The 131,508-nt window shown below is 50.7% G+C and overlaps 3 protein-coding genes across 5 annotated transcripts; 2 read left to right on the plus strand and 1 right to left on the minus strand.

Annotated features, from left to right (window-relative positions):
- Window positions 1-3,100: 3,100 nt before the first annotated feature.
- Window positions 3,101-56,795, plus strand: EPHB4 (EPH receptor B4). 2 transcript variants are annotated; one of them, XM_028701843.2, is made up of 16 exons: window positions 3,728-3,913; window positions 26,739-26,806; window positions 30,448-31,129; window positions 40,849-41,004; window positions 42,121-42,450; window positions 43,776-43,900; window positions 44,038-44,194; window positions 45,664-45,766; window positions 46,064-46,134; window positions 47,026-47,139; window positions 47,380-47,627; window positions 49,093-49,308; window positions 50,614-50,763; window positions 52,889-53,082; window positions 54,657-54,812; window positions 55,015-56,795. In XM_028701843.2, exons 1-16 carry the CDS (start codon window positions 3,862-3,864, stop codon window positions 55,124-55,126), a joined length of 2,934 nt encoding a protein of 977 aa, XP_028557676.2. In that variant the 5' UTR covers window positions 3,728-3,861; the 3' UTR covers window positions 55,127-56,795. The 2 variants fall into 2 exon arrangements, with proteins under 2 accessions (XP_077772922.1, XP_028557676.2); XM_077916796.1 differs by lacking the exon at window positions 26,739-26,806 and having other exon boundaries at window positions 3,101-3,913.
- Window positions 56,796-63,474: 6,679 nt separating this feature from the next.
- Window positions 63,475-70,575, minus strand: LOC114581955 (C-type natriuretic peptide-like). Its single transcript, XM_028702686.2, has 3 exons — window positions 70,183-70,575; window positions 69,666-69,949; window positions 63,475-63,744 (listed from the first exon to the last, which is right to left on the minus strand). Exons 1-2 carry the CDS (start codon window positions 70,255-70,257, stop codon window positions 69,668-69,670), a joined length of 357 nt encoding a protein of 118 aa, XP_028558519.2. The 5' UTR covers window positions 70,258-70,575; the 3' UTR covers window positions 63,475-63,744; window positions 69,666-69,667.
- A 16,539-nt stretch (window positions 70,576-87,114) lies between these two features.
- Window positions 87,115-118,550, plus strand: FXR2 (FMR1 autosomal homolog 2). 2 transcript variants are annotated; one of them, XM_028701946.2, is made up of 18 exons: window positions 87,115-87,512; window positions 99,462-99,514; window positions 102,662-102,755; window positions 102,883-102,954; window positions 103,693-103,841; window positions 105,123-105,216; window positions 106,068-106,184; window positions 107,530-107,700; window positions 108,062-108,140; window positions 109,176-109,285; window positions 109,463-109,534; window positions 109,801-109,887; window positions 111,071-111,287; window positions 113,333-113,545; window positions 115,033-115,233; window positions 117,086-117,181; window positions 117,292-117,398; window positions 118,293-118,550. In XM_028701946.2, exons 1-18 carry the CDS (start codon window positions 87,462-87,464, stop codon window positions 118,389-118,391), a joined length of 2,082 nt encoding a protein of 693 aa, XP_028557779.2. In that variant the 5' UTR covers window positions 87,115-87,461; the 3' UTR covers window positions 118,392-118,550. The 2 variants fall into 2 exon arrangements, with proteins under 2 accessions (XP_028557779.2, XP_028557780.2); XM_028701947.2 differs by lacking the exon at window positions 109,463-109,534 and having other exon boundaries at window positions 87,127-87,512.
- Window positions 118,551-131,508: the final 12,958 nt, after the last annotated feature.

Below are 131,508 nucleotides of genomic sequence, written 5' to 3' on the forward strand. Positions count from 1 at the left end.
CCAACCTAGCAGTTCGAAAGCACGTCAAAGTGCAAGTAGATAAATAGGTACCGCTCCAGCGGGAAGGTAAACGGCATTTCCGTGCGCTGGTCTGGTTGGCCAGAAGCGGCTCAGTCCTGCTGGCCACATGACCCGGAAGCTGGACGCCGGCTCCTTGGCCAATAAAGCGAGATGAGCGCCGCAACCCCAGAGTCGGCCACGACTGGACCTAATGGTCAGGGGTCCCTTTACCTTTTGCTAACAAAATTTTAAAAAAATTCCTTCCAGTAGCACCTTAGAGACCAACTAAGTTTGTTATTGGTATGAACTTCCGTGTGTATCTGAAGAAGTGTACAGTACATGCACACGAAATTTCATATGAATAACAAACTTAGTTGGTCTTTAAGGTGCTACTGGAAGGAATTGTTTTATTTCTTTCGACTATGGCAGACCAACATGGGACGCAGGTGGCACTGTGGTCTAAACCACAGAGCCTAGGACTTGCCGATCAGAAGGTTGGCGGTTCGAATCCCCGCGACAGGGTGAGCTCCCATTGCTCGGTCCCTGCTCCTGCCAACCTAGCAGTTCGAAAGCACCTCATAGTGCAAGTAGATAAATAGGTACAGCTCCAGCGGGAAGGTAAACAGCGTTTCCGTGCGCTGCTCTGGTTCGCCAGAAGTGGCTTAGTCCTGCTGGCCACATGACCCAGAAGCTGGACGCTGGCTCCCTCGGCCAATAAAGCGAGATGAGCGCTGCAACCCCAGAGTCGGCCACGACTGGACCTAATGGTCTGGGCTCCTTTTACCTTTACCTCCCTCCTCTGGAAAGCCCTGCTTCTCAAACCTCTGGAATTGGAGAGGGCAGGTGGCTTGGGGTGCAGAATGAGGCCCACCTAGAGGAAGTGAGATTTTGAGCCGTTTTTGCTTTTTGGGGCCTTGGGTGGCGCCCCGGGGGAGTCCCATTAGGCATGTCGGAATTAACAAGAACCGATATTGATGCTCCTTGATGAGTAATTTTGGATTAAGGCCGCATTTTGCAGACTAAACTGTGTACAGTGGTACCTCGGGTTACAGACTCTTCATGTTACAGACTCCGCTAACCCAGAAATAGTGCTTCAGGTTAAGAACTTTGCTTCAGGATGAGAACAGAAATCGTGCTCTGGCGGTGCGGCGGCAGCAGGAGGCCCCATTAGCTAAAGTGGTGCTTCAGGCTAAGAACAGTTTCAGGTTAAGAACGGACCTCCGGAACGAATTAAGTACTTAACCCGAAGTACCACTGTATTATTATGGTTTATGGGGCACCTTTTTGTGGCTGCTGGAGGTGCCCGCTGCTGCTTTTAGCGAAGCATTAGAACCGTAGCTGATCGCAGGCTTGGAAAATGCCCCCAAAGCTCAAAGTGGCATAGATGGTTCCCCCCAATTTAATCCCAACCACAACAACATTGCCAGGTAGGTTAGGCCAAGAGGCAGCGACCGGTAGCTTGGTAGCCATGAGCGGGATTTGAACCCGTGTCTCTGCCAGGTCCTAATCCAGCATCCTAGCCACAGTGGCTTTCCAGCTCTGTATACATCTGATTTTTTTCCTTATTTTTAATTCCTTTTTATTAAATTTTCCACTTTAACAATCCAATCCAATCACATTAGATATTCCAAATTATACATATCGAATAATCCGAATATTCTGCCAAATTATAATTTCCCCATGCTTCAAATTCGGAGGGTTCTGATCATCTCACACTTCTACTGTTTTACATCTGAGCTTTTTCAATTAGCATTGTCCAAATTAGCAAACAAATAAAAAAAATTATGGGAAAGGTAACGACGATATTTCATACATCTTTTTCCATTATTGTTAACAACTACAACATAAGCAGCAAGCAAGGGCAATTACTATTGTTGCTGCTGCTGCTGCACCTCCGTGCACGGAGCCCTTGGGCGCGTTCACACGTGCGCGTGCTTCCCGCGTGTTCCGCGCGTGCCTCCCGGCGGCCCCGCCCCTCTCACGAGTTCGTTCTAGCAGCCGAGCCCCGCGCGGGGTCCAAATCGCAGGACCCCCAATTCATCCTCCCCATCTCTCATCAGACGGGGGGGGGCGCCCTCGGGGGAACCCCCCCTCCCCAGTAGTTTTGCAAGGTTTTTAAAATTATTCTTATGTAGAATTTGGTGCTTCCAATTCCCCCAATTCTTTGCAAAAAAGCAAAATTGTTCCTACCCCCTTTGCAAATATTTTTTTTGGGGGGGCGTTCCTTTTGTAGTCTTACTACCCCTCTCAAAGCTGGTGCGTGTGGGATCTGCAAATATTTAGGGGAGAAGTGCAAGTATTTTGGGGGTGGGGTGGGGGTCCTGAAAGTATTTTTTTGGGGGGGTGTTCTGTTTTGCAAATATTTCGGAGAGAAGCCTTTGCAATGTTGGGGGGGGGGAGGTTCTGCTTTTGCAAATATTCGGGGGGGGGGGGTTCTGTTTTTGCAAATATCCCGGAGAGAAACCTTTGCAATGTTGGGGGGGGGAGGTTCTGCTTTTGCAAATATTATGGGGGGGGGATTCAGTTTTGCAAATATTTAGGAGATAACCCTTTGCAAGTCTTTTTTTGGGGAGGGGTCCTCCCTTTGCAAACATATCAGGGAGAAGCCTTTGCTGCGCAGCTTTTTCGGGGGGGAGGGAATTTGCTATCCTGCCTTTGCAAATATTTTTCCAGGCGAGCCCCCCCCCCCCCCCCGCTTTTCCCTGCTTTGGGGAGAAGGCAGAAATCCTATCACAACCTTTGGGAAGGCCTGGAAAAAGTGTTCAGAGAGCAAAGCCCCCCCCCCTTGTTTGTGTGTGGGGTTTTTTTTGGGGGGGGGGCGTAAAGAGAGTTGAAGAGCCTCCAATTTATTCCAGCAAAGTATTTGCATCACAGTTTCTTTTCCTGTGCAAATCTGGGTGAAAATTCCCTTTCCCACATTTTTTGGGGGGGGTGTGCAGGGGAAATTGTGGTTTTTTTTTGTGGGGTGGGGGCAAGAATTCAGACCTGCACAGAAGCTGGTTAAAAAAAGAGTGACACTACTTTGTTTTTTTTTTGTTTTTTTTTACAGATTCCTAACCCGGATCCACTTATCCCGCCCCCCTCCCGCCTCTGCCCCCCCCCTCCAAAGTCTCCTGGCTCTCACCCAACCCAGCATAGACTTTTTCAGATCCGCACCACAACGTCTGCTTCTTCCAGAGTCTCCTGTTCTGCAGTTTAGGGGGGTTCCTTTGTCCTTCGCTTGGGATTTTTTCTGCCATTCCGGACTTTCTGGTTTGGAAGAACAACACTGCTTCCCATCGTGGATTTCATTTTGGGGAAACATTGGAGCCTTTGTCCTGGGACGGACCTGGCGGTTCCCCCCTTAAAAGTATTGCGCGCACCGTCTTCCCTGAACAACGTCCGAAAAGTTGCACGGATCCTTATTGTTGCAAAGAAGGTCTTTTTTAGGGGGTGCAATCCTGCCCCGGTTTCAGGGGTCCCGCACCCCGCAAAAAGCGACGCGTCGCATTGTCTCGGCCGAAAAAACCACCTTGTGGAGAGGAAAGCCAGACAGGGCTCCGAAAGTTCGTCCAAGGCAGGAGTTTGCCGAACAATTTTTAAATTTTTGCCTTTGTGGGTGCTTTGTGTGGTTGGGAATTTTTATTTTATCTTTGGCGACGCATATATTCCGCAACAGGATTTAATTTTTGGGGGGTGTGCGTCGCGAGAAATCCAGAGGCGCCTCCACCATGTTTGGAATCACTGTTTCATGACCCCCCTGAAAACTGGGTTCTGGGATTTGATTTCTTCCTCCCCAGGAATCTTTTCTGGCGGCTGTGGATCCCGAGATTCCGTCCTCCTCCTCCTCCTGCTTGGGCTCATTCTGGCGTTCCTGGAGCGATGGCTGGCTGGCTTCTCTTCTTCTGGATCCCCTTCGCCTTGGCTGCGGAAGGTGAGGTACCACACGGGTTACGGGTTCCGATCCAGACCCCAAAACCCGCCACGCTCACACACACAAGTGGAACGAAATCTCCCAACTTGGGAATCAGCAGGACTCCTGGGTCCCTTCGGGGAGAAAAGTGCAATTGCTGTTGAGAAGTGCGTTTGGGGGTGTTGCGCCAGGATTCCTGGGTTTTCCAGAAGTTGGGCTGGAGCCCCGGACTCCTGGGTCCTCTCCCCGCTAAGAGAGAGATTTTGAGTTTTGCGGATTTTCCCTTCCCTCTGATGTTTCCCCTTCTGGCCCCCTATTACTTTTCCCTCCTCGAGGCCTGATCTATTTTTGAAGCGCGCGTTCAAAGTGTTTTTTAAAGTCCCGCATCGATCTCGGGTAATGAGCCTCTGCGAGGCGATAGATTTTTCTTTCCTCTTCCCCCCCCCCCCCCTGATATCGGCGCTTCCTTCTGCACTCTCTTGCCCCCCCCCCCCAGGAAAAAAAGGACAACGATTTGCAATAGGCTTTCATCTCTCCAAATTCCGATCCTCTCCCTCGCCCATCAATCTTCGCTGCCTGTCGTGTCCCCCCCCACCCCAGTTGTCCCAAAGGACTTGGGGTGGGGCTTCCCTTCCCATTGTTGTAAAATAAAGTGCTTTTCCCCCTCTTCCCGGGGTTGGGGGGTGGGGTGGGCGGATTCGGGCTTGGTGGGCTGCTGTGGAGTGAAGGATTCTGGGAGTCCGGACACCTGAGCTCCCCTGGGTGGAGAAGGGAGGGGCCTGGGGGCAGGTGAAGGCCGTGCCCCGGGGCGTTGGGGGGGGGAGTTTGCAGGACTCCTGGGTTCCCTGGAGGGAGGGGAGGGGAGAAATGAGGGGGCAGCTCAGCGTCTTGGACCTATAGAAGCTGAGAAGCAAGAGTCTTTGGGCAGGTTGTCGGGGGTCAGGCTGGATGACCCTCAGGTGTCCCTTACAACTCTGGAATTCCATAGTTCCGCGGGAAAGTATGTAAGGACTCCTGGGTCCTCTTGGAAACGACTGGGCTAGAGCCCAGAGGAAGGCAAGTGGCTGGAATCCTGAGTTAGTTGGGGGATTTAGAATTGGCGAGTTGGAAGGGACCCCCAACGGTCATCCAGACTGACCCGCTGCAGGGCAGGAATCGCACCCCTGCCCTCCGCTTATATCCATCTCTTAAGAAAAGAGAGCCCGCCAGCTCCGGAGGGAGTCCCTTCCACCGTCAAACAGCTCTCACTTTCCGCCAGCATTGTGTTAGGCTGCAGAGGAGGAGCGGCGCCTAGTGGGTGCAGCAGCTTCCGCCAACTGGGCGCCGAGCGCTTGACAGGCACCCAGGTGGCGAAGGCCGGGGTGGCAGGACTGCAGAAGGGGCTGTTGATGTGGGAGGTATAAAAGGCATAAAAGTTTCCATCTTGACGTGTTAGAACAGTTTGAGCACTTTGCCTGGGTCTCAGCGGCTTCGTTTTAAGGGGAAAGCCATGGCTTAGTGCTGGAGCGGCTGCTGGGAGTGCAGAAGTTTCCTGACTCAGCCTCCAGTGTCATCTCCAGGCTGGGAGAGCTACCTGCCCAAATGCCTCTTTTAAAAAAAACCACAATTGCTGCTGTGCCAGGGGAGAAATTCTTGCTGAGCAGCAGGACAGCTGCCTTGAGTGCAGAAGGCGCCCCAAGTAGGGCTGAGAATCTCTCCTTTTTTGAAACAGTGGGCAGCAGCTGCCGGCCAGTGTGGACAGTCCTGAGCTAGACTGACCGCAGCAGGGAGAGATGGCAGCTGGGTGGCAGAGCGGCTGCCTGGCATGCAGAACGCTCGAGGTTCAACCTCCCTCTGCCAGCCAGAATTGAATTTTATTATTACGGTCACAGAATAGGCATCTTGAACTACATGGACCACCACAACGGTACCCGAGGGACCCAGGAGTCCTGCCATCTCTTGCCAGCCCAGAACCCAGGAGTCCTGCGCCCCCCTGGTTCCCCAAAGGGCCAAGACCCCCCCAATAAACTGAACACCCAGATCCCGAATCTCCTTCTACCTCCTGCTCACCCCCCACCTCATTTCCCCTTCATTTCCCCCTTTTTTCTCCCACCCAGAAAAGCTAAAACCTCATTGAAAAGGGATTAAAATCCAGGCCAAAGTGAAAAAAAACCCCTTCGTGGCTTTCAGCCCCAAACAACCCCAAGCCAAGAGAAAGCAAGGAATTTATTTTTGGGGGGGGGGCGGTCTGCATTTGAAGCACCGTCCCTTTCTGCAAAAAAAAGACCCCCCTTTTTCTTAAGAAGCTCAGAAAGGAACTATCTTTTTCCCACCCACCCCAGGTCTGTAAATTCTTTTTTTTGGTCTTATTTCGCCCCCCCCCCCAAAATCGCCCCCCACCCCACTTTTCTTCCACTATCTCTGCCTCCTTCCCTGATCTCCTCCTCGGAGGTCAGGTCTGTCCCAAGGCTGTGAAGGGGCAGCGGAGCGTGTAACGCATTAATTGAATCCTCTATTGTGGCTCCAGAAAAAACCCCCATCCTTTTGCAAACCCACCAAGATGGGAATTTTTTTTGGGGGGGGGGCCGCGATGCTCGCCGCTCCGTGTCTCAAAAGCTTGCAAAGGGGGGGTTGTGAAAGTAAGAAGAAGAGCGCGGCTTTCTGGAGCAGGAATCTGGGCATGATTGTAGCATTGTACAGATGGAGAGGGTCCCCCAAAGGTCATCCAGACCAACCCCGAATCGGTGCAGAAGAAAACCCTGACAGGTTATGTATGACCTCTGTTAAAAAATCTCTGGCGAAGGAGAACACCCGACACGTCTCGCGGCAGGCAGCCGGGTGCCATTACGGGGAAACCTGCTGCGAGCCGAATTCGAACCCAAGGCTGACACGCTTGCGGTATCCAGCAACTGGTATTCAGATGCATTGCTGAGTCTTGACTGGGGAGGGCACAGAATAGCCCCCCGTTGTCCTCGCCTCCTTTGTAAATTTGCCCAAGTTGTTGGCTCCTGTGGCAGGGAGTTCCGCCGTTTAACTATGAAGCATGAAGAATATGAGGGTCAGGCCAATGGCCCGTCCGGCCCAGCTTCCTGTTCTCACAGTGGCCAACCAGATGCATCAGGAAGCGGGATCCGAGTGCAAGAGCTGCTCTCCAGCAGCTGGGGTTCAGAACCATCGCTGCCTCAGACCGTGGGCTCCTGAGGGTCATCCAGACCAACCCCGTGCAATGCAGGAATAGCAGCTGTCTATATCGCCACGTTCCACACCGGTTGACGGAGGCTTTCCGGGATTTCGGACCAGGATTAAACGACAAGGGACGCGGGTGGCGCTGTGGGTTAAACCACAGAGCCTAGGACTTGCTGATCAGAAGGTCGGAGGTTCGAATCCCCACGATGGGGTGAGCTCCTGTTGCTCAGTCCCTGCTCCTGCCAACCTAGCAGTTCGAAAGCACACCAGTGCAAGTAGATAAATAGGCACCACTCTGGTGGGAAGGTAAATGGCGTTTCCGTGCGCTGCTCTGGTTCGCCAGAAGCGGCTTAGTCCTGCTGGCCACATGACCCGGAAGCTGTACGCCGGCTCCCTCGGCCAGTAAAGCGAGATGAGCGCCACAACCTCAGAGTTGGCCACGACTGGACCTAATGGTCAGGGGTCCCTTTACCTTTATGTGCTCGGAATCTCCGGCGGGGCTTGCGTTCGAATCCTACTTGCAGGTTTCTGGTTGCTGGATGAGACAGGCCCTTGGCCTGATCAGCAGCCGGGCTTAAATTACGTCCGCCCTTCCCAAGCTTTTGAGGCATGCAGCAGCCATCAGTCTCTTCTTGCCTGCTTAACCTCCGTGCTTCTGCATGTCCTGGCGAAACCGCTGCATGTCAGTGCAGACCATTGGGTCACTTGAGTCCAGGGCTGTCCACTTTTTTTGTGGTCAGACTTTGGACCAGGACCTTTCCTGCTCGGTCGATCTGAGATTACTCTATCCAGGCAGCTTGGGAGACTTCTGCATGAAAAGCACGGCCCCTGCCTGCTGACTGATGGACTGGGTGGTCAGGGAGCGCCTGCTTGGCATGCAGAACGCCCAGGGTTCAGCCCCCGACGGCGTCGTTTCATTCCGAAAAATGGGGAATAGAACCTTGCTTTGTTTTAAAGGGGGTTTGGGCGTAGCTCGGCGGGTAGAACAGGTGTTTGGCATGCAGAAGGCCCCAGGTTGGCATCACCGGGTAGGTAACCCCCTGCCCCAAACCACGGGGAGAGAGGCTGTTAGCATTTCGTTGCATTTATTTAAAACGTTTACAAAATGCTCAGTATTTGAAGCTTCTCTAACTGGTGCGCAACTGCTTTTTGCAAAACCCATAAAAGAATCCTAAGAGTTCGAAGGGACCCCAGCGGTCATCTAGTCCAACCCCCTGCAATGCAGGAATCTTTTGCCCACAACCCTGAGATTCAAAGGCCATAATAGAGGTATAGCGCTCAGCTAGACCGAACGGAAGCTTTCCAGGTACCGGGAGGTGGGATTCGAACCCGCGGCTCGCGGGCAGGAGCTCAGCTAGACTGAATGGAAGCTTTCCGGGTACCGGGAGGTGGGATTCGAACCCGTGGCTCGCGGGCGGAAGCTCAGCTGGACCGAATGGAAGCTTTCCGGGTACCGGGAGGTGGGATTCGAACCCATGACTTGCGGGCGGAACCTCAGCTAGACTGTACGGAAGCGTTCTGGGTACCGGGGGTTGGGATTCGAACCCGCGGCTCGCGGGCAGGAGCTCAGCTAGACTGAATGGAAGCTTTCTGGGTACCAGGAGTTGGGATTCGAACCCGTGGCTCGCGGGCAGGAGCTCAGCTAGACTGAATGGAAGCTTTCCGGGTACCGGGAGGTGGGATTTGAACCCGTGGCTGGTGGGCAGGAGCTCAGCTGGACTGAATGGAAGCTTTCCGGGTACCGGGAGGTGGGATTTGAACCTGTGGCTGGTGGGCAGGAGCTCAGCTGGACTGAATGGAAGCTTTTCGGGTACCGGGAGGTGGGATTCGAACCCGTGGCTCGCGGGCAGAAGCTGAGTTTGGGGTTGGTGGCTGTGATTCGAACTCGGGTCTCTCCCAGGTCTTGGCCCGACTCTCTGCAGGGGAAAGAACAGAAACTTGAGTCCTAGGTCTCTGTCCTGCGTGGGGGTGAGAAACTAGGTTTCTGTCTCTCGCCAGGCGCGGTGCCAGCGCCCGGGTCGTGTGGGGCGGCGAGAAATTCGGGGAGCTGCCTCCAGATCCCGGGATGGGGATTGGCAGGCACACCTCTGACCGCAGAGAGGCGGAGGCGGGTTCTAATCTCAGCGCCTGGCTCAGCCATCAAAGGCACAGATTCCCCTGCCTTGCATCTGCCCGGGCCTGTAACGCTGCTTTTCTGCTATCAAAGGAGGTGAGATCGAGATCCGCCCCACGGTTGCAAGCCGAGGCTCTTTTTCCCCCTATTAGCAAAGAGCTAGCGTATTTTCCCGTGTATAAGACGCCCCCATGTATAATACGACCCCCCTTTTTTTTGAGCCCCAAATTAAGAAATAAATAATTGCAACATGTCAGGTGACCCCTATTTTTTATGAGTCCCAAATTAAGAAATAAATAATTGCAACATGTCAGGTGACCCCTATTCTTTTTGAGCCCCAAATTAAGAAATAAATAATTGCAACATGTAAGATGACCCCTATTTTTTATGAGTCCCAAATTAAGAAATAAATAATTGCAACATGTCAGGTGACCCCTATTCTCTTTGAGCCCCAAATTAAGAAATAAATAATTGCAACATGTAAGGTGACCCCTATTTTTTATGAGTCCCAAATTAAGAAATAAATAATTGCAACATGTCAGGTGACCCCTATTCTTTTTGAGCCCCAAATTAAGAAATAAATAATTGCAACATGTCAGGTGACCCCTATTTTTTATGAGTCCCAAATTAAGAAATAAATAATTGCAACATGTCAGGTGACCCCTATTCTCTTTGAGCCCCAAATTAAGAAATAAATAATTGCAACATGTAAGGTGACCCCTATTCTCTTTGAGCCCCAAATTAAGAAATAAATAATTGCAACATGTAAGGTGACCCCTATTCTTTTTGAGCCCCAAATTAAGAAATAAATAATTGCAACATGTCAGGTGACCCCTATTTTTTATGAGTCCCAAATTAAGAAATAAATAATTGCAACATGTAAGGTGACCCCTATTCTTTTTGAGTCCCAAATTAAGAAATAAACAATTGCAACATGTAAGATGACCCCTATTTTTTATGAGTCCCAAATTAAGAAATAAATAATTGCAACATGTAAGGTGACCCCTATTTTTTATGAGTCCCAAATTAAGAAATAAATAATTGCAACATGTAAGATGACCCCTATTTTTTATGAGTCCCAAATTAAGAAATAAATAATTGCAACATGTAAGGTGACCCCTATTTTTTTTTGAGCCCCAAATTAAGAAATAAATAATTGCAACACTCCGTGTGTGAGATGACCCCCCAATTTTAAACTTAAAAAAATTAGGGGGAAATATAGCCTTATACATGGAAAAAAATTCAGTATTTTGCGGGGAGGGGGCGCTGGGGGGCGGGCAGGCGCCGAGACAGGGCTATGATGTTGGCGCTGAAGCGCAAAGCGAAAAAGTGGGGCGGCTTTGGAAGTGGTGAGCATAAGAAGGGGGTCATTCAGTTGGGAAGGGGACCCCTAGAAATCATCTAGACCAACCCGCCGCAATGCAGGAATCTCAACTAAAGCATTCAAGACGGGGTGCGGGGCGAAAAACCTGGGAATCGGGGTAGACTGTGTCTGAACCTGGAAGAGACAGGATCTTGTTCCCACAGTGTCTGGACAGAAGCCCCAAGGAGGATTCGAACACAGGACCAGCACTCTGAGGTTTGCAGCAACTGGGATTCAGAATCGCCGCTGCCTCTGACCGTGGAGGGAAAGCATAGCCATTTAACTTATATGCAGAATTCATCATGCGAAAGGCTGGGCTGGATGAATCCCAAGCCGGAATTAAGATCGCCGGAAGAAATATCAACAACCTCAGATATGCAGATGACACAACCTTGATGGCAGAAAGTGAGGAGGAATTAGAGAACCTTTGAATGAGGGTGAAAGAGGAGAGCGCAAAATATGGTCTGAGGCTCAACATCAAAAAACCGAAGATCATGGCCACTGGTCCCATCACCTCCTGGCAAATAGAAGGGGAAGAAATGGAGGCAGTGAGAGATTTTACTTTCTTGGGCTCCATGATCACTGCAGATGGTGACAGCAGTCACGAAATTAAAAGACGCCTGCTCCTTGGGAGAAGGGCAATGGCAAACCTAGACAGCATCTTAAAAAGCAGAGACATCACCTTGCCAACAAAGGTCCGTATAGTAAAAGCTATGGTTTTCCCAGCAGTGATGTATGGAAGTGAGAGCTGGACCATAAAGAAGGCTGATTGCCGAAGAATGGATGCTTTTGAATTCTGGTGCTGGAGGAGACTCTGGAGAGTCCCATGGACTGCAAGATCCAACCTCTCCATTCTGAAGGAAATCAGCCCTGAGTGCTCACTGGAAGGACAGATCCTGAAGCTGAGGCTCCAAGACTTTGGCCACCTCATGAGAAGACTCCCTGGAAAAGACCCTGATGTTGGGAAAGATGGAGGGCGCAAGGAGAAGGGGAAGACGGAGGACGAGATGGTGGGACAGTGTTCTCGAAGCTACAAACATGTGTCTGAGCAAACTGCGGGAGGCAGTGGAAGACAGGAGGGCCTGGTGTGCTCTGGTCCAGGGGGTCACGAAGAGGCGAACACGACTCAACAACAAATGCAGGCACCCCCAAACTCGGCCCTCCAGCTGTTTTTGGGACTACAACTCCCATCATCCCTAGCTAACAGCACCACTGGAAAGGGATGATGGGAATTGTAGTCCCAAAACATCTGGAGGGCCGAGTTTGGGGGTTCAGCTCCAGAACCCCCCGGCGGATAAAAGCGCTTGCTGCTTTGGCTTGGCAGGACGCAAACCGGTTCGGAAAATTAAAAAAAAAATACTGCTGGTTTTCTTAGCACTGTTGCACCCAAACCGTATTTTGGAACACTAGGGTTCTGGGCGCCTCGCCTTGGAACGGATATGGAAGAGTTGCAAAAAGGTTCAGAAGGAGAGCGAGGGGATGGAGCCAGATAAGCTCCTGCGTTTGGGACTTTGGGAGAAAAGTGAGCTGAGAGGAGTTCCTAAAACGATGCGCTGCCTGGCGAAAGCGGATTGAATAATAATAATAATAATAATAATAATAATAATAATAATAATATTTATACCCCGCCGTCCCCAGCCAAGACCGGGCTCAGGGCGGCTAACACCAGATATAAAACAATTGATTGAAATACAACTTAAAAAACAAGATTAAAATGCAAGATTAAAATGCAGCCTCCTTTCAGTAGAAACTCAAATCGAAAACTTTTTTGGGGAGGAAAACGTCAAGTCTTTAGCAAGGCTAAGTTTCCAGGATTGAAGAAAGTCTTTCTCTCTCGTAAGATCGGAAAGCTGAGTGTTGCAAGATTCAGAACGGATAAACGAAAGTTCCTTCTTGCAGCGCAGAATTGGGGCTTGGGTGCGAAATACAGTCCCTTTTCCTTTCCCCGCTTTCTGTCCACCCAGGACAGGTGGACGGATCCAGGAACTGGAACTTCCCAAGCCAAATTTGACTGGAGAATTCACCTTGCACAAAATCTTACGGTGTGCAACCGAAAGGGCCGCATCCTGCACAGCAACCGCTGCCTCTGGAGAGCCCGTGAGCCCTTCCCTCTCTCCTGCTAACTCCCCAAAGGCAGCTATGCTCCGTTAAACTGCGGAACTCCTTGCCACAAGAAGGAAGCGTCGGCCACCGAACCGGACGGCTTTAAAAGAGGATAGATTTGAAAAACCGTTCAAAGGAAGTGCATGGAAATTCAACCAAGGGGAAGCGAGGAAGTCAATTAACAATGTTAATAAGTGTAATTTGAGTAAGGTTATGATCCATGTTTGTTTATGTTTGTTTTCTTTATAATGTTGTGAAAATCAATTTAAAAATTATATAAAAATAAAAGAGGATTGGGCAGGTAGATGGCTCCGAGGTCGGAGGCGGCGATGGGGCCGAATCGCAGTTGCCGCGAACCCCAGGAAGGGAGAAGAGCGGGTCTTGCGTTCGAATCCTGATTCACGGACACCACTGCGGGGACAGGATGCTGGCCTCATCCTGCAGGGCTACGATTCCAAGGCAGGCAGGGCGAGGGCAGAGGCTCCCTGCGTTGCGTCTTGCGAAATGGGGGGCGGTGAGATAATTGGGGGTTTCTTGGGGGGGTGGGAGGCCTGGCCTTGGCACAGAAGCCAAGCGAAGCTTTTGTTGTGGGTTCAATTGTGATGTTACACCCTGCCTTTTCCAGACCTGCCCAGGCCTGGGGAAGGAATGGCACAACGCGTTTTTCTTTTTCCGAGGGGGGCTATTAAAAGGAGCGTTTATGGGGCGCGCAGACACCTGGGCCCCCCTCTCTCTGCCCACGGGGCCAGGACGCGGCTGTAATTAAACCATGCGAGGAGCGCATTAACGAGTGCGCTGGGAGCCATGCCCTGGATTTAATTAATAAAAAGTCTCCACGCACGCAGGGCAGGGCGTGGCGAAGGCTTCTCTCCCTTTCTCCCACCCTGCTTGCAACTCTGGAGGAGCCGGCTGCGAGCTGGACGGCCTAGTGGTTAGCGCGCCGGGTTGCGGGTTAGAATCCCCCTGCCTTGCGGCGCTTTTTTTTTAGTTTAAGGAAAAGGCAAGCGAGGAAAAATGCAGTTGAAAGCTACTAGCCGCAATGGTTATGCTCTGCCCCTCCACTTTCATGCAGTGCGTAGCTAAGCCTGTGGAACTCCCTGCCACTGCATGGCTTTGGCGGAGGATCGGAGAAGTTTGCAGAGGATGAGGCCCGCCGGTCAGAAGCAGCGATGCTTCTGCATGTCAGCTGGCGGGGACGACGAGAGGGGAGAGTTCTGGTCTTGGGTTCGGATCCTGCCACAGTGTACGTCTGGTCGGCAGTCCCTGTAAGAATAGGATGCTGGACCAGATGGGCGATGGCCCTGATCCTGCAGCCGGGCTCTTCTGAGGTCCTAATGGAGCCTCCAGCTCCAGAGCCAGTCTATCTTAGATTCCCAAGTTCTATGGGGTATTTGGCCACTGGGAGAGCAGGAGGCCGGACTTCGATGGACCTTCTTGGACCTGATCCTGCACGCTCTCCTTTTACACTAGGCTGCGATACTCCCAAGTCAGGCCAGCGGTACATCGAGGTCCCTTCCGCCTGATGTCTCTGGTCTACAGCTGACAAATAATTTTATTTCAAGGCTTGAACCGTATCTGCGTATAAGGACGAAATGGAAAATATACAATAGCGCTTTTTAAAAACACATAGGGAAAAGGATTATTTTAAGTTGTTGTTGAGTCGTTTAGTCGTGTCCGACTCTTCGTGACCCCCTGGACCAGAGCACGCCAGGCCCTCCTGTCTTCCACTGCCTCCCGCAGTTTGGTCAAACTCATGCTGGTAGCTTCGAGAACACTGTCCCACCATCTCGTCCTCCGTCGTCCCCTTCTCCTTGTGCCCTCCATCTTTCCCAGCATCAGGGTCTTTTCCAGGGAGTCTTCTCTTCTCATGAGGTGGCCAAAGTCTTGGAGCCTCAGCTTCAGGATCTGTCCTTCCAGTGAGCACTCAGGGCTGATTTCCTTCAGAATGGAGAGGTTTGATCTTCTTGCAGTCCGTGGGACTCTCAAGAGTCTCCTCCAGCACCAGAATTCAAAAGCATCCATTCTTCGGCGATCAGCCTTCTTGATGGTCCAGCTCTCACTTCCATACATCACTACTGGGAAAACCAGAGCTTTAACCATACGGACCTTTGTTGGCAAGGTGATGTCTCTGCTTTTCAAGATGCTGTCTAGGTTTGTCATCGCTTTTCTCCCAAGAAGCAGGCGTCTTTTAATTTCGTGGCTGCTGTCACCATCTGCAGTGATCATGGAGCCCAAGAAAGTCAAATCTCTCACTGCCTCCATTTCTTCCCCTTCTATTTGCCGGGAGGTGATAGGACCAGTGGCCATGATCTTCGCTTTTTGGATGTTGAGCTTCAGACCATATTTTGTGCATGCATTCCTAGCTTTCTTTTCTGCGAATTCTTGAAAAATCAAGCAACTTTGCCTTATCGTGGTTTACGTTTATCATTGCTAAACCGTTTAGGCGTTCTTGAGCCGTTGTTGATTGAAAGAAAGACTTAATTCGTTTTAATATATCGAAACTTCTCTCGTCGGAGGTCGCTGTAGCTGGTAACGATACGAAAATGCATAATGCAATTAGAAAATTTGGAAAAAACGTTTTCCAAATTCGAGTTTTGCTGGCCAGGAGCAGTGGGAGTTGGGACTTGCAACCGTGGACGGAAAGCCCCAGGCAGCTAGCCTACACTGGCTGGCAGCAGCGCCCTGCCGCTGGAGGGATTTGCACCTGGGACCCTTCTACATTCCAAGCAGGCGCTCTTACACAACTGAGTAACGGCCAGTCCTCTCGCCTTCCGATTAAAACAAAAATTGGCACTTTTGTTTTGGGGCGAAGGAGGACGTCTGTGCGAAAGGCAGTTCGGTGCAGTGAGTGTCGGAGGACTCGGGCCTGCAGAGGCCAGGATTCGAACTCGCCACCCGGCGGCCCTGAAGCCCGCTGGGCGTGACCGTGGGGGCTCCTCTCAGCCGCTTGCAGGGCTGTTGTTGTTGGAGTTGGGTGAGGACCGAGGAGAGAACCATGTAGATTCCCTTTTGAGCTGCTCGGAGAAAAGCACCTAAATATGCAATAATGAAATATAAGTATTTAAAGACCTGGCTGCCGGCACACCAGCCGTTCAACCTGCTGCAACCTGCATAGAATATCTGGGCCCCATTTGCTTTCCGGGGAACCCAGGAGTCCTGGCACGTGTGAGTCGTCCCCCGCCCCCCCGGCCCGTTCCTTTCTGAATCCTCGTTTGGGGGGGGCGCCCTTTGTATAGTCACATCCTTGCACATCTGGGACGGATTTAGGCAGGAATGAGTGTGGGCTGATGCGTGGGGCGGGTGGGTGGGGGTTGTTTGGCAGGGGGCGGGCTGCAACGAAGCCGCTCAGCATCGGGGAGGGGGTGTCTGCTATGGGGTGGGGGCTGTGTTTGGCGTGCAAAGTCCGTTGCACGGGGAGATTTACGGAAACTTTCCACTGCCGCATCTGCTGTTAGGCCTTGTCGGCGTGTTGCTAGCAGGATTTAAAAACAGCCCTGGCTCCCCCGGAAAAATCCTTTGCTGTAGAGTTGTGTAGGGGCGGAAGGGGAACCCCAAAGCTCATCCAGCCCAACCCCGCGCAATGCAGAAAGCGCTGGTGCAGCCTTCGTCTTACAGCTCTACCTCTCTTTCAAATCGGAACTGGTGAAGGCGGTGGGTGAAGGTCCTGTGTGAGAGTCTGGAGGCGGTTGGAGGATGGATGGCGGTTAACAGATTGAGGTTGAATCCTCACAAGACAGAAGTACTGTTTTGGGGGACAGGAGGTGGGCGGGTGTGGAGGACACCCTGGTCCTGAATGGGGCAACTGTGCCCCCGAAGGACCAGGTGCGCAGCCTGGGAGTCATTCTGGACTCACCGCTGTCCATGGAGGCGCAGGTTAACTCTGTGTCCAGGGCATCTGTCTACCAGCTCCATCTGGTACGCAGGATGAGACCCTATCTGCCTGCAGAATGTCTAGCCAGAGTGGCGCATGCTGTGGTTATCTCTCGCTTGGACTACTGCAATGCGCTCTACCTGGGGCTCCCGTTGAAGGTGATCCAGAAACTGCAATTAATCCAGAATGCTGCAGCTGGACTGGTGACTGGGAGCGGCCGCCGAGACCATATAACACCAGTCCTGAAAAACCTTCATTGGCTCCCAGGACGTTTCCGAGCACAATTCAAAGTGTTGGTGCTGACCTTTAAAGCCCTAAACAGCCTCAAAGGCCCAGTATACCTGAAGGAGCGTCTCCACCCCCATCATTCTGCCCAGACACTGAGGTCCAGCAGCGAGGGCCTTCTGGTGGTTCCCTCCCTGTGAGAAGCCAAGTTACAGAGAACCAGGCAGAGGGCCTTCTTGGTGGTGGCGCCCGCCCTGTGCAACACCCTCCCACCAGATGTCAAAGAGAAAAACAACTACCAGACTTTTAGACAACATCTGAAGGCAGCCCTGTTTAGGGAAGCTTTTAATGTTTAATAGGTTATTGTATTTTAGTGTTTTGTTGGAAGCCGCCCAGAGTGGCTGGGGAAGCCCAGCCAGATGGGCGGGGTATAAATAAATTATTATTATTATTATTATTATTATTATTACTACTACTACTACTACTACAGGTCTACCAAGCAGTCTTCATTTCCCCTCGGAAGCGGGCTTTACTGATCCAGACCCGCTGTGCCCTACCTAGCTCAGTAATGTCTGCTCGGACTGGCAGCAGTGCGTCATCCCCCCCCCCCCCAGCCCAGTCGAAACCCTCCCTTCCCAACCTGCAGACGCCACCAGGGATTGAACTCCTCCCCCCCTCGGCCCTTCTGCACTCAAGGCAGGCTCTCTTGCCCCTGAGCTGAGGCCAGACCCACCCTAATCTGGCCACAGTGATCCACACGACGGTCACCTCCAGGCTTGACTACTGTAATCCGCTCTAAGCGGGGCTGCCCTTGAAGCTGTCCCAGAAACTCCAGCGGGTGCAGAATGCTGCAGCGAGGCTCCTTACGGGGTCTCTGCCATGGGAGCATATTCACCCAGTGCTATACCAGCTACACTGGCTCCCGGTGGAGTACAGGGTCAAATTTAAGATGCTGGTTTTGACCTTTAAAGCCCTTCACCCTCGTACCTACGGGACCGCCTCTCCCGGTCTGCCCCACGGAGAGCCTCAAGGTCCATAAATAGCAACACCCTAGAGGTCCCGGGCCCTAAGGAAGTCAGATAAGCCTCAACCAGAGTCAGGGCCTTTTCAACACTGGCCCCGGCCTGGTGGAACGCTCTGCCTCATGAGACCAGGGCCCTGCAGGATCTGATTTCTTTCCGCAGGGCCTGTAAGACAGAGTTGTTCCGCCTGGCCTTTGGCTTGGAGCCAATTTGATTCCCTCCCCCTCTTTCTTTTTTCTTTTTTCCTTTCTCCTCCCGCGATGAGGCTGCATATTAATATTTTAATGTTTTAATATTTTAATATCTTGTTTTTAAGCTGTATTCATTCAACTTGCTTTTATTATTGCTTGTTAGCCGCCCTGTGTCCGGCCTTGGCTGGGGAGGGCGGGGTATAAATAAAAATTATTATAGTATTATTATTATAAAACATACCAGGTTCCTAGTCCTCATGACGCTGGTTTCGAAAGGGCCTTCTGCATGCCAAACAGGTGTCCCGCCACCGTCTTACGCCAAATATGCAGGGTGCCTGGAGTGTGGAAACACCCCCAGACACCCATCCTTCGCCTCCGCCCTCCAGCTGCCTCTTAATGATTTTCCACTTGGCCCCCGTCCCGCTCCCCTTGGCCCCTGGGGCGTCGCAACTCGGAGGCGCCCTGTAATTACCCAGAGTTCCCTGCTGGCACCCACCCTTATTTGCCTATCTCATGGGTGGGGGCGAGAAAGTCAGCGATTGCGGGGGGGGGGGGGGGGCGCGAGTTAAACAGGAAGGAAGGAGAAAAATCTTCCTTTTGTTTCCAATTTCCTCTGTATCTAGTCCTGGTCCGTCGAATTGGGAGGGGGGGGCAAGAGGAGCAGGGGTCGCCTGGGTTTTTTGGGTGGGGTTTATTTTTTTGGGGGGGTGTAATTTGCATCTTCTCGAACTCTGAGCCCTCCAGGAAGGGGGGGGGGCAGGCTGGAGAGTTTCTGGCAGGTGGGGAGGAACTGGCTAAGCCGGAGGGGAGGGCGAGGGCGAGGAAGGAAATCGAGATTTGGGGGGGGGGCAGGCGGTGTAATGTCAGGACCTGAGGGCTCCTGGTGGAGACAGAATGGCTCCCAGAGAGGGGGGGGAAACAAAACCAACTAGCTAGATCCATAGAGTCGGAAGGGGGACCCCAAAGGTCATCCAGCCGAACCCCCTCTGCAACTTAGGAATCTCAGATTTAAACATATCAATCACCTTTACATTTAGGATTCTCAGAATCCCTTGACCATCCCTTTTTTATTCAACTTATCATTCCCCCCCCCCCAATTTGTTGTCTCTATTATTAATTTCTCCAATATATTTTGTCCTTTACAAGTATTACTCCAATCCTTTTACTGCTTGCGACGTTCTCTTAAATGGACTATAAATCCCCCCCCCCCATTCTTTTGTAAATTTCTTCTCGTCCAGGTCTCTGATTCTCACGGTCAGTTTCGCCATTTCGGCATAGTCCATCGCCTTCATCAGCCGTTCTCTGGTTGGAACCTTATTTTCTTTCCATCTCTGGGCCAGTTAATATTCTTGCTAATATTCTTGCGGGGTGTAAATAATAAATTTTTATTATTATTATTATTATTATTATTATTATTATTATTGCTGCTGTTGTCGCCTACATAAATAATCTTTTCTGCTCTTTCGGAATCTCTGTGCCTAAAACACCTAAGCCTCTGGTTTTTCCACAAATGTTATTTTAAACATTTTTTCCCCCAACTCGTTATATATCGTTTCCCAGACTGCTTTTGTTACCTTCATGTTCAACACAGAACGTGCCCATCGGAAAATTATTCCAGTCTCCTTCCTTGCAGCTTGAATCTGTTGGTTCAGCAGAAAACAAGCTAATTAAGCAATTGTTTTTTTAAAAAAATTGCGATTTGTTGGTTTTTGTGGCATTTTGGCCCTTGACAACCCCCCTGCGAGGAAGACCCCCTCTTCGTTTCCGCTTTCTTTCCCCTGTTTGGGAAAACTGGGAACGGGGAAGTGGAATGGCCAAAGGGCCGTGTGGCAGGCCAGTGGCAAAACGACAACAACCAGGACTCGAACCCAGGACCTTTGGACAGGAGGGTTTTTTTATTTTATTTTGACTCAAACTTAAGGATAGCCAATGAAGCTGAGCATTGGAAGATTCAGGGCGGATAGAAGGGAGGCGCATAGGTAACCTATGGAACTCCCTGCTGCAGGATAGCCACCGACCTAGATGGCTTTAGATTAGCTTAGGACGAATTTGCAGAGGAGAGGGCAATGCTGGATTCCAGTTACCAGAAATAACAGGAGGGGAGAGTGTTGCTCTTGTACTCCCTGGTCCAGAATGGGGCAACTGTGCCCCCGAAGGGCCAGGTGCGCAGCCTGGGAGTCATTCTGGACTCACCGCTGTCCATGGAGGCGCAGGTCAGTTCTCTGTCCAGGGCAGCTGTCTCCCAGCTCCATCTGGTACGCAGGATGAGACCCTCCCTGCCCACGGACTGTCTGGCCAGAGTGGTGCATGCTCTGGTTATCTCCCGCTTAGACTACTGCAATGTGCTCTACGTGGGGCTACCTTTGAAGGTGACCCGGAAACTACAATTAATCCAGAATGTGGCAGCCAGACTGGGGACTGGGAGCAGCCGCCGAGACCACATAACACCGGTCCTGAAAGACCTATATTGGCTCCCAGTACGTTTCCGAGCACAATTCAAAGTGTGGTAAAGGTAAAGGGACCCCTGACCATTAGGTCCAGTCATGGCCGACTCTGGGGTTGCGGCGCTCATCTCGCTTTACTGGCAGAGGGAGCCGGCGTACAGCTTCCGGGTCATGTGGCCAGCAGGACGAAGCCGCTTCTGGCGAACCAGAGCAGCGCACGGAAACGCCGTTTACCTTCCCGCTGGAGCGGTACCTATTTATCTACTTGCACCAGTGTTCTTTCAAACTGCTAGGTGGGCAGGAGCTGGGACTGAGCAACGGGAGCTCACCCCATCGCAGGGATTCAAACTGCCAACCTTCCGATCAGCAAGCCCAAGAGGCTCTGTGGTTTAGACCACAGCACCTGCTGACCTTGAAAGCCCTAAACAGCCTCAAAGGCCCAGTAGACCTGAAGGAGCGTCTCCACCCCCATCGTCCAGCCTGGACACTGAGGTCCAGCTCCGAGGGCCTTCTGGCGGTTCCCTCCCTGAGAGAAGCCAAGTTACAGGGGACCAGGCAGAGGGCCTTCTCGGTGGTGGCGCCCTCCCTGTGGAACGCCCTCCCATCAGATGTCAAGGAAATAAACAACTATCTGACTTTTAAACGACATCTGAGGGGAGCCCTGTTTAGGGAAGCTTTTAATGCTTGATGCATTATGGTATTTTAGTGTTTTGTTGGAAGCCGCCCAGAGTGGCTGGGGAAGCCCAGCCAGATGGGCGGGGTATAAATATATTATTATTATTATTATTATTATTATTATTATTATTATTATTATTGCTATTGTTGTTGTTGCTGTTGTTGTTGTTGTTGTTGTTGCTGCTGCTGCTGATATTATTATTATTGTTGTTATTATTATTATTATTATTATTATTATTATTATTATTATTCAAATCCTGCTTTCTGGGTTTCCCGTTGCAGTGTACGGTTGCCAGGATGCTGGCCTAGCTGCGGCCCTGATCCAGCAAGCCCTTCTTGCATTCGCAAAATCCTTTCCCATCTTGACTCCCATGGTCCTCTGCTCCAGTCGTGCATTGGAGACCCCCCTCCCCTTCCAACATGGGGGCGAAAGGGTGGGCGGGGGGCTTGCTCAAACAAAGGGCTCTTTTGTTTTCTCGTGTGATCTTGGCAGAGGCAGAGAGCCCGCTTCAGGTATCCATCCCTTTGCCACCATGCAGCAAGATATTTTTTTGTAAGGTGGGGGATGCAAACCCCCCCGGTTTGCATTGAGGGGAGAAGGGGGGTTTGTTAAGAAGATAAGAAACTTTAGCCGGATCAGGTCCCCGGACCACCTAGTCCAGCATCCTGTCCTCAAAGTGGCCGACCAGCTGCCCTAAAATCCGCAATCAGGATTCGAACCCAAGACCCACCCTCCCCTCCTGCGGTTTCCTTGCTGCCTCCAATTGTACAGGACGTAGTATAGCCATCCTGGTTAGTAGTTTGTGGACAGCCCTCTCCTTAATGAATTTGCTCGGTCCTCTTTTTGGAAGTCGCTGCCTCAAGTGGGAGGGAGTTCCGCAGGCTAACGTTATGCTTCACTTTGCACAATTGAAGCAGAAGCGGGGGGGACTCTCGTGCAACAGAGTTGCGTCCCCCTCAGGAAAAGGAAAAACCCTCTTCTGAAGCCGCCCCGTTCTTGCTGTGGGAGGGAGTTCCGCAGTTGAACAGCGCGTCGGAGAAGGACTTTTTAAAATAAATAAAAAATCCGGAAAGCGGATAAAGGGGGACGGGGAGGCGTCAGATGCGGATGATGTAAGGGGGGGGGGCACGTGTGTCGGTGAAATGGTGGGAGTTGTCTTCCTAGCCCTGGGCGGTGGCGGCAGCCGCAGAGGCTGTTTGGGGAAATGACGCGAGTCCGGCTTTTTATAAATATTCCGCCACCGAGTGACCACCTTTGACCCTTTGGGAGTCAGCGTCGTTCCCAGAACCTCGTGCAATTGTGTGAGTGGGGAGGGAACGGGGTCCAGGAATTGGCTCAGCGGTTTTTTTCCTTTTTGGTCTGTGTGAAAAAACGAGAGCAGGGTTTTGGTGGGTGTGGATTTCGGCCCGGATTTCTGGACCACCTGGGTGGCAGGGTGGATAGATAGATAGATAGATAGATAGATAGATAGATAGATAGATAGATTTTTGTTGTTGTTGAGTCGTTTAGTGGTGTCCGCCTCTTCGTGACCCCCTGGACCAGAGCACGCCAGGCACTCCTGTCTTCCACTGCCTCCCGCAGTTTGGTCAAACTCATGCTGGTAGCTTCGAGAACACTGTCCCACCATCTCGTCCTCTGTCGTCCCCTTCTCCTTGGGCCCTCCATCTTTCCCAACATCAGGGTCTTTTCCAGGGAGTCTTCTCTTCTCATGAGGTGGCCAAAGTCTTGGAGCCTCAGCTTCAGGATCTGTCCTTCCAGTGAGCACTCAGGGCTGGTTTCCTTCAGAATGGAGAGGTTCGATCTTCTTGCAGTCCATGGGACTCTCCAGAGTCTCCTCCAGCACCAGAATTCAAAAGCATCCATTCTTCGGCGATCAGCCTTCTTGATGGTCCAGCTCTCATTTCCATACATCACTACTGGGAAAACCAGAGCTTTAACTATGCGGACCTCTGTTGGTAAGGTGATGTCTCTGCTTTTTAAGATGCTGTCTAGCTTTGCCATCGCTTTTCTCCCAAGAAGCAGGCGTCTTTTAATTTCGTGGCTGCTGTCACCATCTGCAGTGATCATGGAGCCCAAGAAAGTAAAATCTCTCACTGCCTCCATTTCTCCCCCTTCTATTTGCCAGGAGGTGATGGGACCAGTGGCCATGATCTTCGTTTTTTTGATGTTGAGCTTCAGACCATATTTTGCGCTCTCCTCTTTCACCCTCATTCAAAGGTTCTTTAATTCCTCCTCACTTTCTGCCATCAAGGTTGTATCATCTGCATAGATGGATAGATATTATATGAAGCAAATTCTCTAGGGAATTTGCACCCTTTAAAAATGAATTGCACCCAACATCTGCAACTGTCGCTCAGTGAGAAGGTACAATTTTTAAAAGGGGACCTTTGGCAGCAACAGCAGCAGAGACGCTCTCTCTGTTTTAAGATGCAATTTTGTTCTCTTCCCAATGCCGGCTCTTTTAAATGCCTATTCCGCGTCTGACCTCCTTTTACAAGGTTTTGTTTTGAAATGGTTTTAAGTGCTGGGCCGATGAACCCTCTGGCACATTTGCAAAGCTAAGCAGGGTCTGGCCTGGTTTAAAATTAGATGGGAGACCGTGTGTTGAGATCGCTGCATTGCAGCGGGTTGGTCTGGATGACCCTCCGGTGTCCCTTCCAGGTGTGTGATTTTAGGAATAATACTTCATTTCTGTTGTTAATTTTGCTGCGTTAATTGTGCACTCCCGCCTTCCTCTGCAATGCCTTGCTTTTGAACGCTTTTAAGGGAACGTCTTGCGGCTTCCTTGCGAGGAGGCGACGGGAAGTAAGCTCTGATCCACTCCTCCTTCAGAGGACCCATGCGTCCTGAGTTCAGAGATTCCCCCCCCCCCAAATTCCCCATGCTCCTGCTCCCCCCATTTTTTCCAAACTCAACAGGCGGACAGGCAGAATTGTAAACCGCGAGGCTTTTAGCATCGTGGTCTTAAAAGATACCAAGAATAAAGAAAACACAAACCCCTGCAAAGAAAAAAACCTTCCTGACTTGCATTTCCTCAAGCAAGCAGGCGTCTGAATCGATAACGTTGGAGATATCTTGGCTCTCCACCTGATTCAAGAGACTCTTTTAAAGCGTTAAATTTCATTAAACGTAAAACAAGACGAACGGCGTACGTATTCCAGCGAAAGAGAAGCAAACTCACAGGCCGGGGATACAGGGTCAGGAAACGAAAGATATAATGAGAAACGTTAAAAGGGATATTTAGCGGTTCATATAAGAGCTCAAAGGGACGCGGGTGGCGCTGTGGGTAAAAGCCTCAGCGCCTAGGGCTTGCCGATCGAAAGGTCGGTGGTTCGAATCCCTGCGGCGGGGTGCGCTCCCGTTGTTCGGTCCCAGCGCCTGCCAACCTAGCAGTTCGAAAGCACCTCCGGGTGCAAGTAGATAAATAGGGACCGCTTACTAGCGGGAAGGTAAACGGCGTTTCCGTGTGCGGCTCTGGCTCGCCAGAGCAGCTTTGTCACGCTGGCCACGTGACCCGGAAGTGTCTGCGGACAGCGCTGGCCCCCGGCCTCTTGAGTGAGATGGGCGCACAACCCTAGAGTCTGTCAAGACTGGCCCGTACGGGCAGGGGTACCTTTACCTTTATAAGAGCTAAAACAGCGGATCTAGAACTCTCCTAATCAAAACCATCGCCGGATGAAATCATATTTTGGATGCAATTTGCCATCTGTGCGGATGCGTTGCTAAATAAACCACAGAAAGCCCGCCAGCACCCATTATTATTATTATTATTAATTATTATTATTGGTTAGTAATATGATGTCTGTTGCTTCACCAGCAGGTACCCAGGAGGGATGCGGCAGGTTAAAATTCAGAATTAGTAACCGTTAAAAGAAATTACAGTCTTGGGAATTGGTGTGGGCCTTGAAAAACACGCAATTCACTGGTGACCAAAGCCTTCGGGGTGAAGATGGGCGACTCCAGCGCCAAAAGCGAATATGCTTTTCTATATGTTGGGGCAACTTAGATGGGCAGGGTGCGAATGATAAAATAATCATCCTCATCGTTAATGATTATAATAATTTGCACCTTGGGCAGTGAGATCAGTGACTGATTTGTATTTGTAACGCCGAACCTCAAAACGTCAACATTCCTGTCCTTGCGATTTGCCCTTTTAACGAGAAAGGCAAACTTTCCCGAAGGTTGAGATTTAAGGGATTAGATGGCTTGTTTTTTACTAAGATAGCATTTTGACCCTGAAAGCCTGTTGACCCGTAAGGGGGGGTGAGTGGGCAAAAAATCCCCAAATCCGCATTAGGACAATGGCTTTATAGGATGTGCGCAAGCTTCCCAGTTACACAGAACTCTTACATATAATTTTTTATTAATTTTAACGTATCAACAATAGTTAAACATACTTTTATATCATATACACATTTTTGGACTTCCATCAATCTCGTCTGAAAATTTTCCAATCTAATCACTTAATATAATTTCTTATTTTCCCTATTTTAAATATCACAACTAATATATCTGTTCTTTTTCAGTTTGTAATGTTTCATAAGTTTCTCCTTACAAAACCTCTTGTAGTCCTACTAGCGTAATTTGTTGATTACAATTGCTCTTCAAATAGTTCGTATATTTCTTCCAATCTTCTGTAAATCTCTGGTCCCTAGGGTTTCGAATCCTTCCTGTCATTTTGTCCGATTCTGCGTAGTCCATTAATTTTGCCTGCCATTCTTTCCTTTGTCGGAATTTCTTCTTGCTTCCATTTCTGGGCTAACAATACTCTTGCCGCTGTTGTTTCATATAAAATCAATTTACCATCTTGCCTATTAATATCCTGACCGAGTTAAAAAGCTTCTGGTTTTTTTAAAAATGTATATTTCAACATCTTTTTCATCTCATTATATATCATTCCCCAGAAGTTCTTTACTTTTTTACATTCCCACCACATATGATAAAATGTTCCTTCTTTTTCTTCACGTTTCCAACATTTGCTATTTGTCTTATACATTTTAGCTAATTTCACAGGTGTCATATACCATCTGTACATCGTTTTCATCATATTCTTCAGTTACACAGAACTCCTCATCAAGAGGCGACGAAGAGTTCTGTGGTGCTTGAAAGCTTGCAAAACGATTTGGCGGCAAAAAACTTGCTGGGACTGCAGTTTCCGCATTCCTCCGTAGATCATTAACCCCTTCTGGTTCTCTCCGTCGCAACGTTCTGTGCAAGTCAAATCCCGGCAAAAAAAAATTAAAAATGAATGTCAGAATTCTCTTCTTTTCTGTCTCTCTTTCTTTCTTTTTTGAATGTGCATTTTATTTATTCGTTAACATTCTTATATTACATCGGTAAACGTTGTCATACTACATTACAGGACTTACTATAATTTCCAACATGTGTACAAAAATTATATACAAATTTTATATACCTAGAAAGAAAATGAAACAAAAAAAGGAGAAAAAAACAGAAAGAAATTGCCCCCCAAAATCATATACCCACCAACACACTAGACTTCCTGTCTTTTCCGTTGTATATTCCTTTTTTACAAATGAATGTTCTCTTGTTATTGTATGTATCTTTACATATTATCTAATACGTTCCTATATCAATATGTGCTCTTAGTCTAGTTTCTCAACTCGGTCTCACTCCAATGTCAATCAAATCCTGTCTCTCTCTCTCTTTCAGAGAGTCTTATGAACACCAAGTTGGAGACCGTTGACCTTCGATGGATGACGTATCCTGCGGATGGGCAGGTGAGGCAGCGGGAAGGTGGGATAATAATAATAATAATAATAATAATAATAATAATAATAATAATAATAATTTATTTTTTTATACCCCGTCCTTCCCAGTTCAAAAACCGGGCTCAGGGCGGCTAACAACAAATTTAAAACACTTTTAAACACTCAATTATAAAAGCAGCATAAAATACAGTATGAAAACGTGAATAACAATAAAATTCAAAATTCAAAAATAATAGATAATCAAAGTCCCTGACCTCCCTCGGGTCCACGTTGCCTCATGCCTCCCGTCAGCTCAGAGAGTCGGGTCTAAGGTCTGCTAGGTGGGTGGGAAGAAATAATAGAAATAATCGCAGCCCAATCGCCTGCCGTGCAAGAAACCCTGAGCCAGAAAGTTTTTTTATTTTAAATGTGAAACTTCCCAGCTTTTGTCAAGGGAGTGGGGAAGCAGGTTGAGAAACCCAGAGGCCGTTACCGTATTTTTTGCGCTATAGGACGCACTTTCCCCCCGCCAAAAATGAAGGGGAAATGTGTGCGCGTCCTATGGGGCGAATGCAGGGGGGAGGCAGGCAGGAAAAGCCCCCCACGAGCTCCGTGCGGCTCTTGCGGGCTTTTCTGCGGCCAGTCAGTCCCTTCTCCCTCCTCGTAGAAAAGCCCGCAGGAGCCGCGCGCTCCTTAAAGGGTGCGCGGCTCCTGTGGGCTTTGGCGGGAGGTGGGGGTATTGCCATAGACGCGCGCAGCCTCACCAGCCGGGAGAGCGTGCGCGGGGCTAAAGAAGCCATAGCCCTGGGCTTCCCCGGCAGAGCATTGGGAAGGCTGCGCACCTTTCCGCTGCTCCCCGACCTGATCTTTGGGGCTGGCGGTGGGCTTCCGCCCGCCAGCCCCAAAGAGCAGGTTGAAAGGAACCCGAAGCCTGGAGAGCGAGAGGGTTCGGTGCGCACTGACCCCTCTCGCTCTCCTCCAGGCTTTCAAGGTAGCCGCCCGAAGGCGACTGAACGCACCTTGAACGGCACCTTGTTTTAGAGGGGGAGAACAAGAAAGAAATATTCTCCCCCTCTCTGCGCAGCACCTCCTGCCGCTTGGCTGAAGGGGCGCTGGGCAGAGAGGGGGAGAATTTTTTCCCCCTTGTTCTCCCCCCCTCTAAAACAAGGTGCGTCCTATGGTCTGGTGCGTCCTATAGAGCGGAAAATACGGTGATTCTCGTCGTTTGTGGTGTGTGGCAGCAGGTTTGGGACCAGAATTGGAAGTGGGGTAAACAGGAGTGCCTCTGGGTGTATACAGAGTGCATTTGGGACAGTAATTGGAAGCAGGGTCAACAGGAGTGCCTCTGGGTGTATACAGAGTGCGTTTGGGATCAGAATGGGAAGCGGGGTAAACAGGAGTGCCTCTGGGTGTATACAGAGCGCGTTAGGGACCAGAATTAGAAGCGGGGTAAACAGGAGTGCCTCTGGGTGTATACAGAGCGTGTTTGGGACCGGAAGTGGAAGCGGGGTGAACAGGAGTGCCTCTGGGCGTATACAGAGTGCGTTTGAGACTGGAACTGGATACGGTGTCAACAGGAGTGCCTCTGGGCGTATACAGAGTGCGTTTGGGACCAGAAGTGGAAGCGGGGTGAACAGGAGTGCCTCTGGGCGTATACAGAGTGCGTTTGGGACCGGAGCGGGAAGCGGGGTGAACAGGAGTGCCTCTGGGTGTATACAGAGTGCGTTTGGGATCAGAATGGGAAGCGGGGTAAACAGGAGCGCCTCTGGGCGTATACAGAGTGCGTTTGGGACCGGAATCTGAAGCGGGGTGAACAGGAGTGCCTCTGGGTGTATACAGAGTGCGTTTGGGACCGGAATTGGATACGGTGTCAACAGGAGTGCCTCTGGGTGTATACAGAGTGCGTTTGGGACCAGAAGTGGAAGCGGGGTGAACAGGAGTGCCTCTGGGTGTATACAGAGTGCGTTTGGGACTGGAAGTGGAAGTGGGGTACACAGGAGTGCCTCTGGGTGTATACAGAGTGCGTTTGGGACCGGAATTAGATACGGTGTCAACAGGAGTGCCTCTGGGCGTATACAGAGTGCGTTTTCCTCCGGTACTGAGCGACTGCAGCCCTTCCAGATCTCAAAATCCCCTCTGTAACTCAATGTGGCTCCTGCTGGGTGGATCAGCATTCCTGTTGGGATCTGGCCGGCGCCTGCTATCTGCTCCTTCTGGAAACAATTGGAGACTTTTTATTATTATTCCAACAAGCTTTTCCAGCTGAACGAATGCTTCTACTGTAAACTGTTGCATGCAATTCTTTTTATTTGCATCTCGTGCGTCGCCTCGAGATCTGTATGTTTGTGGAAGGCAAGGAAATAATAGAACAGCAGAGCTGTAGGTTTGGAAGGGGGCCAGCGGGTCATCTAGACCAACCCCCTGCAATACTACTAATAATTTTGTTTTTTGTTTTAAAAGATCTGGGTCAGGGCAAAGTGGGACCCATCTAGTCCAGCATCATACTGGCCAAACAGACGCCCGTTATCGGAAGCGCACAAACAGGACTTGTCAGCCAATGAAGCTGAACATAAAACCCTCTTTTAAAGCCATCGGAATTGGTTAATTGCAGGGTGTGTTCATTAGGCTTTCAGATCGCTGAACGGTTAAAAGCACAGTTTAAAGACGAAGCCAGATTATTAAAAACAGCAGCTCAAATCTCAGAACAAAAGAAATAGCGCTCCAGACGTAGATGGGTCCGGGAATTAACTGTGAGCAGCCCAGGATACGAGAAGAAAAAGGGAGTTTTTTGGCACCCTGAGAAGAGCTTCCCCGACATGGCGCCCTCCAGTAGGTTTGGACTACAACTCCCATGGGCCTTTGCATCGTACGGCTGTGCTGGCAGAGGCTGATGGGAACTGTTTTCCAAAATGGCTGTGTTGATGGGAAGTGTAGTCTCAATGGCCATTCTGACAGGGGCTGATGGGAAATGTGGCCCCAAATGGCCGTGCTGACAGGGGCTGATGGGAAGTGTGGTCTCAATGGCCGTGGTGACAGGGGCTGATGGGAAGTGTAGTCTCAATGGCCGTGCTGACAGGGGCTGATGGGAAGTGTGGCGCCAAGGGCCGTACTGGCAGGAGCTGATGGGAAGTGTGGCGCCAAGGGCCGTGCTGACAGGGGCTGATGGGAAGTGTGGTCTCAATGGCCATGCTGACAGGGGCCATGCTGACAGTGTGGCCCTAATGGCCGTTGTGACAGGGGTTGATGGGAAGTGTGGCCCCAATGGCCTTGCTGACAGGGGCTGATGGGAAGTGTGGCGCCAATGGCCGTACTGGCAGGGGCTGATGGGAAGTGTGACCCTAATGGCCTTGCTGACAGGGGCTGATGGGAACATTTTCCCAAAATGGCTGTGTGGCTGGGGCTGATGGGAACTGTTTTCCAAAATGACTATGCTGACAGGGGCTGATGGGAACAGTTTTCCAAAATGGCCATGCTGGCAGAGGCTGATGGGAAGTGTGGCCCCAAATGGCCGTGCTGACAGGGGCTGATGAGAACCGTTTTCCAAAATGGCTGTGCTGACGGGGCTAATGGGATCCGTGGCCCAAAACATCGAGAAGGCCACCGGCTTGGGTTGCTCTGAACACCCGACACACTTCCAAAATGTCCTCTCTCTCTCTCTCTCTTTGTGGCAGTGGGAGGAGCTGAGCGGCCTGGACGAGGAGCAGAACAGCGTCCGCACCTTCGAGGTGTGCGGCGTCCGCTCCCCGAACCAGAACAACTGGCTACGCACCACCTTCGTCCCTCGCTCGGGGGCCACGCACGTCTACGCCGAGCTGCGCTTCACGGTGGTGGAGTGCTTCTCCATCCCGCAGGTCACGCGCTCCTGCAAGGAGACCTTCAACGTCTTCTTCTACGAAGCCGACCGCGACCTGGCCACCGAGTCCTTCCCGCCCTGGATGGAGAACCCCTACGTCAAGGTGGACACGGTGGCGGCCGAGCACCTGACGCGCAAGCGGGCGGGCATGGAGGCCTCCGGGAAGGTCAACGTCAAGACCCTCAAGATCGGACCGCTCTCCAAGGCCGGCTTCTACCTGGCCTTCCAGGACCAGGGCGCTTGCATGGCCCTGCTCTCCGTCCGACTCTTCTACAAGAAGTGCCCGGCCGTCACCGTCAACTTCACCCTCTTCCAGGAGACGGTGCCCCGCGAGCTGGTCATGCCCGTGGCCGGCCGGTGCGTGCCCAACGCCGTCAAGGTCAGCGCCCGGCCGCTCAGCATGTACTGCCGCGAGGACGGAGAGTGGGCCGAACAGACCGTCACTGACTGCACCTGCGCGGCCGGACACGAACCGTCCGAGGAGAACACCAAGTGCCGAGGTGAGGATGCCCCGCAGAGGAGCGTGGCTATTATTACAGTGGTACCTCCGGCTGGGGATGTGGGTGGTGCTGTGGGTTAAACCACAGAGCCTAGGACTTGCCGATCGGAAGGTCAGCGGTTCGAATCCCCGCGACGGGGTGAGTTCCCGTTGCTCGGTCCCTGCTCCTGCCAACCTAGCAGTTCGAAAGCACACCAGTGCAAGTAGATAAATAGGTACCACTCCGGCGGGAAGGTAAACGGCGTTTTCGTGCGCTGCTCTGGTTCGCCAGAAGCGGCTTAGTCATGCTGGCCACATAACGCGGAAGCTGTACGTCGGCTCCCTTGGCCAATAAAGCGAGATGAGCGCCGCAACCCCAGAGTCGGCCACGACTGGACCTAATAGTCAGGGGTAACTTTACCTTTACCTCCGGTTGTGGACGGGATCCGTTCCAGAGCTCCGGTCGGATCCTGAGGTTTCTGTGTCGCTTCTGCGAATGCGCGTTCAGCGAAACCCAGTACTTCTGAGTTTGCCGCTTTCGCAACCCGAAGTTTACGGTACCCGAGGGTAACGTAAGCCGAGGTAGAACTGTATTTCGTCGTTGTTGATAATAATAATAATAATAATAATAATAATAATGTTATTATTTATACCCCACCCATCTGGCTGGGTTTCTCCAGCCACTCTGGGTGGCTTATAGCACATAAAAAATTGTGAAATGTACACAGCTGTCATACACCGGTGACTACAATTATTGATCTCAGTTATATACCTCTATCAATAATAATACTAAATAAATAAATAAATAAATAAATAAAAATATTTCTACCCCGCACATCTGGCTGGGCTTCCCCAGCCACTCTGTGCGGTTTCCAACAAAATATTAAAATACAGTAATGCATCAAACATTAAAAGCTTCCGTAAACAGGGCTGCCTTCAGATGTCTTCTAAAAGTCTGGTAGTTGTTGTTCTCTTTGACATCTGGTGGGAGGGAGTTCCACAGGGCGGGAGCCACCACCGAGAAGGCCCTCTGCTATCTATCATCCATCTATCTATCTATCATCTTATCTATCATCTATCTATCTATCTATCTATCTATCTATCTATCTATCTATCTATCTATCTACAGGGCTCCTCCACACTTGTGCATGTGCTGTGCCTAGAAAGCAAAATTCCTGACAGTGTCACGCTTGACCCACGCTTTCTAAGCATGGGTCCAATGAGTTTTCCCCTTGTCACCCGCTCCTTTCCAAGGGAAAACCCGCTCTTCGTAATAGATGAGAACAAATGGCAATCTGGAGGAAACCCAGATTCCTGTTTGCTCCGATTGAGCACTAAAGAGCAGTTTTTTCCCCCAGGAGGGAAAATGTTGTTTATTCAATCTGTATACAGTGGTACCTTGGTTTACAAACTTACGGTAATCCGTTCCGGATATCTGTTCTTAAACCAAAACCGTTCTTAAAATGAGGTGCGCTTTCCCTAATGAGACCTCCCGCCCCCGGTGCCCTTCCACCATTCGGATTCCGTTCTTAGACCGAGGCGAAGTTCTCAAACCAAGACACTATTTCCGTTTTTGCGGGGTTTTTAAACCAAATCGTTCTTAAACCGGACGGTTCTTAAACCGAGGTACCACTGTACTCACAACATAAAAACACACAGACGGCAATAAATAAATAAAGGAGGCGAGTAAATGGGTAGCCAGAAAGGTGCAAAGGGGTAGCCGAGACTCTGAGCTCTCGGTGCTGACACTGTTCAAAGACGATGAGGATTTTATTTATTTTATCTATGTCTTGCTGTGTTGCCCCAGCCGCTCTGTGTGGCTTCCGACACTTACGAAAACATTATAGGACGCACCCTGGCTCCCATCCAGGACTTGCCTTCATGGGATCTTCTGGCAGACAACTTTGTGAAGTTAATTATTAATTCTATAACCAAGGACTTCCCTCAAGCCTTTAGGGGTATTTTTTGGGAGGGGGGGTCTGACCTAAATCTACTGACTGTTGACTTCAAATGGATGAAAAAGACTATTGTGAGACCAAGGGAGAATACTCTTCTCCCTCCAGGCCATGAGGCATAGAATTGTAGACTTGGAAGGGACCCTGCGGGTCATCTAGTCCAACCCGCTGCAACGCAGGAATGTGCAGCTGTCCCATACAGGGACCAAACCTGAAACCTTGGTGTTATCAGCGGCACGCTATAAACATCATTTTTTAAATCTACTGTCACTGGTTATGAACTGCATTTCGCTCCTGCCTTTCATCCAAGAATCTCTCAGGTAGTGGTTCTGCCCTCACAACAACAACCCGGTAGGGCAGGCCAGCAGGGGTTTGAATCCCCGCTCAGCTGTGAAAGAGGGGATCTTGAGGGGTCAGTCAGAGCCTCTTGGCTTAACCTACTTCACGTAATAATAATTTATTATTTGTACCCCACCCATCTGGCTGGGCTTCACCAGCCACTCTGGGCGGCTTCCAAGAAAGATTTAAAATACATTAAAATGTCACACGTTAAAAGCTTCCCTAAACAGGGCTGCCTTCAGATGTCTTCTAAATGTCAGGTAGTTGTTTATCGCTTTGACATCTAACAGGAGGCCGTTCCACAGGGCGGGCGCCACCACCGAGAAGGCCCTCTGCCTGGTTCCCTGTAACTTGGCTTCTCGCAGGGAGGGAACCGCCAGAAAGCCCTCGGCGCTGGACCTCAGCGTCCGGGCAGAACAAGGGGGTGGAGACGCTCCTTCAGGTATAGTGGGCCGAGGCTGTTTAGGGCTTTCAAGATCAGCACCAACACTTTGAATTGTGCTCAGAAATGTCCTGGGAGCCAATGTAGGTCTTTCAAGACCGGTGTTATGTGGTCTCGGTGGCCGCTCCCAGTCCCCAGTCTAGCTGCCGCATTCTGGATTAGTTGCAGTTTCCAGGTCACCTTCAAAGGTAGCCCCACATAGAGCACATTGCAGTAGTCCAAGCGGGAGATAACCAGAGCATGCACCACTCTGGCCAGACAGTCCGTGGGCAGGGAGGGTCTCATCCTGTGTACCAGATGGAGCTGGTAAACAGCTGCCCTGGATACAGAACTGACCTGCGCCTCCATGGACAGCTGTGAGTCCAAAATGACTCCCAGGCTGCGCACCTGGTCCTTCAGGGGCACAGTTACCCCATTCAGGACCAGGGTGTCCTCCACACCCGCCCACCTCCTGTCCCCCAAAACAGTACTTCTGTCTTGTCAGGATTCAACCTCGATCTGTTAGCCGCCATCCATCCTCCAGCCACACAGGGCTGTTGTGAGGATAAAGCAGAGAACAGGCGGAGAACAAAGTACGCTGCCTCGACCTCTTTGGAAGAGAAGTACAAATCTGTGACGCTGCCGCATTGGGAACATTTGTGTTCAGTTATGGCGGCCTCGCCTCAAAAGGGATATCGTAGAGCTGGAAAAAATTCAGAAAAGCACAGCCCACATGATCAAGGGGATATGGAGCGACTCAATACAGTGTTTGGGGACTTTTAGCTTGGAGAAAAGGCGAGGAATAATAATATAATAATAAATTCTTATTTATACCGCGCCCATCTGGCTGGGTCTCCCCAGCCACTCTGGGCGGCTTCCAACAAAGTATTAAAATACAGTGGTCTGTTAAACATTAAAAGCTTCCCTGAACAGGGCTGCCTTCAGATGTCGTCTAAAAGTCAGATAGCTGTTTATTTCCTTGACATCTGAAGGGAGGGCGTTCCACAGGGCGGGCGCCACCACCAAGAAGGCCCTCTTCCTGGTTCCCTGTAGCTTTGCTTCTCACAGGGAGGGAACCGCCAGAAGGCCCTCGGAGCTGGACCTCAGTGTCTGAACGATGGGGGTGGAGACGCTCCTTCAGGTCTACTGGGCCTTTGAGGCCGTTTAGGGCTTTCAAGGTCAGCCCCAACACTTTGAATTGTGCTCGGAAGAGGCGGCTTGATGGAAGTTTACGAAAGAACATAGAGGAAGTGAGTAGAGGAAAGTTTTTCTTCCTCTCTCACGACACCATAACTTGTGGGAGCTGAATGCTGGGAGATTCAGGGCAGATAAAAGAAAATTCTTCACAGCGCAGATCGGAGTTAAACTGTGGAACTCCCTGCCACAGGAAACCAACTTGGATGGCTTCCAAAGAGGATGCATGGAGGAGGCGAGGGCTATCGATGGCTACTAGCCAGGGATGGTTCTGGTCTGCCTCCCAGCGATTCTCTTGAATCCTAGTTGCTTGGCGGCTTCCCAGCAGCGCTCTCCTCGTCTTCTTAAGCTACGATATCCTTTTTGAGAAGAAGAAGAGGAGACCAGATCTGCGGGCAAGGTGCCAAAAGGGGCCACCGAAGCTTTCGCATGTGGAAGAGAGGCCCCAAGCCCTGCGCCTTCTTGCGAGGAAGAGAGACCGCATTCCAGCATTCCTCGCTTCGGAGAAACCAGGGCGATCGGATCAGGCACCAGGAAATGTAAACAGTTTGCAGGGAGGGAGCCAGGTCTCCGTCAGAGAGGGATGTGTGTCTGTTGGCCGCTGTGCTCGCTTTCAGGGACTCAGACAGATTCCCTCCTCTCGGAGTTTTTTGTCTGGCAACGCAGCCAGATGGGCGAGGTATACATAATAAAATTATTATTATTAACATCATCATCACAGCTTCTCCCACACTCTGTCCTTCGAGGCCCTAAGGTTCCCCGCTGCACGATGTTTTGAAAGCACAAGACTTCTCCCGAAAGCATCCTGGGAACTGTAGTTTCCCCACTTGTGGACCTACGGTTCCCAGAACAGAAGGAGATCCCAGTGGCTAAACGGATGTCTCAGTTTAAAATCCACAAGCAGGATTCGAACACAAGACCGGCACTCTCTTGTGGTTTCTGGCAACTGGCATCCGGAAGCATTTCTTTCTCCGACTGTAGAAGTTGCAGAGCCGTATTTTTCGCTCTATAAGACGCACCAGACCACAAGACACACCTAGTTTTTGGAGGAGGAAAACAAGAAAAAAAAATATTCTGAATTTCAGAAGCCAGAACAGCAAGAGGGATCGCTGTGCAGTGAAAGCAGCGATCCCTCTTGCTGTTCTGGCTTCTGCGATAGCTGCGCAGCCTGCATTCGCCCCATAAGACGCACACACATTCCCCCTTACTTTTTAGGAGGGAAAAAGTGAGTCTTATACAGCAAAAAAATACGGTATATTGACAAGTAGCCATCCATAGCCCTCTCCTCCTCCATGAATTTGCCTAGTCCTCTTTTAAGGCCTTCCAAGTCTGTGGCCACTCCTGCCTCCTGTGGCAGGGAGTTCCACAGTCCTGAATCTCCCAACATTCAGCTTCCTCGGATACCCAGGACTTCTTTGATTTTGAGCGTCGGAGAAAAAGCTTTCTCTAGCCACTTCCAAATGCTGCAACCTGGCGTCGCCCCAGCCCCTCGATCATTTCGACGGCCCTTATCCGAAACTTCCCCAACTCTTTCCACATCCGTTTTCAGGCGAGGCGACCAGAACAGTGCATAAAACATTGCAAACGCCTTTTGAAACTTTCCGCCCTGCCGCCTCTCCTCTCCCCTTTTCTCTGAACCAAAAAGCCCCCAAACGCCGCAACCTGGCGTCGCCCCGGCCCCTTGGTCCTTTCGATGGCCCTTATCCGAAACTTCCCCAGCTCTTTCCGCATCCTTTTTCAAGCGAGGCAACCAGAACGCTGCAGGAAAACACGCGCCAAAGATTTTTGCAACGGCACTGCGGTTTTATTTTTGATCCTTTCACCGGCGGTCCCTGGCGCGGTTCGAATGCAGCAAAGGGGTCTGGGAAAAGGGGTCTTTCCCCAAAGACCCCTTCGCTAGCCCCCTTGCTCTCCCAGGAAGCCAACCGCTGCTTCGAGGGACCCCCCTCTCGTACCCCCAGCCTTTTTTTTTTTAAGATTTTTTATTGATACAAGAAAAAAGAAAAAAACACAAATACCAAATTACACACAGGAATAACTATAGACACATAATTTTCTTAGCAAACAATATAACATATATTGGTCTTAACACTAAAGACCCAACCTCCCATCTACTCCACATTTCGATTTCATAATACTTATTGCCAATACACACTTTTATCATAATTAAACTTTTTCTTAATATATCTAATTTCTTATATCTACCTTGCAACTATTACCGAAGTTCCTTGAATGCTGCAACAGAATTTAAACTACTATACTGTATTTATTTTTCAGATATTCTTTGAAAACCTCCTGTTTTGAAACAAATTCCTGTTTTGATTTATTCTTTATTTTTTCTGATAGACCATCTAATTCGGCATATTCTGTTAGCTTTTGGATCCAATCTTGTATAGAGGGGATTTCATTACTCTTCCATTTTGCCGCGATCAGAACTCTTGCTGCCACCGTCGCGTATAAAAAGATACCCTTCCTCTTTTGCGGAATACCCAAATCTGTTATTCCCAGGAGGTAGGCCTCTGGTTTTTTATTGAAAGAGATCTTTAGCATTTTTTGCAGCTCTGCATGGATACTCTCCCAGAACACCTGTATTTTCCTACATATCCACCACATATGGTAGAAAGTTCCTGAGTCTCCGCATCTCCAACAATTACTTGACACATTTTTATACATTTTCAAAAGTTTCCATGGTGTTAGATACCATTGGTGTTGCGCAGCGATCCCTCTTGCTGTTCTGGCTTCTGGGATCCAGAATATTTTTTGGAAGTTCTCTCTAATCGTGTAACAATTTGTGAATTTCCAATTGATCTTCCATAAGTTTTCCCATTGGGCCACGGTTATTGAACGGCCAAAATCCTGTCCTACCCCCAGCCTTGCAGTTGCTTTCTCTCTCGCTGTCATTCTCTCTTCTCTCGGTCACGAAGGACGGGTCTTTGAACTCCCGGGCGGCTGGACGGGGGCTTGCAAGCCCCCAGGAATGTCAAATATCTGTGGGGTCAAGGGTAACCAACTCCGGCAGGCGGCTGGAGTTGGGGGGGGGAGGGAGAGAGTCCTAAACAAGGCCTCTGGGAGTGGGGCGGACTTAGGGGGCAGCCGACAAGAAAGCTGCTGGGTCTGTTTCGGCCATTGTTTACCGCTGCCTTCATTGTGAAATTTCGTTTTTTCTTCTGCGGAGGGGGGGAAAAGGGCGAAAGTCTCCCATCTTCCAGCAAGGGTTATCCTCTACATTTGTTTAGCGAGGAGTCGATAACATTCCTGCTGTCCGGAATACACTTTTCGCTGGGTTTAGCTAGTGTTACGTTCCGAGAAGAGGCCTTGAGTGGCTTTTAACTTGCTTGTTTATTCCGTTTCGTTAATCAATCATTTCCTTAAAAAAAAAAAAAAAAGTAGATTTTCCACAATGATAACACAAACCACGAAGCAGAATGATACACAAAAACAGGAAAAAAAGAGAGAAAAGGGAACAATAAACAGATAAACAATAACAAACTTAATTCATCACAAATCCAACCTTTTAAACACCTGGGCTGACTTCCTCAAATCCCTCCCTTCTGAGTTTCCTTGTAATTAAAAGTAACAGCTTTCCAATATCGTTATTAAACTAAATTTCCAATTATAGTCCATCTTATTCGCTTTTCTAAACATTCTAAATTCCATTTATTTAATTGTAACTTAGTTTAATCCTAGGCCTATTTGTTTCTTTCAAGTAATTTCTAATTTTTTATATTGCAATATTCATTCAAATAGTCCTTAAATTTCCTCCACCGTTAAGCAAGCATTTCCCGTGGGGCATCTATTTGGGCTTTGGCTGCCCTTTCCAAGCGCATGAAAGGATCCTGCAGGATCGGGCCCATGTCGTTCCGTCGTGTCCGCCTCTTCGTGACCCCCTGGACCAGAGCACGCCAGGCACTCCTGTCTTCCACTGCCTCCCACAGTTTGGTCAAACTCATGCTGGTCCCTTCGAGAACACCGTCCCACCATCTCGTCCTCCATCGTCCCCTTCTCCTTGGGCCCTCCATCTTTCCCAACATCAGGGTCTTTTCCAGGGAGTCTTCTCTTCTCATGAGGTGGCCAAAGTCTTGGAGCCTCAGCTTCAGGATCCGTCCTTCCAGTGAGCCCTCAGGGCTGATTTCCTTCAGAATGGACATGTTCTTTAAGATATGTCATCTGCATATCTGAGGTGGTTGATATTTCTTCCGGCAATCTTAATTCCGGTTTGGGATTCATCCAGCCCAGCCTTTCGCATGATGAATTCTGCATATAAATTAAATAAGCAGGGAGACAAAATGCAGCCTTGCCGTACTCCTTTCCCAATTTTGAACCAATCAGTTGTTCCATATCCAGTTCTAACTGTAGCTTCTTGTCCCACATAGAGATTTCTCAGGAGACAGATGAGGTGATCAGGCACTCCCATTTCTTTAAGAACTTGCCATAGTTTGCTGTGGTCGACACAGTCAAAGGCTTTTGCATAGTCAATGAAGCAGAAGTAGATGTCTTTCTGGAACTCTCCAGCTTTCTCCATAATCCAGCGCATGTTTGCAATTTGGTCTCTGGTTCCTCTGCCCCTTCGAAATTCAGCTTGCACTTCTGGGAGTTCTCGATCCACATACTGCTTGAGCCTTCCTTGTAGAATTTTAAGCATAACCTTGCTAGCGTGTGAAATGAGTGCAATTGTGCGGTAGTTGGAGCATTCTTTGGCACTGCCCTTCTTTGGGATTGGGATGTAGACTGATCTTCTCCAATCCTCTGGCCACTGCTGAGTTTTCCAAACTTGAGTGTAGCACCTTAACAGCATCATCGTTTAAAATTTTAAATAGTTCAGCTGGAATACCATCACTTCCACTGGCCTTGTTATTTGCAGTGCTTTCTAAGGCCCATTTGACTTCACTCTCCAGGATGTCTGGCTCAAGGTCAGCAACCACACTACCTGGGGTGTACGAGACATCCATTTCTTTCTTGTATAATTCCTCTGTGTATCCATAGCCCTCCCCGTATTCGCCCAATCCTCTTTGAAAGCCGTCCAATTCGTTGGCGACCCCGGCCTCCTGTAGCAGGGAGTTCCAAAGTTTAACTGTTATGCGCTGTTATGAAAAAATGACTTCCTTTTATCTGTCCTCACTGAAACCTCTATGGGGCCATCTAACCCAGGTACCCCCAAACTCTGCCCTCCAGATGTTTTTGGGACTACAATTCCCATCATCCCTGACCAGTGGTCCTGTTAGCTAGGGATGGTGGGAGTTGTAGTCCCAAAAACATCTGGGGGCAGAGTTTGGGGATGCCTGATCTAACCCATGCGCAAGCAACCTAAGGCCCGGGGGCCGGACCCGGCCCAATCGCCTTCTCAATCCGGCCCGCAGACGGTCCAGGAATCAGCGTGTTTTTACATGAGTAGAATGTGTGCTTTTATTGAAAATGCATCTCTAGGTTATTTGTGGGGCCTGCCTGGTGTTTTTACATGAGTAGAATGTGTGCTTTTATTTAAAATGCATCTCTGGGTTATTTGTGGGGCATGGGAATTCGTTCATTTCCCCCCCAAAAAAATATAGTCCGGCCCCCCACAAAGTCTGAGGGACAGTGGACCGGCCCCCTGCTGAAAAAGTTTGCTGGCCCCTGATCTCACCCCCTGCAGCAAAGCAAGAATCCCTGACAGACAGCCACTGGTTATAGAGGGTTGAAATGGTTATAGAGGGTTGAAAGGGACCCCCAGAGGTCATCCAGCCCAACCCGCCTGCAGCAGTGCGGGAATCGCAGCGGAAGAATCCCGGATCGCAGCAGCCATCCAACCAGCCAGGATCCTTCTCACGTCCTCTGTCTCTTCCTCTCGCCCCGCAGCCTGCCCGGCAGGGATGTTCAAGCCCTCTCAGGGCGAGGGCTTTTGCCAGAGCTGCCCGGCCTTCAGCCAATCGAATGCCCCGGGATCCAGCGGATGCCCCTGCCGCAACGGATTCTACCGGACGGAGAAGGACCCTGTGACGAAGCCGTGTGCTAGTAAGTGATGTCAAAGGCGGTGGCAGGGGAGAGTGGTTCGGTGGGAGCCGGGTTCCGATTCCGGGGGCTAGTATTTGACCAACGGAGCTTTCAGTGACTCGGGACCCCCAGCACCTCACGGACTGGCTCCCCCTACGTGAACCAACCTGGATCCTGTGATCTTTGTCTGCTCCCCCCATGGGAGGTCTGCTCCCCCCATGGGAGGAGGGTGGACGGGGCCTTTTCGGTGGTGGCTCCCCGCTTTCGGGACGCTCTCCCCAGGAATGATGCCCTGGCACCATCTTTAGGCGCTAGGCAGAGGTTCTTTTTCCAACTGGACTTTGGGCTTTTAGTGACCTGTGAGAAGGATGTCTTTATCCTGCCTTTCAAAAATAGGATTTCTGGGCATGCGCCATGTACTCGCACTTGACCGCTTCGTTCTGCAGAACTGGCGCTGCTACAGGTGCGGATGACCGCCTGTCCTGCATCTGGAACAAATGGATATTTTAGTGTGGAACTCCTTTTTGGCACCTGCTAAAAGCAGCGATGTAGAACGGCACTGGATGTTTTGTCTGTAGTTTATTGCTGTTTCTCATCTTTCAAACGGTTTTAGGAGTTCCTTTTACGTATAACTTATCGTTTTACTGTCTCTCGGGCTTTAAAAACGAAAACCAAACAAGCGGTATTGAAATTTTGGGTGTTTTCCTCTTTCTTTTTGGTTTAAACGTTGTTTTTAATGTGCTTTACTTCTTTGCTGAAAGTTGAAAGGGGGAAAAAGACAAATGAGCGTAATAAAAAATAAAACAACCGGAAGCAGCTGGAGGGCAGCAGGTTGATTGAAGAGTTGGATGGGACCCCCAAAGGTCATCCAGACGAACCCCCTCAGCAGGAATCTCAGCTAGACCATCCCTGGCAGGTGGACACCTGACCTCTGCTTGAAAACCTCCAAGGAAGGGAGTCCATTCCGCTGCCAAACACCTCTCACCGTCAGAAAGGGACACCCAGGGGTCATCTAGCCCAACCCGCCTGCAACGCAGAGGGTTCAAGTTTGCTTTGTTTGGAGCAGGGCTGTCCTGGGGTAGGTCGGAGTCCCCCCATCCTGACCGTTGCCTCTTTCCCTCCCGTCCCTCCCCGCAGAAGGCCCGTCCAAGCCCCGCAGCCCCGAGGCCAAGATCAACGGCTCGGTGGCCGTCCTGAAGTGGAGCGAGCCCCTTGAGAACGGCGGCCGCGACGACGTGGCCTACCACGTCACCTGCTCCGAGTGCCCCGAGAAGCAGCCGTGCCGGCCCTGCTCCCGCCTGGCTTACGCCCCCCGGTCCAGGGGCTTGTGGGAGCGCTCGGTCACCGTGGAGGGGCTACAGCCCTACATCAACTACCTCTTCCGGATCCAAGCCGTCAACGGCGTCTCCGAGATGAGCCACAACCCGCCGGCCTCAGAGTCCATCAACGTGACCACCAACAAGGACGGTCAGTTGCTCCCACAGCCGGAACGGAGCAGGAATGCTTTATTATTTACCGTATACCCCGCCCATCTGATTGCGTTTCCCCAGCCACTCTGGGCGGCTCCCAACAGAATGTTAGAAACACAATAAAACAGTCAAAAATTCCCCAAACAGGGCTGCCTTCAGATGTCTTCCAAATGTCAGATAGTTGTTTCTTTCCTTGACATCTGACGGGAGGGCGTTCCACAGGGCGGGCGCCACCACCGAGAAGGCCCTCTGCCTGGTTCCCTGTAACTTGGCTTCTCGCAGGGAGGGAACCGCCAGAAGGCCCTCGGAGCTGGACCTCAACGTCTGGGCAGAATGATGGGAGTGGAGACGCTCCTTCAGGTATGCTGGGCCTTTGAGGTCATTTGGGGCTTTCAAGGTCAGCACCAACACTTTGAATTGTGCTCACAAACGTACTGAGAGCCAATGGAAGTCTTTCAGGACTGGTGTTATGTGGTCTCAGCGGCCGCTCCCAGTCCCCAGTCTAGCAGCCGTATTCTAGATTAGTTGTAGTTTCCGGGTCACCTTCGAACGTAGACTGCATGGCAGTAGTCCAAGCGGGAGATAACTAGGGCATGCACCACTCTGGCGAGACAGTCTGCGGGCAGGGAGGGTCTCATCCTGCGTACCAGATGGAGCTGGTAAACAGCTGCTCTGGACACAGAATTGACCTGCGCCTCCATGGACAGCAGTGAGTCCAAAATGACTCCCAGGCTGCGCACCTTGTCCTTCAGGGGCACAGTTGCCCCATTCAGGACCAGGGAGTCCTCCACACCTGCCCGCCTCCTGTCCCCCCAAAACAGTACTTCTGTCTTGTCAGGATTCAACCTCAATCTGTTAGCCGCCATCCATCCTCCAACCGCCTCCAGGCACTCACACAGGACCTTCACCAACTTCACTGGTTCTGATTTGAAAGAGAGGTAGAGCTGGGTATCATCCGCATGATCTCTCCCAGCGGCTTCATATAGATATTAAAAACCATGGGGGAGAGGACGGACCCCTGAGGCACCCCACAAGTGAGAGCCCAGGGGTCTGGACACTCATCCCCCACCCCACTTTCTGAACCCGGCCCAGGAGGAAGGAGCGGAACCACTGTATGACAGTGCCCCCAGCTCCCAGCCCCTCTAGATGGTCCAGAAGGATGTCATGGTCAATGGTGTCAAAGGCTTCTGTTACTGGACCCAGGACCGATGGGAGCTGTAGCTTTGGGTTCCAGTGCTACGCGAGAGAGAGACCGCAGAAAGCCTCCTAGGGGCTGCCTCATCACCCGTGGCTCACGCGGCCCCCTGTTTTCTCTCCCCACAGTCCCCCAGCCCGTCTCCGAAATCCAGCAAACGTCCGCCAGCTCCAGCACCGTCACTTTGACTTGGCCTCCCGTCCAACCTCCCACCGGGAGCATCCTGGACTACGAAGTCAAATATTATGAGAAGGTGAGCAGAAGAGGGGGGAGAGACGTCGGAAGGGACCTCCAGGGGCCATCCAGCCCACCCCCCTGCGGCGGGGGTGGTGTGTTGGAAGAGGAGCAGTTTTCCGGCACCCCTTCACCACCCTTTTCCCTCCCATGCAGAGCGGTGGGGGCACCATGTTTGTGAAGACGTCGGAGAACCAGGTGACGCTGAGCGGCTTGCGGCGAGGGGCGATGTACGGGGTTCAAGTCCGCGCCCGCTCGGAGGCCGGGTACGGGACGTTTGGGCCCGAGAAGGCCTTCCAGACCCAGGGAATGGGTGAGTAAGAGCTCTTAATATTATCCTGTGTTTCCTTCCCATTAGGATAACTCAATCCTTCTTTTCTTTTCCATCTTTTAAACTTTTCCCTTACTCTTATGTTGTGATGTTTTTTCTTCTGTATTGAATTTTTCCGTACATAACCTTCGTTGTAAATGATCATTTACGTCTGTATTTTAAACCAATAAAGATTTACCATGGAGGGGGGGGGAATGATAAATTGAGCACATGGGAGGGGTGTACCGTATATCTGACTAGGGGCTGGTGGGAGTTTCTGTCCAAAATGGGTGCGGGATGGTGGGAGCGGATTCGGAACTGAAATATACTCAGAGTCAAGTGTGGATTTCATGCTCTTTATTCAGCTCATAGTAGTGAGGAATGAAAGTTCCCCCACAATATCTGCTTTATATACATTATTTACACAATGGGCCCCACGTGATTGGCTAATTCTGGGATTCTACTGTAGGCCAATCAGGCTGCAGATTCCCTTCCACCTGGAGCTGGATTGGGTGGCTCCTGCGGACCAATCAGACTGCTGCAATTTGGATCCTATTGTTCTAGGGCCAATCAGACTGCTGCAATTTGGATCCTATTCAACTCAGTACATAACAGGAACAGTACTCCAGAATGCCTTAGGTAACAGCAGGCAGACCAGTCATGCCCCCAGGCCCAGTTTAAAAGGCCACGTGGCTCACTCAGCCAAAGTCCTGGCTCTAGAGAAGTCCTTTCGCCTGGCGCCTAAAGATATGTGATAATGTAAAAGCGTTTGGCGAAGGTGTCAGGCGAGCCTCCCTGGGGAGAGCATCCCACAGAGGGAACGACGGTGTAGAAACATAAAAAAACATACAGTCAAATCATTGTTGTTGTTTAGTCGTTTAGTGGTGTCCGCCTCTTTGTGACCCCCTGGACCAGAGCACGCCAGGCACTCCTGTCTTCCACTGCCTCCCGCACTTTGGTCAGACTCATGTTTGTAGCTTCGAGAACACTGTCCAACCATCTTGTCCTTTATCGTCCCCTTCTCCTTGTGCCCTCTATCTTTCCCAAGATCAGGGTCTTTCCCAGAGAGTCTTCTCTTCTCATGAGGTGGCCAAAGTCTTGGAGACTCAGCTTCAGGATCTGTCCTTCCAGTGAGCACTCAGGGCTGATTTCCTTCAGAATGGAGAGGTTGGATCTTCTTGCAGTCCATGGGACTCTCAAGAGTCTCCTCCAGCACCAGAATTCAAAAGCATCCATTCTTCGGCCATCAGCCTTCTTGATGGTCCAGCTCTCACTTCCACACATCACTCCTGGGAAAACCATAGCTTTAAATCAAGTCAAATTTAAGGAGCTTAAAAAACAGAAGAATTAAATGATGTCAAAATGCACCAGAATTCTTTCTCATGTTGCATTTTAATGATGTAACGAGCCCTGGGTGCTCAATAAATCATCATAATTCTGATAGATTTCTCCCTGCTCTTCCAACCCCGTAGAGTCAGGAAGCAGCACGGAGAAGCTGGCCCTGATTGTGGGAACAGCAGCGTTGGGGGCGCTCCTGGTCCTGGCTGTGATCATTGTGGCCATCGTCTGCTTCCGGTAAGGTGCCGCGTCCCAGAGCTGGCCGAGGGGATGTGATTAACCGGAGGTTGTGGGAGGGGCTAAATGGACAGTGGGAGGAGCCGGCTGGAGGGCTGATGGGAAACGTAGTCCAAAATGGCTGCGGGGAGGATGGGAGCTGCAGTCAGGCCCTTGAGGGGCAGAGCGCAAAGGAATTTCAGACAGTGATTGACGCCTCCCTTTGGAACGCAGTTGTGGGGGAGGAGCTAAAGGGAGGGATAGTGGGCGGAGCCACCGAGTTGGCCATGATGCCATCTTGTTTCCTCCCTCTGGCAGCCGCCAGGGGTCGTCCAGGTCACGGGAGCAAGAATACTCCGACAAGCCTGGGCAGTACCTGATTGGACACGGTGAGTGAGCGGAGGCGGGCACCGTGGTGATGTCGGTGGGAGGAGCCTAGGTGGTGGGAGGAGCTAAGGCAGAAAGGCCCGCAAGGGGGGGCATGTTTGGGTTAGTCCTTTGCCAGCTCCGAAAGCGAAAATTCCTGACGTGCCCTGGTTTTCGGATGTAAAAATGGCGTCCAGGGGGGAGTTTTGCTGAATTAGAAAAACGTCGGGAAACTCGGATGGATGGCAACACAATGGGAAAAGCGGCGGAAACAACTCCCAAATCTAAAAATCACTTAAAAAGGTCAACAATTTGGGTTTGTTCCCCCCCAGAAAATGCTCAACGACTCTGTGGGTGTCGGGAAATATGGCAACCCTACAAAAGGGGTATATTTTAATGCCCTATACGACCTAGGACCCTCGTACCTACGGGACCGCCTCTCCTGGTATGTCCCACGGAGGACCTTACGGTCTTCAAACAAAAACATCTTGGAGATCCCAGGCCACAGGGAGGTTAGGCTGGCCTCAACCAGAGCCAGGGCTTTTTCGGCCGTGGCCCCGACTTGATGGAACGCTCTGTCTCAAGAGACTAGGGCCCTGCGGGACTTGACATCTTTCCGCAGGGCCTGCAAGACAGAGCTGTTCCACCAGGCCTTTGGCCAGGGCACAGTCTGACCCCCTCCTTCAGTAATCCTCACAGAACCCTAGCCCAACGGTTGACATTAATTTGATTTTGAATTGATTTTAAAATGAATTGATTTTAGAATGCTGTGTTACTTTTATTGTTAGCTGCTCTGAGCCCAGGATCGGCTGGGGAGGGCGGGATGTAAATAAAATTATTATTATTATTATTATTATTATTATTATTATTATTATTATTAGGTTTATTATGTTTATGGTTCCTCCCCTCTCCAGGCACCAAGGTCTACATCGACCCTTTCACCTACGAAGACCCAAATGAAGCTGTGCGCGAGTTTGCCAAAGAGATTGACGTATCGTACGTCAAAATCGAGGAGGTCATTGGCGCAGGTAAGGACGACACCTTATTTTGCGGCGGGTTGGGCTGGATGACCTTTGGGTATCCCGACCCTTCTATGATTCTAAGTCACAGGCAGTAGTAGTTTTTACCTCCAGCTGCCTGGGTCTGGCTCCTGCATCGGGGCCAGGTTTCCTCCCAGTTTCCCCGCGAAAGAGAAAGCCCGGAGGGGGATCCCCGCCCAAGCAGATCCCGACCTCCCTGCTCCCTCTCCTGAGTCTCTCTTCCCGCAGGCGAGTTTGGGGAGGTTTGCCGTGGCCTCCTGAAAGTGCCCGGGAAGAAGGAAATCTACGTGGCCATCAAGACCCTGAAAGGCGGCTACACTGAGAAGCAGCGGCGGGAGTTCCTCAGCGAGGCCAGCATCATGGGGCAGTTTGAGCACCCCAACATCATCCGCCTGGACGGGGTCATCACGAATAGCGTCCCCGTCATGATCGTCACCGAATTCATGGAGAACGGAGCCCTGGACTCCTTCCTCCGGGTAAGGACGGAGGCAGGAGCCAAGAGAGGGCTGGGGGGGTGCAGGCCAGAGGGGGTAGGGACCCCCCAATACTTGTAATAAGAAAAGCTTGGGAGACTTTTGCCCAACCTTACAATAATAATAATAATAATAATAATAATAATAATAATAATAATAATAATAATAATAATAATAATAATTTATTATGTATACCCTGCCCATCTGGCTGAGTTTCCCCAGCCACTCTGGGCAGCTCCCAATCAAATGTTAAAAACAGTACAGCATTAAATATTAAAAACTTCCCTAAACAGGGCTGCCTTCAGATTTCTTTTAAAGATAGGATAGCTGCTTATTTCCTTCACATCTGGAGGGAGGGCGTTCCACAGGGCGGGCGCCACCACCGAGAAGGCCCTCTGCCTGGTTCCCTGTAACCTCGCTTCTCGCAATCAGGGAACCGCCAGAAGGCCCTCGGCCTTAACACCTGAAGGCAGCCCTGTTTAAAGGTAAAGGTAAAGGTAAAGGGACCCCTGACCATTAGGTCCAGTTGTGGCCGACTCTGGGGTTGCGGCGCTCATCTCGCTTTACTGGCCGAGGGAGCCGGCGTACAGCTTCCGGGTCATGTGGCCAGCAGGACTAAGCCGCTTCTGGCGAACCAGAACAGCGCACGGAAACGCTGTTTACCTTCCCGCCGGAGTGGTACCTATTTATCTACTTGCACTTTGATGTGCTTTCGAACTGCTAGGTTGGCAGGAGCAGGGACCGTGCAACGGGAGCTCACCCCGTGGCGGGCATTCGAACCGCCAACCTTCTGATTGGCAAGCCCAAGAGGCTCAGTGGTTTAACCCACAGCGCCACCCGCGTCCCAGTCCTGTTTAGGGAAGCTTTTAATGTTTGATGCATTGCGGTATTTTAATATTTTGTTGGAAGCCACCCAGAGTGGCTGGGGAAGCCCAGCCAGATGGGCGGGGTATAAATAAATTATTATTATTATTATTATTATTATTACTACTACTACTACTACTACTACTACTACTGTAATCTCAGTGGAGACTTTTTCACCCGAATTCCCCAATTTGCCGCTTCTTTTGGCTGCATCGACTCCGAGTGACTGACAATATCTTAACGAAACACTTGCAGACATGAGAAGCGTACATGAACACACATAGACAAGGAAAGCATATATAATATATATAATTATTTTTGCTTCATATGCAGCTTGATGTTTTGGACCAAGGGCGGGTCGTCGAAAACATCTGGGGAGGGCCTTGAGTCGACGAAGGGTTAAGTTTCCACAGGGCGGGGTGGCTCCCCTAACTCGGCCTTTCTCAATCTGGAGGGGTCCCCAGATGTTGGGACTACAACTCCCATCATCCACTGGCCGTGCTCGCTAGTGATGATGGGCGTTGTAGTCCAAGAATGTCCCAAGGCTGAGAAAGGCTGTCTGTAACTGTTCCTAAGGCGCCTTCCCTGTCTTGCTTTTCCGCAGCTGAACGACGGGCAGTTCACCCCCATCCAACTGGTGGGGATGTTGCGGGGGATCGCGTCCGGCATGCGCTACCTCTCCGACATGAGCTACGTCCACCGGGATTTAGCCGCCCGCAACATCCTGGTCAACAGCAACTTGGTCTGCAAAGTCTCCGATTTCGGCCTGTCTCGCTTTCTCGAGGAGAATTCGTCTGACCCCACCTACACCAGTTCGCTGGTACAGAAAATTGGTTTTGTGTTTTCCCCGCTCTCGGTTATTCTATTCTATTCTATTCTATTCTATTCTATTCTATTCTTTATTTGTTTCATAAAATGTATATACCGCTTGATTGCAGAAGGAAACCTCAAAGCGGTTTACCAAAAAAGGACAAAACTATCGCTAAAAGATGTACAACCGTCATTTAAAACATGCAGAAAGTTAAACGTTAGCAGAGTTGACGTGAACACGAGCAGCAGGAATTGAAGGGAGTAAAAAGGTTAAATTGGTAAATAGGTTTGAATTAGTTATACGGCAAGACGGCGATACAAAATAAGGAACCGCCGGGGGGGGGGGGGAGTCGAAGAAAAAGCAGGTTGAATGTGTTTAGTTTCAATTTTTGTTGTTGAAATATTGTAAAATGCAAAAATGGAAACATAATAAAAAAAAACTTGCAGAAAGTTAACACCGCAGTAGAACAGAGCAAACCAAATTTAAACACAGGCTTTCTGAACTTCTGGGTAAGGTAAAGGGACCCCTGACCATTAGGTCCAGTCGTGGCCGACTCTGGGGTTGCGGCGCTCATCTCGCTCTATAGGCCGAGGGAGCCGGCGTACAGCTTCCAGGTCATGTGGCCAGCAGGACTAAGCCGCTTCTGGCGAACCAGAGCAGCACACGGAAACGCCCTTTACCTTCCCGCCAGAGTGGTACCTATTGATCTACTTGCACTTTGACGTGCTTTCGAACTGCTAGGTTGGCAGGAGCAGGGACCGAGCAACGGGAGCTCACCCCGTCGCGGGGATTCGAACAGCCGACCTTCTGATCGGCAAGTCCTAGGCTCTGTGGTTTAACCCACAGCGCCACCCGCGTCCCTAGGGCTGCCTAAATGAGAATGCCTTTGTCAGGCGTCAGAAACAAAATGGTGAGGGCGCCTGTCCAGTGTCAATAGGCAGGGAGTTCCAAAGATTGAGTTCTACAGACGTAGATGAGGTATCAGGTGGCAATTTTAGCAGGGCCGGTTCCCCAGATCTCAGCAGTCAAAGGGGCGCATGTGGGATCAGGCGGCCTCGTAGGGGAACTGGTCCCAAGTTCTTAAGGGCTTTGTGTAATAGTAGTAACACCTTGAACTCGGAACAGCTTTGGTCCAGCGCAGCGAGCTACAGGGCAAAGCGGGAATTCGAACCCGGGTCTCTCTCAGGTCCTGGTCCACCACTTAAGCTCTGCATCTCAGGAGGAACCCAGGCATCCTGGGAGACGAGTTGAGGGGGGTGTCAGAAGCCTCTCCCTCTTCTTCCATTGGTCGATCCTCCCGATCTCTCTCCTCAGGGTGGGAAGATCCCGATCCGGTGGACGGCCCCGGAAGCCATCGCCTTCCGCAAGTTCACCTCCGCCAGCGACGTCTGGAGCTACGGGATCGTCATGTGGGAAGTCATGTCGTTCGGGGAGAGGCCATATTGGGACATGTCAAACCAGGATGTGAGTGGCTCCCCTACCCTCATCCAGCCTCCCCTCAGGTCTTTCAGATGTTTTGGATTACAGCTCCCATCAGCCCCCGGCCAACGCGGCCATTTTGGCCTACAGCTCCCATCAGCCCCCGGCCAATGCGGCCATGTTGGCCTACAGCTCCCATCAGCCCCCAGCCAACACGGCCATTTTGGCCTACAGCTCCCATCAGCCCCCAGCCAACACGGCCATTTTGGCCTACAGCTCCCATCAGCCCCATCCAGGGCGGCCATTTTGGCCTACAGCTCCCATCAGCCCCCGGCCAGGGCGGCCATTTTGGCCTACAGCTCCCATCAGCCCCCGGCCAGGGTGGCCATTTTGGCCTACAGCTCCCATCAGCCCCCGGCCAGCGCTGCCATTTTGGCCTACAGCTCCCATCAGCCCCCAGCCAGCACGGCCATTTTGGCCTACAGCTCCCATCAGCCCCCGGCCAATGCGGCCATGTTGGCCTACAGCTCCCATCAGCCCCCAGCCAACACGGCCATTTTGGCCTACAGCTCCCATCAGCCCCCAGCCAACACGGCCATTTTGGCCTACAGCTCCCATCAGCCCCCGGCCAGGGCGGCCATTTTGGCCTACAGCTCCCATCAGCCCCCGGCCAGCGCTGCCATTTTGGCCTACAGCTCCCATCAGCCCCCAGCCAGCACGGCCATTTTGGCCTACAGCTCCCATCAGCCCCCGGCCAATGCGGCCATGTTGGCCTACAGCTCCCATCAGCCCCCAGCCAACACGGCCATTTTGGCCTACAGCTCCCATCAGCCCCCAGCCAATGCGGCCATTTTGGCCTACAGCTCCCATCAGCCCCAGCCAGCACGGCCATTTTGGCCTACAGCTCCCATCAGCCCCCGGCCAATGCGGCCATGTTGGCCTACAGCTCCCATCAGCCCCCAGCCAACACGGCCATTTTGGCCTACAGCTCCCATCAGCCCCCAGCCAATGCGGCCATTTTGGCCTACAGCTCCCATCAGCCCCATCCAGGGCGGCCATTTTGGCCTACAGCTCCCATCAGCCCCCGGCCAGGGCGGCCATTTTGGCCTACAGCTCCCATCAGCCCCTGGCCAGGGCGGCCATTTTGGCCTACAGCTCCCATCAGCCCCCGGCCAGCGCGGCCATTTTGGCCTACAGCTCCCATCAGCCCCTGGCCAGTGCAGCCATTTTGGCCTACAGCTCCCATCAGCCCCTGGCCAGTGTGGCCATTTTGGCCTACAGCTCCCATCAGCCCCTGGCCAGTGCGGCCATTTTGGCCTACAGCTCCCATCAGCCCCTGGCCAGTGCGGCCATTTTGGCCTACAGCTCCCATCAGCCCCCAGTCAATGTGGCCATTTTGGCCTACAGCTCCCATCAGCCCCCATCCAGGGCGGCCATTTTGGCCTACAGCTCCCATCAGCCCCAGCCAGGGTGGCCATTTTGGCCTACAGCTCCCATCAGCCCCCGGCCAGTGCGGCCATTTTGGCCTACAGCTCCCATCAGCCCCATCCAACGTGGCCATTTTGGCCTACAGCTCCCATCAGCCCCCAGCCAACGCGGCCATTTTGGCCTACAGCTCCCATCAGCTCCATCCAGGGTGGCCATTTTGGCCTACAGCTCCCATCAGCCCCGGGCCAGCGTGGCCATTTTGGCCTACAGCTCCCATCAGCCCCCAGCCAGGGCAGCCATTTTGGAGCCTGATGGGAGTTGTAGTCCTTGCTTTTGAAACCTCTTATCGGCTTACAGATAAGCACCCCCATTTAATTTTCTGATGATCCTCCTCACCGCCAAGCCCCAAATCTTCGTGGGAGAGGAGGAATGTCCTTCCAGGCTTCCTTGGAGGGAGCTCGCTCTGGGGCTGCCCCCCATGACCTCTCTCTGCATTTCCCTCTTTATTTCTTCCCGCATTGCAGAGGGCTGGACTAGATATCCCTGGGGGGTCCCTTCCAAATCGATGATTCCGCAGCCACCGAAGGCAATGTCCTCTCCTTCATTGGAGGTTTCCCAACAGCGGCTGGACGGCCCTCTGTCGGGGTTTTTTTTTTTTTTGCTGAGTTTCCTGCATGACAACGGGGGTGGACTGGATGACCTTTGGTGGTCCCTTCCATGATTCTGTGATTCCGCCCCCCAGGTGATAAACGCCATCGAGCAGGACTACCGGCTCCCGCCCCCTACGGACTGCCCCACTTCGCTGCACCAGCTGATGCTCGACTGCTGGCAGAAGGACCGTAACACCCGGCCCCGATTCGCCCAGATCGTCAACTCCTTGGACAAGCTGATCCGGAACCCGGCCAGCCTCAAGATCGTCTCGCGGGGGAACGGAGGGTGAGTCCGGATGAGGCCCCTGCCCTCTTCCCCGGGGAGATCTGGCCTCGGAAATTACTGCCCTTGCTGATTATTCTGCATTGCAGTTGAAACTTGCCTCTCCTCCAAGAATATGTAGTTCTCTTCCACCCCCACTTTAATTCTCACAACGCCCCTTTGAGGTAGGCTAGACCGTGGGCAAGTGACTGGCTCCCCTGGGCCAGTGATTTGACCCCCACTGTCCCGGGTCCAATGCTCTAACCACTACACCACCGCTGCCTCCCCAAGGAAATAGTTTCCAACCAGGAGATGTCATCGAGGATTGAACCCGGGACCTTCCGCTCACAAGGCAAAGGCTCTGCCATTAAATCGCAGCCCTTCTCTAGGACTCTTATGTGGGGTTGGGGGACCCATATCTGGGGGCTTGCGGACACAGTTAGATTTCAGAGGTTGCCGCCCCCAGGGTAATTGACCATCGCAGAATTGGAAGGTACAGGCCAACTCCCCATGTACACAAGGTCAAGGCATAATAATAATAATGTTATTATTTATACCCCGCCCATCTGGCTGGGTTTCCCCAGCCACTCTGGGCGGCTTCCAACAAAATATTACAAACAATACAGCGTAAGACATTAAAACTTCCCTAAACAGGGCCGCCTTCAGTTGTCTTTTAAAAGTAAAATACAGTGGTACCTCGGGATGCGAACGGGATCCGTTCCGGAGCCCCGTTCGCATCCCGAACAGAAGGTAACACACGACAGCGCGTCTGTGTGCGCGCGGGTCGCGTTTCGCCGCTTCCGCGCATGCGCATCATGTCTTTTTGACCGTCTGTGCATGCGCGAGCGGCAAAACCCAGAAGTAATGCGCTCCGTTACCTTTGGGTCGCCGCGGAGCACAACACAAAAGCGCTCAACTTGAAGCGTATTTATCACGAGGTATGACCGTAGTTGTTTATTGCCTTGACATCTGAAGGGAGGGTGTTCCACAGGGCGGGTGCCACCACCGAGAAGGCCCTCTGCCTGGGTCCCTATAACTTGGCTTCTCGCAATGAGGGAACCGCCAGAAGGCCTTCGGCGCTGGACCCAGGTGTCCGGGGTGGAGACGCTCCTTCAGGTCTCCTGGGCCTTTGAGGCCGTTTAGGGCTTTCAAGGTCAGCACCAACACTTTGAATTGTGCTCGGAAACGTGGCCTCGAACCCAGAACAGGCACAGAAAGGGACAAAAATGGCGTCTAGCAATCCCACCGGCATTTGAGGTTTTCCAAAGGGTTTTTTGAGGGTTTTCAGAGGGTGCTTGGAGGCTATTCCCACGGCGTTCCCAATCCACGCGATTTCACGTGCCTCGAAACATAACCCCCGCATAAATGGGAGAGTTCCCTGTTTGTTGGTTTTTCAGCCAGTTAGTTTTTTAGCGGTTTTCCATCATTTTTAACAAATCGTACTGCAAATCAGCGCAAATTTAATACAGATTTAAAGGCTGACTTCCGTGAGTCTGTGGCTTCTGTCTCCCTCACCTTCACCACCGTAACCCTACTGAAATGGCTGCCCTGCTCACTCACTCACTCTCTATCTCTCCTTCCGCCCCCCATAATCTCAGGCCGTCCCACCCCCTCCTGGACCAGCGCCTGCCCCATTACTCCTCCTTTGCATCCATCGGCGACTGGCTCCGCGCCATCAAGATGGGGCGCTACGAAGAGAACTTCGCCGGCGCCGGGTTCACCTCCTTCGAGCTGGTCAGCCAACTCTCCACCGAGTGAGTGAGCCTGCGGGGCAAGGAGGGTCCCAAGACCCTTGGGTGTGGGGAGACGGGGCAGCGAGTTCGAGGTGGGGCGGTAACGCCGCACTGAAATCGCGTCTGTGGTTCCCGCACGACGGGGTTGGACTAGATGACCGCATGGGGTCCCTTCCAACTGTGGTGACTCCTCTCTCCTCCTCTCTTGGCTTTCCCTCTGCAGAGACCTCCTCCGGATCGGCGTGACGTTGGCCGGACATCAGAAGAAGATCTTGTCCAGCATTCAGAACATGCGTGTTCAGAGCAAGTCCGGCTCCTCTTTGGGACCCTACTGACCACAGAGGAAGGAAACGGTCCAAAATTATTGCGTTTTGACCGCTCTTCCCCATCCTCAATCAGACGGTGACGATTGTGGCCTCTTGACTTGGGACATCGGCTGCCTCCTTCCTGCTCGTCTCTCTTATTTTTCACTTATTTTTCAGTTTTGGAACAGCGTATTCCGCGGGGAATAATTCGGCTTTCTCTCTCCCCCGCCGCGTCTCCTCTCATCCTTTGGCACGGAAAGGGATGGAAAGATTATTTAACTGTTCGAGCGCGATGAGGATAGTCCTTTTTTTTGCCAGTCGAGTCGCCACGAATGGCCGCTCCCGGGTTGAGGAGTCGCTTTCGGTACCCGCCGGGCCACTTTTCAAGATGGCCGAACGCAGCGCCAACAAAGATGGCCGACAAACCCCCGGCGTCTTCCGTCCCTGCCATTCCGTGGGCCTCGGCGCCTTCGCGTGACCTTCCGTGGCTCCAAAACTTCTGAACGTTGGAAAAGCCAAAGATGGCCTCCTGCCGGCCAAGTTTCCCAGACCGCGGTTCACGCCGCAAAATGGCCGCCCTCCCGCTGTCTTCCGGAGCGGCTGGCCTGTTTGTTGGAGGTTGCAAGGTGGCCGCCTGGTTGGCAGGAATGAGGTGGCCGCTGAGGGAAATGAAATTCCTTTGCCACCTGGCCTTCAAGATGGCCACCCCCTTCTGCTTGGTGGCAACGTTTTCAAAATGGAGGCTGTTGGATCCCTGTCTTTCTGCCATTTTGGGGTGTGTTTTAAAAACTTTGGCTCACCATGGTGCTGTCCTGTATGGAGGATTTGTGTGGGATGATCACCAGAGGCCTTATACAATTTGTCGTCCGTCCTTTTGGGGTGACGGGGAGGGTGGCCGCCCGTTGTCTACCAATTTCTGGAAATGGGGAGCCTTACTTGAATCTAAATGGACATATTCCATTATAATAAAGGGACGGGGGTCAAGGTTTCTGCACACTTTGACGTGCAGCCCCTGACTCTCCACGTCCCTAATGCCAAAGAGGGACTGTCATTGGCAGTGCCGCGTTCGCCAGAGTGCAACTTGTCGCCACATTCAAAGCTGGAGGGAAACGGCAGCTGTGTAGTGATGTCATCAGGAGCAGGAGTGATGTCACCTCTGCCTGCTGAGTCTATGAGCTTTCAAGGACATGCACGCCACAGAGAAGGGTTAAACCGTCGCGTTGAAATAACCATATGACAATCAGAAGACTGCACTTTCTGATGATGTCACTGTGATGATGTCACAGGAGGGAAAAGCGAAGCTTTTGCTCTGGGATATCTCACGCTGCCTTTTTATGGCTTTTGCCACTCGAGACCAATAATGCCCTGGAGACGGTCAGGGATGTCCCGGGCACTGGACTGTGATGTCATCGCGGTGCGAGAGCAAGACCCTTCTCTCTGTGACATCATCTCCGTGTGACTGCGGGTGCTGGGAGAACCGGCGGCCGAAGCCGGTGGAAGGAGATGTTTGGTTTCGCTCTCTTAATGACATCGAAACAAAGTGCCTCCAGATAAAATGTGGGCGCTGAGAGGTGATGTCACGGGAACAGGCCTGTGATGTCGTTACAAAGCGCTTCTCCTTTTGTATCATTTTGTTAACCTTCATATTGAAGGTGGTGATTTTCCTTTTTATTAAAAAAACAAAAAACAGTATATGAAACTGAGGCGAATATTGCTGCCTGGGTTGGGTGTGTGTGTGTGTGTGTGGAGTGGAACAGGGGACGGGACTTGTCATGGGGGGGCAGAATTTGATGCTGCAATTATACCCCCTCCTTCCTTATTTTCTGGAACAAAGTCTCAAAGGTTCCAGCGCCCAGGGTCCCAAATTTAAAGCACTGGGTTCCAGATTCCACAGCAGCTGGGATTTCCGTTCCCACATCTACCTAGAATCGCAAACTTTCTTTTTGTCTCCCAGCAGGAAGAGTGGCTAGTAGCCATATTTATCCTCCACAAAATTGTCTTAATCCAGGCATAGGCAAACTCGGCCCTCCAGATGTTTTGGAACTACAACTCCCATCATCCCTAGCTAACAGGACCAGTGGTCAGGGGTGATGGGAGTTGTAGTCCCAAAAACACCTGGAGGGCCGTGTTTGCCTAGACCTGGTCTAGACCTCTTTTGGCAGCTAAGACAGGCTGGCAAGGCATTAGAAGCCCTTCGCGGTCTGCCCGGGTTATGGGGCTGGATCCGCTCCTCAACCCTCGTTACGATTGTCGGAAAGAGAAGAGTCTTATCCCAAGCCACCCCATGGAAGCGACACATTATTAGCTCTGGTTTGGGGCGTTGGGAGCCCACAGGGCACCAGGTTGGGGAAGACTGGCTGAATCGAACTGCCCTATGGAAGGGCAGTCTATCTGGACATCTGCTGGAACCTAGGACGACCCTGCTTTTCACAGTTGCCAACCAGAGTTATATAGAGATTTTTGTTGTTTAGTCGTTTAGTCGTGTCCGCCTCTTCGTGACCCCCTGGACCAGAGCACGCCAGGCACTCCTGTCTTCCACTGCCTCCTGCAGTTTGGTCAAACTCATGCTGGTAGCTTCGAGAAAACTGTCCATCCATCTTGTCCTCCGTCTTCCCCTTCTCCTTGTGCCCTCCATCTTTCCCAACATCAGGGTCTTTTCCAGGGAGTCTTCTCTTCTCATGAGGTGGCCAAAGTCTTGGAGCCTCAGCTTCAGGATCTGTCCTTCCAGTGAGCACTCAGGGCTGATTTCCTTCAGAATGGAGAGGTTGGATCTTCTTGCAGTCCAGGGGACTCTCAAGAGTCTCCTCCAGCACCAGAATTCAAAAGCATCCATTCTTCGGCCACCAGCCTTCTTGATGGTCCAGCTCTCACTTCCATACATCACTACTGGGAAAACCATAGCTTTAACTATACGGACCTTTGTTGCCAAGGTGATGTCTCTGCTTTTTAAGATGCTGTCTAGGTTTGCCATCGCCTTTCTCCCAAGAAGCAGGCGTCTTTTAATTTCGTGGCTGCTGTCACCATCTGCAGTGATCATGGAGCCCAAGAAAGTAAAATCTCTCACTCATATAGAGATATATATATACTTATTTATTTGATTTCTATACCTCCCTTCACCCAGGCACCACAGGATGGTGTATAATCTGAAAACACAAAAATAATAGGGAATCCCACAAGGGGGATCCGAGTGCGAGAGTGACAGTCTCCCCTCCTGTGGTTTCTGGAAATTGTTCCCCTGAAGCATTGTTACCTCTGACCGTGGAGCCATCGCTAGGCCTCTCCTCCTCCGTGGATTTGTCTAGACCTCTTCTAAAGCCTGTTGCCTTTGTCCATGGAGTTTTCTTGGCAGGGATACTAGAGTGGCTTGCCGGTTCCTGCTCCAGGTGACAGCAGTCACGAAATTAAAAGACGCCTGCTCCTTGGGAGAAAGGCGATGGCAAACCTAGACAGCATCTTGAAAAGCAGAGACATCACCTTGCCGACAAAGGTCCGTATAGTTAAAGCTCTGGTTTTCCCAGTAGTGATGTGTGGAAGTGAGAGCTGGACCATAAAGAAGGCTGATCACTGAAGAATGGATGCTTTTGAATTATGGTGCTGGAGGAGACTCTTGAGAGTCCCATGGACTGCAAGAAGATCCAACCTCTCCATTCTGAAGGAAATCAGCCCTGAGTGCTCACTGGAAGGACAGATCCTGAAGTTGAGGCTCCAAGACTTTGGCCACCTCAGGAGAAGAGAAGACTCCCTGGAAAAGACCCTGATGTTGGGGAAGATGGAGGGCACAAGGAGAAGGGGACGACAGAGGACGAGATGGTGGGACAGTGTTCTCCAAGCTACCAGCATGAGTCTGACCAAACTGCGGGAGGCAGTGGAAGACAGGAGTGCCTGGTGTGCTCTGGTCCAGGGGGTCACAAAGAGTCGGACACCACTAAATGACTAAATAACAACAACTTCTAAAGCCATCTAGGCCAGTGGCCGTCGCTGCCTCCTGCAACAGGGAGTTCCATAGGTTAACTGCACCCGGCGGAGCTACGTTTGGGGAGCTAGCGGGAGAGAGGGCTGTTGCCTTCAGGAACGGCTCGTGGGCTTTCCAGACACAGCAGTTGCTGTGCCGGATGAGGCCCGTTTGGTCAAATCCTGCTTAGCAGGAAGAACTTTCTGACTGTAAGAGCCGTTTGACGGTGGAATGGTCTCGGGGAGGTTTGTAGGCTCTCCTTCCTCGGAGGTTTTAAGCAGATGGCCATCTGTCATGGATGCTCTAATAATAATAATAATAATAATAATTTATTATTTATACCCCGCCCATCTGGCTGAGTTTCCCCAGCCACTCTGGGCGGCTCCCAATCAAGTGTTAAAAACAATTCAGCGTTAAATATTAAAAGCTTCCCTAAACAGGGCTGCCTTAAGATGTCTTCTGAATGTCAGGTAGTTGTTTATCTCTGACATCTGATGGGAGGGCGTTCCACAGGGCGGGCGCCACTACCGAGAAGGCCCTCTGCCTGATTCCCTGCAACTTGGCTTCTCGCAGGGAGGGAACCGCCAGAAGGCCCTCGGAGCTGGACCTCAGAGTCCGGGTAGAACGATAGGGGTGGAGATGCTCCTTCAGGTCTACTGGGCCTTTGAGGCCATTTAGGGCTTTCAAAGTCAGCACCAACACTTTGAATTGTGCTCGGAAACGTACTGGGAGCCAATGTAGGTCTTTCAGAACTGGTGTTATATGGTCTTGGCGGCCGCTCCCAGTCCCCAGTCTAGCTGCCACATTCTGGATTAGTTGCAGTTTCCGGATCACCTTCAAAGGTAGCCCCACGTAGAGCGCATTGCAGTAGTCCAAGCGGGAGACAACTAGAGCATGCGCCACTCTGGCGAGACAGTCTGCGGGCAGGGAGGGTCTCAGCCTAGTAGTTGAGATTGCGGCCTTGCGCGGGGTTGGTCTAGATGACCCTCAGGGACCCCTCCAGTTCTACGATTTTTGGAACTCTCCATCCAAGCTGGACCCAGAGTTCCTGGATCCTTCGCACCGCTCCAGAGCAGGGAGAGAGTAAAGTAAAGGAAAGGAAAAGGGAGAATGTTCCCCACCCAAAATAGCAGGAAGCGTGGAAGGAAACTGACTGGGCAGAAATCCATTGAGAAGAGTCCTTTTTTCCAGGGAAGGGAAGCCACAGGTCAGATTCCTTGTGTAGAGACACAATGGGGGTTAATGGCTCTCTTGATTTATCGGCGTTCCGCGGGCCAAGCCCATGTTGATCCCATGCAGCTGGCTCTCACTCGAAGGACCTAAAACTGCTTTTTTGGGGGGCTGTGGGGGGGTGTCCCGGAAGTCCAACCCAAGAGGGAGGCAGATCTGAAATGTGGCAGAGACGTGAGGCTCGTGCGAATTCGGGAACTCCCGAATCCAAATGCGGCCACATTCCTTCTGGAAAATGTAGTCCAGAGGGACCCTTTAAAAATTATATTGGAAGGTTTTAGCGTCCAGTTGGCCTATGTCTGCAGCCCAACCCAGTTCAAGCCAGAATGTGCATTCTGCAAATGGATTTGAAAACCTTGCACCCGGGTTCTTCGCCTTTTTTACTCGGGTCGGTAGCACAGGTTACCAGCAGGTTCACAAAACTACAGTTCCCAGAGGTCTCTTAAATGGGGGCGAGGGGCAGCCAGCAAGAACAATGAGACTTTAAGGCAGGGGTCAGCAATTTTTTTTCAGCAGGGGGCTGGTCCACTGTCCCTCAGACCTTGTGGGGGGCCGGACGATTTTTTTGGGGGGGGGGATTAACGAATTCCTATGCCCCACAAATAACCCAGAGATGCATTTTAAATAAAAGGATTGATTCTACTCATGTAAAAAACACGATTTAGAAGGCGATTGGGCTGGATCCGGCCCCCGGGCCTTTGTTTGCCTACCCACGCTTTAAGGCAGTGATCCACTAACCGGTTACCCTAGATGCAAACCCCACTGAACTTAAGCATTTGCTTCCAAGTAATTTCAGGGATGCGGGTGGCGCTGTGGTCTAAACCACAGAGCCTAGAACTTGCCAATCAGAAGGTTGGCGGTTCGAATCCCCGCGACGGGGAGAGCTCCTGTTGCTCAGTCCCTGCTCCTGCCAACCTAGCAGTTCGAAAGCACACCAGTGCAAGTAGATAAATAGGTACCGCTCTGGCAGGAAGGTAAACGGCGTTTCCGTGCGCTGCTCTGGTTCGCCAGAAGCGGCTTAGTCCTGCTGGCCACATGACCCGGAAGCTGTACACCGGCTCCCTTGGTCAATAAAGTGAGATGAGCACCGCAACCCCAGAGTCGGCCATGACTGGACCTAATGGTCAGGGGTCCCTTTACCTTTACCTAATTTCAGTCAGTAGAGCACAAGAATCTCAGGGTTGTGGATTCAAGCTCGAAATTGGGTGAAAGATTCCGGCATTGCAGCGGGTGGGGCTGGATGACCCTCAGGGTCCCTACCACATGTCTACGATTTGCCGGCGTCTAGGACAACACGGCCAAGCGCTTCCCATTTATAATTTACTTCCAATCCTTACGATAACTTGCAAGGCAGGCGCAGGGACCATGTGTGGCTCTGAAGATGTTATGGATTTATGGAATCCTAGAATTGTGGCATTGGAAGAGAGCAAATTGGCATCTAGTCCAATCTCCTGCAGTGCAGGAATGAAAGCTATCGATCGCATTTCTGTTATGCTTTCCATTCGAATTTATCCCCAAGTGGAACTTTCTGGGATCATCCATTTGGCTCTGGCAATTATGACTATATTATCGCATGGCTCATTTTGCAAAGACTCCCGGTTCTTCCCAAAGGCCCACGCAGAATGCAGCTGCCACAAAAACCGGTCCACCCAGTGCAAATTTCTCCTGGGTTCGATATGGTGCCCCTTGCTGAGTAGAAGTGTCCGCGTTGTGCACAGGGCTCCTTTCACACATGCAGTTTGGGGTAACCTTCAGACTCCTTTCTGAAGCGTTTTGCAAAGAGGTGGCTGGGGAGAGATGTTGTGCTGTTGTTTTGCCCTCTCTACTGTGGCAGGAAAAACAAACGCAACCCTCCACAAACCCAGGTCGAGAGAAGCGAGGCCACAGGTTTTGCAAAGGAACAGCGGCCCCGTGTGGCCTCGCTGAGCTGTGCCACCCCTGGAAATCTGTAAACCTTTGTAGAAAGTAAAGGTAAAGGGACCCCTGACCATTAGGTCCGGTCGTGGCCAACTCTGGGGTTGTGGCGCTCATCTCGCTTTCCTGGCCGAGGGAGCCGGCGTACAGCTTCCGGGTCATGTGGCCAACATGACTAAGCCGCTTCTGGCGAACCAGAGCAGCGCATGGAAACGCCGTTTACCTTCCTGCCAGAGCGGTACCTATTCATCTACTTGCACTTTGAGGTGCTTTCGAACTGCTAGGTTGGCAGGAGCAGGGACCGAACAACAGGAGCTCACCCCGTCGCGGGGATTCGAACCGCCGAACTTATGATCGGGAAGTCCTAGGCTCTGTGGTTTAACCCACAGCGCCACCCGCGTCCCATGTGGAAAGTGCTTGCCGTTAATACATGTTTGCTGGAGACCTTAACCCAGGGGTCAGCAAACTTTTTCAGCAGGGGGCCGGTCCACTGTCCCTCAGACCTTGTGGGGGGCTGGACTATATTTTTTTGGGGGGGGGATGAATGAATTCCTATGCCCCACAAATAACCCAGAGATGCATTTTAAATAAAAGGGCACATTCTACTCATGTAAAAACACGCTGATTCCCGGACCGTCCGTGGGCCGGATTGAGAAGGCGATTGGGCCGTATCCAGCCTCCGGGCCTTAGTTTGCCTACCCATGCCTTAACTCATCATGCCATGCCTTAATTTGCACTCGGGGCTCTCAGGCCTCAGACCCAGAAACCTGTTTCTCATGCCAGCCTCCCGTCTCTGAAACACTACTTCCAAGGCTGTGTGTACGTATTCTCATCCCCTGCAGGCCAGATGGGAAAACCGTAAGCAGGATAGAAGCACAAGAGCAACTCTTGTGATTTCCAGCAGAGCGTAGCCAACATGGTTCGCGGCCCTCGATAGTCCTCTCCTGCTCCTGGTTTGCCCCATCCTCTTTTAAAGCCATTCAAGATGGAAGCCATCACTGATTCCTGTGGCAGGGAGTTCCGCAGGTGAACTGAAGAAGGATTTTCTGCTACCTGCCCTGAAAGTGAGCGCTGACGGGCCTGCCTTGGAAAAAAAACATTTGTTAGCTCTGCCTCCTGATCCCAGAGCTGCCTTGGTTCACCAAGTGGCAAGGACAACCTGCTCCTTAGCACGCAGAGAGGCGTCCTTTTTCGCTACCCAAATCGAAAATTTGGGAGCCGACCTTTGCACGGCGCAACGTTCCGCAAACCCGGATGAATTTGGCAGCGAGGTTGGGTGGGGTGGGGGAGTCAAACAGAAACAATTTTATTTTTGCAAAAATTTAAGACAGCTTCCAATCGGTTACAAACGGTCGGCACGTTGAGACGCTTGGTGTTTGGAGTAAGTCCGTGGGGGTCAGGGTAGTGGAGGGGCTTTTAATTTTTTTTGGTCTAAAGCGGGGCAGATCGCCCGGAGGGGCAGGCACGGCGATTTATTTGCAAGCACCCGGCAGGCGCTTTTGTCTGTGCAGAGTCCTTCGGCCCCTGGGGGGCTTCGTCAGAGGGGTGGCACCTACAAGAGAAGAGGCAGAATGAAGACATCAGAAGGGCTTTGCTGGGTCAAGGCAATCATGGCCCATTTTGGCCAAGATCCTGGGTCTCTCCCTCTTTTTTTCCTTTTTTTTATTGTTGCAGCAAGAGAAGAGAAAACACAAATACCAAATTACCGTATTTTTTGCTCTATAAGACTCACTTTTTCCCTCCTAAAAAGTAAGGGGAAATGTGTGTGCGTCTTATGGAGCGAATGCAGGCTGCGCAGCTATCCCAGAAGCCAGAACAGCAAGAGGGGTTGCTGCTTTCACTGCGCAGCGATCCCTCTTGCTGTTCTGGCTTCTGAGATTCAGAATATTTTTTTTCTTATTTTCCTCCTCCAAAAACTAGGTGCGTCTTATGGTCAGGTGCATCTTATAGAGCGAAAAATATGTTAGGTGCGTCTTGTGGTCTGGTGCGTCTTATAGAGCGAAAAATACGGTGCACACAGGGATAACTATAGGCACAGAATTTTCTTAACAAACAATAAAACATAAATTGGTCTTCACACTAAAGACCCAACCTCCCATCTATTCCATATTTCAATTTCATATTATTAACAATACACACGTATATCATAATTAAACTTTTTCTTAATATATCTTAATTAATCTTAATAATCTGTCTTGCAACTATTACAATACTGAAGTTCCTCGAATGCTGCAACAGAGTTTGAACTACTATATTTATATTTCAGATATTCTTTGAAAACCTCCCGTTTTGAAGCAAATTCCTGGTTTTATTTATTCTCCCCCCCCCCCCCCGATAGACCGCCTGATTCGGCATATTCTGTCAGCTTTCGAATCCTGGTTCTCACAGTGCCCAACGCCAAACCCGCGAGCAGGATCCGAGTGCGAGAGCAGCTCTCCCCCTACTCCCTGGTTTCCAGCAACTGGCATTCAGAAGCATTATGTCATGGTTAGCAGCCATCAATAGCCCTCTCTGTAAATCTACCCATTGCTCTGCCTCTGACCATGAAGGCATGGCGAGTAGCCAATTGCAACCCTCTCCTCCAAGAATTTGCCCAATCCTCTTTTAAAGCTTCCTGTGGCAGGGAGTTCCGCAGTTTAATAGCAGGTCTGCTGCTTCTGGGCCTGGAAAGAGCATATAGCAGCTATTGATGATGATGATGATTTTGATGATGATGATGATAATTTATACCCCGCCCATCTGGCTGGGTTTCCCCAGCCACTCTGGGCAGCTTCCAACAGAACACTAAAAATCAATAACCTATTAAACATTAAAAGCTTCCCTAAGCAGGGCTGCCTTCAGATGTCTTCTGAATGTCAGGTAGTTGTTTATCTCTTTGACATCTGGTGGGAGGGCGTTCCACAGGGAGGGAGCCACCACTGAGAAGGCCCTGTGCCTGATTCCCTGTAACTTCACTTCCAGGGAGGGAACCGCCAGAAGGCCCTCAGAGCTGGACCTCAGTGTCCGGGCTGAACGATGGGGGTGGAGACGCTCCTTCAGGTCTACTGGGCCTTTGAGGCCGTTTAGGGCTTTCAAGGTCAGCACCAACACTTTGAATTGTGCTCGGAAATGTACTGGGATCCAGTGTAGGTCTTTCAGGACCAGTGTTATATGGTTTCGGCGGCCGCTCCCAGTCACCAGTCTAGCTGCCGTATTCTGGATAGCCTCCTCCGCAAAGGATTTGTCGAATTTTTATGAACTACCCAACGTGGTGGCGCTCAGTACAGCTTGCGGGAGCGAATCCCATCGTTTAAATCACATGCCTGATCCAGCAGGGCTCTTTTCCGGCATTTATTTGTCCCTACTCTGTTTCCTGCTCTTTAACCAGCAACTGGTTTTGTAATAATAATAATAATAATAATAATAATAATAATAATAATAAATATTTTTATTTATACCCCGCCCTCCCCGGCCAGAGCTGGGCTCAGGGCGGCTAACACCAGTAAAATTACAATAAAAACATAATAGTGGGGGGGGGGGGGGAGGGAAAGGGGAAAAAAAACCAATTTAAAATACTGGGTTAAAATACAATTTAAAATGCAGCCTCATTTTAAAAGCAGCCCATAGATCAAGACCATAAGGGGAGGGAAACATAAGGGTCAGACTGAGTCCAAACCAAAGGCCAGGCGGAACAGCTCCGTCTTGCAGGCCCTGCGGAAAGATGTCAAGTCCCGCAGTAAGAGGACCCCCTCCTCTTATTTCCTGACAGCTAAATCTGCGCAGGAATCTCTGGCTTTTCGGAAGGCCAAATATACAAGGTCTATGCAGAGAATTCCTGAAACAATCCAGAGTTGGGGGGTGAGGTGGCCAAGTTTGCCAAGGATCCCAAACTGTCCAGGGGTGCTGAAATGAAAAAGGGATTGTGAAGGGCTCCGAATCGAGCGAATGGAAGGTGAATTGGCAAGTGCAATCCAATGTAAATGAGAGTAAAGTGATGCAGATTGGGGTCTGAACTGGAGGTGAACCAGGAAGAAGACCTTGGGAGTCCTAGTGAAAAGCTGTCAATCCAGTGTGCAGCAGCTGTGAAAAATGCGAATTCTATGCTAGGAAAGGAGCTGAAAACAGCTGCCGCCATCATAATTTTTAGCCTTACCAAAATTGACATACATCTGGAAAGTTCTGCCCACCTATGATCCTCCTTCGGAGACTTGAGCCTGCGTTCCCGAACCCTCAGCCCTGTTCCTTTTCCCTGGCAAGTTCCCATTGCCAAACCCTCGTATTTATGGGATCGCCTCTCCTGGTCTGCCCCGCAGAGGACCTTAAGGTCCATGAATAATCATAGCTTAAAGGTCCCGGGCCCTAAGGAAGTCAGACTATCCTCCACTAGGGACAGGGCCTTCTCAGTGGTGGCTCCGACCTGGTGGAATGCTCTGTCCCAGGAGACCAGGGCCCTGCAGGATTTAACCTCCTTCTGTCGGGCCTGTAAGACAGAGCTATTCCGCCTGGCCTTTAATCTGAATTTAGCCTGATCTTTTATTTCCCTTCCCTTCCCTCCCCCTCACCTTTTTATGAAGATCACCCGCTCTGAGACCCCACAGCTAATTCTCCCCTGGCCTCCTCGCTGGCCCAAGTAGGACCAATGCAGCCAGCTAGCCCTTATGCTTATTTCCCCTAAATTGATTTTTGAATTTTATTGTTATTCATGTTTTTATACTATATTTTATGCTGCTTTTATAATTAAGAGTTTTAAATTTGTTGTTAGCCGCCCTGAGCCCGGTTTTTGAACCAGGAAGGGCGGGATATAAATATTATTATTATTATTGAGTCATGAAGTTGGAAGGGACCCCAAGGGTCATCCAGCTAAAGACAAAAGATTGTCTGCGGATGGGAGATGTGAAGGCAGGAGTGGTCCCAGGTGAGGGAGTTCCACCTGCCACACACGCATCCTGGTGAATCACCTTCCTGAATTGGATGGGGAAGAGCAACAGTTGTCGAAAAGGAAGTGTATACAGTGGTACCTCGGGTTACATACGCTTCAGGTTACAGACTCCGCTCACCCAGAAATAGTGCTTCAGGTTAAGAACTTTGCTTCAGGATGAGAACAGAAATTGTGCTCCGGCGGCGCGGCGGCAGCAGGAGGCCCCATTAGCTAAAGTGGTGCTTCAGGTTAAGAACAGTTTCAGGTTAAGAACGGACCTCCGGAATGAATTAAGTACTTAAGCCGAGGTACCAGTGTATTCATACGTGACATAGTTAATGGAGGGGACCCACAGCCGCAAACTCTTGAGGCGTTAAAAGGGCATTTGATAAATTTATGGAGGAGGAGGAGGTGCAAAAGGTCTACAGGTGATTGTAGCTAAATTTTACCTCCAAGCCCAGAGGCAGTCTACCTGGAGGTAACAGCTGCCAGAGGGGGACATATGGTGGAGAATGGATATTTGTCAGCTGTCCAGAGACAAATGATCCTATTTGTCGGTTGTCCAGAGACATGGTCAGCAACAGGATTCTGTTTAAAGCATATATAATCGCAACAGTACAAACGCAGCACGTAGAAATAATCCAATCAAAGTTCATATGTACAACGTAACAGAGTGGTAGCGAGGACCGTCAAGCCGTCCGTTCAAAACAGAGATCTAAGGACAGTCTTCACAATAGTTCCAACAGAAGACGTCTCAAAAGCTTCCAAAGTAAAGTCTCTCAACAGTCTTTCAAAAGTTTCAACGGAAGACGTCTCAAAAACCTCAAAAGGAAAGTGTCTCCAAATGATGCCACTGTTTCATAATAGTCTTCATCAGTCTTCACCACTCTGTTACATTGTACATATGAACTTAGATTGGCTTATTCCTATACAGTGGTACCTCAGGTTACAGACGCTTCAGGTTACAGACTCCGCTAACCCAGAAATAATACCTTTGGTTAAGAACTTTGCTTCAGGATGAGAACAGAAATCGTGCTCGGGTGGCGCAGCGGCAGCAGGAGGCCCCATTAGCTAAAGTGGTGCTTCAGGTTAAGAACAGTTTCAGGTTAAGTACGGACCTCCGGAACCAATTAAGTACTTAACCTGAGGTACCACTGTAATTTGAATGATAGGTAAAGGTAAAGGGACCCCTGACCATTAGGTCCAGTCGTGGCCGACTCTGGGGTTGGGGCGCTCATCTCGCTCTATAGGCCGAGGGAGCCGGCGTCCAGCTTCCGGGTCATGTGGCCAGCATGACTAAGCCGCTTCTGGCGAACCAGAGCAGCGCACGGAAACGCTGTTTACCTTCCTGCCAGAGTGGTACCTATTTATCTACTTGCACTTTGACGTGCTTTCGAACTGCTAGGTTGGCAGGAGCAGGGACCGAGCAACGGGAGCTCACCCCGTCAAGGGGATTCGAACCACCAACCTTCTGATCGGCAACCCCATGGCTCTGTGGTTTAACCCACAGCGCCACCCATCATTCTATTATATATTCTCTACTATTTATTAGCCAAGTGTTGTGCTTGTATTGTTGTGATTGGTTCTTAAAGCATAATTCAAACACATTCCACTCCCCAATGCAAGAATCCTTGGAAGAAGAAGAGGAGGAGGAGTTTGGATTTGATATCCTGCTTCATCACTACCCGAAGGAGTCTCAGAGCGGCTAACATTCTCCTTTCCCTTCCTCCCCCACAACAAACACCCTGTGAGGTGAGTGGGGCTGAGAGACTTCAAATAAGTGTGACTGGCCCAAAGTCACCCATCAGCTGCATGTGGAGGAGCGGAGACGCGAACCCGGTTCCCCAGATTACGGGACTACCGCTCTTAACCACTACACCACGCTGGGAGCTGTAGTTTGTTAGGGGTGCTGGGAGTTGTAGCTTGTGAGGGGCAAAACTATTGTCCCCAGGATTATTTGGAGCAGCGGTTCTCAACCTGTTTGTTCCCAGATGTTGTTGGACTACAACTCCCATCACCCCTAGCTAGCAAGGCCAGAGCTCAGGGATGATGGGAGTTGTAGTCCAACAACATCTGGGGACCCGCAGGTTGAGAACCACTGATTTGGAGGAAGCAATGTGGTTCACATGGCAAGGATTCCTGCTTTGCCGTGGGTTGGACTAGATTACCCTCAGGCTCCCTTCCCACTCAAGAATTCCACGATTCTGCGCCTGGAGTCCATGAAAATCTGGAATCGATCCGAAAGGGATTCTTCTTCCAATAATAATAATTGATACTCCACCCATCTGGCTGGGTCTCCCCAGCCACTCTGGGCAGCTTCCAACAGAATATTAAAATACAATCGTCTATTAAACATTAAAAGCATCCCTGAACAGGGCTGCCTTCAGATGTCTTCTAAAAGTCCGGTAGTTGTTTTTCTCTTTGACATCTGGTGGGCAACCTCATAGGGACTAGTCACTTGAGTAGGCATGCTATCCCCAGTCCAGCACCTGGAGGTGCCGAGAGAGGGGGCCTCTGAGCTACAGACCCTGCCCGTTCCCTCTCCCCAACCCCTTTTTCTCCACGCCCAGGCTTACCGTTAGCACCCAAGGCCGCTGAGGGTCCCGATCCGGTCCAGCTTGATGCCAAAGCACCCTTGCTGGGCCATCTTCTTGGCTCGCCCCCGGAACCTCTTCTGGGTGCTCACAAAGTCTTTCAGGAAGTGGATAAAGGCGCGCTCCCCTGAGGAGGGGGCTGGGGGGCCGGGGGCATCGTGGAGGGAGCGCTGGCCGTGTAGGATCTGGGAGAGTGGCGGCGGGTGGTCTCCTTCGTTGGCCGACAGCAAGGTGGCTAGGTCTTCCCCAAGGATCTCCAGCAAGGACTGAAGAGGGAAGGAGACAGAGAGGAGAAATTTAGCCCCCCCCAAAACACTCACCCCATAAGTAGGACCCTGTGCCCCACTCCCAAAATTCGTACCCACCAGCAATTCAATGTGCTATTTTAGATCTCCGGAAAAAAATTGGTGCATTGGAATGCTTTCGAAGATGTGGGGTCTTTGACAGAGAAGGGGGGGTCTGAGACAGAAGTGGGGTGTTCCTGGGGTCTTCTACTTACCTGGGTTGAGTGGACAGGGGTCTGGGAGGCCAGGGGCAGGAGGAAGAGGAAGAGGGAGGCAGGCAAGACCTTCATCCTTCACCCCAAAACAAGCCAGCGAGTTTCTCCTTTGGGATGTGGGTCGGGTGGGCTGCCTTGACCCCCCCAGGGGCGAGCGGAAGGATGGCTTGGGTGCGTCTGGCCTGCCTGTCCCCACAGCTGCCATTCTTATAGGGTTGCCCGGACCACCCACCCCATCTCCCCGGGCAACAGGGGCCACCCCCTGCTGGCAAGGCCGAGGGAGACAAGGGGGGTGTCCTCCTGGGACGGGGACTGGAGGGGGGCTTTTGTCCCCCAGTGAAAGGCATGTGTTGCCCAGGGGACGGGTTACGGGAAGGGGGGGGAGGTGGAGAAAGGGCAGGGAGTGGGGGCTGGCTGGCTGGCTGGCTGGTGGGAAGGAGGGAAGGAAGGAAGGAAGGAAGGAAGGAAGGAAGGAAGGAAGGAAGGAAGGAAGGAAGGACGGGCGGCCTGGATAGGTAGAGAAGCAGCAAAGGGTTAGAATCATGGAAGAGTCAAAGGCACCCCAGAGGTCATCCAGCCCAACCCCCTGAGGCAGGGTTGTCTGGAAACACAGAACAGGAAATAAACCTCATAATGGGAAAACGCAAGAAATTTATTGGATAATAACATCAAAATGAATTAAAAATGTATATTAGGACTATTGTCGAACAATATTTATAAAGGAATATAAACCGATGACAGGGACGCGGGTGGCGCTGTGGGTTAAACCACAGAGCCTAGGACTTGCCGATCAGAAGGTCGGCAGTTCGAATCCCCGCGACGGGGTGAGTTCCCGTTGCTCAGTCCCTGCTCCTGCCAACCTAGCAGTTCGAAAGCACGTCAAAGTGCAAGTAGATAAATAGGTACCGCTCCGGCGGGAAGGTAAACGGTGTTTCCGTGCGGCGCTCATCTCGCTTTATTGGCCGAGGGAGCCAGCGTTCAGCTGGTCATGTGGCCAGCAGGACTAAGCCGCTTCTGGCGAACCAGAGCAGCGCACGGAAACGCCGTTTACCTTCCCGCCGGAGTGGTACCTATTTATCTACTCACACTGGCGTGCTTTCGGACTGCTAGGTTGGCAGGAGCAGGGACCGAGCAACGGGAGCTCACCCTGTCACAGGGTCCCTTTACCTTTAGGGGTTTGACCATCTTGTGGGAGGGAGTTCCACAGGTCAAAAATGCGCTGGAAGGGCTTGCTTTCTTCTGTTCTGAATCTCCCAACAGTTCGGCTTATGAAGGCTGGAGGTTCTCGCTACACCCCCAACCAACAGCTTTCTCTCTCCCCCCCACCACAGCCTCTTCCCAACACCTCCGTCATCCCGTAAGCCCCCCTTCCCGCGAAATCCATCATCCCAAGCAGAAACCTGGGATTGCCAAGGAAACCTCCTCCTCCTCCTCCCTCTCCCCTCTGCCTCCCAGGGGTCTGAGAAAAGGCCTAGCTGATTCTTGCTGCTCTCTAGGGAGGTTTCCCCAGAGACCGGCAAAAGTCACCCAGGGGCCCTGCCATTCTCCTCCTCCGTGTTATTCAGGGATGGAGGACAGGAGGCAGGGTGGGGAGGTGAAGGGAGACGGGGGATCTGGGTAGGGGGTCTTTCCCCTGTAGGGGGCGCAAATTGAGCAGAGGAGCAGGTGGGATTTTTGCAGGATTTTCAGGCAGGCGACAAGCCGCAAACGGAAAGGCGGCCGCAAATTCCTCCGCAGCTGTTGAACCCCTGCAAAGGCCTATGCAGTCGAAGAACGTATTGGAAAATTTATAGAGAAAGGTTTCTTGTTTTGAGCGCATTTGATTGTGAGATAAAACATATGCGAAGGGACTTGACAGGAAGTCAAAACTGAAGAAAAGATTTTGTAAGATCAAAGGGGGGAAAGTATTTACTTTCATTGTTATCATTTTGTGTGTGTGTGTCTGTACATATGTGTTTTTGCATGGAATGTGTGTTTTTGCATGGAATGTTTGGGAGGAAACAAGATGGTGTAGCAGGAACCCCCCCACCCCAATCATTCTGCTTGTACAAACTTCACACACACACACACTCACACACTACATACGCCACATTTCTGTTATAAATTCATAGAAAATCAACCATACATTGGATTTGCATTGTTCCATTTTTATTTTACTCCATATGACAAGAACTAACAAAAGGGGAGGGGGGGTTTGACCCTGGTCAGCCAAAATCCCTTCACTGTCTCAGCACATCTGCAGGAGCCCTGCCCAGATGATCCCAGACAGAAGACAATCAAGACCACAAAGAACTTGCATATGGGAGTGGATTCAGCATGGACTGGAACAAAGGACAATGATCAGATCTTCCCTCAGGGGGCAGGAAACTGCAAACTCCCCTTTGTCTCCTGGAAGTGACTCATGGGGAGGGGGGAGAGGAGGAACCAGCCAGGTGACAGGACACTCAGGTTACCACCGCAACTCCTCCCTCAACCCCTCCTTTCTGGGGGTGGGCTTGACCTAGAGGAGGGGAATTTCAAAAGTTTTTATAAGACCTTGCACACTATTTTTCTGGGTCTTTCCTCTCTCCTGCAAATGAGGGGAACACCCTGATGCATCAGTTCAATAAAAGCCAAGCCCACAGGCTGCTGTTTTGCTCCAAGTTATCCTGGTTGGTGTCTTTGTTTTGTCCAAGGGAGCCCTCGGATTTTTCCTGCAACAATGGTAAATAACAAATAAACTAAATATTGATGTGTGTAATTTTTATTTCTCAATTATATTTAGTGGTAGTATGGTTGTAATGTTTTTTTGTAACATAAAATCATTCAATAACGAACTGTCCGGCCAGAGCGGCACATGCTCTGGTTATCTCCCGCTTGGACTACTGCAACGCGCTCTACATGGGCCTACCTTTGAAGGTGACCCGGAAACTGCAACTAATGCAGAATGCGGCAGCTAGATTGGTGACTGGGACCACATAACACCGGTTCTGAGAGATCTGCATTGGCTCCCAGTACATTTCCGAGCACAATTCAAAGTGTTGGTGCTGACCTTGAAAGCCCTAAATGGCCTCAAAGGCCCAGTAGACCTGAAGAAGCGTCTCCACCCCCATCGTCCAGCTCAGACACTGAGGTCCAGCTCTGAGGGCCTTCTGGCGGTTCCCTCCCTGCAAGAAGTGAGGTTACAGGGAACCAGGCAGATGGCCTTCTCGGTAGTGGCACCCGCCCTGTGGAACGCCCTCCCACCAGATGTCAAGGAAATAAGCAGTTATCCTATCTTTAAAAGACATCTGAAGGCAGCCCTGTTTAGGGAAGCTTATAATATTTAATGCTGTATTGTTTTTAACACTTGATTGGAAGCCGCCCAGAGTGGCCGGGGAAACTCAGCCAGATGGGCAGGGTATAAATAATAAATTATTATTATTATTTATCAATTCCTCCATCCAAGTTTGTTTATAAAGCTGTTGAACAGCAACAGGCCTGGGACAGGATTCTGCAGCACCAAACCTGCCTCTGTTCTGGGTTCAGACATTGAACCAGCTACAGGTAGACCTGAGTGCTTGCAAATTTGAATGCCTCAACCTTTCTCCTCCGAAGGAGAGAGTGGCGGCTGTGAAGACAGCAGCCGTGGGGTTTTCAATTAGCCAAAGAAGTGGAGGTTTTTCCACAGGGTCGAGGCGGGAGCTCGCACACCCGGGACGTCGCTGGGGAGAATGGCGCTCCTCCCCTACCATTGTGCCTCTTAATTAATGGCCCCGCATCAGCCAGGATTAAGCGGCCCAGGCAGCTAATTAAAAAGGGAGGCTTAATGCTTGTTAAGGCGCACTGAGGGCCTGCCTTGGACGCGGTGCTTTGTGCGGCCGTCATGCGCAACAGTAGAGGCAGGGCCCACATCGCCACCCCTCAGCCCCGCGAAAGAGGGGGCCTCCCCACTTCAGGATCGGGGCTTAGCTGAGCAGATGGGCATTCCTGAGGGAGACGAGATGGGTGCCCCAGCAACGGGTGTCGCACAAGGGATAGCAGTGGGCCCAGCTAGCATCACTGCCCTCGCCAAAGGCCTCCTGCACCCCATGTAAAGGTAAAGGGACCCCTGACCGTTAGGTCCAGTCATGGCCGACTCTGGGGTTGCGGCGCTCATCTCGCTTAATTGGCCAAGGGAGCCGGCGTACAGCTTCCGGGTCATGTGGCCAGCAGGACTAAGCCGCTTCTGGCGAGCCAGAGCAGCGCATGGAAACGCCGTTTACCTTCCCGCCAGAGTGGTACCTATTTATCTACTTGCACTTTGACGTGCTTTCAAACTGCTAGGTGGGCAGGAGCTGGGACAGAGCAACGGGAGCTCACTCCGTCACGGGGATTCGAACCACCAACCTTCTGATCGGCAAGTCCTAGGCTCTGTGGTTTAACCCACAGCGCCACCCGCATCCTATGGACCCCATGTACCCAGAGGGAATTCTGTGGGTGCAGCCTCTTCGCCCCCCCCAGCCTCTCGCAGCCCCACATGCTCTCACACATTTCACCAGCCGTTCTGCGGGAGAAGACCCACGGAATGGAAGAACTGTGGGGTTGCAGGGGACCCCCTGCAAAGGAAAAATCACAGCTGAATAATCAGTCACCCCAACCTCTGTTTGAAAACCTCTGAAATAAGAAAAATGAAGGTCTTGTATATATAATAAATGTTCATAAATGTACCAACCAAGGACGTACATAGATATGTGGACCGCATGTCTGGAGCAGCACGGGAAGACCGCTCTGAAACCATTTTGACTCCCAAACTGACCAAATGTTTTCTCTGCAAGGAGGGAGGGGGTGAGGGAACCTTCCCATTGTCTCAGGAATTGGGAAATCGCCATCTCAAAGGAATGGGCGGACTACCAGGAAAGGCAATTAGATGAGGCATTATCAGATAACCTGGCAGACAGGGTAAAAACAAGGCGCTCGGATTTCTGTTGTAGACTGCCTTTTCTGTGATGTAGGTATGATGTTTGTGGGGGGTGGTCTTCGACTCCAGGGCAGGGAATTTAAAATGTCTATATAAGGGCAGGCACACCTTTGTTCTGGGCCCTCCTCCGTCCTCCTGCGTGTGAGGGGAGCACCTTGTTGCAACAGATCAATAAAGATCAGGCTTACTAGTTGCTTTGCTTTTCAATATTCCCTGGTTGGCCTCTGTTCTTTTCTCTGACCGATGGAGAACCTACAAAGGACTCTAGAAGGGCTCTTGTGTCCCCCATAAGGGAAGAAGGGCAGATTTTCGTTTACAACACCTCCGACGAAGGAGAGGACGCCACCTTCTGAGATCATGGAATTGCAGAGTTGGGAGAGACTCTCCAGAGGTCATCTAGTCCAACCCCCTGCAATGCAGGAATTGCAGTTGAAGAATCCTCTGACAGATGGCCACCCAACCTCTGTTTAAAAGAGAGTCCACCATGTTCCATGCGGAAGAAGTCCCCAACTCACCAAGGCTTTGTGACCCACCAGCTACCCTCCATTCAGCCGGCTGGTCAAAGCTGTTCCCGGGGTGTGGCCAAGCCAGCGGCCCTGACCTCGTCTAGTGGCAGCCAGTTCCACAGGTGAATTTCACAGAGTAATATCCCACTGGGCCCATCACCTCCTGGCAAATAGAAGGGGAAGAAATTGAGGCAGTGAGAGATTTTACTTTCTTGGGCTCCATGATCAATGCAGATGGTGACAGCAGCCACGAAATTCAAAGACGCCTGCTTCTTGGGAGAAAAGCAATGACAAACCTAGACAGCATCTTAAAATGCAGAGACATCACCTTGCCAACAAAGGTCCGTATGGTTAAAGCCATGGTTTTCCCAGTAGTGATGTATGGAAGCGAGAGCTGGACCATCAAGAAGGCTGATCGCTGAAGAATGGATGCTTTTGAATTCTGGTGCTGGAGGAGACTCTGGAGAGTCCCATGGATTGCAAGAAGATCCAACCTCTCCATTCTGAAGGAAATCAGCCCTGAGTGCTCACTGGAGGGACAGATCCTGAAGCTGAGGCTCCAAGACTTCATGAGAAAAGAAGACTCCCTGGAAAAGACCCTGATGTTGGGAAAGATGGAAGGCACAAGGAGAAGGGGACGACAGAGGACGAGATGGTGGGACAGTGTTCTCGAAGCTACCAGCATGAGTTTGACCAAACTGCAGGAGGCAGTGGAAGACAGGAGGGCCTGGCGTGCTCTGGTCCAGGGGGTCACGAAGAGTCGGACACGACTAAACGACTAAACAACAACAACAACAAAATATCCCAAGCAGGGCTTGGGGGTGGGCTTGCATGGAAGGGGCTTGGGAACAAGGGTCCTTTCCTTTGGGATTTCAAGCACTTTTCCAGTCACACCGGGGGGGGGGGGGGAGAGAGACAAAGGAAAGGCTGCGCATGACGCAGTCTGCCCAAGAAGGGTGTCTCGAGGACACAACTCATCCCCCTGCCTCCACCCCCAGCTCTCTGTGGCCGCTTGAAGGCTAAAAATAAATACTTTGACCCCCGCATCTTCACAACCTCTGTGGCGGTGAATGGGGATCCTTGCAGAAGGGGGCAGCAGGGGGCATTCCTGGCCCAGACCTGGGTGGTTCCCCTGCCAACCAAGGCATTCAGGCTTCACTGGGTTGGCGTCATCGGAGGCTTCTTCCTAAATGGGAGTTTGGGGGTGAAAGGCCTCATTGATCCCATCGCTCTGTCCCCCGTCCCCATTTTTCTTCCCTTCCTGCCTGATGGAGAACAGAGAAGTCTGGGTTCGTGGGACCCACCGAGGGGGGGAGAGCAACCTCCATCACTCCGACAGGCTTGTTTTTAATATTTGGACACGAGTGCCTGGTGTCACGTAACGCCACGACGCAGTGTGGCTGGTTGTGGCCGCATGGTTGCGCACAGCGATATCGTTTCCTGTTTGTGGAAGACGCAGCGAGGCGATGAGGTGGCAGAAGCAATAATAATGCCGTGGTACCTCGGGTTAAGTTCTTAACTCGTTCTGGAGGTCCGTACTTAACCTGAAACTGTTCTTAACCTGAAGCACCACTTTAGCTAATGGGGCCTCCCGCTGCCGCCGCACATGGACTGCAAGAAGATCCAACCTCTCCATTCTGAAGGAAAGCAGCCCTGAGTGCTCCCCGGAAGGACAGATCCTGAAGCTGAGGCTCCAAGACTTTGGCCACCTCAGGAGAAGAGAAGACTCCCTGGAAAAGACCCTGATGTTGGGAAAGATGGAGGGCGCAAGGAGAAGGGGACGACAGAGGACGAGATGGTGGGACAGTGTTCTCGAAGCTACCAGCGTCAGTTTGACCAAACTGCAGGAGGCAGTGGAAGACAGGAGTACCTGGCGTGCTCTGGTCCAGGGGGTCACAAAGAGTCAGACACGACCAAACAACTAAACAACAACAACAAATTACCGTATTTTTCGCTCTATAAGACGCACCAGACCACAAGACGCACCTAGTTTTTGGAGGAGGAAAACAGGGGAAAAAATATTCTGAATCTCAGAAGCCAGAACAGCAAGAGTGAAAGCAGTGAAAGCAGCGATCTCTCTTGCTGTTCTGACTTCTGGGATAGCTGCGCAGCCTGCATTCGCTCCATAAGACACACGCACATTTCCCCTTACTTTTTAGGAGGGAAAAAGTGAGTCTTATGGAGCAAAAAATATGGTATTACATGGGATCAGACAAATTCATGGCAGACAGGGCTATCAATAGCTATAGCCTGCCTCCACAGTTGGAGGCAGCCATTCTTCTGGATAGCAGCTGCTGGAAACTGCAAGAGAGGAGAGTGTAGCTCTTGTGTTTGAATCTGCTTGCAGGTTATCCCATAATGGGCATCTCGTTGGCCACTTTGAGAACAGGATGCTGGTCCAGAGGGGCCGTGGGCCTGATCCACCAGGGCTCTTCTTACGTTCTGACATGTGAACCTATGAAGAGACCTGCTAGATCACACCGCAGGCTTATGAACCAGCTCAGCATCCTGTTCCCACAATGACCAACCTGATCCCTGTGGCAAGCTCACAGTTTGTGACGAATCCTCTGACGAGCATCAATGAATCAAGTGCAAAGGCCTTCAAAAAAAAAGAAGAGGAGGCATTGGAAGACACAAGATCTACCCACCCGGGAAGAGTGGCAGATGAAGCTGATGGACTACATGGAATTGGCGGAAATGACTGGCAGAATCCGAGACCAGGGAGAAGAGTCGGTGGAAGAAGATTGGAAGAAATTTAAAGTATATTTACAGAAATATTGGAAAATTAATGAATGTTAGAAGGATGCTGGAATAAAGTTATAAGGCTTTAGCAGAAATGTTATAAAGAATCAAGTAAAAGTAGATTGTTAGTGGACCAAAGTGGAAAATTTATGGTTAGACTGTCTTAAGTTAAATTTTAGAACGAAAATTGAGAAAGATGGAAAGGACTTGCTGAAATAGCTAATTGAACTAGAATACAAAAAAGGGAGGTGTGAGGAGGTCGATGAAACAAGTATATGAAAGGTAAAGATGCGGAAAGGTTGGATGCGTTTTTAAATGTTTTTGTTTTGTTTTTTCGTTGTTTTACCGTATTGTTTTTTGTTCTTTCTTTTTGCTCTTTTTTGATGTATTGTAAGGTATTGTTTTGTTTTGTTTAATTTTCTATTGTTCTTTTCCTCTTTTCGTAACCTTTAAATTCTTAATAAATATCATTTTTTTAAAAAACAAAAACAAAAAAGAAGAGGAGGAAAAAAAGAAAAGAAAGGTTGCTTAAAAACCAGAAATCCCGGGAGCAAGGAGGGGGGTGACATGGAAGATGCCACATTCCTGCTCATTCTTGCCCCGCCCTGGCACTCTGCCTGGCTCCCTAAAATACCACCTGATTTACGGGCAGCGTTTAGGGGAAAGCCGTAAAGAGTTTTTACAGTAAGAAGGGACAAAAAAAAGGCGCAAGCGATCAGCCAAAGAGAAGGTCAAGCGGAGGTGCCTGGGCTCACATGCCAGCTGTCATGACTCTCTGCCAACCTGCCTCGGAGACCCGGCCGTGGAGAGAGAGGTGGTAGGATAGGGCACCGGGCTTTGGGGTGTGTCTGCCTCAGATGGGGAGCCCGTGATCGTGAAGCAAAGCTTGCATCCTGCAAAAGGCTGGAGACAGGCAGAACTCCTGGCTCCCATAACCCCTTCTGCATGCCATTCTCCTCCCATAAATCCCTGCAGTTCTGACCCTTTCTTCCCTCGTCTGTCGCAGAACGCCCCACTTCCCCTCAGCTCTGAGCCCAGAAATCCCAACTTCTGAATTCCTCCCTCTCTGCAACTGCATTCTCTGATCTCACTGGCAGGGACAGTGTAGGGTGAACCGAAGAGGTTCTTGACTGGAGGACGTCATAAGTGGCACTGGCTCGTAGGTTTTTTGGGAAAGGGATTAATTCTTCGCATTTCAGCAAGTTGCAGCTGCACTGAGGGCGACAACAAAGCAAGACCTACAAATACTATGAGCAAAATCCAAACTACAGTGGTACCTCAGGTTAAGTACTTAATTCGTTCCAGAGGTCCGTTCTTAACCTAAAACTGTTCTTCACCTGAAGCACCACTTTAGCTAATGGGGCCTCCCTCTGTTGCCGCACGATTTCTTTTCTCATCCTGAAGCAAAGTTCTTAACCCGAGGTAATATTTCTGGGTGAGCGGAGTCTGTAGCCTGAAGCATCTGTAACCCGAGGTACCACTGTACTTCTTCCAGTCTGGGAAAAGTGACAACGGCCATTCCCAAGCATCCCTGGGATTTTGGGACCTGAGATTCCTCAAACTCCTAAAGGGCCTGAGAAATGGGATATAAGGGCAACATCCTTTTCCCACTGGGGAAAACATCTTCTCCAAGATGGTGGCATAGATGGACTGCAGGCATTAACCCCCCCGTAGTAACACATCCTGTGACAATTTGTAAGAATAAGCTACAGCTTATACGTGGGTGGCGCTGTGGGTTAAACCACAGAGCCTAGGACTTGCCGATCAGAAGGTCAGCGGTTCAAATCCCCGCAACGGGGTGAGCTCCCGTTGCTCGGTCCCTGCTCCTGCCAACCTAGCAGTTCGAAAGCACAAAGTGCAAGTAGATAAATAGGCACTGCTCCGGCGGGAAGGTAAACGGCCTTTCCGTGCGCTGCTCTGGTTCGCCAGAAGCGGCTCAGTCCTGCTGGCCACATGACCCGGAAGCTGTACGCCGGCTCCCTCGGCCAATAAAGCGAGAGGAGCGCCGCAACCCTAGAGTCGGTCACGACTGGACCTAATGGTCAGGGGTCCTTTACCTTTACCTATCCTCCTCTCAGTGGCTGGTACAGAAACGTGGGCTTCCTAGATACCCACTCCCCTGTGATTGCAAGTCCCTCGGGGCAGAGACCTGCTGCCTTGTACCTTGCAAAACAGTTTGCATGTTGTTGCTGTTGTTCAGTCATTTAATCGTGCCCGACTCTTCGTGACGCCATGGACCAGAGCACGCCAGGCACTCCTGTCTTCCACTGCCTCCCGCAGTCTGGTTAAAATTTGCAAGTAAGGTGGCGCAATCATCCTTGTCAAAACAGCTTTTCTTCTGGAGAACCCAGGAGTGTGTGATATCAGCCCCTATCCCTAGTGGAAAGCTTTATTAGACACCTCCTTACTGCCCACTCCATCCTACCCCCCAAGCTTGCTTGCTCTAGTCACGAAAATTCACCTGATACAAAGCGCATCTTCAGTTGTCTTATTGCCTCCCTGTCTTCAGCGACAGCAACGTCATCCATGCCACATGTGAAGCAACAGTTTGGAAGAGGAACATAGGAAGAAGCTGTCCTTTGGTGCATCCAGCAAAATACTGCCAACACTCACAGCATACCATCCAACATAGGGACATCCTATTCAATAATATGGGACGTGGGTGGCGCTGTGGGTTAAACCACAGAGCCTAGGACTTGCCGATCGGAAGGTCGCCGGTTTGAATCCCCGCCACGGGGTGATCTCCCGTTGCTCGGTCCCTGCTCCTGCCAACCTAGCAGTTCAAAAGCACCTCAAAGTGCAAGTAGATAAATAGGTACCACTCCGGCGGGAAGGTAAACGGCGTTTCCATGCACTGCTCTGGTTCTCCAGAAGCGGCTTAGTCATGCTGGCCACATGACCTGGAAGCTGGACGCCGGCTCCCTCGGCCCGTAAAGCGAGATGAGCGCCGCAACCCCAGAGTCGGCTACGACTGGACCTGATGGTCAGGGGTCCCTTTACCTTTACTCAATAATAACAGTAATAGCAATAATAATAATAGCAATAATAATAATGTTATTATTTATATCCCACCCATTTGACTGGGTTGCCCCAGCCACTCTGGGTGGCCTCCAACATATAAAACACTAAACATTAAAAGCTTCCCTATACAGGGCCACCTTCAGATGTCTTCTAAAGGTTGTATAGTGACTTATCTCTTTGGCTTGAGGATCCAGCTTAAGTCCTGCTTGCAGGTTTACTGTTATGTACTAAGCTTGGAGGGACGCGGGTGGCGCTGTGGTCTAAACCACAGAGCCTAGGGCTTGCTGATCAGAAGGTCGGCGGTTCGAATCCCCGCGACGGGGTGAGCTCCCGTTGTTCGATCCCAGCTCCTGCCCACCTAGCAGTTTGAAAGCACCTCAAAGTGCAAGTAGATAAATAGGTACCACTCCGGCGGGAAGATAAACGCCGTTTCCGTGCGATGCTCTGGTTTGCCAGAAGCGGCTCAGTCCTGCTGGCCACATGACCCGGAAGCTGTATGCCAACTCCCTTGGCCAGTAAAGCGAGATGAGCGCCGCAACCCCAGAGTCGGCCATGACTGGACCTAACAGTCAGGGGTCCTTTAACTTTACCTTTTGTTCTACCAAGCTTGGATCTTAGAACAATAGGCAGGTAGGATCCTAGAATTCAACAACCTGATTGGCCTGCAGGAGCAGCCCAATCAGGCCCCAGGAGGAAGTCAAACAGCCTATTAGGCAGGTAGGATCCTAGAATGCAACAAGTGATTGGCCTGAGGGAGCAGCCCAATCAGGCTCCAGGATGGAAGCAGAATCAGCCAATCAGACGGGACCCATTGCGTAAATAATGTATATAAAGCCAGAGGTTTGGCGGGGTGGGAGGGGGGCAATTCATTCACTGTCTTACGAGCTGCAATAAAAAGCATGAAATCACTACACAACTCTTAATATATTTCATTTACCATAATGGTCTTCTGGCTGGCCACTGTGAGAACAGGATACTGGATCAGATGGACCCATTGGCCTGATTAGCAGGCTCTTCTTACGGTATAATAATAATAATAATAATAATAATAATAATAATAATAATTTTTTATTTATACCCCACTCATCTGTCTGACTGGGTTTCCTCAGCCACTCTGGGCGGCTCCCAACAGAATATTAAAAACACGATAAAACATCAAACTTTAAAAACTTCCCTAAACAGGGCTGCCTTCAGATGTCTTCTAAAAGTCAGATACTGTAGTTGTTTATTTCCTTGACATCTTCAGTCCTTAGCTGAATCTGGCCCAGGTTGCTCTCAGTGTTTTGCATGTCTATTCCAGGGGCCTAATCTGGCTCCTGTGGCAGTTTACTTCCTGGGGTAAAATCCTTTTAAAAAGACTCAATAACTTTGGGGTAAAATCCTTAAAAATGCTCAACAACTTCAATCCAAAAAAAAAAAAAGTCAACAACTTTGGCTGGCCCTATGGTCAGCCCCCACGGCCCTTCACTTCATCAAATCTGCCCTTCTTTGAAAAAAGTTTGGACACAACTGGAACTTTATACACCCAAGTAGCCAGAGAGAGAGCTCACAGTGTGAAGCGATGGGCACTAGATGGAGCTCTAGCCTTTGGGAAGGAGGCCAGTGAGATTTGTTTTTGTATATATGACCAGAGATGGTTCCCATGACTGTTTTCAATGGCCTGGATCCTGAAAGAGAGAGCACCTCTGAGTACATGCAAAGTGACAACTTATATTCTGCAGCTAATCACCAGGAACATCTGGGTCAGAAGTTTTTTTTTTTAAAAAAAAGATATTTATTAAGGTTTTAAACAGTAAAATGAACTTCACAGTCTAAACGAAAAAAGAAGAAAAGAAAAGAAAAACACCATCACAATCACTTAAAAAACAGAAAAATACAGTAAAACACACAAAAAAAAGAAAAGAAAAAAGACATTAAAGAAAAAAAAAGAGATAAAAAGCCAGTTTCTTACTTATTATTTTCTTAACCCTCCTTCCAGACTCCCTCACATCTCCCTTTTCTGTGTTCCCCTTTACACAATCTTGTTCAGCAGTGCCTCCCCCTCTTTCAAATCTTATTTTGTATTATACGTTTCAACTATTATGTCTCCAATTTTATGTCTTCCCTTTATATCAATGTATTTAAATTTGACATAATATTATTCTATCTTTACCCTTAGTCTTATGAAACATTTTTACATATTCCTTTCCACTGTATCACTAATGCCATATTATCTTTATATCCTGCATCATTTTAACATTCATACATTTTGCAATGCTTTTGCAGGTAGTCTTTAAATTTCTTCCAGTCCTCTTCCACTGACTCTTCTCCCAGGTCTCGGATTCTGCCAGTCATTTCTGCCAATTCCATGTAGTCTATCACTTGCATCTGCCATTCTTCCAGGGTGGGCAAATCTTGTGTCTTCCATCTGGGTCAGAAGTTTTGACCTGAAGTCAGTCTCTCTCTCTCTCTCTCTCTCTCTCTCTCTCTCCCTTCCTTCCTTCCTTCCTTCCTTCCTCTCTCTCTCTCCTCCTCCTCTTCTTCTTCTAGAACATGGGTAGGCAACCTAAGGCCCGGGGGGCCGGATCCAGCCCAATCGCCTTCTCAATCCAGTCCGCGGACGGTCCGGGAAGCAGTAGAAAGTGTCCTTTTATTTAAAATGCATCTCAGGGTTATTTGTGGGGCATAGGAATTCGGTCATTTTTTCTTCTACAAAATATAGTCCGGCCCCCCACAAGGTCTGAGGGACAGTGGACCGGCCCCCTGCAGAAAAAGTTTGCTGACCCCTGTCTAGAATTTGGGAGAACCCTGGTGAAAGCGCTTAATTAACAAAGCAATTGGGAGCAGACGCTGATGATGATGATGATGATGATGATTATTATTATTATTTTCTTTAAAGGGACTGGATGGATGGATGAAACCTAGAGTGCACCAAACACAACATTATCTAAACTTTGTTTCAAAGCAGGAAACTCTAGTTTGGTAAGGGATCTCTTCTGCGGAAGAGCACAAAGCAACACTTCCTGGGGATCTTGGGAGAGGAGCCCAACTGGATTGGTTTTCTAGTCTTTCGTTCCCTGTTGTTATGTACTGAGTTGAATAGGATCCAAAAGGCAGCCGTCTGATTGGTCCTAGAACAATAGGGTCCAGAATGCAGCAGTCTGATTGGTCCTAGAACAATAGGGTCCAGAATGCAGCAGTCTGATTGGTCCTAGAACAATAGGATCTAGAATGCAGCAGTCTGGTTGGTCCTAGAACAATAGGGTCCAGAATGCAGCCGTCTGATTGGTCCTAGAACAATAGGATCCAGAATGCAGCAGTCTGATTGGTCCTAGAACAATAGGATTCAGAATGCAGCGGTCTGATTGGTCCTAGAACAACAGGGTCCAGAATGCAGCAGTCTGATTGGTCCTAGAACAATAGGGTCCAGAATGCAGCAGTCTGATTGGTCCTAGAACAATAGGGTCCAGAATGCAGCAGTCTGATTGGTCCTAGAACAATAGGGTCCAGAATGCAGCAGTCTGATTGGTCCTAGAACAATAGGGTCCAGAATGCAGCAGTCTGATTGGTCCTAGAACAATGCAGCAGTATGATTGGTCCGCAGGAGCCACCCAATCCAGCTCCAGGTGGAAGTGGATCCGCAACCTGATTGGCCGACAGGAGAATCCCAGAATTAGCCAATCACATGCAGCCCATTCTGTAAATAATGTATATAAGGCAGATATTTTGGGGGAACTTTCATTCCTCACTACTATGAGCTGAATAAAGAGCATGAAATCCACACTCGACTCTGAGTATATTTCACCTGTCAGGGCTGGTCACCTCAGCCTTACTTTTCGCCCCTCACCAGGTTGACCAAAAGCTTCTCAGGATTACGATGGGTAAATCACATCTTTTTGGCGTGAGGCAACTTCTTCCCGGTGATGGGATCGCCAGCAGGTGGCCGCCATATTGTGAAAGGCAACGGTCAACGTATTCATCAAACCGCCTGAGGAGAATGTCGTCGAAGGGCCCAAATTCATGAAATCTCCATGCGGCTGCCATTTTGGTTGCGCGTCCCTGTGTTGTTTTTCTTTTTCTCTCGCTGCATGGAGAACTTTTGAATCCCATCGAAACAGCAAGATTCCTGCTGTTAGGCTTCTAAAAATGAAAGCAGCAAAATTTGATGTTCTGAAGAGAAAATATGGACGACGTAGCGAAGGTTTTGTGGCATTTTGCATACTTTAAAAAATATATATATATCTTGGTTGTGGAAAAATGCCCTGCCTTCAGGAATGTCTGGCTCATTCCCTACTGTGGAATCACACATAAATAATAATAATAATATAAATAAAATTTTATTTATACCCCGCCCTCCCCGGCCAGAGCTGGGCTCAGGGCGGCTAACACCAGTAAAATTACAATAAAAACATAATGGGGGGGGGGGCAATTTAAAATACAGGTTAAAAATGCAATTTAAATTGCAGCCTCGTTTTAATAATAGCCCATAGATCAAAACCATAATGGAGATCCACATAAATGTCCACGGCTGCCATTTTGTGTGAGGTAAATTCCAAATGTTACCAGAGTCATTGTGGCTATTTGGTTTTAAGAGTCCCACAGTTCCCATTTTTGTGATCTCCTGTGCTGTTTTGATTTTTCTTCGTTTTATTAGAGACCTTTCAACAGGCTTGCTAATATTTTGACTATTAAGGAGTCCTATTAATTTAATATTGAGTTCTGAGTGGGTGTATACATACTGGAGTACCCTAAAAGTCTTTATTGCATTTAAAGCTGAGGTAAAATATACTAAGTTTATTTCTTCAATGATAGTAATAATAATAATTATTAGTATTATTATTAATAGTAATAATTATTATTTCCCTCAAACTCAAATTAGCGCCGCGAGGGGCGCGAACCCGCAGCTCTGAGGAAAGGGGCGGGATAACAGCACCTGCCTCTCGTGACTGACATTCGAGAAGCGTAGACCAAGGAGGCGGGTGTCTAATTTTATTGGTCTGCTGAAGAATGTAGGCGTGGCCAAAGGCCGAGTTGCGGGGAAGGGCTCCTCTCCCCTCACATTACCGCCCTGTCGATTTGACATGAAGAGAAATCCAATCAAGGAAAGGGAGAGCCTGATTTGTGGGCGGGACCCTGCATGTGATAGGCACTTCCAAGGGAGAGGGGCGGGGCCCCCACAGCGCAGGACGCTGAGCGACGCTCGAGAGGAAGACGCCCGCGAGTTCGAGAATACTCTTAAAAAGCGGGGCGGTGCTTATTCCGGAGGGGGGGGGGGATATGATTGGCCAGCAGAGGCGGGACCCGCTCGAGTTCTGCCCCGGGGTTGGCCAACGCTCCGAAAGCCTGCCGCGCCTGCGCCTCGTCGCTGTGATTGGCGTCTCGGCAAACCCCGCCCTTCCCTTTTCGATTGGTTGCTTGGGAGAGAGGGGAGGCGGGCGTGAGGAGAAACAAGAGAAGTTGTTTGAGTGGCGGCGGCGGCGGCGGCGCAGAGAGCGAGATAAGAAGAGTCACAAGCAGGCTCCTCCCTCCTGTTCCCCGCCCTTCGGCGCGAGCGCTCGCCGGCGATTGGCCAAAGGCAGCGGAGGCGCCCGGGGATTGGAGCCTCCGGCGCGCGGTGGGCGTGGTCCTAGGGCTCCTCCTCCTCCGGCGCAGCGTACGCAGAGGCACGCACGGCCAAAGGGAGGGGGCGGAGCGCAGCGCGCGCGCTCCTTCTCCTCGCTCGCTCTCTCTCTGTGAGGGGAGGTCTCGCTCGCTCTCCCTCCCTCCCTCCCTCCCTCAGAGGCGCGCGCGCGCGCTCCCGCTCCTTCCTTCTCTCTCCCTCTCTCGCTCTCGGCGGCGGCGCCGGGGAAGCCGGAGGAGGAGGCCGGAGGAGGCCGCGGAAGGCCGAGAGCGGAGTCCGGGCCGCGCCAGGCCGCGGCTGGGGGCCGGTCACGGTGGCGGAGCCGGAGGAGGCCGGGCCCCGCCCCGCCCCCATCCCCCCACCGGCGGCGGCGGCGGCGGCGGCACCACAACCCCGGGGGGGCGGCGGCGGTGTCCGGGGCGGCGCTTCCCCGTCTCCTTCCCCCTCCTTGGCGGCGGCCGCCCCTCCCTCCCCCTCGTCCCCCGCGGGGCCCATGGAAGGCCTGCCCGTGGAGGTGCGGGGCTCCAACGGGGCCTTCTACAAGGTGAGGAGGCCGGGGTGCGGGGACAGGCGTTGCCCTGGAGACCGGGGGTGGGTGGGCGGGGCCCCAGGGGTTGCCATGGAGATCCCGGGGCGGGCGGGCGGGGGGGGCGGTGGCCACGCTGGTCGCCCGGGCCTTCCCCCCCAGGGTGAGGGGTGGGGAGCCCAGAGGCAGAGGGGTGTCTGTCTCAACTTCAAACCCCCCCCCCAATCCTGTACGTTTTGTAGCCCCCTGGGTTGAAATATTGGGGGGGGGCTCCTATTCTGTTGGGTGGCTTTTCTAGGGGCCATGCAAAAGCGAGCGTGGGGGAGGAGGGCATCTTGGGGGGGGGCTTAAGAGGAAAGTGGGGTTGGGGGTTCTGGAAAGTGAAGCCCCTGCAAAGGGGGAAGGAAGGGCCTTTCGGGGTTCTGCAAAGGAGATTCCCCCCCCCCCCGGGCTTGGGGTTGAAGGGGTCAGAGGGCCCGTTGTGGGGCGGGGTTGAAATATGGGGGGGGGGGAGACTCCTCTTCTGTCTGGTGGCTTTTGCAAAAGCGAGCGTGGGGGAGGAGGGCATTTGGGGGGGGGCTTAAGAGGAAAGTGGGGTTGGGGGTTCTGGAAAGTGAAGAAAGGGGGAAGCAAGGGCCCTTGGGGTTCTGCAAAGGAGACTCCCCCCTGGGTGTGGGGTTGAAGGGGTCAGAGGGCCCGTTGTGGGGCGGGGGGGGGGATCTCTGGGCCTCTAGGCTTAAGAGGAAGGGCCATGGTTTGGGCGTGTGTTGCAGATCATGGGGCTGGGTGGATTGGGAGTGTAGCCTGAGGTTGCTTGCGAGTGGTCGCCAGGTCGGCGTCTATGGGTTAGAAGGGTTGAGTCCAGTGCAGCGCTCATGTCATGGCTTTGCAATGCCCAGGGATCAGCTTAACAGAGGCCTCTGCTCCTTTCCAAAGGCCTGATCTCATGGACAGGCTGGGCTGGAGGGAAGGAGGGGTCTCTTGTGTCACTTGAGCCTCATGTTGCACTTACCTGCTATTTTTATTTTAAGTTTCCTCTGTCAGGCACATCTTTGGAGTCCCTTCCCTACATCCTAATGCCTGCCTTTCCTGGTAAGGTACTCCCTCCAAAACAGAGTACCTTGAAATGCCATGAGCGTATTAGTCAGCAGCCATCCAGCAGGCAGAAATATATTTATATCACACTGCAGTCGAGTTTAGTGCTCCTTTATTGTGTTAGGAAATAAGGATGGGAGATCTTGTAACTGTATCTGTTTGCTGCTTGATTGGCACTGACACATGTTCCTTCTGACTTGAGGCTCTTCCCTCCCAAAGTGCTGCTTCCGCCCAGGTGCTGCAAGTAAATGTATTTATAAGGAAGGTGCTCCAGTTCCACCCCTCCTTGAAGTAACTTCCTGCCTTGTAGGGAATGACTCTGTATGTATCTTTATGAAGCAGGTGCTGTTAAAATAGGGAGGGAATAAACTCACCTTGGAAAGTACCACTGTCCAATGGTGGGAGTATTAAGTTCCACGTTCCATGCCTGACATCTCCAGCTAAAAGGGCCTCAGGTAGGGCAGCGAAGGAAAGACCCTCTGCCTGGTCCTTGCTGCGTCTCCTAATGGACCATACAGGGCCAGTGGTTTGGCGCAGTAGGAGAAAACTTCGTTTGTTTGTGCTTTCAAATGTGTTACGAGGCAAGTGGAGTGATGGGTCTCTCCCATCAGTGGGATTAGTGTCACCCTGTCTTGCTATAATAAAATGCTGAGTTACTTTATATGCATTTCCCTGATTAGCTCCGATGGGAAATTAATCGTCCATCCGGCTTGCACAAGGCTGGGCCCAGCTGAGATCTCAGCCTGCCTTCCAGATTCAAGGCCTGCTCTTTGCAGTTCCCTTCTTTTGAGCATCCAATCATGTTCTGTGGAATTACCTTTAGTGGGCTAAAAGCAGTTCTTCATTGTAGCAAGACATGAATTTCTCAAGTAACTTTCAGTGTCTCTAAATTAGGACCAACAAGCTGTTCCCAGGCTCCAGTGTGCTCGTCAGTTCCTGATCCACACCTTTTTTTCCATATTGGAAAAGGGCTTTTTCTCCCTTTGGAATGCCAGTCTCTCTAGAAGTTGGGGCTTTCATCGTCACTGAACCTAGTTGTCAAGAATGCTGCTTTGCCCAACATGAAGGGTCAAACATAGATAAGGAGGAAGCCCAAGATATCTAGGGTATGAGAGATTCTGAATCCTGCCAAGCGCTACTGGGCCTGTGTGGAGGAGTGATGTTTTGTCTCTGGTCCCTATTCTGTAGTGAGAAGCGATGGCTTGTTTAGAAAGGCCTCGGGGAATTTTGAAACCTAATCACAAGGTTGGGAGGTGGGGGCTCAGTGTATTGTCTATTGCTAATTTTAGACTCCCACTTCAGAATGGAGTCACAACCAGTAGATGGCCCTGAATCGTGAAGGTTTGCCTGGCGCCTTCATTACTTATCTTTAGCCACCAGGCAAAAACCTTTCTCTATGACCAGGCCTTTGGCTGGTTAGCATTCTGTGGCCTTTTAAATGTGTTTGTGGAAGGGGGATTGCTGGTATGTTTTTGTTTTATTATGTATTTTGTGCTCTCATTTTGTATTTTCATGTTGTGTACTGCCCTGTGATCTTCGGATGAAGGGCGGTATACAAATTTGATCAGTAACAGTAATGAGAATAATAAAAGACAAAGAAATATTTGAGGGGCTAACCCTCGTCTCCCGTAATGGAGTGGGTTATTTTTAGCCTGTTTGCGTGCTCTTTGCTGTGGCATCTCCATAGATTCCTTATCAAGTAATTTATTTTTAAACTCATAACCCTACCTTATCGCATAACATTTTTACCACCAGGAAACACACATCATGTCCTCAAAAGACTCTCAGCCTGGGAAACGGGGGCTTCAGAAGACGTGGGGTTCTTAAACCGTAGCTCCATTGGTAGTGCACCTGTTTTCGCATGCAGGAGATCCTGAGCTCAATCTCCGATGTCTCTGTTTAAAAGAATCAGGCCGCAGGTGACAGAAAATACATTTAGGCCCTGGGGCCAGTAAGAGCAGACAGTATACTGGGCTTTGCAGACCCAATAGTGTCTCTTGGTAAAAGGCAGTCTGTGTTTCCTAGGGACTCAGGTGATGTCAGCTTCTGCAAACGTCTACTCTTAAGTAACTGTCTCAAATGGCTTGGGGCGCAAGTGTGCAACAAGCATCTCTGCTGCATTTCATCCCTGGTGTGTCTCATTGAGGAATCCTTGCTGTCTAGATCCTTCCTTCCAGCAGTGCTTGTTTGCAATCACCTCCCTTGCAACTGCTTAAGTGGGGCCTGCTGCCGGAAGCTGTATGTGCCCCAGTGGACTTGCGAGAAAGCTGAATGAGGAGAAAGTGGGAACACTCTACTTGAGCTAAGTGTTGTGTCGTTCTGTGGAAAGGTGCTGGGCTTCTGAACAGGATTTAAAGACTGCACGTTCCTCCTGGCAGTGGCATATTCTTCACCACACCCCGTTTTATAGAATTGCATCCATAGAGGCAGGGTATGCTAACTAACTTCCAAGCTGAAGTATACGATTTGCCCATATTCTTTTCCGTCTTTCGACTTCAGCAGCTTCTTCTTCAAAGATTTCTGCAGCTCCTTGGCTACTGTAGCTCCAACTTTGTTTTCAAATGCACAAGCCACAAATCATTTCTTTTGTGTGTTCCTGGGCTTCCCAAAGGTTTTCATGGAAGACCTTATTTCTTAGAATTTGAAAGGTGAGCTTTTGCCCGCCAGTCACTCCTGGTGGTCCTTTGTAGAACATCTCCAGCGTTGCTGTTTCCGGCTAGAGTAAAATAACAGGGTTGTAACTCTACCTGAAGCATAAGAGTAAGGTTAATGGGCTGGCCTTTTTTCCTTTTTTTAACAGAGTTTGCATGTTGGCAGAATATCGATCGTAGGCAGTAATACACATGGCGGTATTGCCTTGCCACTGGTAGCTGACTACGTCCTGTTAAGTTTTAACTTCCACTAAGTAATAGTTGATCTAAGAACATAAGAGCCCAGCTGAGTCAGTGTCCTGTTCTCACAGTGGCCTACCAGATGCTGAGTGCAACAGAATTTGTGATTCTCAGCAACTGGTAGTCAAGAGGCCTGCTGCCTCTGATACTGGAGGTAAAATGTAGCCCTCCTCGTTAGTGGCCATTGATAGCCTTTTGTCTAATTCTCTTCTAAAACCTCCCCAAGCTCATGGCCATCACTTTGTTGGGGTGAATTCCAAAGTTTTAAGAGTTTGGATTTGATATCTCGCTTTATCACTACCCGAAGGAGTCTCAAAGCAGCTAACATTCTCCTTTCCCTTCCTTCCCCACAACAAACACTCTGTGAGAGACAGAGAGACTTCAAAGAAGTGTGACTGGCCCAAGGTCACTCAGCAGCTGCATGTGGAGGAGCGGAGACATGAACTCGGTTCCCCAGATTACGAGACTACTACTCTTAACCACTACACCACACTGGCTCTAACTATGCGCTGCTTGAAAAAGTTCTTTCCTTTGCTGTTTTGAGATTCCCAACAATCCGATTCATCGGATGTCCCTGAGTTCTAGTCTTATGAGAGGGAGAAAACCATTTTTCTACCCTGTTTCTCACCGTACATAATTGTACACGTTTCTGTCATCACTCCCCACCCCCAATTCTCACCTTTTTATTAACTGAAAACCCCAAATATAACATTTTGTCATAGAGGAGTTTCTCAAACGCCTTGATCCTTTTGTGTGTCCTTTTCTGAACCGTGTCCAGCTCTACAACATGCATACTGGACTTTTCTGTACATGGTATTCCAAGTACGGTTACCATAAATTTGTATATCCTTGTTACAATATTGGCAGTTTTATTTTTCAGTCCCTTTCCTAATGACCCCTAATGTGGAATTTGCCTTTTTTGCAGCTGCTGAATGCAGGATTGACATTTCTATCGAGCTACCCCCCAAGGTCTCATGCCTAAGAACGAAAAGAAGGGCCCTGCTGGATCATTTATAGTCTCTTGCAATTCCACAAAAAATGGTGTCATCAGCAGACTTGGCTACCTCACGGCTCACCACTAACTCTTGACTATTTATGAGCAGCTAAAAAAACACAGGTCCCAATACCAATCCTTGTTGTTGTTTAGTCGTTTACTTGTGTCCGACTCTTTGTGACCCCCTGGACCAGAGCAGGCCAGGCCCTCCTGTCTTCCACTGCCTCCCGCAGTTTGGTCAAACTCATGCTGGTCGCTTCGAGAACACTGTCCCACCATCTCGTCCTCCGTCGTCCCCTTCTCCTTGTGCCCTCCATCTTTCCCAACATCAGGGTTTTTTCCAGGGAGTCTTCTCTTCTCATGCGGTGGCCAAAGTATTGGAGCCTCAGCTTCAGGATCTGTCCTTCCAGTGCGCACTCAGGGCTGATTTCCTTCAGAATGGAGAGGTTGGATCTTCTTGCAGTCCATGGGACTCTCCAGAGTCTCCTCCAGCACCAGAATTCAAAAGCATCTGTTCCTCAGCGATCAGCCTTCTTTAGGGTCCAGCTCTCACTACTGAGAAAACCAGAGCTTTTACTATACGGACCTTTGTTGGCAAGGTGATGTCTCTACTACCCCTTGGGGGACCCCAATTTCTACATCCTTCTATGAGGAGAACAATCAGTTTATTCCTACTCTCAGTTTCCTCTTCTGTAACCGGCTACTCATCCAAAGGGTCCCTCTCCTCTTATCCCATGACTGCTGAGTTTAGTGAGGAGTTTTGGGTGAGGGCTTTTAGCAGTAGCTTTTTGAAAATTTGTGTGCTTGTTGACACTCTCAAAGAACATGTTTCCCACCAGCTTTTCACAGTTCTTAAGCTATCCAGCTTGTAATTTCCAGGGTCCCCTAGATCCCTTTTTTTAAAAAAAAATTGTCTTACAGCAGCCACTTTCCTGTCGTCAGGTGTCAAGACTGGACTTTGGGATAAGTTGCATATTTTTTTTCGTAGCAGGTTGGTAGCTTCACGTTTCAGTTCTTTTGAGAATTCTTGCGCGGCTGTCATCTGGACCTGGTGATTTCTCGGCTTTTAATTTGTCATTAAGTCCTACAACCTCATCTCTTGTGACCCCTCTTCACCTCAGTTCCTCAGACTTCTTTCCTGCGAAAGTTAGTTTAGGCACAGGGACCTGCTCCACATCTTCCTCTGCGAGGACAAGTGCACAGAATGGACTCTGTAATCTCCTTTTCCTCCTTTGACTTGCTTGTCATCCAAAGGACCCACTACCTCCCCAGCTGGTTTCCTATGTATTTCTAATGTTCTTGAACAACTCTTTATTGTTGATCTTAATGTGTTTAGTGATGTGCTCCTCAGTTGTTGTTATTCTTCTTCTTCAAGCATCCTTTATTGTCTCCTTGCATTTCTTTTGCCAGAGTTTGTGTTCACTTCGACAAGGCTTCAGCCTTCGGTGCTGCTTGTTAGCCACGCTGTCATCTTCTTGGCCCTGGTGGTACCTTTCTTGATCTACATTCTGCATTGTGACTGAGCTTCTGTTACTGTGGCTCAGATCAACCTCCACGCCTTCTAGAGAGCTTTGACCCTCTTCACTTCCCTCTTCAACTTTTCTTTTGTTGTTGTTTAGTCGTGTCCGACTCTTCGTGACCTCCTGGACCAGAGCACGCCAGGCACTCCTGTCTTCCACTGCCTCCCGCAGTTTGGTCAAACTCATGCTGGTCCCTTCGAGAACACTGTCCCACCATCTCGTCCTCTGTCGTCCCCTTCTCCTTGTGCCCTCCATCTTTCCCAACATCAGGGTCTTTTCCAGGGAGTCTTCTCTTCTCCTGAGGTGGCCAAAGTCTTGGAGCCTCAGCTTCACGATCTGTCCTTCCAGTGAGCACTCAGGGCTGATTTCCTTTGCTTTTAACAATCCCATATTTTTCAAGGTGTTTCCTCTTTCAAAGTCAGATGTGGCTGTATTGGATATCTTGTGCTAGATCTGGGAGAGTCCTGGCTGACCAGGTGCCTGGAATTTTATGCTGGTACTTGAGATTTCAAGTACTGTGGTACCTCGGGTTACAGATGCTTCAGGTTACAGATGCTTCAGGTTACAGACTCCGCTAACCCAGAAATAGTACCTCAGGTTAAGAACTTTGCTTCAGGATGAGAACAGAAATCACGCAGCGGCAGCGGGAGGCCCCATTAGCTAAAGTGGTGCTTCAGGTTAAGAACAGTTTCAGGTTAAGAACGGACCTCTGGAACAAATTAAGTTCTTAACCCAAGGTACCACTGTATTTTACCCTGTTTGGGGCTGAAAATACTTTATGCAAGCAGCTTTGCATAAATGTTCCCCGCAGGAGAGAATGCTTGTGGAATATCGCTGCATGTCAAATAAGTTGTGCACAGACGGCCTAGCGGACAGTGGCTATATCGCTTGCAGCAGCAACAATGATAATTTTTAGTGTCCGGCTGCTGTACAGCGATCCACCAAAGAGTAAAATTATCCTCTGCAAATTCAGGGGTTCTCAAGTTGTAGAGTTGCTCGTGAATGGAAGCGGTTTGTGTGCGTGGAGGGCTTGAAACTTTGAAGGGGGGGTTCCTTGAAACTCTTTCACTTGGTGTCCCAAGCATTGCAAAGGTTGTACACTGCAATTTTAATTTAGCCCTAGCAGCGTAAGCCAGAGGGCAGGTAGTCCAGGCTTGAGGTGTGGAACGTGGGAGATATAAATGTTCCTGTGTGCTGGCCTCATGGAATGAAGGGGGCTGATCCATCTGTGCTGAATGAATGATAAATGAGATTCTCTCTGCTGGCCTGGAGACGTATATAGCCTCAGGCGCAGCAGGGCTTTAAAGGGGATTCTTGGAGCTCGGCAGGCTGTGGGAGAGGGCAGGCATGGAGTAGTTCACAAAGGCTCCAGAATCTTTGATCCTGCCCACATTCAACAGTTGCGGGTCCTTGTTGGACGGTGCCCCCTCTGCCTCTTCGCTGCTCTCTGAACGGCCAGGCTAACTGTTGACTGTGTCTTAAGACCTAAGGATGCACCCACTAGACTGATAGACAGGGAGCAAAGGGGGGGAGTTAGTCTCCCTCTCTCTTGCCGTGTACATCCACTGAAGCTGAGTGTTGGAAGATTCAGGACCGATGAATATTTCTTCATGCAACTCATAGTTGACCTGCGGAACTCACTCCCACAGGAGCTAGGGATGTCCGTCCAGCCAGGTGGCTTTAAAAGAGGATTAGACACTTTCATAGATGAGAGAGAGAGTCGTCGATGGCTGTTAGCCATGAAAGCCATGCTGTGCCTCCGCAAGAAGGGAGAGGGCAACTGGTGGGTCTCTGGAAGAACAGGGTGCTGGCTGAGATGGGCCTTTGGCGGGCTTTTATTACGCCCTCCATGTGGGCCTGCAGGAGTATTTTGCTGGGGCGATCCAATTGCGGGTAGCATCCAGACTTGCTAAAGAGGTCACCAGGTCCTGGGACGAGGAGGAGAGAGATTTTTAGCATGCTGTTGAGGAAAGGAGTCTTGGGAGGCAGCCATGTAGTCAAGGATATATGCAGGCCGCCTCTTCCAACCAGAGGTAACTCCTTTCTGCTGTCTCCAACGGTCGCTGGTCGCTGGTCGAGTGGTGAGATTGCCAGCTTAGGTTTTCTCTGCCCCAGTGAGTTGTGCGTGCTGGAATAGTGGCATTGCTTTACTGGGCAGTGAACTCCGCTTAAAGCCGGCTTCCTCTGGAGCTGGGAAGGAGGCGTGTGGCCGTTTGCTCGTAGCGGAGCAGCTGGCGGAGAAGACATCTGTCCCCAGGAACACCTGTTCCTCCCATCACTCTGTAGACATGCAGGACATTTCTCCCTGCCCTCATCACGCTCCAAACTCAGAACATGTTCAGGCCTCCCTCCCTTGATTGCAGCCCTGTTGCTGCCCTCCCTTCCCCACCCTGGCAGTGCCAGATGTCCCGTGTTGTGGGCGGCAGGAGATGAAGAGAGAGGCAGGGGCCTGGCTGCACCCCGTCTTCTAAAAGCCACACGCCTGGAGGGTTAAGGCTGCGGCAGAGAATGGTTGTTTGTGGAATACTTTAGCCTGTATTCAGGGGTGGAGTTGGCCTCCCTAAATCAGAAAACAATGATTAATCCAAGCGTGGTTTCCCCCTTCAAAAATGCCATCCCCCACATGTTTATCCATCTGTGTCCGTTAACCAGGCTAACCATTTGCCTGTTGAACCCTTTTTTCCCTAGCAGTTCCAGAAAACATTCACTTACAAGTGTTAGCAAATGTCAATCCTGGTGCAAGCCAGGCCGTTCAGGTTTTAATCTTGAAGCTGTCTTGGGTTTTTGAGGAAAAGCGGGTTATACATGTTGTAAATAAGTACAGTGGTACCTCGGGTTACATACGCTTCAGGTTACAGACTCCGCTAACCCAGAAATAGTGCTTCAGGTTAAGAACTTTGCTTCAGGATGAGAACAGAAATCGTGCGGCGGCAGCAGGAGGCCCCATTAGCTAAAGTGGTGCTTCAGGTTAAGAACAGTTTCAGGTTAAGAACGGACCTCCGGAACGAATTAAGTACCATATTTTTTGCTCTATAAGACTCACTTTTTCCCTCCTAAAAAGTAAGGGGAAATGTGTGTGCGTCTTATGGAGCGAATACAGGCTGCGCAGCTATCCCAGAAGCCAGAACAGCAAGAGGGATTGCTGCTTTCACTGCGCAGAGATCCCTCTTGCTGTTCTGGCTTCTGAGATTCAGAATATTTTTTTTCTTGTTTTCCTCCTCCAAAAACTAGGAGCGTCTTGTGGTCTGGTGCGTCTTATAGAGCGAAAAATACGGTACTTAACCTGAGGTAGCACTGTAAGTGAATAGAGGGTTGCACCCAGGGAATCGGGCATTTCCTCCCAAACGGCTGTCCCACTGAGCACCTTTCCCTGACCCCAAGCAGCCCTGCATTGCTTTGGGATTAAAAAATGGATGGGCAGGTTGGGGCTGGCTTTGAGTGAGGGCTAAGAGTGGGGTCCTCTGCTGCAGAAGTGCCATCTGACCCATCTGAGGCCTGGCAGTATGTGACCTCCTGAGCGCTGAAAGGACGCTGCCGTGTGTTCTTTGAAGGAGGAGTCATGAGCTAGCTGCCTGGTGTTGGCTAGTCTGGCAGGGAATGTGCTTTAGGAGGAGTAAATTGAAATAATAATAATAAATTTATTATTTATACCCTGCCCATCTGGCTGGGCTTCCCCAGCCACTCTGGGCGGCTCCCAACAAAATATTAAAATACAGTAATGCATCAAACATTACAAGCTTCCCTAGACAGGGCTGCCTTCAGATGTCTTCTAAAAGTCTGGTAGTTGTTGTTCTCTTTGACATCTGGTGGGAGGGCGGGCGCTACTACCGAGAAGGCCCTCTGCCTGGTTCCCTGTAACTTGGCTTCTTGCACTGAGGGAACCGCCAAAAGGCCCTCGGAGATGGACCTCAGTCTCCGGGCTGGACGATGGGGGTGGAGATGCTCCTTCAGATATACTGGACCGAGGCCATTTACATTATTGTATACAGTGAGATTTCACGAGCACCCCCCACTCAGCTCTCTTAGTTTTAATTCCCCTCCTTTCTGATGCACACCCACCAAACCCGAAAGTCAGTTGCCATGTTGTTATCTTTTCATTCAGCAGCCTAACAGCCCACAGATAGAAGCTGTTCTTTACCTGGTTGGTGCGACTAATCATGCTTCTATATATCTTCTGCCCGAGGGCAGGAGATCAAGAAAGTGCCGGCCAGGGTGTGAATCATCCCTGCGAATTTTCCTCACTCTCCTGAGGCAACGTTCTTTGGGACAGCCCATAATATCTTGTGCTGTATTCACCACCCTCTGTCGGCACTTCCTATCAGTTGATGTCAAACCAGCGTACCACACTGTGATGCAGTATGAAAGGACACTTTCTGTTGTGGACCGGTAGAAGGAGATCATTGAATGTTGATTGACATCTTTCTTTCACAATACTCTGAGGAGACGGAGTCTATGTTGGGCTGGGTTGTATTGATTTTGTATTGTATTTAAGAAATGAGACAGGGTGGGATGTGTGTGAGAGAGAGGGAGAGCGAAGTTCATGTCTTCCTGAACTTCCTGAACAGGACATGTAAAAGGAAGTACCGTATTTTTCGCTCTATAAGACGCACCAGACCACAAGATGCACCTAGTTTTTGGAGGAGGAAAACAAGAAAAAAAATATTCTGAATCTCAGGAGCCAGAACAGCAAGAGGGATCGCTGTGCAGTGAAAGCACCAATCCCTCTTGCTGTTCTGGCTTCTGGGATAGCTGCGCAGCCTGCATTCGCTCCATAAGACGCAAACACATTTCCCCTTACTTTTTAGGAGGGAAAAAGTGAGTCTTATAGAGCAAAAAACACAGTATTTCATGGAGCACATAGTTAAAACTATGGAACTCCCTGCCACAGGAGGCAGAGATGGCCAGCAACCTAGATGCCTTAAAAGAGGTTTAGACAGATTCGTGGAGGAGGAGGAGAAGGCTGTCGGTGGCTACTGGCCACAATGGCTGTGTTCTGTCTCCACAGCTGGAGACAGCAGCTGGAAACCACAGGAAGGAGGCGAGGGTGTTATTGTGCTCAGATTCTGCTTGTGGGCACCTGGTGGGCCACTGTGGGAACAGGATGAAGGCGATGCCACACCTGGTTAGGCGTTCAGGTTCCATTCCGTACTATCTAGGCCCCCTTAGGGGCCAGTGACTCGGAGGATCACGGCTTTGGGGGATGTCACCAAGCTGCGACCTTTGCTTCCGCAGAGCTCTTCTCACGCCAAGTCTCCCTTTCCACACTGCTGCTTTGCGTTGGCTGTTTGGTATCTTGGGTCCGCTGGTCCCAGTCAAGGGATGTAGTGGCTTGGTGGTGGTGGCTCCTTCTGCAGGGTTCCTTTTTTTTTTTTTTGCTGGGCCAGCGCTGTCCCTTTCGCAGTGAGCTTTGGGGACTTGCCGGCTGTGGTGCTAACGCGGTGTCTCTTGTCTGTTCCTTCCCTTCCAGGGTTTTGTTAAAGATGTCCACGAAGACTCGGTCACGATATCCTTCGAGAACAAGTGAGTGTCTGCAAGAGGCGTTGCGTCCCTGCGCCCTACTCTGCTCTTTTGTCAGAGAGCTGGCAGGCCAAGATCGGCCCGTCCTTTTCCATCCCTCTGGAAGTAGCGGCTGCCCCTGTGCCCTTGAGGTCCATCGTATGAGGAGGGTACAACCCTGGTATACCGGCTCTCAGCCACCTCTGGCAATGAAACCCCACTGACCTGGGCTTGTTTGCCTAGACATATGAAGCTGGCACCTTGTGTAATATGAACGCTGTGTGGGGCTGGTGCCTATAGCTCCATGCTGGCTCCTAGGAAAATTGAAATAATATTCTTGCAGACAGTCGCTGGCCCCCAACCCATGTCCCTTGCTCTCACCCAGGAAACAAGCACACCAAGAACTCCGGCAAATATAAGTTTCAAAAGTGGGAGTGGTCCCTATTTAACATTTTAATGTTTCCATATTTTAATGTTGTATTTTAAACTTGTTTTTAAGTTGTATTCCTTCAACTTGTTTTTATTATTGCTTGTTAGCCGCCCTGAGCCAGGCCTTGGCTGGGGAGGGCGGGGTATAAATAAAAATTATTATCATTATTCGCAAATCAATAGTCAATTGTAGCAAAAACTAATCCATTCAAAAGTATGTATTCTGACAAGGATTACAAACTCAAACAGAGATTACAAACTCAAACTCATAAGGATATGTATATGAATGGATTAGTTTTTGTTACGATTGACTGTTGATTTGCGAGTAGGGACCACTCCCACTTTTGAAACTTATATTGGCCAGAGTTCTCGGTGTGCTTTTTTTCTTGGTATATTTAATAACAAGAACTCCAACTTATTTAACCTCACCCAGGAAGCGCTGTCCATTCCCACCCCCTGCTTTGCACTCTGGTGGCAGCTGGGCCGAGGGGAAGAAACAGGGAGCTCTGTTTTTGCTTTGTAGCAACTCCTGCCAGTGGCTAGATTGCTCTCCCCACGAAGAGTTCACTGCCTGTCTACCAGCTGCTGTATCAAACTAGGCACCCCCGGGCTACCGAATACAGCAGCGCAACAAAGCTCTCTCACTCTGGCTGGGGGTCCCTGCAGGAGATGATGTCAGGAACTCCCCACCCCTCAGAGCACACACAGTTGTTTGGTCACCCCAGGGAAGTGGGGAAGGTGGTTCCTTCCTCCTCAGTCTGGGATTCCCCCCTTCTTCAGTCTTCGTGTCCCTTGAGCCAGACACCCCCTAACCCTGTTCTCCCTCATTTGACTCTGGGGACAGGAGGTTACGAAGATGCCTGCCCAGAGGACTTTGTCGCCCAGCTGTGTAGGCACTGCACAGCATTGGTGGTGGCCCCGATCCCCCAGCAGTTAACGGAGCAGGGGGGCTGAGCCCCAGCCCCACCCTCCTAAAGATCTCTGCATGCACACTGGAAGCTCATTGCACAGCAAATACCTTGGCACTCGTAAGCAACAGGATGGTTTTGTTTGTTTGTTTTTAAATGCTGCTTTAAATGCTGGGTGGCGCTGTGGGTTAAAGCTTCAGTGCCTAGGACTTGCCGATCGAAAGGTCGGCGGTTCGAATCCCCGCGGCGGGGTGCGCTCCCGTTGCTCGGTCCCAGCGCCTGCCAACCTAGCAGTTCGAAAGCACCCCCGGGTGCAAGTAGATAAATAGGGACCGCTTACCAGCGGGAAGGTAAACGGCGTTCCGTGTGCTGCGCTGGCTCGCCAGATGCAGCTTGTCACGCTGGCCACGTGACCCGGAAGTGTCTGCGGACGGCACCGGCTCCCGGCCTATAGAGTGAGATGAGCGCACAACCCTAGAGTCTGGCAAGACTGGCCCGTACGGGCAGGGATACCTTTACCTTTAAATGCTGCTTATTGGAGGGGCGGGGAGGCGAAAGTGCCTGAAATTCCTGACTCAGCAGAAAGCCAGAAGCGTCTGCCGGAGGAGAGAGGTTTGAGCCACTCGCAAAGGTCCTTCTTCGGCAGCTGAAGCGTCAGGGAGACACGTGTCTCTGCAACAGCTGTAAGGAGGGGAGCCACCCTGGCCTCTAGGCGCTGCAGTCAAGCAACTGTCTGCTTCCCCCCACCCCACACGGAAAAAATAAAAAGCTTTGTGGGCGGAGGTTCTGGCCTGGTTCTCTGCGAAGAGCAGGTGCTGGCTTTGCTGGGGCTCTCGCTGACAGGCCGCCCGAGTTTGCGGCTCTGGTTGTCAGCCAGCAAGGGACTAGTGAGCAGAGGGAGGCTGGCAGCCTGCCAGCAGCTGTGTCTGGCCGCCTCCGTCTCCCCACCCGGGGTGGTGTGGGCGTGGCGGCGGTATGCAAATGCTGCCTAATTCCGCTGCAGTTAACGAGGCAGCCTTGCAGCACCACGGCCAGTTCCCAGGATTGTGCTCTGACAGGGCCGGAACACAGCTGCAGCACGATCGCCCTGCGAGAGGCAGGGCGGGCTATAAATACCCACCGAGTGTCTCTCTGTCGGCCCCAGTCTCCAGCCCTCCTTGTGGTGTTTCCTGAGTGGAGGATTTCTCCTTGCGTTCTCCTCCCCTCATTTCTTTCATCTTGCCTCTATTCCCCCTCCCCAAGAACGCTTGCATACTCTTAGCAGGCTTCCTTGCCTCTAAACTATTTTGACCCCCATCAGGATACGGTACTGTGGCCTTTATGTCTAACCAGCGGCGTCGCCAAATAGTTGTGGTTCCTAGGAGCCAGCGTTGAATATTTAAGAGCCAGCGTTCCATAGCTCTGGAGGAAGGGGGTTGGGGGTTGGAATTAAAGCCACAAGGTGATACATTTGATTTCCTAGGTGCGTTGTGCAGCCAGGGGTCTGGAATTTTTTCTGGCATGTGCAGTTGTGGTTGGAAAAGCATGTTGCTAGTAGCAGGGTGGGGAAGGAGTTCAGGCCGGCTGCCGTTGTCCGATGCATGCTGCTGAGTCATTGGAGAAGAGAATAGCTTGTTAGGAATGGAGGGGGATATTTGGAGTGTGCTTCTACGAAGCAGCCATTCCGAATTGGTGGGAGTGCCTGTGTTGACCCAGGGTCCCTGCTGCTTTTGCCTGCGCAAAATCCGGCTCTTGGCATTGTTTAGCCCCAAGCACCTCCCACAGCTTGTGAAGAAGCAGCGTTGTGTGTTGATGGGTAGCTGGTCTCCCCTTACTGTCACCTGTCTCTTCGCAGCTGGCAGCCCGAAAGGCAAATCCCCTTCGGCGACGTGCGGCTGCCCCCACCTGCAGACTACAGCAAGGAGATTTTGGAAGGGGATGAGGTGGAGGTGAGTGAAGGCTGCCAAGAGGCTTTCCGCACCCTTCTGGGGGTGGGGGGGGTGGAGCAGCAGGGTGAGCAGGAAGCTGCTGGGCGTGGAGGGTGTCCCCCTAACTTGAATTTCCCTGTCCTCTCAGGTTTATTCCCGAGCCAATGAGCATGAGCCTTGTGGCTGGTGGCTGGCCAGGGTTCGAATGATGAAAGGAGACGTAAGTATCGAACAAAATACACCCCCCTTGAAATGTTCCCGGGCATTCAGTGAGGGGGCAGTGCGGCCCGTCCCTCTCACCATTAACACATTTAATGAGCTGAGCCCCTTCCGCCTCCCCGGCACATGGTAGGAGCTCTCCATGTGCACAGCAAATGCTCACAGATTGGCTCCCTGAGCACCTGGGCGCCATGGGCCACAATGCGGAATAGTGACGGTGCTGCAATGCAGATGTTCTTATCATGCTTCTGTGACGTGCTGTTATGAGGTTGTCGTAATCTGCCTTAAGTTCACTCAGTGGGAACAGGTAGAGTATAATTTTTTTCAAGTAAATAGAAATAATGAAAGCAAGTAAATTTCCAGGGTCGTAAGCCAGCCTGAATTTGCAGGCGTGAAAGTTTCCACTTCCCTCAAGCAGCGGTGTTCAGTGCGTTTCTTAGTGTGAACATAACTGGTTCTGCATTTCCAAGAAAGACTGTTGCGTCCAGAGAGAGGAAGGGAACCTGCAGTTGAGGGGGAGGGGGGGACTGTGACCCTAATCCCATGGAAGAGTTTTCCAGGGGTTTTTTCTTCCCACAGTGTGCAGTTAGAATTCACTTTTCCCCTCCTGTTTGAGTTTACTTCGACTTGACAACTCTAAAGGCAGAACGTAACTGCAGCTCTTTTGGGCTCTTCCTTTGCCGTGTCAGTGAAGGGGCTCTTCTTTGTGGCTCCCTCTGATCTCGTCCTCCCCTTGCAGTTCTACGTCATAGAATACGCCGCTTGCGATGCCATCTACAATGAAATCGTCACGTTGGAGCGGCTGCGGCCTGTCAACCCCAGCAAAGTGGCCACCAAGTGCAGCTTTTTCAAAGTCACCATTGCGGTACCAGAGGATCTCAAGGAGGCGTGAGTGTTAACATAAACACAATTCAAATTGCTGGTGCTGACCTTGAAAGCCCTAAACGGCCCCGGCCCGGTATACCCGAAGGAGCGTCTCCACCCCCATTGCTCAGCCCAGACACTGAGGTCCAGCTCCGAGGGAGGGCCTTCTGCTGGTTCCCTCATTGCGAGAAGCAAAGTTACAGGGAACCAGGCAGAGGGCCTTCTCGGTAGTGGCATCCGCCCTGTGGAACGCCTTCCCTTCAGATGCCAAGGAGATAAAGAACTGCACAACTTTTAGGAGACATCTGAAGGCAGCCCTGTTTAGGGAAGTTTTTAATGTTTGATGCTTTATTATGTTATATTTTCTGTAATCCGCCGGAGTGGCTGGGGATACCCAGCCATATGGGTGGGGTATTAACAACAACAACAATTGTGTGGGAGAGGGGGAGCTTGTCTGCCAAATCCACATTTTTTCCTATTCAAATCTCTTATCAGCCCACATCTGCCTGGGATTGATTTTGCTTGCACTGTGCAGACATTTGCTCTATCTGAAGCCTAAGAGCTTCTTAACAGAAGGGAAGTCGGTTTCAGGAGGTGCGCTATTGAATGAGACAACTGAATAAGCAATATGTAAGGCGCTGTGGGTTAAACCACAGAGTCTAGGGCTTGCCGATCAGAAGGCCGGTGGTTCGAATCCCCACGACAGGGTGAGCTCCCATTGCTCTGTCCCAGCTCCTGCCCACTTAGCAGTCCGAAAGCACCTCAAAGTGCAAGTAGATAAATAGGCACCGCTCCAGTGGGAAGGTAAACATCGTTTCCGTGCGCAGCTCTGGTTTGCCAGAAGCGGCTTAGTCCTGCTGGCCACATGACCCGGAAGCTGTACGCCGGCTCCCTCGGCCAATAAAGCGAGATGAGCGCTGCAACCCCAGAGTCGGCCACGACTGGACCTAATGGTCAGGGGTCCCTTTACCTCTAAGGCCTTCTTAAACCAAATGTGAAGGGAAATGTTCACTGCATTTCTCCATCCTTGGGCAGTAGTTATTCTTGTCTCAGCCCACAAATATATAGTAAGAGTTTTACCAACTAGCTCTGCACTGTCCTCCTCAAACGTTGATCGTAAACGTAGCCTGGCATTGAGACTCCCTGGGCTGCCTGCAATCTCGGAGATCTCTTGTAAAACCTCTCTCCAAACTTCACGTACAGATTCACAGGTCCACCGCATGTGGAAGCCTGAACTTTTAGCATCTCTGGTTGGCGTCCACACTTTTTCCGAAGCTTCTTACCGTTCCTGTTTCCTCTTCGCAGCTGCTCAAACGAGAACGTGCACAAGGAGTTCAAGAAAGCCGTGAGCGCGAACTGCATCTTCCTCAGTTCCACTAGCAGTGAGCTCGTCATCCTCGTAAGGGTCTTCCTCCTCTGTTCCGGGGGTGGCGTCTGCCTGCTTAGCTGACCCAAGTTGGGAGGAAAATGCCTGTGACTTGTTCTCAGAGCCGGAACCTGTGTGGCTCTTCACTCCCCTCTAGTGGCAGGAACTGCAGATGACCACTAAATGCGCAACTGCAACTTCTACATCTGCTTGGTGCATCTCTTGCATATTTCTCGTCCAGACCTGTGATGGATTTCTCGTTTTGCACTTGGGACATGATAAAGGGCATCTTCTCAGGATGGGGTGGGGGAGTTCTCTCACTTCAGAGGAAATGATCCTCTCCAGGACCTGTGGTTTCCGTGTTAAATTTCCTTTAATTTTAACTGGGTGGATAATAATAATAATAATAATAATAATAACAACAACAACAACAACAACAATTTTTATTTATACCCCGCCCTCCCCAGCCAAGGCTGGGCTCAGAGCGGCTAACAAGCAATAATAAAAACAAGTTGAATGAATACAACTTAAAACCAATACTGAAACATTAAAATATTAAAATGTAGCTTCATTGCAGGAGGAGAAAGGAAAAGAAAGAAGGAAGAGGGAATCAAATTGGCTCCAAGCCAAAGGCCAGGCGGAACAACTCTGTCTTACAGGCCCTGCGGAAAGAAATCAGATCCCACAGGGCCCTGGTCTCATGAGACAGAGTGTTCCACCAGGCCGGAGCCAGAGTTGAAAAGCATAACTGACAGCTTGAATTCTTGTTAGACTAAACACCTTAAAACCTGGTGGGGCAGTTCTGTGTCGTAGGCTCACCTGTGTTCTGGGTTTGCCAGCACATGGCGGCCTAACTGACTTTTGCTCTCTCTCTCTCCCTGCAGTCCACAAATGAGTCCACCGTCAAGAGGGCGTCTCTGCTGGGCGACATGCACTTGCGCAGCATCCGGACTAAGCTGATGCTCATGTCCCGGAACGAGGAGGCCAACAAACACTTGGAGGTGAGAGAGAGAGAGGACCCTCCAAGCGCCACAGTTCCCCCTGAGTGCAGGAGCGGAGAAGTCAGGGCTAGCTGACAGTAGCTGCCATCCTGGGCCCGAAGGACAGGAGTGCCAAGCTGGGAGGCAGAAGGGTACCTTTCTAAAATGCGAAGCAGTGCTGGAGAACGCAGCGTTTCAGTTTGGGAGAACTCCCTGCCAGAAGATGGCCAGGGGCCCATCTGGTCCCTCACCCTGTTCTCCCAGTGGCCAGCCAGGTACCTCTTATGGGAAACCTGCAAGCAGGACCCCCGCCAAAAGAGCCGCTCTCCCCTCCTGCGGTTTCCAGCAGCTGGTATTTGGAAAGCACGCTTCCGCCTCCAGCTGTGGGCGCAGCATGCTGTGAAAGTCACCAGCTTGACATAATAATATAATAATAATATATTATTTATACCCCGCCCATCTGGCTGAGTTTCCCCAGGCACTTTGGGCGGCTCTCAGTTGAGTGTTAAAAATAATACAGCATTAAATATTATAAACTTCCCTAACCAGGGCTGCTTTCAGATGTCTTTTAAATAGAAGATAGCTGCTTATTTCCTTCACATCTGAAGGGAGGGCGTTCCACAGGGCAGGTGCCACCACCGAGAAGGCCCTCTGCCTGGTTCCCTGTAACCTCACTTCTCGCAGGGAGGGAACCGCCAGAAGGCCCTCAGAGCTGGCCCTCAGTGTCTGGGCAGAACGATGGAGGTGGAGACGCTCCTTTAGGTCTACTGGCCCCTGAGGCCGTTTAGGGCTTTCAAGGTCAGCACCAACACTTTGAATTGTGCTCGGAAACATCCTGGGAGCCAATGTAGGTCTTTCAGGACTGGTGTTATGTGGTCTCGGCGGCCGCTCCCAGTCACCAGTCTGGCTGCCGCATTCTGGATTAATTGGCAGTTTCCGGGTCACCTTCAAAGGTAGCCCCACGTAGAGCGCGTTGCAGTAGTCCAAGTGGGAGATAACTAGAGCATGCACCACTCTGGAGAGACAGTCTGTGGGCAGGTAGGGTCTCAGCCTGCGTACCAGGTGGAGCTGCTAGACAGCTGCCCTGGACACAGATTTGACCTGCGCCTCCACGGACAGCAGTGAGTCCAGAATGACTCCCAGGCTGCGCACCTGGTCCTTCAGTGGCACAGTTGCCCCATTCAGGACCCACATGCCAACCTTAGTTGATCCAGTCTTACAAGACTTGCTCTGTCCCCAAGCGAGGCTGCCTGGCCTGAATGCTGGGCCTTTTGTGGGGTGGTGAGGGCCCAGGCTTGAAAAGAGAGGTGGGGCTCACGCGACTTCTGAGACCTGTTCCCCATCATGCCTCTGCCTCTCCCCCCAGACGAGTAAGCAGCTGGCGTCGGCATTCCAGGAGGAGTTCATGGTGCGGGAGGACCTGATGGGGCTGGCCATCGGAACCCACGGGGCCAACATCCAGCAGGCCCGGAAAGTGCAGGGCGTCACTGCCATTGAGCTGGACGAGGAGACCTGCACCTTCCGCATCTACGGGGAGGTAGGGGCCGGGGGCTGCTTCTAGACTTCTGGGAGAAGAGGGGGTGGGCCGGGCTGCTTTCGTTTTGCTTGGTGCTGGTGTGTAGTGAAAAGGAACAAAGACCCACCTGATAAATGAATCCTGTGAGTGGGGCCGGAAACTCTGGTTGTGGGGATTGGTAAGCAAGGCGGCTTTAACTGAGGAGGAACGAACTTTGGGGTCTTTTGGCCCGAAGGGAGAAGGCCCGTCATGTGGCTGTGCAGTGGGAGGATCTGCAAAGAGTTTGTCAGGCCTGAGCAGCCTTGGTGGCCTAAAACCTCGCAAGCCACCCGCACAGTGTGTTGAGCTGCTTGGCATGCTGTTCCCTTTTGCTCCTCCGCAGACCCCGGAAGCCTGCAAACAGGCCAGGAGCTTCCTCGAATTCTCCGAAGACTCTGTTCAAGTCCCTCGGAACCTAGTCGGTGAGTGAGACAGTTTTCTAGCTCCAGGACGAAACCTGATGGAGCATCCCATTCTTTCTCTCCCTTCACAAAAACCTACCGTATTTTTCGCCCTATAGGACGCACTTTTTCCCCTCCAAAAATGAAGGGGAAATGTGTGTGCGTCCTATGAGGCGAATGCAGGCTTTCACTGAAGCCTGGAGAGCGAGGGGGGTCGGTGCGCACCGACCCCTCTCGCTCTCCAGGCTTCAGGAAGCTAGCCGCTAGCCGCGGGAGACGCAGCTCTCCCACGGCTAGCGGAGAGCTTGCCTGCACCCAGAAGCTTGGGGCGTGCTGAGCTCAGCATGCCCCAGGCTTCAGTCTTCGCGCAGCGCTCCGCTAGTCGTGGGAGAGCCGCACGACTTCGCGCACTCTCCCACGGCTTGCGGATAGCAGCCTGTTCTGGGGGCTGGGGTCGGGGGAAGCTCGGGCTTCCCCCGCCCCAGCCCCGCAGCTGGGGGGGAAATAATTTTTCCCCCTCTTTATTTCCCCCCCCCCCCAAAAAAAAAACCTAGGTGCGTCCTATGGGGCGAAAAATACGGTATGTTTGTGAAACCAGATTGAGAAGCCAGTGCTACCTTGGAGTTTGCTTGGGAGTTGAGTTGCAGCAATTCTGCTTGAGAAAACCCGGGATTTAGTTGCACAAGACAGGCAGGGGAAGGTTCAGTCCAAGGCACCTGGTCGGCAGAGCTGTTTCTCAAGCAAAGATTTGTTTCATAGATTTTCCTCAAGCAACAGAAGGGCGTCAATGATTTTCCTTCCTTGTCATTGGCAACGAGTGCAAATGTACGAGTGTGTGCGCGCAAAAAAAGGGATTCTTTTTTGTATGGAGGTGTTGTTTACTAGTGGGTTTCCTCATCCATTGACCAGTCCCCCTCCAAGGCACTATGGTGCCAATTTGCAAGTGATTTGGCACTAGGGACATAGAGTTAAGGCAGCAGAGCAACGTGCTAACAGCCTGTGTGTGCTTGATTTACGCACGCCCTTCAACTCCCTGCCTTCATTTGCCTCCTGCAGGGAAAGTCATAGGCAAGAACGGCAAAGTCATCCAGGAGATTGTGGACAAATCCGGCGTGGTCCGAGTTCGGGTGGAAGGCGACAACGACAAGAAGAACCCCAGGGAGGAGGTAAATGGGGCTGCAGAGCGGAGAAGCCACAGCAGCAGCAGCTTCTTCCTGTGTGGGTGTCCTGCCCCAGTTCCCCAGCCCCAGGTGTCCCTCTCTTCTCAAAGCCACAGTGTCCCACGTTTGCCCACGTGCCACGCCCCATCAAATCATCACATCTGCGTTTGTGTCTGCTTTCAGTCCTTGCTGGCTGGTCCAGTTTGTCCCCTGGCTAAAGCTGTCCAAGACACAGACATTGGACAAGAACCAAATGTATGTCTCTGACTTTCTTTTTTTTCCTGGATCCCGATAATCTTTCCCTCTCAAAAACTCACACGGGCCTGCCCTCTGTTGTCCTGCTCTGGTCGAAACTCTGCTTTCCCAGACCACAAAAGGTCATCCCTTTGGTTTAACTGGGATGCCTCTGCGGGGAACGTTGACTAATTGGCTTTAAAGCTGGCAGCCCTGGTAACCTCTCCGTGTTCTGCCTGGGTAAAAGGTGCCTGCTCTTTGCCAACCTCCCTGTCTCCTTTCCCCAGGGGATGGTCCCTTTCATCTTTGTGGGAACGCGGGAGAACATTAGCAATGCGCAGGCGCTGCTGGAGTACCATCTCTCCTACCTTCAGGTAAGGCCGCTGGTGCGGTTCTCCTGGGCTGTGGCGAGGGAGGATGGGGCCACGGGGCAAGCCTGCTTCCATCGCCATGGGGCCAGAGCATCTTCGCCAGACCCCTCCATTTCGGGACACGGGTGCAGAATCTCGGAACTGCCGCCCGGTTCTGAGGACCTCTGCCCCCCCCCTCAGGTGCTGATGTTGATGTTTAAAGATCAGCATCATGGGAGGGCAGCTTTCTAGCTACCCCTCCTCCTTCCCCTTGGAATCTGCTGCAGATCTCTGAGCAAGATCACAGGACAGGTGTTTCCAGGACCAAGGAGAAACTGTCAATCTCCTTTTTTATTTTTGCTGTTGGGTGCTGGATATTGCTTACAGCACTGAATTTTTGGGGTTGGTTTTTTTGGGGGGGGGTATGTTACTATACTTACTGGGGACGCGGGTGGCGCTGTGGGTTAAACCACAGAGCCTAGGACTTGCTGATCAGAAGGTCGGCGGTTCGAATCCCCACAATGGGGTGAGCTCCCGTTGCTCGGTCCCTGCTCCTGCCCACCTAGCAGTTCGAAAGCACGTCAAAGTGCAAGCAGATAAAGAGGTACCACTCCGGCGGGAAGGTAAACGGCGTTTCTGTGCGCTGCTCTGGTTCTCCAGAAGCGGCTTGGTCCTGCTGGCCACATGACCCGGAAGCTGTACGCCGGCTCCCTCGGCCAGTAAAGCGAGATGAGCGGTGCAACCCCAGAGTCGGCCACGACTGGACCTAATGGTCAGGAGTCCCTTTACCTTTACTATACTTACTATGGTTATAAAATTTCATTTTGCGCTGTTTCGTTTTGAATTGCATTCCTGTTTTCTTTGAGTGTGCGGTTTTTTTGGGGGGGGTATAGAGAGCGGCATACAAATAAAATGAGCGAAGTCCAGAAGATGTAGCTGGGGTGCCCTCCGAATGCTTTTGCACAGTTCTTTTGGGGGGGCCTTTCCTGGCCTTGGAAGAGTCTTGACCGTTTGTGTCCTTCCTGCCCGACTTTCCCCCAGCTTTTTTCCAAATGCTGCTGAGAGACGGCCGGCGTAAATTCCACAGCACTCTTGAAGCAGACAGACACTCTTCCCTCCTTCTCTGCGAGGCCCTTGGCTCCTCCCCGACTGGGGGTGGTGGCGGCCTGGGCCTTGTTCTCAACCCCTTTCCCCTTCCCCCTGCTAGGAGGTGGAGCAGCTGCGCCTGGAGCGGCTGCAGATCGATGAGCAGCTGCGCCAGATCGGCCTGGGCTTCCGCCCCCTCTCCAACCGGTCGGATAAGGAGCGGGGCGGCTACACCACGGACGAGAGCACCTCCTCCTCCCTGCACGGCACGCGGACCTACGGGGGCAGCTACGGTGGGCGCGGCGGCCGTGGGCGCAGGGGACCCAACTCTGGCTATGGTGAGTTGGGTGAGGCCAGCTGTATTCCTGGTGGCAAAGGACTGTGCCCAGAATATCTGGGGATTGCACACATGGAGGAGCTCTTTGTATCGCATTGATAACATCCCACCGAATCAGCCGTTTAACATCAAATCAGTTGTTTAGCATCCCTCCAAATCAGCCGTTTAACATAAATCAGTTTTTTCGCATCCCACCAAATCAGCCGAACATCAAATCAGTTGTTTCGCATCTCACCAAATCAGCCGTTTTAACATCCCACCAAATCAGCCGTTTAACATCAAATCAATTGTTTCACATCTCACCGAATCAGCCGTTTAACATCAAATCAGTTGTTTAGCATCCCTCCAAATCAGCCGTTTAACATAAATCAGTTTTTTCGCATCCCACCAAATCAGCTGAACATCAAATTAGCTGTTTAGCATCACAACAAATCAGCCGTTTAACATCAAATCAGTTGTTTCGCATCTCATCAAATCAGCCGTTTAACATCAAATCAATTGTTTCGCATCTCACCAAATCAGCCGTTTAACATCAATCAGTTGTTTAGCATCCCTCCAAATCAGCCGTTTAACATCAAATCAGTTGTTTAGCATCCCTCCAAATCAGCCGTTTAACATCAAATCAGTTGTTTAGCATTCCACCAAATCAGCCATTTAACATCCCACCAAATAAGCCGTTTAACATCAAATCAGTTGTTTAGCATCCCTCCAAATCAGCTGTTTAGCATTGGAAGCAGGAATGGTGAGTGGGAACAGGTCCACTCTCCTCCCTCCAGAAAAACTGGAGGGCAGAACGTTAGCAGTTTGGGAAGAAGCTCCTGTGCGCAGTGCTGGGTGTTGGATCAAGATAGCGAGCTACCCTTGAGTGTGTTTAGGGGTGCCCCTGTCTGGATTGGGAATGAATATCTTCTACCTGGGTTGGGGAGGTTCTGTTGACAACCAAGTTCATTGCTCTGTGTGAAACGTGGTTGTGCAAGCATTGCCTCAGCTAGTGTGCTTGCCACCTGGAAACTTCATGGAAGCGCTTTTTGGTTACAACTGTTCGATTATGGGACAACTTCGCAGCTATAAGAGATTCAGGAAGCTCCATCTGTTGGAAGTTTTAAGCATCTCTTAAAAACTCATTTGGGACAAGGGTGGCGCTGTGGTCTAAACTACTGAGCCTAGGGCTTGCCGATCGGAAGGTCGGCGGTTCGAATCCCTGCGACAGGGTGAGCCCCCGTTGCTCAGTCCCTGCTCCTGCCCACCTAGCAGTTCAAAAGCACGTCAAAGTGCAAGTAGATAAATAGGGACCGCTCCGGCAGGAAGGTAAACGGTGTTTCCGTGCACTGCTCTGGTTCGTCAGAAGCGGCTTAGTCCTGCTGGCCGCATGACCCAGAAAAACTGTCTGCGGACAAACATCTGCTCCCTCGGCCAGTAAAGCGAGATGAGTGCTGCAACCCCAGAGTTGTTTGCACCTGGACTTAACTGTCAGGGGTCCTTTACCTTTACTTTTAAAAACTCATTTGCCTATGTTGAAGATTAGGAGCATTTATCCTGCTTGTTGTGGCAAATTTGCTGAATGTTGTGGAAATTTTACGGTATTTAGGATATTTTGACATTTAATACTTTTAGAGTCTTGTAAAGCAGTTAGAGCAGCCTTTCTCAACCTGTGGGTCCCCAGATGTTGTTGGACTACAACTCCCATCATCCCTGAGCCTTGGCCTTGCTAGCTAGGGGTGATGGGAGTTGTAGTTCAACAACATCAGGGGACCCACAGGTTGAGAAAGGCTTGCTTAGAGGTTTTGATAATGAAACGGTGAGTGCGACCTCCTGCCTGGAGGCAAGCAGTCTCCTGAAGCGTCTGTAACCTGAGGTACCACTGTATTTCTTGCTGGAAATGATAAACCGATTTAGGCCGCCAGCAGTCTTTTCCCCTGCTGCACAGGTTCACCTGCAGCATCCAGACTCTAAAATGGGTGCGGTGTCTGCTGAGAGCAGCTTGCTGAAGCCCCTGCTCTAAGCCCAGCCACTTAAGTTCTCTCTTTCCTCGCCTCGTCTCCCTAGCTACCAACTCGGATGTGTCCAACGCTTCGGAAACGGAGTCTGAAAAGAGAGAGGACTACGAATGCCCGCCGCTCAGCGACCGTGACCCCCGCCCGGAGGACAACCGCAGACGGCCAGGGGTGGGGCGGGGGCGGGGCCCCGCTCCGGCGCCTCGCGGAAGTAGCAGCAGCGGAGGAGGCGGCAGCAAGTACAACAGCTCCTCCATCAGTTCAGGTACGAAAGAAGCGGAAGCCTTTTTGAGATCCCCGCAGCCAGAAAGCGGGGGCGCGCTCCATCACTCTGGTGTCCCAAACCCTGAGCAGGATGTTCTGGGCTGGGTGGCCAGCTGGATTCAAGCGTTGCTGTGACTTGGTGGGTGAACAGCCTAAAGACACCTCAGTGGCTGTTGAGCTCTGGATTTGCTAGGACAAAGGCCTAGGACAGGGTGGTCTAATATATGGTAGCCTTCGAGGCCTTTTTTTGGAACATTTGACACCCCACACACTGCCCCCCACAAAGCCAGGTGAGCAAAGCTTTGGGAAGGCAGCGAGAGGACCCTCTGACAGGGTCCTAGAGTCCTCCAGCCTCCGACCCAAAGCCTATTTCGCGTTTCCCCAGCTTTGGGAAGGAGCTTGGGAGGCCTCTAGGACCATAGCTGTCAGCTTACAGATTTGAAAATAAGGGACCAGCAGCCTTGAAAATAAGGGACCAGTAGCCAAAATAAGGGATTTTAGTCAACCAGATAATTTGAGAGAGCAGCGCCGGTTTTTAGCCCTTCGTTTCCAGAGGTTGCTGCTCAAGACACCAGCCGATGAAACACTGCAATTAAATAACTACAAGCATTAACCACTTTTTGCGCAAAACGAAGTCCAAGCTACGAAGATGCTGCTGCAGTTCTGTATCTTTTCTCTCGTGCTCCGTCTGCAGCTCTCAGTTCCATCAGGTGGGGCGGGAGGGGGGGGAAATAGCGCCCAAAGTAAACCCGCAGATCAGACCATCTGTGCTAGTCTACCACTACAAATCTATGGGAGAAGCGTTTGCGGTCCTTCCCTTGTGGCCCTTGGAACACCTGCCTGCGCCTCCGCCGCCTCCTCTTCCTCCTCTCTCTGAACTGCTTTCTCTGTGGTTGCCCTCGCTCTCCTCTCAAGGCTCCTCATCAATTCATAGACCATGCCAGGCTGCCCATCTCATTCGGGTCCTTCGGCGGCACAGCCGCAGTACGGCCTAGCGGGAGCGGGAGTGGTGGTGACGGGCAGAGGGGAGGCCCCAGGCAGAGATGCTCAGTTCAGCTGCCGCAAGGAGGATGGTGGCGGAAGGGCCCGAGGCTCCCACCAGTCCCAGTGGGAAAGGGTTCCCGGGGGCCAAGGCTTGTGAGAGGAGGCCGTAGGGGGGCGGACCGGGCAGCCAAGCAACACAGTTGGCCAGCAGGGAGGGAGGGAGAGGAGCTGCTGCCGTTGAAACCCGGGAAATTTAAGGAACATCGATCAATAAGGGACAGCAGCGGGACATGGCGCTGGGATAAGGGACTGTCCCTCCAAATAAGGGACGCTTGGCAGCTATGTCTAGGACCCTTCCTCAGAGCCTTGCACCTCTTCCACTAAGCCTGGTGCCTCACTTCTCCAGCCTTGGGAAGGCGGGCCGAGGGGGCGGGCATCAAGTTTTGACCTCCTCACCACTTTGCACGGCAAAAACAGTTGACAGGCGACCTCTTCCCTCTGCAGTATTGAAAGACCCAGACAGCAACCCTTACAGCCTGCTGGACAACACCGAAACCGACCAGACCGCGGACACGGACGCCAGCGAGTCGCAGCCTGTCAGCAACCGCCGACGTCGGTCCCGCCGGCGCCGCACTGACGAAGACGCCACCATGATGGACGGAGGCCTGGAGTCGGACAACATGTCTGTCAACGAGAATGGCCTGGGTGAGTGGAGTGTGGGGCAGGCCCATTCCCAGCTGTAGGTTGTGGGGATCAGGAAGAGCTAGGAGATGTGGAAGATGGGGCTCATGGGCTCTTTTTCCTGGTGGAGGGGGTCAGTCTAACATGGTTCTGGTCGCCCCTACCTGCCTTCCCCGCCCGCTTTTAAATACCTGCTGAAAACCTTCCTATTCCTGTTTTGAAGTATGGCTGCAATATTTTTTTCATCTTGTTTTGTAAACCGCTTATAAGGTGGTTGTTGTTTTTTGCAACCAAGAGGCGTACAAATTTTATGAGATAAATGGCTATAAACAGATTTTCACAACACAGCAATATAGAAATATCTTTGTAAATAAATAAATCTGCTCAAGGTGCCTACGTTGCTTTTAAAGTTGCACCTGTGGTGGCTGGAACTGAGGGTCTGATTCTGCTCACGTTTGGCCAGTTGAGTGCCATTGTCAATGAGACAAAAGGGGCCATAAATCCTTAACGCACCTCTTTAGCCTGGCCTTTGACACTTGAGGGGTATATTTTTAAGACCCACCTTGTTTTTGTAAACTGTTTTTAATATTGTCCGTGTTTCGATGCTGTAACGCACCCAGGGACCTTAGGGCAAAGGGAGAGTTACTTTTATTATTAACGAAATAATAACATTTCATTAATATTAATGTAAGCTGATGGGATCTGAGCTGACTACCCAGGAAAGAGAATACAGTGGTGCCCCGCAAGACGAATGCCTCGCAAGACCAAAAACTCGCTAGACGAAAGAGTTTTCCGTTTTTTGAGGTGCTTCGCAAGACGAATTTCCCTATGGGCTTGCTTCGCAAGACGAAACGTCTTGCGAGTTCTTGCGAGTTTGTTTCCTTTTTCTTAAAGCCGCTAAGCCTTTAATAGCCGCTAAGCCGCTAATAACCGTGCTTCGCAAGACGAAGAGACTCGCGTAACAGATTAATTTCGTCTTGCGAGGCACCACTGTATAGTGGTACCTCGGGTGAAGAACTTAATTCGTTCTGGAGGTCCGTTCTTAATTTGAAACTATTATTAACTATTCTTACCACTTTAGCTAATGGGGCCTCCCGCTGCTGCCTCACAATTTCTGTTCTCATCCTGAAGCAAAGTTCTTAACCCAAGGTACTATTTCCGGGTTAGCGGAGTCTGTAACCTGAAGCGTCTGTAACCCGAGGTACCACTGTACAGTGGAACCTCGGTTGTCAAATGTAATGCGTTCCGGAAGACCGTTCAGCTTCCGAAACAATAAACAACCGCGGCGCAAAATCCATTGAAAAAATGGAGGAACGTACCTTGGAAGCCATTCAACTTCCAAGGCACGTTTGAAAATGGAAGCATTCACTTCCAGGTTGTCTGCGTTCGAAAGCCGAAGCGTTCGATGACTGAGGTTCCACTGTGCAGTGGTACCTCGGGTTAGAGACGCTTCAGGTTACAGGCTCCGCTAACCCAGATATAGTACCTCGGGTTAAGAACTTTGCTTCAGGATGAGAACAGAAATCGTGCGGCGGCAGCAGGAGGCCCCATTAGCTAAAGTGGTGCTTCAGGTTAAGAACAGTTTTAGGTTAAGAACGGACCTCCGGAACGAATTAAGTTCTTAACCCGAGGTACCACTTGTAATATAGCAGAACTGTGGAGATGGAAAGCGCTCCCATCTAGTCCAACCCCTGCAGTTCAGGAATGACAGACCTTGGGGTTGTGATAGGGAGCGCTTTAAATGCGCAGCTCAGCGTGACCCCGTTGACAGCCTGCGTGGGGAGGGGTTTGGAGGGTCAGCCATGGAGGAGTCACTCAGGTTGACAGGCAGCCTTCCTATCCCTCTTGAGTCCTCCATGCCTTTTCTCTCCGCCAGAGGAAGAGTCTAAACCGCAGAGACGAAACCGAAGCAGGCGCCGACGCAACCGCGGCAACCGTGTGGACGGCTCCATCAGCCGGGACCGCCAGCAAGGTATCGCCGTTCGGCCTTCCTCTCTTCCTTTGGGGAAGGTTCTGCACCATCACCTGCTTGGGCTTTTCCGTGCGTGACCTTGTGTCTTTTTCCCTCCCCATCGCCAACAGTCACCGTAGCCGATTACATTTCCCGAGCAGAGTCTCAGAGCCGCCAGCACCCACCGCGCAAAGAGAGCCGAGAGAAGTCGTCGGAGGACAACGCACCCAAGCAGAAGGTAAGCGAAGGGCGTGTTTGGGCAGGGTTTGGGAGAGCTTTGTGCCTCGCGCCCCAGAAGGCTGTGTGCATGTGTGTTCCACAATTTGGGGCACCTGGAACAAAAACGTGGCAGCTTCTGAGAAAAGCAGCAATAGGGGGGTTTTTTGGTAATATTTGGGGTGCAGGGAGCCAAAAAAACCAATTCAGGCTTGTTGCCGCAGCTGCCCTCGGGCTGGTCAGGCTGCTATGAGCCTTCTCCTCAGTCCAGACTGGGAAGCCTGTGATGGTGAAACAGGATTTTGCACGTTGATGCTGCGCCATCTTAACGCCTCTGTGAAGTTCTGATCAGGTGCAATAATGTCCTTTTTATACAGAGTGCGGAAGAAGATGGTTGAGAAGTGAGAGAATAGCCATTTTGGGGGAAGTTTATTTTAAACGTGTTTAAAAAAAAGTCGTTTTGCTTTTTTTATTTATTTTAAAGTAATGTTTCAACAGCTGTTCAAGTAACATTTTTTCCGTCCAAGAAATAAACACCGTAGCTGAAGAAAAATTGTCACCATGAAAGAAATATAAAGATACTACAGTGGTGCCTCAGGTTAAGAACTTAATTCGTTCCAGAGGCCCGTTCTTAACCTGAAACTGTTCTTAACCTGAAGCACCACTTTAGCTAATGGGGCCTCCCACTGCTGCCGGAGCGCGATTTCTGTTCTCATCCTGAAGCAAAGTTCTTAACCCGAGGTACTATTTCTGGGTTAGGGGAATCTGTAACCTGAAGCGTCTGTAACCCGAGGTACCACTGTATTTCTTGCTGGAAATGATAAACCGATTTAGGCCGGCTGCAGCCATGCCTCTCTCAAGTTTGCTGGGCCTGCCAAGGGGGTCACTGGTTTGCGTTCTGTGGCTTCTCTTCCAGGTTGAGACCACCAGCAAGGTTGTCAACGGCCCTACGGAGAACGGCGAGCATGCCACCGCCAGCGAGGAGGTGGCTGCCCTGGTGAACGGCGTGTCCTAAGCTCGCCTGCGTGCGGGGCCCCTGCCCCAAGTCGCAGCCGGCCGAACCCTCCTCTGAAACGAAAGCGATCCCTACTTTCCACCTGCTTGCAACATCTTAAAGAGAAAAAACGAAATAAACACCACACCAATCTCTTCTTTAAGAACAAAACCATTATTTTTTAAAAAAAAAAGCGAAACGAAACAAATCGACCCGAATCCCAAGGTAATGATGATCTAGCGCTCGTTAAAAGCTTGCCAAAGATGGGATACTCTTCTTTACCGCAGCTCTTAACACATCCTGGTTAAGCTTTCAGCAGCGGCAGCCAGACAGGGCAGTGAAAAATTCAAAACAAAACCCCTCTTTTCTTTTCTGCCCTCTTGTTATGTCAAAGGGGGGGGGATCTCTGACGCTACCTGAGCTCGTAACCCCCCTCCCTTTTCTTAGAGGCGCACACAGCGTAGGGGGGAAAACTACTATGACTTAACATGCATCTGTTTTTGGTGACTTATAAGAGTTTTTTTCTGTTTAGAAACAAAAATGTGAAGAGAGAAAATAAAAAAATAACTGGCTTTTCAAAACTGGAGAAAGGAGAGGGGGGAAGAGAAACCTGTGCCTTCTGAAGACGATGCAGACACACACACACACACAGACACACACCACAAGGGCGCAAGAGTGCTCTTGTGGTTTTTTTGTTCCCTTTCCTCTTTGACTAGTGAAAAATCAAAGGCGAGGTCACGTCCGGGAGAGCGAAGCAGGAAGGCTGGCCCGCCCAGGGCACAGAGAGGGGTCCTGAGGTTGTTTTGGGCTGTGCGCCCCTTTCCCCACCCCAAAGGGGGGGTTCCGGCCACAGAGAGGTAGGGCCCTCTTCTGCAAACCAGGAGACGGGCGAGGCGGTGCTCTGCTAGGGAGAAACAGGAGACGCGAAGCACCTGCTTTGTAGGCCCACCCCAGACCAGTAATCCTTTTCTTAATTCCCCCCCCCCCTTTGATTCTTAAAAACACTGTGGAAGACAACAGCAAAAAGAGAGGAAAACGCCAGGCTTTTAGGGCGCAAGCGGACGTGGCGACGTCGCTCCTGGCGCGGCTTGCCTTGAGTTTGTGTGTTTGTGTGTGGGGGAAAAGGGGGGATTTGATCTGTGACGGTTGAGACTATTTATTTTTCACTGTACAGTATTTAAAAAGAGAATAAAAAACCCAACTCTTGAAAAAAACTACAACGCCTAAATACCAAGGTTGCTTTCTGTCCTGCCTGCCATGTTTTCTCTGTCTCTCTCCTCTCTCTGCCCGGTGGGGGGCGGCTTACGGAGAACGGAGCCCCCTCGGCCGGTGACTCCTGCTGCTCAGGCCTTCAATAAAATGCGACGAGTCTTGCCAAAGTTGGTGGTGCGGTTTTGTCCGACGTCTACAGCCTCTGCACACGGAATGGGGATATGGGGGTGAGATGGGGGGGGAAGCTGTTTGGAAGGGGTCCTGCCCCAGCCTTCAGCCTGCTCGTGCCCAGCGGCTCCTGGCGTCCCTTACAAGTGGATATTTGTGCGAGGGGCAGAAGCTGTGCCCCAAGCTAGGTGGACAAGAAATCTGGCTAACTTAACAGCTTACCTGCGGAAGGACGAAATTTGGTGGTTTCTGGAACGAGCGCTGTCTGGGAAGGAGGGCCCCATGACTGACGTTCAGAATCGTAGAATTGGAAAGGATCGTACAATCATAGAAATATAGACAACAATCACACGAGGCAGGCAGTCACTCACTGGGAGCTTCCTGGCTGAGGGGCAGAATTCGAACCCGGACCTCCCGGGTCCTAGTCCGACACACAAGCCAAGATGGGCTGCTTTTGTGCAGCCCTCTGAGAAGTTCCTTCATCTAGTCTCTGCCTTAGAGAGCCAGTGTGGTGTAGTGGTTAAGAGCGGTAGTCTCGTAATCTGGGGAACCGGGTTCGCGTCTCCGCTCCTCCACATGCAGCTGCTGGGTGACCTTGGGCCAGTCACACTTCTTTGAAGTCTCTCAGCCCCACTCACCTCACAGAGTGTTTGTTGTGGGGGAGGAAGGGAAAGGAGATTGTTAGCCGCTTTGAGACTCCTGAAGGGGAGTGAAAGGCGGGATATCAAATCCAAACTCTTCTCTTCTTCTTCTTTCCTGGGGTGCTTTTCCCTGGCTGCTGTCCCAAAACAGCACCTGCCAGTTCCTTTACAAAGGTAAAATTTGCAGGTGGTGCCCTGCCTGCTTTTGCCTAAGGAGGGGAGGAAATGGGGGGGGGGCCCTTTAGCTGAAAAATATCTCTGCTACTTATATTAACAAATCAATGAGACACTCTGGGTGGACTCATCATGGCACTGTCTTGGAAAGATCCTTTGCTCCGCTGTCATCCTGACACTCCTAGAACTGCAGAATTGGAATAATTCCTGATGGAGAGCCCACGGAAAGGCTCTTGCTGTCTGAAAGCAGAGTCCTAATGCGTGGGTAGGCATCCTAAGGCCCCGGGGGGCCTGATCCAGCCCAGTCGCCTCCTCAATCCGGCCTGCGGACTGTCCAGGAATCAGCATGTTTTTACATGAGTAGAATGTGCTTTTATTTAAAATGCATCTCTGGGTTATTTGTGGGGCAAAGGAATTCGTTTTTTGTTTTCCAAAATACAGTCTGGCCCCCAACAAGGTCTGAGGGACAGTGGACCAGCCTGCTGTTGAAAACATTTGCTGACCCCTGTCCTAATGCTTCGCCTGAATCTCATTTGAATCCATTGGTTCGGGTCCTGACTGCTGGAATCGTGGCAGATTTTACGCAGGTGCGCAAGAGTGGGCAGGGCTTGGAATACATCACTCTGGCCCATTGTTGTTTACTCGTGTCCGACTCTTCGTGGCCCCATGGACCAGGCACTTCTGTCTTCCACTGCCTCACGCAGTTTGGTCAAACTCAGGCTGGTAGCTTCGAGAACACTGTCCCACCATCTCGTCCTCCGTCGTCCCCTTCTCCTTGTGCCCTCCATCTTTCCCAACATCAGGGTCTTTTCCAGGGAGTCTTCTCTTCTCCTGAGGTGGCCAAAGTCTTGGAGCTTCAGCTTCAGGATCTGTCCTTCCAGTGAGCACTCAGGGCTGATTTCCTTCAGAATGGAGAGGTTTGATCTTCTTGCAGTCCATGGGACTCTCCAGAGTCTCCTCCAGCACCAGAATCCAAAAGCATCCATTCTTCGGCGATCAGCCTTCTTTACGGTCCAGCTCTCACTTCCATACATCACTACCGGGAAAACCAGAGCTTTAACTATACGGACCTTTGTTGGCAAGGTCTTAGGCGGCTAGTCCTAGTCTTTATAACCCTGTACCTTCTTCCAGAAGGCAGAAGCTGAAAGAGATCATTTCCAGGGTGCGCACTATCCTGCGCTATCTCTGCAGCTTTCTTATGGCACCTGGAAGCATAGATTTGATCCAAGGTGGAAAGAGTTCACCCAATTATCCTCCAGGTTGGTGGTTCGAATCCCCGTGACAGGGTCAGCTCCCGTTGCTCGGTCCCTGCTCCTGCCAACCTAGCAGTTCGAAAGCACATCAAAGTGCAAGTAGATAAATAGGTACTGCTCTGGCGGGAAGGTAAACGGCGTTTCCGTGCGCTGCTCTGGTTCGCCAGAAGCGGCTTAGTCCTGCTGGCCACATGACCCGGAAGCTGTACGCCGGCTCCCTCGGCCAGTAAAGCGAGATGAGCGCCGCAACCCCAGAGTCGGCCACGACTGGACCTAATGGTCAGGCGTCCCTTTACCTTTTTACCATAGTTCAAAAGCATCCATTCTTCGGGGATCAGCTTTCTGGCCTGCAAGCCTCCCAGCACCTTTTCTCCCCCCCTTCCACAGGTAAGTCTGCAGGTAAAGGAGGAAGGGGCTAGGCCCACCCCTTCCCTTCTTCCCACCCCAATCTCTCCAGTATCACAGAAATGCGCATTCAGAAGACAGAAACTGCAGGTGGGGTGGAGGGACATGCTGTTTTGGGGGGTGAAGTTCCTGGTACCACCTGAATGACTCACCTTTGGTGCAGGTTCTGATCCTTGGCTGGGCTCTTCCTCTCCACTCGCCCCCCCCCCACCTGAAACTGGCTGTATTGTAAAAGGCTAATGAGAGTAAAATTGGGTAAAATTCAAAATTGGGAAAGGAGTACGACAAGGCTGTATATTGTCTCCCTGCTTATTTAACTTACAGTACATGCAGAATTCATCATGTGAAAGGCTGGGCTGGATGAATCCCAAGCCGGAATTAAGATTGCCGGAAGAAATATCAACAACCTCAGATATGCAGATGACACAACCTTGATGGCAGAAAGTGAGGAGGAATTAAAGAACCTTTTATTGAGGGTGAAAGAGGAGAGCGCAAAATATGGTCTGAAGCTCAACATCAAAAAAACAAAGATCATGGCCACTTGGCCCATCACCTCCTGGCAAATAGAAGGGGAAGTAATGGAGGCCGTGAGAGATTTTGCTTTCTTGGGCTCCATGATCACTGCAGATGGTGACAGCGGCTAACAAGGAATAATAAAAACAAGTTGAATGAATACAACTTAAAAACAAGATTAAAATACAACATTAAAATGCAACCTCATCACAGGAGGAGAAAGGAAAAAAGAAAGGGGGAGGGAATCAAGTTGTTTCCAAGCCAAAGGCCAGGCGGAACAACTCTTGTCTTACAGGCCCTGCGGAAAGAAATCCGATCCCGCAGGGCCCTGGTCTCATGAGGCAGAGCGTTCCACCAAGCTGGAGCCAGTGTTGAAAAGGCCCTGGCTCTGGTTGAGGCTAATCTGACTTCCTTAGGGCCCGGGACCTCTAGGGTGTTGCTATTTATGGACCTTGAGGCTCTCCGTGGGACATACCAGGAGAGGCGGTCCCGTAGGTACGAGGGTCCTAGGCCATGAAGGGCTTTAAAAGTCAAAACCAGCACCTTAAATCTGACCCTGTACTCCACCGGGAGCTCCGGCGGGAAGGCAAACGGCGTTTCCGTGCGCTGCTCTGGTTCGCCAGAAGCGGCTTAGTCATGCTTGCCACATGGCCCGGAAGCTGTACGCCGGCTCCCTCGGCCAGTAAAGCGAGATGAGCGCCGCAACCCCAGAGTCCGCGACTGGACCTAATGGTCAGGGGTCCCTTTACCTTTACTACTTTGACGTGCTTTCGAACTTCTAAATTGGCAGGAGCAGGGACCAAGCAACGGGAGCTCACCCCATCGCGGGGATTTGAACCGCCGACCTTCTGATCAGCAAGCCCTAGGCTCTGTGGTTTAACCCACAGCACTACGACAGGACCCAAATCACGGATTCAGAAGACAACAAAGGAGATTCTGACTGAACATTAGAAAAAGCTTTCTGATGGTGAGAGAACTTTGACCCTGGAATGGACCCCTTCGGAAGGCGGTGGAGATTCCTGCATTCCAAATCTTCACTTCTAAGGTTCTACAAAATGCAATAAAATGATAATAATCTCAGGGGTGGTTTTTTTCCAGCGGGTGGGGGGTTTCCGATAGCCTTGCACAGACAGGAAAGACATTTCCCCCTCTAAGTCAGGGCTTAAAATCAAGCCCCAGCCCTTCCAAAAAAGCCTATGGCTCATCAAACTTCAGACCACAGGTGGGTCAGACCCCTGGGAATGACCTCCTTTTCACTTGCTAATGAGGCTGTTAAGCCCTTGCAGCAAAAATGAATATTCAAACACTCCGCTATCAGGGCTTTTGAGAGGATTACAGCACTCCTGGAGTTTGGGGCAGGAGGAAAAACTAGGCAGGTGTAAACAGGTGGAACATTTTTGGGAAAGGGGAGGAAATCTCCATCAATGTTTCAACCAACAGCAGGATTCACTAGGCCTGTCCTGCAGCTTTTATTTGAGGGGGGACGGACGTCCCCTCATGCTCTGCCTACTGATGGCTGCTTTGAGTTCCAAGTTGCAGGCAGAGACCATCTTGCCTGCCTAATAATAAGAATAATTCCCCCCCAGCATTTTATTTTTTTATTGTTGTTGTTGTTGTTCTTGAGTCATTTAGTCGTGTCCGCCTCTTTGTGACCTCCTGGACCAGAGCACGCCAAGCCCTCCTGTCTTCCACTGCCTCCCGCAGTTTGGTCAAACTCATGCTGGTAGCTTCGAGAACACTGTCCCACCATCTCGTCCTCCATCGTCCCCTTCTCCTTGCGCCCTCCATCTTTCCCAACATCAGTGTCTTTTCCAGGGAGTCTTCTCTTCTCATGAGGTGGCCAAAGTCTTGGAGCCTCAGCTTCAGGATCTGTCCTTCCAGTGAGCACTCAGGGCTGATTTCCTTAAGAATGGAGAGGTTTGATCTTCTTGCAGTCCATGGGACTCTCCAGAGTCTCCTCCAGCACCAGAATTCAAAAGCATCCATTCTTCGGCCATCAGCCTTCTTTATTAACATTCTTATATTACATCGGTAAACATTGTCATATTACATTACAGGACTTACTATAATATAATTTCCAACGTGTATACAAATATTATGTACAAATTTTATACACCTAGAAAGAAAATGAAACAAAAAAAGTAAGAACAAAGAAAAACAACAATTTCCCCCAAAAATCATATACATACCAACACACTAGACTTCCTGTCTTTCCCGTTGTATATTCCTTTTTTACAAATGAACGTACTCTTATTATTGTATATTTCTTTACATATTATCTAATACATACCTATATCAATATGTGCTCTTAGTCTTATTTCTCAACTCGGTCTCACTCCAACGTCAATCGAATGCTGGCATAGACAGCGATCCTTTACTGTATTTTTGAACATATGTTTTATATCCATCCCATTTTCCCATAGATTTTTGTTTTGAATTGCCTCTCAGGGTATTTGTTAACGGCGCCATTTCCGCAAATTCTTGCATCTTGTAATGCCAGTCCGTTATTGTCGGGGGTTCTTGTTCCTTCCACCCCTTTGCCACCAAAGTCCGAGCTGCGGCCGCTGCATAATAATAATTTTTATTTATACCCCGCCCTCCCCAGCCAGAGCCAGGCTCAGGGCAGCTAACACCGATAAAATCATAGTAAAAACATAATAGGGGAAAAATTTAAAATGTAGCAGGGCAGTTGGGAGCAGAGGCTTCCCTGTCCAGCCGGCGCCTGGAAAGGATGTCAGATCTAACATTGTTCACAGAAGCAGAGAACTGTTGAGTTGGACGGGGCACCCCAGTGGCCATCTAGTCCAACCCGCTGCAATGCAGGAATCGCAGCTAAAGCGTCCTTGACAGATGGCTGCCCGACTTCTGTCCATGGAGGCGCAGGTCAATTCTGTGTCCAGGGCAGCTGTTTATCAGCTCCACCTGGTACGCAGGATGAGACCCTCCCTGCCCGCAGACTGTCTGGCCAAAGTGGCGCATGCTCTGGTTATCTCCCGTTTGGACTACTGCAATGCGCTCTACGTGGGGCTATCTTTGAAAGTGACCTGGAAACTACAACTAATCCAGAATGCAGCAGCTAGACTGGTGACCGGGAGCGGCCGCTGAGACCATATAACACCGGTCTTGAAAGACTGACATTGGCTCCCAGTACGTTTCCGAGCACAATTCAAAGTGTTGGTGCTGACCTTGAAAGCCCTAAACGGCCTCAAAGGCCCAGGATACCTGAAGGAGCGTCTCCACCCCCATCGTCCAGCCTGGACACTGAGCTCCAGGTCGGAGCGCCTTCTGGTGGTTCCCTCCTTGCGAGAAGCCAAGTTACAGGGAACCAGGCAGAGGGCCTTCTTGGTAGTGGCACCCGCCCTGTGGAACACCCTCCCACCAGATGTCACTGCAGAAGTTCTCAGCGAATTGGCCAAGGAAGCAGATCTATTTCAATATATTGGTTCTGGGGCTACCTATAAGACATTGGCTACCTATAAGACATTTGAGGCAGTTGCACTTTGGAATTCCCTGCCTATTCATATCAAGGGCACTCTATTCAGCCCCTGCTAAAAAACATTATTGCTTAGACAAGCCGACCCAGATACTTGATCCGTTGCAGTAATTTTAACTTTCTGTACATTGTTGCAATTTCTTCTTCTTCTTCTATCTTTTTGCAAACCGCTTTGAGGTTTGTGGGTCTATTCTTTTTGCAGTCAAGGAATGTATAAATTTATATTAAATAACAAATAATAATTATATATATATATGAGACAGATAGTTTTTATTTGGTTTTAAGGTAAAGGTAAAGGTACCCCTGCCCATACGGGCCAGTCTTGCCAGACTCTAGGGTTGTGCGCTCATCTCACTCTATAGGCCGGGAGCCAGCGCTGTCCGCAGACACTTCCGGGTCACGTGGCCAGCGTGACAAGCTGCATCTGGTGAGCCAGCGCAGCACACGGAACGCCGTTTACCTTCCCGCTAGTAAGCGGTCCCTATTTATCTACTTGCACCCGGGGGTGCTTTCGAACTGCTAGGTTGGCAGGCGCTGGGACCGAGCAACGGGAGCGCACCCCGCCACAGGGATTCGAACCGCCAACCTTTCGATCGGCAAGTCCTAGGCACTGAGGCTTTTACCCACAGCGCCACCCGCGTCCCTTTTTTTATTTGGTTTTTTTATTTGGTTTTACAAGTATATAATTATAACAACACTAGCATTCACATCCGCATTTACAGATTCCTTCAGATCCCTCCCCTGCGTGGGTCCTTTTATTAAACCTTTTCTACTGCATCTTTTCCAATCAATCTATATTATATAACCTCATTGTCTCCATAGTACTTGCTACATTAGAAGTGTTATTGCAATCCTGATTACATTTCCACCTGCTTACAGTGGTCTCTAAGATAAATTATAAATTCTTCCCTTAATAATAATATATTTTTCATTCTTTATCTGTGAGTTTGTTTGTTTTTAAGGGGACTCTAGCAAAAAGCTTCTCCCAAGTTAGAGAAGAACCAAAAAGAAAATGAATTGAATAATTAGTTAATTGGGGGAGTTGCTGAAGAAATGCAAAAACAAGGATGCAGAAAAGGGGAGGCATGGGGAAGTCCGGGAAGTAAGGTTTATGAAAAGAGGGTTATGAAATTATACATGTTAAATGTTTGTTTGTTTATGTATTGTAGATTGTTTGTGTTTATTTTGTGTTTGGAAAATCAATAAAAATCATTATTTAAAAAAAAAAAGCAAAAAGCTTCTCCCATTTTTACTCTGCCCAGAGTCTTTCCCTTCCGCCTCCCATCTCCTTTCTCAAGAGGAAAGACTTCCACCCCCAAACTGGGAAAGGGTTCAGCCCTGGACATTCCTCCTCCAGGCTGCAGTTTGCTCAAATGCCCAGCTTTTGTCCCTAACAGCTGGCCCCAGGGAGGCCATTCACTTCCATTTGCAAGGTAATTTCTTCCTTATGTCCCTGTGAACTCGCCCTGAGGGGGGAAGAGAATGAAGATTTCATGGCATCAGGCCTGCAGGTGGAGAAGACCTTAAAGCGAAAGGCTCCCAAAAAAAGGCCATTATCCTAGGTGATTTGTTGTTGTTGTTGTTTAGTCCTTTATTCCTGTTTAGTCGTGTCCACCCCCTGGACCAGAGCACGCCAGGCACTCCTGTCTTCCACTGCCTCCCGCAGTTTGGTCAAACTCATGCTGGTCCCTTCAAGAACACTGTCCCACCATCTCGTCCTCCGTCGTCCCCTTCTCCTTGCGCCCTCCATCTTTCCCAACATCAGGGTCTTTTCCAGGGAGTCTTCTCTTCTCATGAGGTGGCCAAAGTCTTGGAGCCTCAGCTTCAGGATCTGTCCTTCCAGTGAGCACTCAGGGCTGATTTCCTTAAGAATGGAGAGGTTTGATCTTCTCGCAGTCCATGGGACTCTCCAGAGTCTCCTCCAGCACCAGAATTCAAAAGCATCCATTCTTCGGTGATCAGCCTTCTTGATGGTCCAGCTCTCACTTCCATACATCACTACTGGGAAAACCAGAGCTTTTACTATACGGACCTTTGTTGGCAAGGTGGTGTCTCTACTTTTCAGGATGCTGTCTAGGTTTGTCATTGCTTTTCTCCCAATCCTAGGTGATGTCTACCCACAAATCCAACTCAATGGTGTAACTTTGGAAAATGTCGATCACATCTCCTACCTGGGCAGTTAGTTATATTTCCACACTGATGCCAAAATCCAGCATTGCCTGAGCTCTGCGAGTGCGTCTTTCTCCCGAATGAAGCGCAGAGTGTTAGAGGACCGGGACATTCACAGGGAAACCCAAACGCTTGTTTACAAAGCAGTTGTACTAGCAACCTGTGTATTTGTGAAGAAGTGTGCATGCACACGAAAGCTCATACCAATAACAAACTTAGTTTGTCTCTAAGGTGCTACTGGAAGGAATATTTTTTACCAATCTTACTGTCTGCTTGTGAAACATGAACCACTTATCAACGCCATCTCCAACTCGGAACGAATTAAGTACTTAACCCGAGGTACCACTGTACTCTATTCCCAACTTAAACATGGAAAGCGTAATGCTGGTGGTCAACAAAAGAGGTTGAAAGACTCTCTCAAGGCAAATTTTTTAAAATGTAGTATAAACACTGACAACTGGGAAACACTGGCCTGCGAGCGCTCCAGTTGGAGAATAGCCTTTACCAAAGGTGTCATGGGCTTTGAAGACACTCGGACTCAGGACACAAGGGAGAAACGTGCTAAGAGGAAGGCACGCTTGGCAAACCCTCACCGTGATCAACTCCCGCCCAGAAACCAATGTCCCCACTGTGGAAGGACATGTGGATCCAGAATTGGCCTCCACAATCACTTACGGACTCGCTGTTAAAACTGTGTTTATGGGAGACAATCTTACTCGGCTACGAGGGGTCGCCGAAGAAGAAGAAGAAGAAGAAGAAGAAGAAGAAGAAGACGACGACTTGTGGACTGTGGTGCTCTTCCGTTCAAAATGTGCGAAAGGAAAACAGGCCCACACCAAATTAAGAACCAGAGGAGGAAAGACTGCTGAGAGCACTGCAGAGAGGAGAAACACCATTATGCACCTTTAGCAGCAAAACCGGAGGCCTTCGTCTGCCCCAGCTGCATCATAGAATAGCAGAGTTGAAAGGGACCCCCAAGGGCCATCTATCCCAACCCCCTGGCAGATGAGGGTTCAACCTCTGCTTGAAAACATCTGAGGAAGGAGAGTCCGCCACCTCCCGAGTGCCACCGCCAAACAGCTCTTACTTCCTGATGCAGAGTTGGAGCAGGAGTTTTTATACCGCTTGGACTTGGGGGTCCATTCTCTTGAGGGGAGCGTTGCCTCCAACCACTAGGCAAAGCTACCTCATGAGTTTCGAAACATCACTAAAATCAATCTCTGACTTCGCTAATATGAAAATGGCTTTAAAAAGTTTAAAAGGCGCAAGGAGATAATATATTAAGGATGGAATAGCAAATAAAGTGAATAATGCAACAATAACAAAAATAATAGTAGTTAAAGAAGATCGCACACAGGTGAAGGGAAGTACTGGGCTGCGGGGGAGGGAGGTGAAGGGATGAACTGAAATGGTTAAAGATTGGTATAGGATTTAAGAGATTTGAATTTTTATAAAGATTCTATAAGGAAAGCAACAAGAAATATCAAGTAAAGGTATCAGAGGGGAGATCAGTGTAAATGAAAACATGAGACTTATGGTTTTGTTACATATGATTTTGTTGTCTGATTATTTTGGAGTTGTATGTTGTTAAGAATGTATATTATGTGAATAAAATAATAAAGGATTTGAGACAGAAAAAAGGGGGGAAAGAAAGAAAAAAATAAAATGGGTTTGTTTCACTCTATAATGTAGAGACATCACCTTGCCAACAACGGTCCATATAGTAAAATCTCTGGTTTTCCCAGTAGTGATGTATTTAAGTGAGAGCTGGACCATAAAGAAGGCTGATCGCCAAAGAATGGATGCTTTTGAATTCTGGTGCTGGAGGAGACTCTGGAGAGTCCCATGGACTGCAAGAAGATCCAACCTCTCCATTCTGAAGGAAACCAGCCCTGAGTGCTCACTGGAAGGACAGATCCTGAAGCTGAGGCTCCAAGACTTTGGCCACCTCATGAGAAGAGAAGACTCCCTGGAAAAGACCCTGATGTTGGGAAAGATGGAGGGCACAAGGAGAAGGGGACAACAGAGGACGAGATGGTGGGACAGTGTTCTCAAAGCTACGAACATGAGTTTGACCAAACTGCGGGAGGCAGTGGAAGACAGGAGGGCCTGGCGTGCTCTGGTCCAGGGGGTCACGAAGGTAAAAGCTAAAGGTAAAGGTACCCCTGCCCGTACGGGCCAGTCTTGACAGACTCTAGGGTTGTGCGCCCATCTCACTCAAGAGGCCGGGGGCCAGCGATGTCCCGAGACACTTCCGGGTCACGTGGCCAGCGTGACATCGCTGCTCTGGCGAGCCAGAGCCGCACACAGAAACGCCATTTACCTTCCCGCTAGTAAGCGGTCCCTATTTATCTACTTGCACCCGGGGGTGCTTTTGAACTGCTTGGTTGGCAGGCGCTGGGACCGAACGACGGGAGCGCACCCCGCCGCGGGGATTCGAACCGCCGACCTTTCGATCGGCAAGCCCTAGGCGCTGAGGCTTTTACCCACAGCGCCACCCGCGTCCCTTTGTTTGGTCACAAAGAGGCGGACACAAATAAATGACTCAACAACAACAGCATACTATTATCCTCTGCTACAGAGAACCTGCCTGTTTCTCTTAAGGCAGAAGATGCTGCCACGATTTTATTTTATTTTAAAAGGGGGGGGGGAGGAATGAGATTTTTGTCTTTTATCTTCATCCCTGGGTGAAATCCGAACCTTTCTGGCACCTCCGAGAGGCCAAATCAATTAAGGCCTCTATCTCTTCCTACACTCCCTTTTAAGACAGACCAGGGCGCAGACTTTTATGACCTTTTAACACCCAGGCAGCGGTTTTTCTCTTCCTTCGTTGGCTTAGTAAAGGAACTGGCCTGCTGTGGATTTTGGGAGGGGGCAAATACCGTAATTTATCTCTACCCCTCCCCCCCCCAAAAAAAATCCAGACCTGCTAGTTCCAAGGGATGTAAGGAGAGGGAGTTACAGAAATGTGTAGCTGGAAGGGACCCCAGCGGCCATCTAGTCCAACCCCCTGGGAAAATGAAGATTTCCCCCCCTCCCTCTCTAATCCTACAAGAATGACTGCAGTCCTGGGCATGCTTATCTATCAATCATTGCCATTTCAATAATTT

Source organism: Podarcis muralis, chromosome 13 (genome assembly GCF_964188315.1).
Source record: "Podarcis muralis chromosome 13, rPodMur119.hap1.1, whole genome shotgun sequence".
NCBI classification, from domain to species: domain Eukaryota; kingdom Metazoa; phylum Chordata; class Lepidosauria; order Squamata; family Lacertidae; genus Podarcis; species Podarcis muralis.

Bases quoted from the DNA above. Each gene is read 5' to 3' on its own strand.
- LOC114581955 (XM_028702686.2), bottom strand. From the start codon at position 70,257: ATGAAGGTCTTGCCTGCCTCCCTCTTCCTCTTCCTCCTGCCCCTGGCC. The intron at 69,950-70,182 runs GTAAGTAGAAGA...TTCCCTCTTCAG, and splicing joins CCCCTGTCCACTCAACCCAG to TCCTTGCTGGAGATCCTTGG.
- EPHB4 (XM_077916796.1), top strand. From the start codon at position 3,731: ATGACCCCCCTGAAAACTGGGTTCTGGGATTTGATTTCTTCCTCCCCA. The intron at 47,628-49,092 runs GTAAGGACGGAG...GCTTTTCCGCAG, and splicing joins CCCTGGACTCCTTCCTCCGG to CTGAACGACGGGCAGTTCAC. The intron at 54,813-55,014 runs GTGAGTGAGCCT...TTCCCTCTGCAG, and splicing joins GTCAGCCAACTCTCCACCGA to AGACCTCCTCCGGATCGGCG.
- FXR2 (XM_028701946.2), top strand. From the start codon at position 87,462: ATGGAAGGCCTGCCCGTGGAGGTGCGGGGCTCCAACGGGGCCTTCTAC. The intron at 109,888-111,070 runs GTAAGGCCGCTG...TCCCCCTGCTAG, and splicing joins ACCATCTCTCCTACCTTCAG to GAGGTGGAGCAGCTGCGCCT. The intron at 117,399-118,292 runs GTAAGCGAAGGG...CTTCTCTTCCAG, and splicing joins ACAACGCACCCAAGCAGAAG to GTTGAGACCACCAGCAAGGT.